At 46.5% G+C, this 144,179-nt stretch overlaps 1 protein-coding gene across 1 annotated transcript; it reads left to right on the top strand.

Annotated features, from left to right (window-relative positions):
• The first annotated feature begins 80,416 nt into the window (after positions 1–80,416).
• Positions 80,417–136,784, top strand: LMCD1 (LIM and cysteine rich domains 1). Its single transcript, XM_061128040.1, has 6 exons — positions 80,417–80,594; positions 108,601–108,689; positions 115,555–115,810; positions 120,448–120,777; positions 133,991–134,206; positions 136,123–136,784. The coding sequence occupies exons 1-6, from the start codon at positions 80,553–80,555 to the stop codon at positions 136,279–136,281; spliced, it is 1,092 nt and encodes a 363-aa protein (XP_060984023.1). The 5' UTR covers positions 80,417–80,552; the 3' UTR covers positions 136,282–136,784.
• The last annotated feature ends 7,395 nt before the right edge of the window (positions 136,785–144,179 follow it).

Below are 144,179 nucleotides of genomic sequence, written 5' to 3'. Positions count from 1 at the left end.
CTTCCCTCTTAAATGCAACCCATTTTTCTCACCTCAGGATTTCAATTTAAAAGGTACACGAAGGTGCTGTTTTGTTAAGCCAAAACAGTGAAATCAAAGTACTGTCACAGTGCCACCTGGTGGTGAATGCTGATTCTGCACATTTTTCTTCTGATGGCAGCATGGGAATAAGGAAAAGTGAATCTTGGACCTCAAGTTACAAAGTGTGTGACATTTTCGATCTTATTTGAGACACAATTGGTTCAAGGTGGGTTATACTGTCCCCATGTTATGGAGGCCGAGAGGAGGGAAGGGACAAACATTTACTGATACCTAATACAGGCTGTATTAGGCAAGGCCTTTCTCTGGTTTAATACCTGAAGTAATCTCAGGATATTGATGTCGCCCTCATTTGTGTAAAGAAACAGATTTGCACACGCACGTTGTGATGCTGAGCATCTCGTCAGACATCTTCTCCGTGGAGATGTGGATCCAGGAATGCTGGCCTCCAAGCCTGTTGACACTGTATTGCACAGAAGGCCTAAACATCTTCACTGAGTTTGCTGAGTCAGTAAATTTTAGAGACAAAACTTAGGTTCCAGGCTTCTGCTCCACAGTTAACTCATTCCATAAACATTTACTGAGCTCCTACTGTATGCCAGAGGTTGTACTGGCTGCTGAAGACAGCCCAGGGACCTGGATCTATCACTGGGTCCTTTCCACAGCCCCAGAAATCCAAGCTCTGCCTTTCCTTTCAAAATGTGACCAACACATCAAAATCCAGTAGGCTCCAGTCAACTCTGGATAAAACATTCATTCATTTATCCAACAAACAGTCATCAAACAGCTCCCAAAAACGTCATTGTGGGCAAAAGCAGGAGTGGTGCCTGCCATCTGAGAGCTTGTAGCCTAGCTGGGGAGACAGACAGTAATCAAATAATCATAATAAAACACGAAATACCCATCGCGGTAGAGCTGTGGATAGGAGAGATGCAGTGCAGAAGGGCATGTAACCGGGAGGGTTGACCAGTTCAGGTCGTCAGAAAGTGACAGTTGAGCCAACAGGATAAGTAGGAGTTATGGAGGCAAAGAGGAGAGGAAAGAATTCTAGGTGGAGGAACCTACATGTGCAAAGGCCCTGAGGTACTCAACTGGGACGTATCATCCTACATGCAAAACTCCTTTCCGTGGGCTTCTGCCTTACATTAGGAAACAGAAGTACATTCTCAGCACCCCAGATATACTTGGAATCTTCTAGAAACCTATGAAAATTGAAATAATCCCAAAGTGCCCATTTTGCAACTATGAACTAATTAGAAGAGTCTCAAATTTGTGTACTACTTTCAATTTTCAAAACACTTTTACACTCAGATTGCTTGTTGTTGTTCAGTTGCCCAGTCTCGTCCGACTCTTTGTGACCCCATGGACAGCAGCACGCCAGACCGCCTCTGTCCCTCACCATCTCCTGGAGTTCGCCCAAGTTCATGTCCATTGCATCAGTGATGCCATCCAGACATATCATCCTCTGACACCCTCTTCTCTTTCTGCCCTTAATTTTTCCTAGCATCAGGGACTTTTCCCCTGAATCAGCTGTTTGCATCAGGTGACCAAAATACTAGAGCTTCAGCTTCAGCATTAGTCCTTCCAATGAGTATTCAGATTATATTTACTCGTCCCCAAAAGGAAATGTATGGTAATTTTTGCATACACAAAGGAGATAGAGGCCCAGAAAGGCTGACAGAGCTGTCCACATTATCAGGGAGCCCAGAGTAAACTTCACATCCCAATCCAGTCATCTTTTCACCACACTTCCTAGTGTTAAAATACAGTGTAACTTAGCCCCTGGCCACAGTTGACTTAACCACGCTGCACTCCACAAGTAACCATTTGACAACTAAGTCAAAATTAATTCCAATTTTCACATTATTAATATTCCTAGCCTCTGGACAACAATTTTGCTGTACTAATTCATTGGTCAACAGTACTTTGGTTAATATTCTGGTCTAAAAAACAGATACCAGTCTCATGTTTTCCTGGCTACCTAATCAACACTCGACTGGGGAATTTAATCAACCAATCGATTCAAACAAGTTTAATTAATTTCTTTCCACTGAATATCTCAACTCTTTAACGTATTTTTAGCAAGTTGATCAGTTACATGAGAGTTGGGAAGACCTAACAGGATAATTCAATTAATTTTAAATTTAGTATGAGAGTAGGATGGGATGGAATAAAAGCTGTCATTTGCTATTCTGTTGGTAAAATTCAAACCTGTGGTAAACAACAGCATTTTCCAAAACAGCTACTAGAAAAAAGCAAACTCTGCTATTCATTTATTTGGGCATCTATGCATGCATGCATGCCTTCTTTCAATCATTATCAGTGATCTTATATCTACTAAGTGCCAGACCTGTGCCAAATAGAATGGTACAAAAATAATTAAGAGAAGGTTACAATACAAGAGTATGCCAACTATCAATTTATTGCCTTTCCCCTTCAAATTCATCTTTCACTGCAGGCTCTGTGCAAAACATTTCTTTTGAAGATGACGTGACACTAAATTTTGTCAGCAGAGGGCGCTGGAGAGACAATGCAAGAAGAAGGGGCTTCTCTTCCCACTTCCACACTTCTCCATTTGCTTTTTCTGGTTTCTACCAAAAGCTATTGCCAGCAGTGTTTTGGGGGTGGAGGACAGCCAGTGACACTCATTCCCATCAAGTTTCAGTGATACCCCCAGGATGGGTTTCCAGTGAGTCACAGGCACCCTGCAGTCAGCTGCCGGCCACAGTCCACCAGTATCCAGTAGATGCACCTCCCTACTCCAGCCCAGAGAACATCCCCACACAATAGGCTACGGAGGTGAAGTTCAACCCACTCTGAATCCCACTTTGGGTTCCTTCCATCATACTCTCACTCAGCCCAAAGGTATTCTTCATGGTTCTCCTTACTTCTCTCCTGATAATTTCTGATACAGATAATGATTCCTGTACCAGTGGTGACCAAGCCGGGGCCACTTTCAGACCAAGGGACACTGGAGGTTGTCTAGACGTGTTTTCAGTTTCACAACTGAGGGAGGAGGAAGGACTGTTTCTGGCAACCAGTGTGCAGAGGCCAGGGTTGCTGCTCAACACCCTCAGGGCAAGAACATTCCCCTGAATTCAGAATTATCCAGCCCCAAATGTCAGTGGCTGCTACAGCTGAGAAACCCCACACAAAGCTTTCCTTGCTTAGACAACTGTGTGGTTTCTTTCTCCTCCTTGGACCCTGACCCATGCAGGGGTTGACGGAGAAATGCAGGCAGGTAGATGAAATTAGACCCTAGGAAAGTTCATCACGAGGTTTTAGTCTTAGCAGCTCTGGCTTGTCTCAAGAACCCTCCAATGTTTACAATTATTATTTGACCTGTTTTTGCTGGTAAGAGAAAAAACACAGTGTTGGAGGATTAAAGAAATCCTGGGAATTTTTTTTTTCCTTTAGCTTGGTGCAGAATTTCCTTATTGATGAATGAGAATGAATGAATATACTCCACACACCCCAACTGCTATTCTCTGCTGAAAACAGATGGTGGGAAGGGTGAGTAAGGACAAAAGACAGCAGCTCGTGTGCTCATTAAGAAAGAGAATTTAGCGATGAAATGCAAGAATATAAAATTTAATGTAAAATCACCTCCTATTAGAAGGAGAAAGACCTTAGCAGACCACCAATCCAATGGTATCCAAATTAGGAGGAAAATCTGAATCATCTGGAGATTTTCTGAAGAATACAGCTTCTGGGGCCACAACCCATAATGATTAAGTCAGAATCTTCGAGAGGCAAGACAGTCTAACACCATTCTTCTAAACAGAGCCACTGCTGGTCTATATGGTACCTTAATGAAAAATAGAAAAGGCACCCCTCTCTGAACCAGGCTCATGACTTGGCAGGTAGAGAATCTGAGTTTTAACCCCCTCCAATTATCTCCAGCAAGTTCACTTGTGCAGTGCACAAACTTCACAACTCTACATGGACACCCTGATTTGCAAAATGAAGAAACTAAGGCCCACAGGACTCAATTTCATTTAATTTATTCCCAGGCCAATTCATTCATGCAATCACTGAGCACTTGATACAGGCCAAGCTCTATGGAAATAAGATGAATAAGACATGGTTCCCACCCTCAGGGAACAGACAGTCCATCTGGAAAATAACTTGAACAAAATGCTTCCATTTGTGTTATTGAACCTGATCATCCAACAACATGGAGAGGTAGGAAGTAGTATTACAATCTCTAGAACACAGACAGGTTGAGAAACAGAGGGTATGAGCTGTCCAAAATCACACACAACATCCAGTCCTGAGATGAAACTGGAGCCCAGACTCGTAACTCTCAGGGGAGGTCTTGTCCCTTAGTTCAGTGGCACTTGCTCCAGGAAGCCACAGTGCCCCCCAGGCCCCCGACTCATACTCAGCCTATCCCCCAAAGGCACGCTGTCAGGACTCATCTTCTTCCCCAGGCTCACATCCGCGGGTTTTCTTCCTGCTTGGGGAGGCTTGTCAGATAGGCATCAGTGAACACAGATGCCTCTCAGTTCCAGTGACTGGACCTGAGAATGAATGAGAAATTGCAGGGGGAGGTGGGACCATGGGAAGATAGTAAGTGGCTCTCCTGTGCTAGGGTTCATCTCTCCTCTAACGATTAAGTTTTTTTTTCCACAGCATTAATCGCTAGATGACACTAATGCTTAACTGTGGATTTGCTTCTACCATACAAATGTCAGTGCCTAGAGGGCTGGGATTGGCCTATCTCATTCGGTTGCTCGCCCAGGAGGACACTGTCTCACTCATATAAAACAATGGCTGAATAAGTGCATGAAGGGAGGAAGGAAAGAAGGAACACATTTTATAGCGCTCAGGAAGCCGGACCAACCAAACCTTTATCTGCTTTCAGGAGAAAAGCCAAAAGCAATGTGAGTTTGTAAATTTCAACAAGAAGCCGTAAAACCCTCTATCTTTAATAATGCAGACTCTTCTTTATCAGGAAACTTGAGCATTTCCTTCCCAAACCCGTACTTTTATAACTAAGACATTTTTTGCTTCACTGTTAGTAAAGGAATTTTCTTGAGTGGCACTAGCCAGTTTATGGTCTGTTTCTTTTTATATGGACAGTTTAAAAAAAAAAAAACCCATCTCATCATTTTGTGCCACTCCAGAGGTCCAGAATAAACAATCCAAATCAAATGCAGACAGGATAAACACCGTGCTAGTGATGCATCAGAGACATAAAGCACTGGGGTTGGGAGAAACCTTACAGTGTGTGGCCTGTCGATCTCATACTCTCAAGTATGTGAGCAACTGCAGCCCAGACAGGTTATAGGAGTCGCTGAAAACCATGTGGCAAGGTGGTGTCCGGGCTGGGACCAGATCACAGCCGTCACTGATGGTTCATTTCTTCTGTTAGGGTGGTCAGAAATAGAATCACAGCATCAAGCATCTGTGACACAAACCTGCAGAAAGACACTTTCATGGAGAAATGAGGAAGGGTGAGAAAAGGCTCTAATTCAGCGGCCCTATCTTCCACCTAATAGTCTCACCACCCAGTTCTGGGATGAATGGGTGTGACTTGAAGCTGAGTGTAACCTGTTAATTTTGTGGCCTACCAAACTGCAAACCCAAAACCCAGTGGCTTAAAATAGAGACCCTGAATACAGCACATGGCTCTATGGGTTGGCAACTTGGGAGATTCTTCTGGCTCCAGTTCACCTGTGAATCAGCTGTCAGTAGCTGAGTGTGTAGGAAGCCCCATTTCTGGGGGTGGCTGGTACATCCACTGGGCTAATCACAGATCAGGTCATGTGTCTGCCATCTCCTGGCAATCTAGCTGGGCTTGTCAGCACAGCAATGGCAGGGTTGTGAGAAAGAGAAAAAGCCTGTGGGGCCTCTGGAGTCCCAGGCTGGAGCTGGCACACTCTTCCTTCCAGTATTCTACTGGCATGTCCAACCACAGGTAGCCTACCTTCAGGAGCAGAGAAACAGACTCCACCTCTTTATGGGTGGAGCTTAAAGTCACATTGTAAAGGCATGGGAATAGGGTAGGAATGAATTGAGGACAACTTTTGCAATCTCCCACATCAATCAGCAAGGTGAACACACTTCTCCAACGCACTAGAATCTGGCACATCCTGTTTTAGAGGAATCTTCCTGCCCATCAGTGAGGACACTCATGCACATCTTTGTTGGGTATAAGCTCACATCACTCTTAAGAGATATTAAGAGGACATGATATTTGAAATGGAGAGGATCACCAACCCCTTCAGGGAAGTTGAGCCCACAGAGCCACCTTAAATTGTCACATTACACACAGGACATTTACACAGTAGTTAAGTGTGTGGGTCCTGGAGCCGCCAACTTGGCTTTGAGCTTCAGGGCCACCACTTACCAGCCGTATGACCCCATACAAACTACTGAACCTCTCCAAACATCAGTTTTCCTGGTTATAAATGGGATGACCAATATAGTACGGTTTCACAGACCTGGAACAAAGATTAGGAGGAATAATACACAGCCCTCACTCACAGGAGGGCTAGTAAACACTGGTGACTATCAGCTTTTCGATGATGATAATAAAAGAAGTAGTAAGTTTTCTCTTCCGCACCTCTGACACTTTTGACTTACAGGTCCAGGAAGAAGGTAGCAACTTAAAGCTGTGTTGTCCACAAAGGCGAGAGTGCCCAGGTGAACAGGAAAGGGCAGTGGCCTAGTCCAGGAGAGCGAGCAGATGTCCCAACATGAGAGGATGCAGGAGAAGACAGTGTCTGTCTGTCTCCAGTGCAGCATCGTTGGAGCAGGTAGGACCACCCAAGAGGTGTAACAAGCATAGACGGGGCTGCATCCCTAAGCTCTGTGGCATTCAGACCTGGAGAAAAGGTTTCAGGAAATGCCTCGGAGCCTCCCTGTGGTCCCCAGCGGGTGCCCTGGCCTGCACGTTTGTTAGCTGACTTTACTCTGTAGGCAGGTAAAATGGGACTCATCGGCCAATATCACAACAAGAAGTGGGAGCCAGAAACAATGTATATTTTCTGCAGATTGCAGAGAAAATCAGTCTGGCTTGTCCTTCTGCCACGTGTCAGCAAGAGCAAGACTTTCGGCCTGGTTTATGGTTCCAGCGGCCCCTTCCCTTCCCCAGGGTGGTGTGAGGAGCCCATGGGGTTCTCATGGTCCAGAGGACATGTGACAGCTCCATTGGTCTTGCTTCTGGTTGCTATGGTTCCCAGGGTCTCTTGGGGCTGGTTTCTCCTGGTACCTTTTCAAAGCCTTTAGAAAGCATGGCGAAGCTTTCCCTTGCTGACTGGCTCCTAAGAGGACTTTACCCAATCTTCTCAAGATCTCCAGTGCAGATTTTCCTTGACTCTGATTTTTGCTTTTCAGGCTTGGGTAGGAACTAGTGCTTCTTCCCAGGCCAACAGCCATCGGCCCCTTGAGCCCCTCCCCAAAGCAGCTGACTTTCACCCTGAAGGGCCCATCATCATAAACCCATCAAGGGCCTTCTACCAAGGGGGAGCAGCTTTTTATAAGAACAAAATTCACATACCTCATTCTCCCTCAAAATGACAAAATCCTCATTACCAAAAGCATTACCCTATGTTTTAATTTTCACTCTTATTTGTGAATTTGTTCTTGTTAATTGCTAAATCAAATGAGATGCAAAGGGTCACGGGATGTAGATCCCCCTCCTGCCCTGTTCTTTCACAGTCTTGCAGCACTTAATTATTCCATCTGATATTAAAATCACAGCCTCTGCACTCAAGGTTACAAGGCCACAAAAATCCACCAGTATAAGCTAACATGAGACAGCAACATCTCCTAGATTCAGTTCCTGGAGTTTCATGTTTATTTATGAGGGATAATTGAAATATTTTAACAAACACATCATGCATTCTATGTGCAAGGCACTGCTCGAAACACATACAAGCACTGATTTCTGTAACCCTTGTTATAACCCTATGAAGTCACTATTATTAGGATTAGTCACCTTTTGCAGATGATGAAAGCAATGTACAGAAATGTCAAGTTACTGACCCAAGGGCACACAGCTGCTCAGTAGTAGAACTGGATTTAAATGCAAGCAGGCTGGCTGGCTGCGGCATTTTTGCACATCGCCACTGTATTTTACTGCAGACAGTGTGACTAGAACTTTCCACTGTTGTTGCTGCCACTGTTTAGTCGCTAAGTCATATCCGACTCTTGTGACCCCACGGACTGTATGCAGCCCACAGGCTCCTCTGTCCATGGGATTCTCCAGGTGAGAAAACTGGAGTGGGTTGCCATTCCCTTCTCCAGGGCTTCTTCCGGACCCAAGGATCAAATTCACATCTCCTGCATTGGCAGGTGGATTACTTACCACTGAGCCACCGGGGAAGCCCAAAACTTTCCACTACACCTGGGCAAATGTGAATGGCCACTCAGCCAAATGGCTAAACCTACCATCTCAAAATATTAATTCTGAGTGACCTCTAGTGAGCACTTTGAGGTAGCAAAACCTCAAAGTTGGGCTTAACTTAGCCTTGAACAGCTAGGCTCCTGTTCTTGATCTTGGCTGAGTCACTTCACCCCTCTAACCTTTGGCTGCTGCTGCTGCTGTGAAGCTTAAAAGGGTAAAACTTGCAAAGCATTTAGAACAATGCCTGGTGCCTCTTAAAGTTCAGTAAATATCAGTCCCATTATTACTATTATCTTGCTGAGAATACCGAGAGAAACGTAAAACTCCGCCAAAGCACAGCCACACACGTGCATCAGCGGTCAAGTCAGGTCCATGTGTCCGGCAGATTCTCCCAGGGCAGCTGTGGGATCATTTTACCACATGCCCTTCCTGCCCCTCCAGCCAGGGTACTCTCTTGTTTAATGACAGGTCAGGGCTCTTCCCTGAAGTCTCCGCAAATACAACAGAGAGGAAAGGGCTTCAGAATCCCAGCCTCAGCCCACAGGCCCATCCCAGGGTAGTTCCTTATGAAAGCGGACAGATTTGCATCCCTCCCTCACCCACCAGTGTGCTGATCGGCATTGGTTTATTTCAGGGCAGAGCTGTGGCCAGTGCTGTGATGGCTGGAGAAAGCAAATGGGAGCCAACAAGGGGGATAGACGGCCACGAAGGCAAACAAACAGCCAGCGATCGATAGGATTAATCTGTCGGCAAGCCCGACACCAAACTCGAGTGGGTCGGCTGCCAGTGTGAAGCATTTATCATGAAGGCTGAGATGCAGTGGGTCTGCTGAGAGACCAGGTTTGCATTTCAAAGATGCCTTGAGGATAAGTGGTACCCGGCCTGCCAACAAGGTCTTTGAAGGTTTGTAATTCCTCAGAACCAGCAAAACAATCACTTCATAAAGGCAGCTTAGCTCTGCCAGAAGCTCAGCTGAGTGACATTGGGCATCTTCTCACGCCTCCCACCGGACACCCTGTGAGTTGCTCCACCACGTGTCTGAGGCTGGCGGACCACTCCACCAGGAAATCAGATTGTACCCAGAGGCTGATCAGTCACCCGTCCCTCTGTCGGGTACATTTCTCCAAAGCTGACTTACCCAAGAGGCACAAGAAGCAATACTTTCAGGGGACCTTGAACACGCTTTAATTTTTTTTTTTTTTAAGAAAAAAAAAATGAACATTTAGGGTGATGAAAATATTTTACTATAGGATGTTAAAGTATTTGCCTTTATATCAACATTTTTTTTCCTTAATGGAGGAACCAATGGAGGTGAAAAGGCCTGCATCCCATGACCTGGGTTTCTCCAAAGGCTAAGTAGACATAAAAAAATCATAACTTTAAAAGACAAAGCCTTCACTTTTAGATGTTAAACTGTACCAGGAGGCAGCAAGCTGATGGAGAGATGGCCCTCGGCTACTCAAGGTCAGGGGCCCTGCTCCCAATCCCCTTGTTTTCTTAAGCTTGTCAATGCCCCTCATGTGCCATCCGGCACCCGGGACTCGGCTTCCAGGCAGCGAGGCTCCAGTTTCACTGAGCATCACAGTTACCTAGAGAACTTGCTTTATGAGGCTTCCACCTCTATGATGATTCTTAGACTGAACCATGAGTTCAGTAAGTTCATAAATGGCCATTTCATAAGGTTCAATCTAATAATCTGGCAGATCTGAGGTGGAAACAGGTAAAATGTTTTTCTACCAAGTGATCCTGAAGCAGGGGATCGTAGAAGTGTTCTCTCTGGAGTTTGACACGTCGGAGTTTGGGTTCCACTGTCATCTCTTACCAGCTACATCTTGCTCGAGTTACGAGACATAGCAAAGATTTTAATGCCCAAACATCTACAAGCACCTCTACAAGGCCAGGGGCTCTTGCTACACTTTGTAAACATCTAAATTAATCATCATGATTAGGGTAGACATTCCCAAGGGAGAAGGGAGAGGTGGGCATCCTGTCTGGAGGGTAGGAAGAAGGAAGGAAGGAAAGTTCCCAGAGGTTTCCAGGGGTGACAGGACATCAGTGGGACCCCACCTGAAGGCCCAGTCACAGGTTTGACAGCAGAGTCCAAGACTCCAATGGACCAGGTAAGCAGGGACATGGGGCCGCCCTGGAGTCACCAGCGTGGATCAGTGTTTTGGAGCTGCCTAAATACACCCACCCCCCGCAGCCACCCAGGACTCCAGGAGGAGGAACCACAATAATGACGTGGAACATGCCGGCACCATGAACAGTGAAGGCTCAAGAGATCAAATTTAAGTTAATGAAAAATTTTAAGAAGCTTGATGGGGGCATGTCAAAGGGATGCAGGAGCTGAGGCTGGCAAAATAAGAGGCCCTCAGAGATGTCCACACCGTTAACACCCGGAACCTATGAATATGTTACCTTATGCAGCAAAAGGGACTTTGCAGGTGCAAGGGAGTTAAAGATCTTGAGAGGATACTCTGGACTGAAGTGGGTGCATCCCAAAAGTCACATTTTAAGGCCCAAAGAACCCTGAGGTGGTGGAGTCACTCAGTCGTGTGCAACTCTTTGCGACCCCATGGACTGTAGCCCACCAGGCTCCTCCATCCATGGGATTTTTCCAGGCAAGAGTACTGGAGTGGGCTGCCATTTCCTTTTCCACCAAAGAACCCTACAAGGAGATAATTAAGAAGGTCAGGGCGGCGGGGGGGGACCCTAACATGTTAGGATTGGCACTGATTTTGAGATGCCAGGAGAAAGCTCACATTCTCTGTCCCTGCAATACGGGGACACGCAGTGACTTGACCTGGATTTCCAGCCTCCAAAACTGTGGGAAATAAATATCTACTGCTTCAGCCTCCCAGTCCAGCACACTCTGGTATCCGAAGCTGGGGGACTATCCTGGGCTGTCCTGGTAGGTTCAGTAACCACAGAGTCCCCGTACATATGATAGGAGGCAGAAGGGTCAGAGACAGGGTGGGAGCAGAGGTCAGAGATGTGCCTGCCGGCTTTGAGGGTGGAAGGGGCCCATCCACCAAGAAGCCTTGTGAAGCACAAAAGGGAAGGCTAGGAATTCTCCCCAGAGGCTCCACAAAGCAACACAGTCCAGCCAACACCTTGATTCCAGCCCAGTGAGCCCCAGTTTGGACTTCTGACTCCAGAACTGTAAGATAATAAGCTTGGGTTGCTTTAAGCCATAAAGTTCATGGTGATTTGTTGTAACAGCCACAGGAAACTAGAGCAGGAACCAACCAGAAAGAGAGTCCAGTGGCCAAAAGTGGGACTCTGGGACCAAAAATCCATAGCATGGTATCAGATTACAACTCAAAGTGTAAGATGAGTCTCAGGGTTACAGACTGATACAAACAACTGAATAAATGAATAAATGGGAAGAAAGGATAAATCTCTATTTATGGAATAATTCCAAATAACAGATATAGGTATTTCTCCCTCCGGGTAGAGCTTAACCATCCCCCATTGTTAAGTAAATAAGCACAGAATGGGTGAGCTGCTTGTAATGCCTTGTGAAGTCTCCTGAACTCTTCTCATCCGTGTTTAATTGTTCTGATCCTTGTTGTTGGGGGTGGCACCGGTTGGAGGCGGGTGGCAGGGAGGGGTGGCTATGCAAGACACATTTCCCCAGGGGCCATCTATGCTACATCTTCAGGGAAATAGATTCTTCATATCCCAATCCACAGGGTTTGGGGAGGAGGCGACAGGCACTTCTGTCTAGACCCTCCCAGACCAACTGGTCTTCCTGTGGGATTTTTCTAGCAGAATCTAGAGACGACAAGCCTTCTGCTCTGATTAGAAAGTTCTCAGGATGACAGCGGGTCTCTGGGGGGGCTGCTATATCCCCAGCAGGCAGAGGAGCCTGCACTCAGAGAGAGAAGAGAAAGCCCTCAGGCAGAGAGAGGCTGAGAGGAGGAAGAGGACAGCCCTGCCGCCAGCCTGTGGGGACCGGGTCCCAGCTGTCACCCAAGGCAGCCCCATCCCCACCCCTACTGTAGCCTGGTTTTAAGAGCCAACAGAGGCCCCCCTCAGCTCACATAAGATGCGTTCCTGTTATTCCCAAACTAAAGAAACTCAACTAATGCAATCATCTAGCCACCATTCACTGATTTACTAGGTCCTCCAACAGGTGTTTATGACATGCTATAAACATGGAAGATGTGACCTTAGAGTGGACACTGGGCACTAGACTAGACACAGTAAAAAAAGAAAGAAAGGAAAAGACACAGGCTATGTGTCAGCTAAATACAGGAACACACATGGACACAGGCGTACGTAATGCCTCATTTAAGCCTTGTAAGAATTCTGCCAAGTAGGTATTCTTGTCCCAATTTGACGGATAATAAAACCGAAGTACAAAGAACGTATTCACTGCTGTGATGATAACAATCATTATCATTAGTCAAGTGTTTGCCATATGGCGGGTGTTGTACTAAATGCTCGTATATATTCATTTGCTGTGTTTCACTGATTTGAACGTGCCGTCATGGAAAAGACACATCATCAATTTTTTAAAAATGCTGTCAATTATAATAGCAATGGGTGGAATTGTTATGGATGGAATCACATGCTCCCAAATTTCCTATATGGAAACCCTAACCCCCAGGACTTCAGAAGGTGACCTTATTTGGAAACAGGATCACCACAGATAGAATCAGTTAACATGCAGTCATACTGAAGTCTGGTGGGCCCCGGATCCAGTATGACTGGTGTCCACAGGAAAAGAACGCGATGTGAGGAGGCAGAAACATGGGGAGAACATGATGTAAAGATAAGAGCCGTGCTGCTGCAAGCCAAGGAACTACCAGAAGCTGGGAGAACCGCCTGGAACGGAGCCTCCCCTGCAGGCTTTGGAGGGAGGACGGTCTTGCCCACACCTTGATCTGGGACTTTCAGCCTCCAGCACAGGGAGAGAACAGATTTCTGTGGCTTAAGTCACTCAATTCACTGTATTTGGTTTTGCCCGGTGACTCAGCAGTCAAGGATCCACTTGCAATGCAGGAGCCACAGGAAACACAGGTTCGATCCCTGGGTCAGGAAGATCCCCTGGAGGAGGGCAGGGCAACCCACTCCAGTATTCTTACCTGGATTGCCCCATGGACAGAGGAACCTGGTGAGCTACAGTCCATGGGGAGGCTAAGAGTCTGACAGAACTGAAGATAACACTCTTGCTTGGAAGGTGCACTCAGATTAGGAGATGCTGAAATGTCAGTCGTCCAACGGCAAAATCAGGTGGCTTGGTCTTCATAACAAACCCACAAGTTATTCCCAATTTATGGACAGAGAAATTCAGCTGCTAAGAATCTTATCCAAGACTTGTTTTGCGTTGGCAGAGCCAGGACAGAACTCAATGCTGGCTTCTTAGAGTGTCCCTGTGCCCCACAGAGGCCACATACACACACTCACACACACAGCCACACATTTCTAGATTTATACTTGGGTCCTCAAGTTTTAGATCACTTAGAGCTACTGACAAAGTGCCACCCTCAAAGGCGCTGTTCACTAACTATTCCTTTTCTAACCTCTGCAGCCAAGACCAAACTACACTTAGGGCTCAGACTAGATCTGTGCCTCCTGCTCAAGCTCCTCACTGAGTCATGAAGATCCTCCAGCGGTGCCCTGGTACACCTCTAGCCATCACAGATCAGATGGGAAGGGAGGCCTCCTCCAGGGACCGAGCAGGAGTGCTGACAGAGGCCACGGCTGGCCTCTGCACACCGAGTGGGGCGCAAAGCCCTCGGCAGGTTCCAGGAGTCTCCCAGGTGGCTTGGGGGACACCTGTGTCAGGGCCTGGCAACCTTGCTAAACTCTGGGCACGCCTTGTAGCCCCTTCATCTCATTTTCTACGTGCTTTAGTTCTGAAAAGCATCTTGAGCAAAGGACATCTGTAACACCCCTCAGAGGAAGTCCACTGCAGTAAGGGAGGAGGGAAATGTAAGGACGAATAATTCCAGGGCCTTCGTTAGGAGTTCATGATAAAGTGCCACGGCTCCACACACAAAAGGGGGTCAGAAACTGGCACTCATTCATCTGTTTACCGATAGGATGGTGAGCTGACTCACCTTGCCCGCTGCAGGATCCCTGGCACCTGGCCCAGAGCCTCGCACAACAGCAAGCACACAATAAAAACCTCAGAATTCATGAGAGGGCAAGTCTCCGTCTCAGAGGTTTTCCACAGCCCCCTTGCTGTGTCCAAAATTTTGTCATTATAAATTCATTCCTTTGGACCTAAACAAAAAGCCACCTAGTAAAATGCACAATTCTCGGGAAGAGACAAACCTTCAGCACCGCAGAGTTACCCTCTCAGCCAGGATCAAGTTGAACACCTTACAAGAAGACTGAAGGAAGGAAGAAGAATGCAGGGTGCCAGAAAAGCAGAAGTCTAAACAGAAAAGCAAAAGATGAAAAGAGCATTTATGGGGCATCTATTAGTGATAGGACCTCTCCAGGCAGCTTCTCTACACTTAAGGTGACCAACCATTCCCTAGACACATTGGGTTTCTAGGAGGCAGGACTTTCAGGGCTAAAATCAATAAAGTCCCAGGGAAACAAGGGCAAGTTCGTCATCAAACTTGATATCACCTCCTTTAACCCTCACAGTGATCCTATGAGGTAGATCCTAGATCCCAATTTACAGATGAAGAAATTGAGGTTCAGAAAGGCAAGTCTTGCCTAAAACCATATAGAAAGTTGGTCACTGGGCCCCCGATTTACAGGGGAAGAAACTGAGGCTTGGAACAGTAATTTTTGACTAAATTCATACGGAAAGTCAGTCATTGGGGCAAAATTTAAATCAAGACTCACCTGATTTCAGAAGCCAAGCTTACTCAGTTCAGACTACGCCACAAAATCCAACTGACCTCACAGTTTATTCAAGTATCTTTCTAGCCTCCAAATACGTCAAGGGCAAAGAACCCCAGCTCGCCAACCCGTGAGAACTTGCTAGAATACAATGGACCCAGGTTCCATGCCTGCCCGGTGCAGATAAGATTAGACAAATATCTGTTCAATGAATGAATGAACAATCAGATGGGAGGCCTGGGTCCACCTCCTTCCTCCCCACATTCCTGCCTGAACACCAACCTACCCTCTCGGGTCTCGGTTTCTGGGGAGTTTTCTGAAATGGAAAGATCTAGAATCAGACCTTGGAAGGTGATAGATTTTGGCAGGGGGGTGGGGGGAGGGGAAGGAGAGTTCCAAGAGGGTGGAATGGCATGACCCTGGGCAGGGAGAAGGGAGGGGAAGTGTGACTGAACCAGACTGACTCCAGAAGAGAGTTTGCATCAGGGTGTCAGAAGGCTCTGGGTGTCAGGGGGATGGAGACACAGCAAAATGGCAGGCTCCTATTTATGTTCACTTATTAGTTTTAATTTTCTCTTTTCATATGCTTTTTAATAAAAATAGCACATAATTAAAGTAGGACACACGAATTTCTAAGTACCATCCACATACTGGGGGTATTTTCAGATTATTCATAGCTGAGGCACAGTCAAAACACTAGAAATCAGTGCATTCGGCAAAGGGAAACTTATTTTTTTTAAGCAGGGAAACAAAGCAGTCAAAATCCTTACTGTAACTTCCTGTTCCCCTGGGCTTTACACTCCCTGAAAACCCACTGTACTTTCCCCCCAGCTATCTGGTTACTTTTTTTCTTATATATTTTCAGTTGAGCCATACATTTGTCTATTCTGACCATTGGTTAAATACATAGCAGTTGGGGGGTAATCTGAAGGCCAGTTCCAACTGGACGAAAATATTACCCATCTCAGGTGCCAAGGGGACTGACATTTTCTTCATTAATGATTCTTGTGTTTGATACTGAAAAAGGTGTTTAAAAAAATAAAACATTACCTAGAGCATGCTGTGTGCCCATTGTATGTTAGTACCTAGAACATAAAAGAGAAAGTGAGAGTGAGGGGAAAGAGGGGGTTGGGCAGTGGGGTCTCAATACTTAATGGCAGACATGGGTGTGTGAATATATTTCTATAATTTCATGTAACAAGGGCTTGATAAGTACTGGATTTTCATCTGTGCTGTGCTTAGTCCTCAGTCATGTCTGACTCTTTGCCACCCCAGGGACTGTAGCCCACCAGGCTCCTCTGTCCATGGGGATTCTCCAGGCAACGATACTGGAGTGGGTAGCCATGCTCTTCTCCAGGGGAATGTTTCCAATACAGGGATTGAACTCAGGTCTCCCGCACTGCGGGTGGATTCGTTACCGTCTGAGCCACCAGGGAAGCCCGGCTTCTCAGCAAATAGTTTCAAAGAAACGAGAAGACTCAAGAAAAGTTCAAATAGAGAAATGTCTAGAAACCCCAGAGGAGAAAGTGCCTGGCATGGCCGGGGCAGAGCAGGGACCATTCATGGAGTTGGTGGCTGTTCGTGCCGATGTATGAAGAATGATTCTGCCCAGCAGAGGGGATGATCACGGGGCTTCAGGCAGAGGGGAGCCCAGCATCTGAACACTAGCTCTGGTCTTCCCAGCAGTGCCCCTCTGCAGCAGAGGGGATGGAATGGGACCAGTTCCGTATGACTGCTAAGGGATTTTGCAGGATAGATGCTGCCTGACTCCAGAGGGATGGCGGAACAGAGACTGGAGTTGGCAGATGGAGGGGGAAGGGGGCAGGTTGGGGAAAGCAGAGCCGGGAGGGAAGAACTAATCTGAGGTTTTGCACTCGGCTTTGGCAACTACCTCATCCAACCACTAGGTGTCACCAAACGCAAAACCCACAAGAAACGAGGCTAAGGAAAAAGCCAGGGAATCTCAATCCTAAAAAATAGCCTGCACTCAGTCCCTGAAAAGTCTTGAAGCTAAGGAATGCTACACCTAGATCACTTGAGGTCAAGGAGGACTGATTTTCCTAATGTCTCCAAAGGTGATGCCACAAGTCTGGGGTCTGGGGTCTGCATCTCAGATTTACAGTGTCTCAGTGAAGCCTCAGAACACCCCAAGAGGCAGGACCACTGCTAGCCCATTTTACAAGTGAGAACACTGAGAGCCTCCTACTGACCCAAGTTCACAAAGCTTGGAAGTGTCTCCACTAGGACTGCCTTTGCATCTGGGCTCTTTCATCTGTACAATTACATACAACCCAGGGACATAACATGGTGTCACCTGTCCAGCGAGTCATGAGGTTTGAAGTGCAGACTCGAGCAGTTCTTTCATTCAATAACTCCACTTTCCTAATACAACATCTCTGCTTGATTCTACAACTGCTGATTGGTACCACTCCGTCTGGGAACGGTAGCCTGGATGTTCCCAACCAGCAGAACTTCTTTTTCTTTTTCTTTTTTTTTAAGATTTGACATATTTGTAGATATTTCACACATTTGCATTTTATTTGGAAAAATGAGGGAGGTCTTGCTTGTTGTTGTTGGTTTTTTTTTAATCAACCTATTTATCTTCCCCAAACTGTTTAGCATGGGATAATATCATCTGAGAGGATATGTTGTCTGATATAGGAAGTGGATGAGGAAGCAGACAGAAAGAGAGAAACGTCATGGAAGACACCTGGAAAGCTCAGCGAGGTTCACACTTTGCCACTCACACACTGAGCTTCCCCAGGTCGAGGGTAAACAAGAGGGGGAATGGAGCGGGATCCTGAGTGTAGAAGAGGAGCTGGAAAATCCCAAGGACACACTCGTTCCCTGTCTTGAACATTTCCTGGGAGCCACAGAAGCAGCCAAGGCACACCCTTGTCCCTTTAGGATCAGTCCCCACCATAAAGACCTCTGAGAAATCACAGTCAACACACCCAGTGCTGCGTTGGAGACTCAGACAATTGGAGGGAACAAAGAGGGCAGGGACAAGAGAAGAGGCTTGAGGGAAACGACGCCAGACACTGTGGGATCTCCAAGTTGAGGAGCTCAGGTACAGAACGAGACGCTGACCAACAGGAGGGCAGACACAAAGGCACAGGGGGTCAAGGGGATGAAAAGCTCACAGGATGGCAACCGTTCACAGTCTGGGAGGGCCTGGGGGCCTGGGAGATGTGAGGGAATCAGGGAGGTGGGCCAGGAGGAGACTGGAGGGGGCGTCAGGGGCTAGATGTGGTGCCACGAGCCACCAAGGACCTGAGGTGCGGCTGGCCTGAAGGGAGATGTGCTGCATATGTGAAATCCAGGGCAGACTGTGAAGACTCGGGAGACAAAGAAAGCAGAACAGCTCATTAATAGTTTTTTATTGTTTCCCGGTTGAAATGATACTATTTGGGATGCACTGAGTTAAATAAATAAAATATTTATTACTGAAATGAATTTTGCCTGCTTGTTTTTGCTATTTTTAATGTAGAAAATTCCAGATGGCAAATGCAGCGTGGACAGTGCTGGGCTCTCTCATGAGGGCATGTAATGCCATCCCGAGGGCTCTTCTGGCAGCAAGAGGGGGTCACCAGAGGTTTGCAGCAGAGGATCAATGCAATACACTGAGGGTTCAGAAACACCTCGGGCGGGTGTAGATGGGAGGGATGAAGCTGTGGTTTGGGAGGGCTCTCTGGGGGCCATTACAATTTCCTAAATCAGACATGTTTAGGTCTGAACAAAGCAGAGGCAGGGGGAACTTGGGAGAGCTATTTAGGAGAAGAGAAAATCCCTGGCAGGTGAAATTCAGACATTGCACTAGGAAAAGACACAGGATCCAATTACAGTCCTCCGGAGGGAAATCCCTGCTCACTACCCAATCACATCATCTAACCTCCCTGGCTGATGCAGAACACAAAGCTGAGAAGACAGTTTTCGGGGCACAGGAAAATGCAGTGGGAATGCTTAAGAGCAAGACTTAATCCACTTTCCTTGTTAAGGATCCAAGAGAAAAATCCGACCCCATTAGGCCCCAGACAACAACGCCTAACAGTGTGCTCTTTGATACCTCTCCTCAAGGCTGCTGACAGGAAAGGCCGTTACCATGGACACGGGCCCAGCCAGGAAGCCGAGTGGGGCAAACACAGACAGTCTCACGGCCCGCTGTGTCCACAGAGCCGACTAGTTGGTAAATATCACACCAGGCACATACCAGAGACACAAGACAAATAGTAAGTCATCCCGATGCCATGCTGAAAGAGTTCCAGGCAGCAACGCTGAACTTGGAAACTGTATGGCTTGGTTCCCAAGGCTACAAAGGACCATCTCCCAATTCAACGGGGCTGGAGATAGGGCATCTCTACAATGTGCTATAGTTATAGTATCTTGTAGCATGGAGTCTTTCCAGACTAGAGGTATGACTGGCTAAAGAGGTGTCAAGTTATTCTGGAAAGAAGTAGGAAATCAGTGGGCAAGCTCCTTCCCCTTTCTGGCGGCCTCAATTATGCTTACCTTTAAAATTGGTACAATCTACACATGACAAGGTCACTGGGAGCATTCACTGAGATAAAATAGGTTAACGAACGAGGAAAATGTACATTTGGCATATAGGACATGCTTAATAAACAGTGCCTTTACTTTCCACTGCAGGTTATCCATATAATGTGTGACACCTAGAACTAGAGACTGTCTCAGGATGGTCAGCACACTACATTATTATGTATAAGATAATCACCTCCCTCATTTCTTGTAAGGAAGCCTCAATCTGCCTTAGGATCTACCACTGAATAAAAGCACGAAGTGATTTTTTTCTTTTTTTTTTTTTTACATCAACTACAGCTCAGCTATATATCCTACATTTTTTACTGATATAATTGATGATCCAGATTCAAGTCCTGGATTTGTCAACCATCCCAGTTAATCCTCTTTTACTAGACCGACGTCAAAGCTCTAGTCCAGAAAGATGATTTAAAAGCTGTCATCTGTCCTCAAAGAGCTGTCTGGAGCAGTGTTTTTCAAATTGTGGTCTTCTTAAGCACCTGAAGCAGAATTAACTGAGGTGATTATTTAAAATGCAGGTTCCTGGGGGCCCCCACCCTAGACTTTTAAAACCAGACTGCCTGGAAGCAGGGCCCAGCAGTCAGCATTCTCAGCAAACTCCCCAGGGGATACTCATGCCCAATAAAGCCTGCAAATCAATTCTCCCACCATTATTTTGACCATGGGTTCTTGGACCACCTGCATTAGAATCTCCTGGATGCCTGTTAGAAACAGGGTTTCTGAGCACCACCCACATCTAAGGAATCTTAATCTGCAGACTCAGGAGAGCGCATGTGTAGCAGGATCTCCAGACGACTCTGACCCACGATGAAAACTGATCCCCATGGGCCTGATGAACTTAAAGCCGTGCTCTTTGAGTGTGCCTTCAGAAGAGCTGCCTGGAGAAATCAGAGCAGCCGTTCCTGAGCGCACAAGAATCGGATGCAACCGGTCTGGGAGGCAGCTGGCAATTTCTGTTTCTAACAAGCTCCTAGACGGTGGAGACATCATCCATCTGCAGAACCACTTTGAGTAACACTGGTGTAAAACTGGTATTATTCTATATTATTTAATGTACCTCCATGTAAAGAATCCATACAAATCCTACTAAAACAAAAATGGCCATGCCTTTTTTTGGTTGTTATGTCTTTTAAATCTCCTTTAATCCAGAAAAGTTTTGCATGTTTTGGATGTTTTGCAGTTGTGTGTTGAATACACAGTACAAAACATTTTACCATTTTAATCTCTTTTTTTTCATTTTAATCACTTTAAAGTGTAAAATTCCGTGAGTATTTCATACATTCACAATGTAGTGGACCCATCACCATTATTTAGTTCCAGAACTTCATCACCAAAAAAGGAAACTTAACACCCTTGGGGCAATTACTTCCCACTTCTGGCTTCTCTGAATCCCTGGCAACCACTAATCTCCTTTCTCTCTCTATAGATTTACATATTCTGGATATTTCATAGAAATGGAATCATATAGGGAACTTCCCTGATGGTTCAGTTGGTAAAACTCCATGCTCCCAACACAAGAGGCTGGGGTTTGATCCCTGGGATCAGGGAACTAGAACCCACATGCCACAACTAAAAAAATCCTACATGCTACAACTAAGACCCAGTACAGCCAAATAAATAAATAAATATTTTTAAATACATAAATAAATGGAATCACATACTATGTGGCCTTTTGAGTCTGGGTTCTTTCATTGAGCAACATGTTTTTAAGGTCCATCCATGTTGCAACATCATCAGTCTCTCATTCATTTTTATGGCTGAATAATATTCCACTGTGTGGCTAGACTACATTTTGTTGAACAAATTCATCAGCTGGTAGATATTTAGGTTGCTTCTACCTTTTAACTACTGCGACTAGTGCTTTGATAAACACACACATACAGGCTTTTGTTTACACATCTGTAATCAATTCTTTGGGATATATATGTAGGAGAGAAACAGCTGGCTCATATGATAATTCTGTTTAACTTACTGAGGAACTGCCTTATTGTTTTCCATAGGATATGCCATTTTCCATTCCAATCAGCATTGTGGAAGAGTTGCAATTTCTCTACTGCTCACCAGCTCTTGTTTTGGGTTTTTTTCTTGTTGTTGTGGCCAACCTAGTGGGTATGAGGTGTATGTCCTTCTGGGTTTGATTTGGTGTTTCCCTAATGGCTAATGACATGAGTATCATTCGTGCTCATGTACCTGCTGACCATTTATATATCTTCTCTGGAGAAATATTCAAGTCCTTTACCCATGCTTTAACTGACTTGTCTTTTTGTTGAGCCCTGGTGGTTCAGAGGGTAAAGAATCTGCCTGCAATGCAGGAGACCAGGGTTTGATCCCTGGATGCGGAAATAGAAACCCACTCCAGTATTCTTGCCTGGAGAATTCCATGGACAGAGGAGCCTGGCAGGCTACAGTCCATGGGGTTACAAAGAGTCGGACATGACTGAGCAACTTTCACTTCACTTCAAGAGATATTAATGTATTCTTGATAGAAGATCAGTACCAAATACAAGATGAAACATTTTGCCCTACTTTGCGGGTTTTCTCTTTACTCTCTCCATAGGCCACACCACTTTGAAGCTTCATTCAATTCCAAGGCAATGACAGGACTACACAAGCTGATAACAGTCATGGGCTATGAATGCAGCCAGTCAAAAGTTCTCAGAGAAACTGAGGCCCAGAGGGTTACAACAGCTGTTCCCAGGTCATGTGTGAACTCACCAGTATTGGAAGGGACTGAGGGAATATTGAGTTTACCCCCCCAAACCCAACATGCATGTGCAAATATCCACAAAGAGATGATGTCATTTCATATCTGGAATATTAAGGACACTGAAATACACCCATACAAAGCTAACTCTTTTCAAAGATAAAACACATCTACAGAATTTAATGCATTCAAAGTTAGATTTTCAGCACTGGACAAATTTTTCCATTAAAATTCCAGTGTCAGAGCTTGCAAAAAGAACACAAAATAGGCATTCATTCAACAGGAATCTGGATGACTTCAATATTGTGCATTTCTTATAATTAAGGACCTAATTCTGTTTTTACACATTTGTTAACAACTGATAAAATGGGTTCATAATCACAGAGCAGGCATCTCAAATGTAAGTGACCATGAGAACCAAACAGGTAACATCAAATGCTGGACCCAAATGAAGGCAAGGTGACAGAGCTGAGCTGCTTATTGTTCAACCAAATGAAACTCCTGCCCTATTATATTGGCTCTTAAAACATTAAGCAGACCAAACAAAATGTCTCTTCCTACGTCCTTCCCCTCACTTTGAAATAAACTAAGCATCCTGGTACACGATCCTTTCCAATCCAAAGAGCCCAAAATGAACAAAACAATGAAAAATTAAACCAACCAAGTACTGAATGTGTCTGGGGCTGCTCCATTCACTAAAGTCAAAGATGGAGAAGTAGCAAACGGGCAACATCAGAGTATACAACACTGAGATACTCAGCACAGTCTCACCGGGGCAACGTTTGGCTTTAAACTGCTTTTTATTCATATCCTACTTCTTAAAAGTTTTAGGGAAGCCTACAGCAAAGAGTATAACAAGTTTAGCAAAATAAATACAGACGAAGGAAAAGGGGAGAAATGAAATGAAACCTGGTGGCATAGATAACATAGAATCTATGAGCAGCATCAAGTTTCACTGTGAGCTTTCTGACAGGCAGAAGAAAAAGGGAAACACTACATTAATTCCTAGGATCAGGCCAAGTGATTCTTAACAAAAACATAAAGAAAATGTTTTTCACTAGTGGCAAATTCCCAAAAAACATTTCCAAATGATCCAAATCTTTCAATGATTTAAACACAAGAATTTGATAAGTTCTTCTAAAAATTGCCAGTCTATCATTAATGCTATTCCCTAATATTTTACAGTAGTCCAGCCTCACGCAAAGACAGAAAGATACATGCCAGCATTAAGAGAAGATGGCAAGCTGGGAGGGAGCCTTCAGTCACACACCCAATCCCCAGAGAGCTACACTCAAACATCAAGAACAATCTATACTATACATCTCTGTGAGTGGAAATATTCCAGCGCCTTAGGTAACTTTCCAGTAATACAGAAAGAATAGTCTCCAAATCAAAAACAGAAAGCAAGGAACACCTCCTTTTTTTGCAGGGAAAGAACTATATGTGAGATGTGGAAAAGATAAATCCTGGAAGAAAATCCAGATCTATGTCTCCTAGGAAGATGATGTCTCCTGAAGCAACAGATTGTTCTGTAGCCAACGAATGGTGAAGTAACCAAGAAAGAGGCTTTCTTCAAGGGGATTGTTGGCTCTTTTATTTAACAAATCTGGAACGACAGGAAAATTGTCAACAGTGTATGTGAAGGTAGGAAAGAGGGAGAAAATGGAGATTTAGAAAAAAGGAGATGTGAACTCGGTCTAGCTGAGTTTTCCACTCCATTCTGGGTCTTCAGATACTTTCAAGTTCTTGGTTTAAGTTACCAAGCCATAAAATTTAATAGATTAATCCTTCAGAGTCTTTCATCAGAAGCTGATTCAGGTTAACTTAAGCAGAGAAGAAATATATTGAAGCATGTAGGATGACTCACAGAATAGGAGAAAAACTGGGAGGAAAGAAAAAGTCCTCAAAAAGCCAGAAGTCAGGGCATCTTGAACATCTAGGGAGCAAGAAAGAGGCCCAAAACAGTCTCTTCATGACACTGCATTCTTGATTAATCATTGCCAAACATGTATGCTTTGCTTCACTCAGCAAGAGTGAAACTCCAGAGAGGGAGGGTCTGGATCCAATGTCCATTCCTCAAGCCAGGGGAAGCAAGTCATCTTGACCAACGGTTCTCAACATGGGGCAATTTTCTCCCCTTCCTCCCAGAGACATCTGGCACTATCTGAACACATCCCAGGGCATCTAAGGGTAGTCACAATGAGAGAACTGATGAATATCCTATAAGGAGGACAGCCCCTACAGCAAAGACCCTTCTTGCCCAAATATCGGTAGTGCCAAGCTGAGACACCACTACTCCAATTTTGATTCATTGGTCCAACAGGAATGCAAAAAGAACCTTTCCTTAATGGAGAGTTGAGGGTGTAGAGGACGTGTCCACCATCTGCTCTGCCGAGATTTCTTGAGTCCCTTCGGCCATTTCTCTTTTCCCCTCGCCCAGGTCGCTGTTTCCACCTCCCACTTCCCTCAAAGGATGGTCCTCAAGCTGTGGGAGCCACTTAGAGGCTCAGAGAGCTGACAGGGCCTGAGAATGTCCATCCCCCACGGACAGCCCTGAGCTGGGGTGGGAAATCCAGCTCTCTTGCCTCACGTTAGAAAGAGACTTGAAATTCACAGTTCAGAGCACCCACAGGATCTGGCTGAGGATGGGACCTAGCTTCCTCGGCACTTTCTACTTCCCCACGTTCTCTCAGGGTCTCCTGGGAACAGTTTCTTAACAACTCATGTGTGCGTCCTCAGTCACTTCAGTCATGTCTGACTCTCTGCAACCCTATGGACTATATAGCCTCCAGGCTCCTCTCTTCATGGGGATTCTCCAGGCAAGAATACTGGAGTGGGTTGCCATGCCCTCCTCTAGGGGGATCTTCCCAATCCAGGGATCGAACCCGTGTCTCCTGCATTGAGGGCAGATTCTTTACTGCTGAACCACCAAGGGAACCCTCTCAATTTGTACCCAAATCCCCTCTCAGGGTTTGCTTTCAGAAAACTTGGCCTAAAGACAAGATGTGTTACCAAAAGAGAGGCTGGGAAAGACTGCTGGACAGTCAAAAACACCACCAATCCACCAAACACACCTCCTCCACCACGGAAGCCCTCCTGCCCAGGTTTCCGCCTCTCCCTTCACTACAGGACAGGTAACTGGGTGGCCGGGGGTCAAGTGCGTGAGCTCAGCAGTCAAACCTGGGTTCAAACTCTGATTCTCCCACTGTGTCTTGAGAAAAGTCATTTCCTCAGCCTCTCCCTTTTCGTCTGTAAAATGGGCACAATGTTAGTACCTATTCACAGGGTGGTCTTGAGGATTAAAAGGAAAAAATAAGAAGTGTTCATTCTGGTGTGGAATCCTTTATGAGTACTCACTAAAGGCAGCAGCTATGGTAACGAATAATCAAGGCCAGAATCTTGAATTCACAAAGCAATGAAAGCTATTCCTTTAAATTAATTACAACTAAAGAGCTTCACCTTTCAGTGGGAATCTAGAAAGTCGAGATTTGTAGGAAGGTAAGCGAGACCCTCACAACTGATGAAGTAATGAGGGCCTTCATGTTACTGGTCTTTATTTATAAGGTACATGCTAGACTTTCCACAGTCGATAATAGTTTAAAGAAAGGAGGGGGCAGTGGGAAGGAGGGTGGAAAGAAGAAAGGGAAAGAGGGAAGAGGGAAAGAGAAAATTTAAAAAGGAGGGAGGAAGGAAGGCAAGAAGAAAAGTTCTCAGAATCTAATTAGCTAAGAAGCAGTGCCCAGAAACCGACCCAGCCTCAATGGGATTCTGATGGGTGGGTTGCAGGCCATCTGTTACCTAGAAACACATCCTCATCTTAACAAGCAGAACCAGAGACTTAAGGCTCCAAGACACTTTCGAATAACGAACAGCAGGTCATTGCCGCTTTCTGATCATTACTGGTACACACAGCAAGATCATTGCAGCCACGAGGCACCACACAGCATCCCTGCGGACACTGGGAGAGGCAGCTGGCACATCCAGGCCTGAGGAGAAGGCCACACAGAGGGAGAATGACGATGCTTAGTCACAGAAGTGAGATGGAGGGAGGCACGGGAGGAACCCAAGTGTGGACCCCTGGGGAGCTGAATTTAGAGTTCCTGGTGTAAATTAGGGCACCTGAGGGGCAAGGTGATGCCTTATAAATGGAATGTAAGAGATTACCAGTCTGCAGGTAAGCAAGTTACATATTTGTAAACAGCAGAGATGAGGGAAGGAGAGTAAGCAATCTTCACAATCTTTGCAAACAAAGTCCTTTGAATAGACTGAAAGCAAAGGATATTAAGACTGAGAAGAGGGGCAGAACACTGGTCTTGGTGCGGGAGCAGAAGAGAGGTCACAGAACGTTCCTGACTCTACCTTCTCTGCAGCCTGTCCAGCGATGACATGAGGGCTCTCAGGGACATTAACAGGATGTTTTCTGCTAAGGCTACCACACTGTCTAAATTCAGCAGCCACTTGCCACATCAAGATATTAAATATGTATTATTTGAAATTAAAATTTAAAATGCAGGTCTTCGGTTCCACTGGCTTCTAATCCCAGCTCAGGGGTTTGGTTTAGGCAAGTCCCATCCCCTCTCCTCACCTGAGAGTCCTCATCAGAAAATAAAGGCGGGGACGGCCTGACCAGAAGGCTGCAGGGCCTATTCCAGCTGCAGCATTCTCCACTATGCAGTCTTTCTTGGAGGAACTCAAGAGAAGCCCTGTATGGAGTGATCAATAAACCACAGGAACCTGTAAATCCAGCCGGCACATGGCCCCACAGACCCAGAGCTGTGCTTCCCAGATCCACCTCCAGAGAACGGTGCTGTCTCTGGCTCCTGGCTCGCCGGGAGTGGTCTGCCTCAGCCGCAGAGGACTGCTCCCAGGAGCTCCGGCCTCCAGGAGCAGCCCACGACCGAGTTAGGAAGCATGTAAAGGCCTGGCGCTTTCTGCATCACAGGGAACACCTCCTGAACCCCTGTGGGGTTGAGAGGCTGAGGGGCCTGGAGAGCCATTCAGCTTTCCCTCTGCTTCCTGCGGAGCCTCTCACTGGTGCTGGCCCCAAAGGAAGGTCACACACACCTGTAAACACCGCCACATCTGCTGCCTGTGTCTGATGGAATAGCAGGGCTGGCGAGGCAAAGTCAGACCAGCAGAATGAACACATTCTGTGAGATCCGGTGAGATGAGGATACCAATAAATAACAACTGTAGGAGCTGGCAGTTACAGACACTAACCAGGCGCCAGGCACCGTTCCATGTGCCTCACACATGTTCAACATCTAATGCTCATCATGATCCAGTGAATTAGGGGCCATGGTCACAGATCAGGAAACAGAGGTGTGGAGAAAGGCCATGGCCATGAAGCAAGCCCAGGCAGGCTGACTCCAGAGTTAGTGCTCTCATTACTCGTCTTAAGTCATTCACCTCCCTGGGTTTCAGTTTCTTCTTTTGCGACCTGAGGCCTGGCAACAACGACCACCATGTGCTATTTCTCCTCCTCACTGTGTCCCCTGTCACCCAGGGCCACGCTCGGAGTCAGGTCCAGCACCCAAATGTCACTGTTTCCCCCACACCCTGACACTCTTGGCACCTCTCTGGTCTGGCTCCAGAGAAAGGCAGGTGGCAGAGGAACAAGAAAGGGCTCTGACACTGCTCCACTCCCAACATCTCTCATTAGGTATCTACCTATCCTTATGCCCATTTTACAGATGGGAAAACTGAGACTTGCAGATGTCAGCCTGTGCAAGGAGGTGGCAGAGTTTGGACCATGCAGTCTATGTATCTCTCACCACTGGAGCACCCCTGCCAGGCCAGGCTGCCCCCACACGGTGCTCCAGAGGGAGTGGTTAGGTCCTTTTGGCTGTTACGGAGGCTCATTTAAGAAGTCTCACCTCTTCTCATGATCTGACCCCTTGTCCTCTGACTTAGAACTAACTTCCCTCGGAGAAGGCCCTCTAGAACTATTTTCCATGGAATGCACTCTTCGAGTTGTTGGAAGGATCTGCATGAGACTGGTTGTCACCCAACACTTTGCTGACATTTCCTTTTTAAAGAACATAACATACATTCTTGGGCTGAACTCAAACATTCTTACACTGTGTTTTGGTGTTGCTTTTTTTTTTTTTTAACATTTATGGACAAATGCAATCATTGGAAATGCTAGGTGGAAGTCCTTAGTTCTGTCTTCCTCTGTTATGAAGGGCAGAGAATGACAGTGGTCAATAACCCTAGGAGAAACACTCCCTTTCCAGCCCAAGTTCAAAGCAGGACTACCAAGCTTCATAATAATGACTGAGAATGTAAATTGAGCATCTGGTGTATTTTAGATGCTGTGGAAAGCATTTCATAGGAATTTTTCCATGTAATTCTCACCATAACTTATAAGACAGAGTATTGCCATCAGCCCCATTTTACAGATGTGAAACTATAGTTCTTGAGCATTAAGAACATCTCCCAAGATCACAAGTAAATGACAGAGGAGAGCTCTTAAAACACAGGTTTGAATCCAAAGCAGGACTCCCAGACTGCCTGGGAGTAGCTGAAATTAACCAGCTAAGGGAATCTAAGTAACTACAGAAGGACTAGCCCATCAAAAAACAGTCATGAGAGGCCACTGCCATACCCACCAAGTAAGACTGGGGATACGACTCTGGGGATATGACTCTGGAAATATCCTCACAATTATTCACTCATTCATTGTTTATTCAACAAACACATCCTGATCACCTGGAGTGCCGAGCAAAGCCAAAGGAAATGGGGATACAACGGGAACCAAGACTAACATGGTCCTTGTCTTCTCAGGAGCTCACACCTGAGCAGTAGACAGCAAATCAATAGACGATTACAATTCAACAGGAGAAATGAAACATTTAGGTTAACAGAAAGGAACTAGAGCAATCTGGGAGGAGACTGATGCGGACTAGGAGGGAGAATATAGTCAAGGAAGGCTTCCTGGAGGAGGTGACACCAAGCTGCTATCTGAAGGACAAACAGAAGTCTGCCAGGTAAGTGAAGCTGGCTATGGAAACTGTCCTATACAGAAACAGTGGCATGTCTGGAGGCAACAGAGGGGGAGGCAAGAATGGGGAACTGCAAGACCAGGCTGGACAGACAGTGGCAACAGAGGACTCAGTCTTGGCGGCTGGGTGACAAGAGTCATTATAGTCATGCAATGGAGAACCAAGCCTCCTGGTTGTGGCTCCACCTCCAAGCTCAGTCAGCTACTCTCCAGTTATCACTGGCTTCTAATGAAGAGTTGTCTATAGGGAGAGAATGTTCAGACAGGAGTTAAGTTTCAAATGTACATTAAAAAACTTATTCTCCAATTCTTTTTAATACCTAACAGATCTTAAGTGAATCTGGTCATCACCAGGAAGTCAGTCCCCTGGGCCCAGTCTCCCCGGTGTCCAAGCTCACATAACAAAAAACCAGACACACAACATGGTGCCCTCCAGAAGCTTTAAACAGACATTTCTCCAAAGACACAGATGGCCAAGAGGCACAGAAAAAGATGGTCAACACCACTGATTACTAGAGAACTGGAAGTCAAAACTACAATGAGGTATCACCACACAGCAGTCAGAATGTGCTCAGTCAGTCATGGCCGACTCTTCAAAACTCCATGGACTGTAGCCCACCAGGCTCCTCTGTCCATGGAATTCCAGGCAAGAATACTGGAGTGGGCTGCCATTTCCTTCTCCATCACCACACAGCAGTCAGAATAGCCATCATCAAAAAGTCTACAAATAATAAATCCTGGAGACACCTAAACAGTTGGTGGGAATGTAAATTGGTACAGCCACTATGGAGAACAGTATGGAAGCTTCTTAAAAAACTAAAAATAGAGTTACCATATGATCTAGCAATCCTACTCCAGATCAAGTATCTGGAGAAAACTATAAATCAAAAAGATAGATGCACCTCTATGTTCATAGCAGTACTATATGCAACAGCCAAGACTTGGAAGCAACCTAAGTGTCTGTTGACAAATGAACAAATAAAGAAGATGTGGGGTGTCTGCATGTACACACACACACACACACGTATACAATAAAATATTTATTACCCAGCCATTAAAAAGAATGAAATAATGCCATCTGCAGCAACATGGACTGACCTAGAGATTACCATTCTATGTGAAGTAAGCTAGATAAAGACAAATATCATGATATTGCTTATATGTGGAATCAACAAAAAGAATGATACAAGTGAAATTATTTACAAAACAGGAACAGACTCACAGACAGAGAGAACAAACTTATGGTTACCACAGGAGAAAGGGGGGCAGGGATAACTTGGGAGTTTGGGATTAAAATATACACACAACTATGTATCTAGAATAGATAACCAATAAGGACCTAACGGATAAAACTGGGAACTATACTCAATGTCTTGCAATAACCTGTAGTATACATAAAACTGAGTCAGTTTGTTGTGCACCTGAAACTAACACAACATTGTAAATCAGTTATATTTCAACAAAGAAAAATTTTAAAAAGAAAGAACACGGTGCCCTTATTCTCCACGGGACCACCTGCTTGGATCAGATAACCTCCCTAGGAGGCACACTGCTGTCAATTCACGCGTCACTGTTTATGCGCATCTGTACTCATTAGAATCCTTTTGACTGTGAGCAACACAAGACACAATCCAAAATCTTCAACAATAAAGCCACTTATTATTCCCCCCATTAGGAAGCGCAGAGGACCCAGAGTCAATTCAGTAGCTCAGTGATGGCATCCTGGGCCACATTTTTGCTCCCAACTTTTTCTCTGCCACGGTCTCACTATACCTCTCACTGTCTCACATAGAAATACGATTCATCACGAGAAAAGAGACTTTTCCTGCCGTACTGTTACTGTTCGAAGCGCCCCCTCTCCATGATGATTTCCCTTCATATTTCATTGGCCAGAAATTGGTCAAAAGACCCTTACAATTGGGGGGGGGGGCGGGAATTTTTTTTTTTTTTTTTAAAGAAAATTGCCTGGACTAGATCCATTACAGGAAATGAAGAAAGTATCACCATGCCTGGAGCACAGCTCTATGGAAAAGGGCAGGAGTGAATTATTAGGGACTCTGCCAGCCAGGAAAGGTGGGAGCAGGTGAGGAACAGATATGGGTCATGGCCTGCTGCAGTGGTCATGCCCCTGGCATACGCCAAGAGCTCCATAAATGTTTCCTGAGTGAGGAAAAGGAACAAGCAAATCGAGACAGTTACCAAAGGTGAAGCAGCAGAGCCGCTGTGGCCACGTCTTCAACACAACCCTTTGAGTCTGAAGCAATAGGTAACCATTTAAAATAGTCTCGGAGAGGAGGAAGTACATTTACTGGTTCCCATTATCGGGAAGTCTGACATTGTACTGGCTTTGAGACATGGCTGGATCCAGGTATTCAAATAATATTTTCAGGAATCTGTCTCAGTTCATCTCTAGACTCTGCTTGTCACAGGATGGTCAAAGCCCAAGTGCTCCCAGTTGAACAACCCCAGGAGAAAGGACATCGTCTACCCCTATCTTCCAACCCAAGTCCCTGATCTGATGCTCAATGGCCTGCCTCAGACCAGGTACCACCCCGATTCAACTTCTCTGTCCAGAGGGAGGCTGACTGGTCAGTTCCAGTCACATATCCACCAGGTTGGGGTCATGTTACTGTCTCCCTTTGGCATTTTCCAACAGTCCTCACAGCTTCCGCCTAATTTTTTCCCTGGCAGGTAGGAACAAAGTGACCAGTCTGTGCATTTCAATAGTTGTCTCCTCTCTGGGCTGAACAACAAAAATGACTTTCAAGAATCATTCCAAACCAAGAGCAGGGTAGGTGGTTGGGAAAAGAAGTTCACATTTAATTAATGGAAACTGGCAGTCTTCAAATGATCTCAGTGGTAGAAACCTCATTTAGCCTAGGTTTAGAACGGGAACACTCGGGAGATTATGAATGAAGTTTGCTTTTCATGGCCACAGTGAAAACAGAGGGAGGAGAGTAATTGATGCCATTTGGTTAAAATGTGGCAATTTAATCACCGGAAGATTTGTTCGGAGGGGAGAGATTGGGGACAGGGCCAGGGCAGAACCAACCTAGCAGGCACGATTAAACAGCACACAGCCTAAGCAATCATCTGAGCTGGCTGTCTGCTTGAAGATGGAGTTGGATGAAACACATGACTGAACACATAACACACGTGAGTAGGTTTTATGCAACTCAGAACCCACAATCAATGCACTAATTTCAGAAAAATTTCCGAATTGGAGCCATCCTGGATGAGCCTCTCAGTTCAGTTCAGTCGCTCAGTCATGTCCGACTCTTTGCGACCCCATGAATCACAGCACTCCAGGCCTCCCTGTCTATCACCAACTCCCAGAGTTTACCCAAACTCATGTCCATCGAGTCGCTGATGCCATCCAACCATCTCATCCTCTGTCGTCCCCTTCTCCTCCTGCCCCCAGTCCCTCCCAGCATCAGAGTCTTTTCCAATGAGTCAACTCTTCACATGAGGTGGCCAAAGTATTGGAGTTTCAGCTTCAGCATCAGTCCTTCCAGTGAACACCAAGGACTGATCTCCTTTAGGATGGACTGGTTGGATCTCCTTGCAGTCCAAGGGACTCTAAGGCATCAAACATCATCATGTGATCACATGACAAAAATAAGCACACATTGCAATGTAGCTTTGGTGGGGATGGATTCTTTGACCCAATTTTCCCACTAAGGGACCTTTGCCCTTACTGACTGCTCCCCCCACCCAGTTACCCCTCCCCATGATCTCTGTGCAACTGGCTCGTACTTGGTCTTCCATTGTTGTTTATTCACTAAGTCGTGTCCAGTTCTTTGTGACCCTATGGACTGTAGCCAGCCAGGCTCTTCTGTCCATGGGATTTCCCAGACAAGAATACTGGAGTGGGTTGTCGTTTCCTCCTCCAGGTGATCTCCTGACCCAGAGATCGAACCCACATCTCCTGCATTGGCAGGAAGGTTCTCTACCACTAAGCCACCAGGGAAGCCCCTGGTCTTCAGACCTCAACCTAAATGTTACTTCATCACAGAGGCCTGACCACAGTACCAATTTCCCGATGTGATATAAATTCTCAGCATCTGGGTAGCTGATGTGTCTGTGGTCTACTGGTACATTCACAGACTTGTTTATGTCCTGGCTTAAGGATGCCCCACACGACAGAGTACTGTCCAGTTCTGGTCGTCATTATGTGGCCAGTGCCTCCACCAGCGACTGGCACTGGTGAAAGATGAATTGATTATCACTGGCATCCCTTAGATATTTTGCCCAGACAGGGGCCATGGCTGATTCCTTGCTCTTCTGCCTCCACGTCCTCACCAAGGCTGTTCCCCGCTGAGCACATAGGTCCTGCACTCACATGCTTGGACAATCTCATGAGTCCTGGCTCCCCACTTTACAGCTCTGGGTGCTCAGGAAAGCAGTTCATTTCTCTGGGCCTCAGTTTCGTCATCTGAACAGCAATGGTCAGAACAGCATCAACTAACAGAATTCCTGGGAGGGTTACATGGGGTCAAGCACACAGAAGATGAAAGGTCAGCCCCAGCATCTCACTCCACTGTTTTGGGATTCCAGCATTAATCACATAGATCTGTGGGTGTGTGTGTGTCGATAGGTTGTGAATTCTTCAAGGGGAGAAAGACACGCAGTTTCTCTTTGTATTCTCAAGTTTTGTACTTCACCTCAAACACCCTAGGTGTTCAGTAAATGTTCTGCCTTCTGCAAATTAAACTGGTTGCCATTCCAACCTGACCCGGGCATTCGAGGGGCTTCTGTACTCCTTGATCGTCAGCTCTCCAGAGAAGGCAAACCCATATGACTCATGCCTTGAGCAAAACATTAAGAAGAAAGGCTGCCAGCCATAAGAAAGTAATCATGCCCCGCATTCTCACACCAGACAGAATTGTTTTCAGTCAAAAGTCTACTGTGCGCACTCTGCCCTCCTAACCCCTGTTTATCAGGGTGATCGCACAGGAGCAGGAAATGACATTGGGTTGGTTGTTATCTGGGCCTCATCTCTCTCTGAAATGGATGCATCTTCACACCCACTTCTCAAGCAGAGGTCTATTACCCCTCCCCCCTGCCAAAATTGTCCAGAAAACACAAGACCTAATGTCCTAGCCTTTTGTGGCCTCAAATTGCAAACCCTTCCCTTCTCTAGCCTCAAGGGCTCTGTCAACTTTAAGATCCTGACCACAGGGTCACAGAGGAGCCAGACGTGCTAACAAAATATGATTTGCCTCACTGGTTTCTGGTGTGTTTGACAAGAGCCTTCAATTCCCAGAGTCCCCCAGACTCTGAAAATTCCTGTCCTGGTCCCTAACTTCACCACTCAATGGGGCACCGATCATTTTTTCAGACCCCTAAGGTGGCTCCAGAATCTCATTCCAAGTTCTGACTCCGCTTTCCTTTCATCCAACATTATGAATATGCTTCTTTTTTAAAACATATTTTTCTTGGAAAGATCTGTATGTCCTCACTATGGCCTTCCAGATTTCACTGGAGCATAATACGCCCCTTAAAAAGTCAACCACCACTGCCTGGACGGCTTCGATACAGACGTTTAACAGGGAAGCAACAAGATCCGCTACATTGTTCCAAGATGGTACTGGTGTTGGGAGGGGGAGGTGATGATGGACATGTGATCCCAGACGTGCCATCTGGAAACCATTCTTCATTCAGCAAGTCGTCATTTATTTGGAATATCTGTTCCATGAATTTTAGGCATGTTTTCTCATTCAGTGGGAAAATGGAAGGAATAGGTCATTGAGACCTTTCATTTTTCTCATTCCTGTCATATAAACATGAAGAAACTGCCCTCTCTAAAAATGCTACTAAGTTAGGGCAGCCCAGGGATATTTCAAGCCTGCATTCTAGCCATTTCTCTATGTTTTATGTGGCTTCCTGCTCTCACATTCGATGAAAATAGCTCTTTCCATGGCAACAGTACATAGAGATATGGTAGGTTTGACTTTTAAAAAAAATACTGTTTATCTTGAAACTGAACTGAATTCTCCCCTTTTTCCTCTCACTCCACAATCACACCAGTCTTGGCAGGCTCTCTTGAGGGCACATGAGGACGTATCTTTACCAAGCGATCGTAGTCTTTCTCTAGTCCCCCATACAACATCAATCCTGTGTACTGTAACTAGGTTTCACTTCTGAGTGCTAGAGTCCAAGATATTAGCTTGATACTCAACACCATTTACAACTGACCCTGCCTGCTTCTACATTTTCATACCCTACCAGTGCCTCTATTTTACTTTATACACTAACAATACCAAGCTGTTTATATGGGACCCAAATGTACCTGGACTTTCACAGCCAGCTCATGATGGCAATACAGTCAAGGTCAACATATCACCTTCTCTCAAACACACATATGCTTATGCACACATATGCACAAATACACAGACACACAAATCCATGACCTGTACCAGTCAGACCATAAAGCAGAATTTTACTGAAGGTCTGTGGAAAGAAGGACAAAAAGGGGGATTAGACTGTGCATCATTTCACCAAATGTCCCTTAAAAAATATTTTCTCAAAATTCCTTTCCCTATGACAACTGTCAACCATCTCTTTCCCCTCTTGATGTCAAAACTACTCTCCAAGGACTCTCCTGGTGGTCCAGTGCCTAAGATTCCACGTTCCCAATGCAGCGGGCCTGGGTTCAATCCCCAATCAGGGAGCTAGATCTCACATGCCACAGCTAAGACCTGGTGCAGCCAAATAAATAAGTATTAAAAAAAAAAAAACTGTTCTCCAACTGAAGTTAACTCTCTCTCCTCACCCCACCCTCAGCTCAAATATTCACTGAACAAATTAAGAGCCAGGCGGCTAGCTGAAAGGTTGGAGTCGGATCATCAAACACACCCTGCCACCCGGGCACTCGTGGGGAAGCCAGGCCAGGGAGTGGCAGGTGTGGACGCTCCTCACTCACCGTGTGGAGTCTACAAACACACGAGGCAGCTCCGGCTCCGTGAGTGCATGCATGTTCCGTTCCCTCTTTCTGCCACGCCCTTTCCACATTTCCCATCTGACCAACCATTCAAGGTGTCAAAACCTAGGTCAAGAACCACCATCTCTGAGACACCCTGGGAATTTCAGACGTGTTTCCTCAACCAAAGAAGAAATGGAAGTCCCGGAGCTGACCACTGTGACTTAGCACTGCTGCACGATCCCTGGGTTTTACACTTGTTGGCACACGCTTTTGCCTATTATCCCACAAATTCCTTCCAGAAGTGTTCCTATCCGAATCTCAGCTCAGCACATAGCATATGCTCAGTATGTGTTAGCTTCCCAGGTGGAAGTTAACTTTTACCACATAGCTGGGAGATAGGTGGAGTGGGCCTACATAAAAACAGGACTTCTAGGCAGATTCTTTCTCCTGTCTGAGACATGGGGTATGCTGTGTGCATTCCCTAAGCACTCTCCCTGCGTTAATTGATTCAATCATCACAAGAATCCTATGAAGTAAATACCATCATCATCCAGGTTTTACAGATGATGAAGTTGAAATATAAATTTTCCTTCTGAAGATTTTTATACTGTTCAAACATGCGTTGTCTACCCCTGCCTGTAAGAGGATTATATGCGCAAGCATGGCCATGTGACCTGCTTTGTCCTCTGAAAACTAAGACATGGGGTGTGTCATCTCTAAAGCTTTAAGAACACTGGTTTTGCCTTCTTTTCCCTCGGTCCTGTGAACAGCCTCTTCCTACCACCCTGGGTCCCAAACAGGACATGCAACAGAAATGCAGCTGACCGCTGTGGCCAAAGAGCGCAAGCAAGAAATACACCTCCGTTTTTGCAAGTCACTGAGATTTTGGGGTCATTTGTTACCTTCACACACCTCAGCCTAAACTGACTAATGAACTCCACACACCTGGAAAAAAGTTTACACGTTCCCACGTTGGTAAAGGAGAGTAACATCCACCTAGCTGCATAAACTGTAAATCTGGAATTTATCTCTGGTACCTCTTCCCCTTCCCCTCCTTCCTAAAAAACATTTCAAGTTCTGTCAACCTGCTCCCTGAATTTCCTGGGAATGGAATGTCTTCATTTCTCCCTTCATCTGTAATACCGCCATCTCAGGTCAGGCCACCATCATTCTCTCCCCATGTTCTCTCTCTCATCCGCTGAAAAGATGTATCTGAACTCTCCATCCCCACACTGCACCCACCTATTCCTCCCTCCACACTACTGTCCACAGGTGCTCCGCTGAAAGGACAGTATCGATCACAACACCATGGGGCTTGGAAACCTCCAGTGCCTCCCCTGGTTCTCGGGAGATGAGCAATATCCTTAACCTAGAGTCAAGTCCCTCCCCACCTGGCTCCCCAGTCTCAGCTTACCCCTCCTTCCCACTTAATGTCAATGGTCCAGCCACTCCGCCCTTCTTTCTACTCTTGGACAAGCATGCTGTCTTCAACCTTCAGGCCTTGTATGTGCTATTTCCTTACCTGGAGTTTTCCCTCCATTTCAGCCATCATTTTCCATCTTCCATGTTCAAATATCACTTCCTTGGGGAAGGCGCCCAGGGCCCCCATAGTTTGAGTCAAGACCCTTTATTAAGTGCTTTCACTGGACCTTGTACTTACCTTTCATACAATTTTTTTCACAGTGGCAATTTTAGATGTATTTGTAGGACTGTTTTCTGAAGCTTCCTCCCCACCTAGACCAGAAGCTTCATATTAATGAGAATCATGCCACATTCACCTTTTAATCTGGACACCCAACAGTTTCTGAAACACAGAAGATGCTCAAATAACATCTGATGAGCAATGGAATGATTGAATATGGGAAATGGAGACTGTTTCCATTTGGACATTCTAGGGTTCCCTGTCATGCTTGAAAAATACATGGGCTTGCCACCCCTCTTAAGCAGGAAAAAGATAACCCTTCCCATCCAATTTGTTGGGTCAGAAAATCCCAGATACTACAGCAGTAATATTTTTGTCTATGTTTCCAATGGTACTTCTTATGTAATCTCATTTACTCAACCCTCTGGCCATGAAGATAAGAACTTAAATTCAGGACTGCTCTGGACACTGGCTCTGGACCTAAAGCAAATAGATGACTGTGGGTCATGACAAGTAGGGTTGTGTGTCTGCAGTCTTGAAGCTGACTTAGTCATGAGCTAAAATGGAGCGCTCGTTTTTGGAATGGGTACAGATGGTAACCAGAAATGGAGCACTAGCTGATATTTTCCTTCAACAAGCGGCCAGAGCTCGGGGCATGGATGGAGCGGTTTCATGTAAACACTATCAGAGGCCCACAGCAGGGCCCCTGTGTTTTTCTAGCCACCGGCGGTGACTTTAGCTGAGCCACTGCTCTTACTAACGGTGGTCAGAGGGAGAACGGCTGAGCCAGCTGCCAAAAGATGCTCTGTAACTGGCAAGGCTCTATTTATGTCACAGAGTCCCAACTTGAGTTCTATTAAACAGTCTCGTTGAAGTTCACACAACAGGGGAGCCCAAGCATGAGCAGCATGGTACAGCAAAGAGAACCAAGTTTTGCTAATGTTCTTGAGTTCAAATCCCAGGACAGCCACTTATCACGATGTAAAACTGGGCAGGTCACTGCATTTCTCTGAGCCTTAGTATCTTCATCTGTTGGATGGGAAGCAGGACAAGGACAATTCTTTCTACCTCTAGGACAATTTAATGCATGTGAAGCACCAAGCACTTAGTAGGTGCTCAATAAACATCCACATCGCCTCTCCATCCCTAATCCTTCTACCAAGTACATAGCAAAGTCAAATCTTCAGCTTTTGTCTATTAATAAATAATTAAGAGAGTAGTTCTTTGTACCTCATACTCTCATTGTCAATGGAAAGAATGAACTTATAGTTCCTTTTAGAAGTATGACAATCGGGGGTGACTTTATGAAAACCAATGGAACATTATAGAAATGACTGACTATTAAGTATTTCTCCCTCAGTCACAGAAGCAATAATATCAATGTCTATATCTTCTTGAGTGTTTCCCAGGGGCCAGGCATTAAACTGAGCAACGTGCATCCTTACCAGGGGCATAACCTTGAGCAAGTTACCCATCTATGCCTTGATGGAATCTATTGTAGAACAAAGATCATAGTGATGCCTTCATCATAAAGCTGCTTTGAAGATTAAGTGAAGTATTCTCTTTCACTTAATATCAGCTTTGATCTGCATGCATGTTAGTGTTAGTCACTCGGGCGTGTCCAACTGTTTGCAACTCCATGGACTGCAGCCTGCCAGGCTCCTTTGTCCACACAGATTCTCTATGCGAGAATACTGGGGTGGATTGCCATTTCCTTCTCCAGGGGTTCTTCCCGACCCAAGGATCAAACCCAGTTCTCCTGCATGACAGGCAGATTCTTTACCGTCTGAGCCACCAGGGAAGCCCATGCATGTTAAGCGATCAGTAAACGGCAGGCAGTGCTTTCACCCAGAAGCAGGAGCAGACATGATGGTCCAAGAGCAGACTGTGTACATTTCCTGCCACCTCTGCTCCCCTGCCATCACACAGACAGCTTCAAGTCCACCACATGGGACGTGTTTACTCCAAAGTAATCAGCCAACTACAAATAGAAGCTCTTTATTAGCCAAGAGCTTGTCATCAGCCATTTATCGGAACACCTCTCTAATTATCCTTTCTCTTTTTCCCATGAAGGAAACAATGCTCTGAAGAAGTGGAGTTACTTACCCGAGGTCACATAGTCTGTAAATGGCAGGGTTGGGGATTCAATCAATTTCCATTTGACACCAAATCTCACATTTTTTTCCATAATAAATATGGTGACATTTACATTAAAGGAAGAAAAATCGCCTTGCATTTTTAATAGGCTCCTTCTATATCCTGAGGGTCTTAAAGACAACGGCAATATCTGACTTGTTTTTATTTAGCTAACACCTTTATTGCATTTCCTTTTACTCTGAAATGGTGCTTCACAAGTGTGAATGTGTTAAATCCAATGAAGTTGGTTTTATTATACTCCCACTTTACCGATGAGATAACCAAGGCAGAGGGAAGCTAAGCAAGTAGTTCAGAGTGATGCAGCAGAACAGGGACTTTACCCAGACATTCTCACTCTAGACTCTGAGTCCTTGGTCATGAATGGACATTGTGTTTCTGCATTAACAGGAAGCACTGGCTTCAAGCTGCAGCACACAATCTGCTTCCCTCCTTTGCCCTGGGAACTTCGTGGCCCTTTCTCTTCTCTTCCTTGAAGCAGAGGGGAAATATTTATGGATGCACCACAGCCACACCACAGGGGCAGAAGTCAGTTTGCACAAGGGCCTAGCATGTGGAATTCTTCAGTCAGTGAAGTTCTAATTACTTTGTGAGTCTTCATGTTGGAGCAAGCCCTCCTGTGGCTGAAAATGGATGCTGGAGCCTTTGACGGGGCAGCTAGAGTGGGGCATGGGAAAGACCCCCATCACCTCCTCAGCTCATCAGAGAAATGTGCAAACATTCACGAAACTGAAGAAATTGATCATCTTCAATTTGAGGACTGATGTCTTTACCAACTAAATGACCAGAGTCTGTTCAACTCACACGTTTCAGAGGTAAATGAAGCAAGTTCAAAGACATTCCAACTCCCATCACTTCTCCCAAGTCCACTGCTGCGACCTCAGCCCAACCTAATGGTCTCACTGCCTGGAAAACTGCAGTAGATTCAAGATGGGCTGGTCCCACAGTCTCCCATGTCTGCTGCCCTAAACTCTATTCCCTTTGAAGCAACCACACTGAACATCATCAAGTATAAATTACAGTACATGACATCCCTAGTGAAGCCCTCCAGTGGCTGCCCATCACACAAGAATCAAATCCAAACTTTTCTCATGCCCCTGTAGACCCCACAAGATCAGCCCACAGCCAATATCCTCAGCTTCATGTCCCTCCAGCTGCAGCCAATGGGCTCTCCCTGTCAGCTCCTCAAACAGGTCAACGTCCTCTGAACCACAGGGCCTTTGTACTTGCTCTTCCCCTACCTTAATTTTTTTTTCTCCAAATGATAATATGGGTCATGTCATCATTCAAGGCTTAACTCAAACACCACTTGTTGGATAACACCTTGCCTCTATTTAAAGTATTCCTCCGGCATGTTCCAGCCACATTTTATTTCCTTCACAGCACTTGTCACTTACTTATACATTTTTGTTTATTGTTTCTCTCCACTACTGAAATGAAAACTGCATGAGAACAGAGACCCTGTCAACTTCATAACTGTTTCCCCAGTGCCTGAAACAGTGCCCAGGATCTGATAGGTGTTCCATCAGTATTTGTTGAGTGGGGGTGGACGGGATGCATGGGGAGATTGAGGTTGACATGCACACATTATTGATACTATGTATAAAACAGATAACTAATGAGAACCTGCAACACAGGGAACTCAGTGCTCTGTGGTGACCTAAATGGACAGGAAGTCCAAACAAGGGGGGATATACGGATACACATAACTGATTCACTTCGCTGTCCAGCAGAAACATAACATTGTAAAGCAAGTATACTCCAATAAAAATTAATTTTGAAAAAACAGAAAAAGTGATATTAGTTCATTTGTTGAATGAACTAAAAATACACGATGAAAACAAAACCTGCAGGGATGATGGGCTGTGACTCCTACACAGCATCATGTGAGACTCTACCCTGGCCGACCAGAAGGAAAGAAGTCTTCTCTCTGCTGCTGGCCGTCATGCTGTGAGACAGATGATGGTCAGGGCCATGTGGCAAAGGGTTCTGAGAGTGGTCAGGAGCTGAGAGTGGTCCTCCAAGGACAGCCAGGGGGAAAACGGGGATCTCAGTACTACAAGTGCAGCAGATGGGCTCTGCCAACTACCCAGGGGAGCTCAGAGGTGATTCTTCCCACAGTTGAACTGGTGAGCCCACCGCCCTGGTTGACTCCTGGACGGCTGGCAGGTAAGACTGAGTGGGGGACCTGCTAAGCGGTGCCGGGACATCAAACCCACAGTAACTTTGAGGTAGTGAACAACTGCGGTCCTAAATAACTGAATTTGTGGTAAATGGTTTCACAGCAGCAGAAAACTAATACTGAGAAGATTCAAGTCATTCAGTCATTGACAGAAACAACGCCACCTCCACTGAAGGTGCCTTCCGCACTCAAGCCGAACTGAAAGCAATCAGAATTTACAGGGCCTGCAACCAAGAAAATAAAGAACATGATGCTTTCATTTACTATTTCAGAGACAAAAACTGTAAACCAATGGTCCACGTGACTGTGATGTCCTCTGGTAGTCAGCATTAAACTGACTTTAATGGCCCTTTGGGAATGTGTTCTGGACCAACAGGAGAAAGAAAGAGGATTGCTCCACCCCCATCCAGGCCTGGGAGCCAGAAAGTCCCAAAGGATGATGCGTGTTATGGCCAAGGACATAGCAGACTGAGACCCTGAGGTCTACAGGAAAAAGAAGAAAGAGGATTTTTTGTGCATGACCCAGGCCCCAGTTACAAAAGAGTGCGAAGCCATTAAGGAGCCAGGGTGGGCTCCTGGGCAGTAGCTGCCTCCTCGTCTATCTTTCTGTTTCTCTGAGAACCGGCTATAGACATCTCTAGATCACTGACTTGCTCAGACAGGAGCTGAAGGACATGCTGGAGCAACCAGCATCTTGGCCACTATGCACTTCAAGCCCAGGAGGTTGAGCTGGGCTCGCTGGGAGTGAATGATGGCGCCGGCGAGTTGGGTTGTGCACGTGAATTGAGTTGAGGTCCAACCACTTCCCAAAATCCCGGGTAAGTTTCATGACACATTTGTTATGGTCCCACGGGGACCATCTTCAGCCCTCAGAAGTCATTATAGTCAGTGCCTTGTGATGGCTGACACCAGGCACCAAACACATTTTTGAAGAGAAAGTACAAATACATGATGTAGCACACATGCAAAAAAATTTAAAAAAACTGTCATAACTAGAACCAACGGACATACATACTCCTTGGGATATTTATTATCTCTGTATTGACTGGTGCTAGTGCTGCTAAGTCGCTTCGTTCGTGTCCGACTCTGTGCGACCCCATAGACGGTGATCTTCATCCAAAATGTGGAGCGTCTTCCTCCAGAAGGTTGTGACCAGCTGCTAAGCTGTATCTGATGTGTGTGGCGGCCACACTCGAGCCACACACATTCTGGGTTCTGACGTCTTCCAGGGGAAATGAAAAGGGGAATGTATGTCAAGGAGTTAGGGAGAAGGAGAAGGATTGACCAGCACTCTGGAAAGAAAAGGGGGCACAGAATCAAGACGGAGGTGAATGGGAATGAAGGAAACAGAACTGGCATGGAATCCAAGGGGAGAGGGAAGACCATCAGTAACGAACAACACTTGTCTTCAGTCATAACCGGGTCCCTTGGGAAGTGGTTCTTGCAATGTAGTTCCTGAATGAACAGCATGAGCATTACCTAGAAATTTGTTGGAAGTTCAAATTCTCTACTCCCAGAAATTCTGGAAGGACAGTGTAGTGGTCTATGTGAACAAGCTCTCCAGGTTAACTCTGATACATGCTGAAGTTTGAGAACCACTGCTCCTAGTTATCCAATGGCCTCACATTGTCTTCAGGCCCCAAATCTCTGCCACATCTAGAGGACAGACAGGCTTTATTTATGTTTTTCTCACCTCCCCTCATGGAACTGTGTGAGACCTACCTGCCATGTTCTCCCATTGCTGCTCTTCTTGGCCTAAGCTACCTAATCCATACTCAGGTGTTACTGGCGGTCACAGACTGAATAATCAGCCCCAGTTCTTCACTCCTTCCTGCATTTTGTGCCCCTTGCTGGGCAGCAATGAAGGTCCTCCACAATTAGGCAAATGGTATGACCCTTCCCCTTCTCTTTGGGTTTGGACATGTGACTTGATTGGGCCAACAGGATGTCAGCAAATGCAACACAAGTAGCAGCTTGAAGTGTGCTTGTGCAGTTGTGCTTATCCTCTGACATTTGCCATCCCCATGAAATGGGTTCCCCCAGGGACACACAGACCCCTCCACTTAGCCCCAAAATGAAGCCCTGTGGAACAAAGCGAGCCCAGCACAACCTAAGTCAATGCGCAGAGCTATGAGCAAAACACTCCTTGTTCTAAGATTCTGCGATTATTTGTTATCCAGCAATAGCTGAACAGCACATCGGGCATCAGTGGATTTTGGTGCTCATCTCCTGGGTAATCGATTTTTCCTACAACACGGACCTTCTAAAATTCCAGTGTCACATGGCCGAGTAAGACTTTCAGTCCCTTGCAAGAAGACACTGGGTAATGCATTTTAAGGGGATCAGTTGGGCAGATGGAGAGCTCTCCACTTCTCTCAAGCTGACCGCGAGCAGGGCTGCCCTGCAAGACACTTTTGGGTCAGACGATGAGAAAGACACGGAAGGCAGAGTTGGAAACAAGACTGAAAGGGAAGACAGGAATGCGTTTAAACAGAAAAGAGACAGCAGGTTAGGGAGAGAAGAAAGTTACCAGCAACAAGCATCAGTGTATATCCTCACCATGTCCCACCGCCGAGGGCCCCCAAAGGGAATCTGTTAAGTCTCCCAGCTCCAGGCAAATCCATCCTTGTGTATTCCCCCTTCTGACCGGACCTGCCTGTCATCCGGCTCCTGCTCGGCGAGCCCGGCCACAGCAGTGCCAGGACGAGAAACAGCGTTCTCTTGGCAGGAGGCAGCCTGGGACGGTTTGTCTTCAGAGAATTATTCACTCTGGAAGCCAAGCACTCCCACCCAGATTCTTACACCACAATTAATTGTTCCCAAAGCATTCTCCAGTTGGGGTCATGGCAGTAAAAATGTCACACAGTTCTCTGCACTCAGGTCACATGTGTAACAGGCTAGCTACCAGGGGGCAACCCTGCCCACACACAAACAGCTGAGGTTCCCCCTGGTCATCGGACCATGCTTCCCCACTTCTCAAATGATGTTTGCCATGCACACAGCAACGGCAGTTGTTCTATAAGTCAAACCCTGTAAAAGAGGAAGTAACATAATGAGAACTCCCTGGGTACCCAGAGGCGGGGATTTGGCAGTTCTCCACACTGGACTGCCAGTGTCTGAGACAGGCTGTGAACACTCTCTCTTCTCAACCCCGCTGAATTCAACTGGCTAACAACATTAGCCACCCCACTCTCACTGCAGGGACAAGGGCTGACTCCAGGTTCTCAGAAAGAAAAGGGGAAGGGTAACCCTGCCGGCTGGGCATTTGCTTTCTGCCAGGGATCACGTCAAGTGGTTTACTGAAACTGCTTTAACTCACATCTTTATCCCGTGAGGTGGTATCCTCACCCTCATTTTACAAATAAGAATAGTAAATAAAACTCAAGGAGGTAAGGTCGCATAGCTGTTAAGTGGATACCCAGGGCTGGAATCCAGACTGAGCTAGAAGCCAGCATAGGCATTCCTGCTATAACACACTATAGGGACTTGTCTACTGTATTAATAATCATTTTACTATTAACTTCTTAAGGACAAAGACTGGGTCTGTTCTCTCCCTGACCTAAGTTTTACATCCACTGTCTCATCTAGTCTTCTCAACACCATTGTTATCCTCATTTGACAGATATAAAGGTAAAGCTCAGGAAGGTTAAGCAACTTGTCTAAGATCACACAGCTAAAAGGGGGTAGAGTCAGGATTTGGACACAAGTCTGACTGCAAGTCTGAATCCCTAATCAGGTGCCTGTTCCTTGGGTTGTGGGTGTCTGTCTGTTATGGTCCAACCCTGCCCATTGAGAAATGGTTTCAGTCGGGAAAAGAATTCTCTAAAGAATGTAGATTTCTCAAAGCCACAAGAGACATCCCAGACCTCTTAGAGACATGTAACCTTGCTAACATCTGCAACTATGGCAACCCTGAAGCTTCAAAAATATTTTGGGGATGAACTTTACCCTCTCACACAAATGTCCTGACCCAGTCTTTGGAACTCACCTTTGGCAACTGTAAGAATGAAAACAATGAGCGGTAGGTTTGTGGGAGCAGCTATAAAAGCAAGGGCCTTCTTGGATGAGAAACGATATTAAAAATGAATCCCAAAGGGTCACATTTCCCCAGCCTGAAAATATCCAAAAATGGAGATAAGAGAGATAAACTGGAAGAAACACAAAGAGCCAGGTTCTAGGACTGTTTTCCCCGCGTTAATCCCAGGTCTTTGTGAGCTCAGAGAGACATACAGGAGGTTTCCACATAGACATCTCAGGGGCTCCTTGCCTGAGCTCTTATGATAATAAATGGAGCCATTTTTATTTCTAAAGACTTACCTTTTAGGTTTGGTTTGGTTTTGCCTGCCTAGCATCGCTCCTCTCTTCTGGGAGCAACACTCTCATTTTCTTGGAGGGGAATGACCATCTCCCACATGGGTTCCCGGAGTCTGGGAGCGGAGAAGTCCGCTCTCAGTCCCAAGGGCACCTGATGGAGCCAGGTCTCATCTACTGGCATATTCCGTGGCACCGACTACAAGAACTGGATCAGGACTTGAAGCTCAGTCTGGCCACTCAGCGGGAGTCCCTGAGGCTTATAGAGAAGCTGCCAGAAGAGGAGCGTCCTCCTTGCGGCCTGTGCAGATGCGGCAGGGGGTGAAGGGGGCAGATGGTGCAAGGAAAGACTGAGTCCTGACTCTGTGAGCCCCTTCTGCCAAATGAGAGGTGACCTCAAGTTCTCCTTGTGGAAACAGAAACAGAGACACAGATGAAGAGAACAGAGGTGTGCATACTGAAGGGGGAGGGGGGCGGTGGGATGAACTCAGAGACCGGGGACCCACACACATACATATGCTACTGATACTACACAGAGCCCCCTGTGGAGCTCAGGGAACTCTGCTCGGTGCTCTGTCACGACCTAGATCAGAAGGAACTCCAAACAAGACGGAACATGTGCACACGTGTAGCTGCTTCACTTTGCTGCAGAGCAGAAACTAACACAACACTCGAAAGCGACTATGTTGTTGCTCAGTTGTGTCCGACTCTGCAACCCCATGGACTGTAGCTGCCAGGTCTCCTTGTCTCTCATGAACTCCCGGAGTTTGCCTAAGTTCGTGTAAAGTAACTACACTCCAATAAAAGAAAAAAAAAATGTTTAAATAGTTCTCACAGCACGGCCAGTTTTGTATGTGAAACACACACAGCTTGGTCTCTTGTCAGTAGCTACCAGAAACCCCAGCCCACAGAATAATGATGAGATGCTCCTACGTTGCTGATAAGTGTGTAAATGGACAAAACCACTTTGGAAAAAAACCGAGACACGGCAGAACGTTCAAAGGCCACACTGTTAACAAGGACAAAAGTCTGGTGATCACCCAAAATCTAGGAGCATATGAGTGAAAGAATCAGCCGTGGATATTCCCCCAATGGGATCTGCTATGGCCATCACTCTGGATACACCAGGAGAAGGGCACAATACAGATGACCTCAGCCAGGTATCACGTGGATACACCAAGCGCCTCCGGTATACAGTGTGTGAGAGCCTGTGATACAAAGGAAAAGAAATGAAAATGAAATACCCACGTATGTATATATGAATGTACATACAGGCCACACAATTGTATAAACAGACAAAGCTCAGGGTGGTGGGAATGGGGTTCAAAACAATGGCTGTCTCCAAGGGGCGGCACAGGTGACAGGAGGAGCGACCCCTATGCTGAGGTGCGAATTAGTGTCTGCACTTCTTTAAGTTCAGGCCATGACGGGTCCCTGCACTGTTAAAATATGTAAGCTTTCGCATGTTTCGTGAACTCAGAGTCGCTGTTAGTCCAATCCTGAGATGCTGAGGACCAATGGCAAGGGTGCCAATGGTTCCTTCTCTCAGGCACACGGTGAGGACCCAGCACACAGGCACCCTCTGTGGGGTGGTGGTTGGCGCATGCTCATGGTGTGCATGTGGCTGGAAAACAGCTTCAAGTGAGCTAAAGAAAATAAAATTCCTTCCACGCCGACTCCCTCTGCCTCACGGCTTCACCAACTCTGTGAATCAATGCAACCTTTCCACTCCACTGGGCCTGGTGCTTTTAAACATCACCCAGCTCTTGTCCAGTAGATGACGAGACCCAGTTATTTCCAAAATCTTTCGCTGACATTTTTTTGGGTAAAAACACTTTGAAAGGGCTGTGACCTGCCTGCACTACTTTCCCTTCTGAAAGAACTCTCCTAGTTGAGTCTCTGGCTTTCTCCTTTTGAAGGATTTTACCCAGCCTGGACATTGGGTTAAAAAGAAAACCAGCTTTCAGCAGGAAAGGGGTGGAGGGGGGGGCTGGGGGAGCTTGTTGACACTGCTCTCCCAGCCCGCTGTAGGTAAGAGTTTTTCCTCCCACACAACACAAGGAACAGAGAAGTCATTTAAGCTTTTATAAATACCGGCAGGCTTAAAAAGCAAGTCGCCAGCCTTAAAAACATGTCTCTGTTTCCTTTGGCTAATCTGCAAATCCAGTCATATTTTCAGATAAGAAGGTAAACAGAGGGTGGAGGAGATTAAGGAGGCCTATCCCAGGCCAGTATCTTTATGGAAAGACTAGTAGAAGAAATGTTACTGGAGTCTTTCCCTTTCAGGGAAAATGATGGTAGTCAAGCCCATAAAAGCCCCCAAACCCAGAAGGGTTAGTAGAAGTAATCAGGACACTGGTGAATAAGGTGGCAGATTTCAGTCTCGAGGCTTGGAGGCAGAGAACATGGTGAAACAAGAAACTGGTTTGTAGTCAACACAGTTCTAAAATGAAGTGAGCTGCCTGGAAAGGCAGCAAGTTCCCATCTCTCAAAAAAAAAAATATACATACACACACACACACACACACACACACACACTTTGTGGTAAGCCCCTCTTAGCACGATGCTGAGGAATGTTCTGCTAGAACCAGATCAGAAGCTGGAAGTTGGGGAGGAAGAGAGGATGAAATAAAAACTTTCTGAAACTGAAGACAGAAGTTTTCAGGACTGGAATGCAGGCTCACAGCTTCTTAATATTCTCATAGAAGTATGCAACTCAAAATGGCCATTCTCTTGCTCTCTGAACATCGCCTGCTGGACCAGTGCCTGCCTCACTTATGCCCGACTCACCTGACTGACATTCTTACATACTTGCCCTAGGCTAGTGACTGGTCTAAGGTTAGCCACCGTGATGGCTTAACAAAGGGATGCTGAGGGGTATGCGCCTCTGCTCATTTCCGTGGTAACCTATGAGCCAACCTGACATCAATTCCCCTTATAACTGGTAACTTTCCCCTCCCTGACACCAGAGCAAAGACTGGCACCACATCCTGCCTGCTCTCCACCGCATAGTAGTGTCGCTACAAGACCTTGCTTCAGACATGTAAGATCCCCCATCCATTAAACCGTGGCTGCCTCTGTTGCTGACTCTGGGCTCTTTCTTTGCTCCTGAAGTTGGTCAAGTACAGGGTTTGTAGGCCTGTGGGGTGCAGCTCAAGAGACCCTGAGAAAGATAAGGCACCAATAGGCAAGATAATCTTTGCTCTCCCAACCAAACCCAGGTCCTGGAATCCTTGATGTCTCTAAATTCAGGCTGAAGCAAACAGATATTTTCTAAGACCTAAACATGCACCGTAACTACAACAGAAGACAGGCTCCGTGAAGCCAAGGGTTCCTGCGTTTCCTTCACAGCTGTACCGCCACATGTCCGCCAGCGACTGACGTGTACCAGGTACTTGAGGAACATCTGGTGACGCATGTAGGTGAATGAACCCCAGCCAAAGCCTCTACTTCTTCTCCATAGGTGGCCCATGGACAACAACGTCTACCCTGGCTGGCTGTGGAGGAGGCAGGGCCCCAGCCAACGCTCATCTTGGGGCCTCAACTGCACTGATTCAAAGAGTCTCCTCCAAACGTCTAGGGAGGACCATACATCAAACCTAATGCCAACTCATTATTTAATACGATGGGACAACCCTGAAATGTCTCCGCCTCCCCATCTAGGAAGGAAGGCATTAACTCTGGTCCCAGACACTAGATTTTTAAAAGGCTTCCACTGCCCTTGACCTCAAACTTTTCCATGTTGCTGATATTGAAACCTAATTGTGTTGCTGTTGGTCTCCAAGGTAAACAAAGCTTTACAGGGGAAATGTTTGGACCTAGAGATTCCTGTTTGTTTCAAGTCTGGACTAATGGCCGGAATCGTCAGCACTTCCCTTCATTTCCTTTTAAAGGGCTGTGGCCAGCCCAGCAGAGTGGGTAGCCCCAAACCATGCCCAGGGGGCAGTTAAAAAAAAAATAATGGTCTCTGGAATACAATCAATTCTTCCTACCTCTGGAATTTCACCTGGAGGACATGCTGAGGACTGTACCTCAACTAAAGGCTCAAGATCCTAAGAGCAGGGAGAGGAGGGATGATGATGGCCAGGTTAGGAGAGAAGAGGGAAGGACAGACAGCAGTGGCTAATCTGAACTGCCCTTATAATGTGCCCCTTGAAAAATAAAGCCTTTTGATTTTAAAAGTGCATCGGCTCATTGACCCTTTAAAACAACAACCCTGAGAATCAAGTTTTATTTCCCCCATTTTATTGATTGGAAAACTGAGGCCCCAACAATGTCCAAAGTCACCCAGATGAGGTACAACCAAGCTGGGATTTATACTGAGATAAATCTACCCTCTTAACCACCAGTTTGCACTGTCTCTCTTCAGGCCCAGAGCCTGCTCCTCTCTCTCATCACCACAGATATCCTCCCCCATCGTATAAGGATGGCTTCTGAGTTAAACTGTGACTCCTCAGGCCTAGAGAGAAGACGAAGGGAACATAGGAAGCGAGGGATTAATATCTGGCGGGGTTGTAGAGGCTGGAGGTAGGAGTGGAACTTGACGGGGAAACCAGTGAGCAGGGCCGGGTCTGAAGTAAGGAAGAAGCTTGGCCAGGACTGTGTGTGACAAACAGTAAGCTGAGGACCGCAAGCCAGCCCTCACGAGGCCCCGAGCAAGACGGACACCCCCGGGCTGAGGCAGGTGTCTGGCCCTGGCTCTTCTGGAAGGGGTGAGGCTGGCAGACCTCAGTCTCACAATCCAGTCTAGGAAGCTGATCCCTGTTGGGCTTGGCAGGGAGGCTCTGCGAGCTCAGCAGGAGAGAACATCGCGTGCCCAGCAGAAGAGAACATCGCGTGCCCCTGCTTTACAGAAGGGAAGGGTCTGTGGCGCCCCCATCACAGCTGGGCCCTTGTACAGGAGGGCTCATCACATGTCCAGCTGCCTTTGTTTCTGGTACATGTAGCTTCACATCCAAACTGGAGTCAAGCTCATCCTTAACATGTGGGGCTTACAGATCTGAGAGTGACTCCTACATCATGCTATTTCAAGTGCGGTCCAGAGGCCAGCAGCATCAGCATCACCTGGGAACTCTGAGATGCAGAATCTCGGGCTGCCCCCAGACTGGCTGAATCAGAACCTTTGAAGTCTGAGAAGCATTGCCCTACATGGTATGCCAGCCTAAGGTCAGAATCTCTCCAGCCTCACCTCTCCAATCTGTTTCATGGAGAAACTTCCCAGGTGAATCAGACACATGCCAAAATGTGAACCAGGATGGGGGCGGGGGGGGGGGGGGCGCTATGAAATGTCATAAGGACATCATCATTGTGGCATTCAGACCAGATCTTCCAGATGCCTCCCCTACCCAGAAGCATCACAAACATGTCCTTTGAGATGACAAGGAAGGTGTCATTGGTTGACGTGCAGCCCATCTATTTCTGGAAAAGGACTGGTGACAGCTTATGAACGGAGCTGGTCAGCTAGACCAAGCGACACAATGGACTGCAGGGCGAGTTCCCAAGCCCACAACCCACTACGCACTTTCTCCACATCTGTACTGTTACACAGGGCTTAAAATCCCACCACTGGGTTATCCTCCTGCTTCTTTTTAAAATCAGAAGCTTTTCTCAGAAGAAAGAACACATCGACGTTCAGATTCAGCTGCTGATGAGCCTGTTCACAGCCTGCTTCTCCCCACGGCCATCTGTCAGCAAGTCTCATCACTCAACCTCCAGAGCATAAAATCTTGAAAGTTCCACCTCTCTCCACCTCCACTGCTGCATCACAGCTCTGCCAACAGCTTCTCAGCTGGTCTCTCAGCTTCCACCTCTGCCTGCCTCTGCTCTCTGCTCCGCAAAGCCCTCAAAGTGGTCACCGAAAGATGCAAAACCCATCAAATCACACTCCAGCCTAAAGTTAAGCAGTGCCTGTATCCGCTTCCTTTGGCTGTTGTAACAAATCACCATAAACATGGTGGTTTATAGAAAAACTTTCCTGCCCCACAGTTCTGAAGGCCGGAAGTCCAAAGCAGTGTCCTTGGGCCACAGTCACTGTGGCTCCCTCTGGACGCTCCAGAGGAGAATCTGCTCATTGCTTCTTGCAGCCTCAGAAGGCTGTTGGCACTCCCTGGTTTGGGACTCCATCACTCCACCCACTCCCTGATCCACCACACTGCTTCTCTTTCCTGTGACAACACTCCCTCTGCCTTCACCTTCTCAGGGAGACATGTAGTGGCAATCAGGGCCCACCCAGACAAACCAGGGTCACCTTCCCACCTGAAGATCCTTAACTTCGCCACATCTGCAAAGTCCGTTTCTGTCTGTGACAGATTCCAGGGCCAGGGTGTGGATCTCTTTGGGGGACTCACAATTCAACCTACCACGCTGTGCTTCCATCACGCTTGTCAAAATCCGAAACATCTACTGTGGCTCTTAGCTCTTAGGTGACCTGGCCCCTCCCCACCCCTAAGATCCCATCTTGCCCCGTATTTCCCTTCTGCCAGCCCACCCTGCTCGTCTGCTTTTAGGTTTTCAAGTAAGTATGTTCCTGCTGCAGAGCCTTGGCTCTTGCAGTTCCTTTTGCTTGGAAAGCTACCCCTGTTGGCCTCATTCAATAAATGAAAGGATGTCTTCTTCCCAGGAACTCAGGAAAAGTAGAAGCAGCAATTTCAGTAGAGACGAGATTTGTCTACCTCTCAATACTGCCTAGAGAGTTGTCTGGTTAAAGATGCTCCCATCTAGTCTTCTTTCAGGTGTCAAATACCCCCAAAATGTCCACAGTCCTTGGTTACCTGTAGGCTCTCTCTGGCATGGAGTCATTTTAGACAACACAGTCAGAAATGGGATAGGAATAATGCTGGTGGAACCAGTCCAGTCTCCTTGTTCGTGGAGAAAATAAGACCATCCCAGACATAAAAAAACCTATTTTGATTTCCTTCTTATGACGTTTCTTCTTTTAGCGGGCACTCAACACTTGCTGTTGATTTGGGTGGCACTTTTACAAAGGCCACGGCTAATGGCAGCATCCTGCCTGGAGACAGGAGGCCTGCCTGTGGTTAAATGACCTTTAATTTTCTCCTGACTCTGTGAACAGGTCTATCATTAAATAGAATTTCTAGTGTGCTATTATGATGAAAACATAAATAGAAGCTCTTTCTTGCCCCAAAAAGAAGGAGTCTTGAGTTTTGTTTAGTTAAACAAACCAAGAACAGTCAGTATATTACAGATAGTGAGTTTCTCAAGAGATCAGCTCACTTATTGCCTAGGTCTTTCTCCATTAGCAGCTTCAATCTGGCATTCTGCTGCTGCTGCTAAGTCGCTTCAGATGTGTCCAACTCTGTGCGACCCCATAGACAGCAGCCCACCAGGCTCCTCCATCCCTGGGATTTTCCAGGCAAGAACACTGGAGTGGGTTGCCATTTCCGTCTCCAATGCATGAAAATGAAAAGTAAAGGGAAGTCGCTCAGTCATGTCCAACTCTTAGTGACCCATGGACTGCGGCCCACCAGGCTCCTCCGTCCATGGGATTTTCCAGGCAAGAGTACTGAAGTGGGGTGCCACTGCCTTCTCCCCAGCATTCTGGGAAACCCCTTTATCCCACATAAAATAGGACAAATGGTCACCCTGCTGCTGCTGCTAAGTCGCTTCAGTTGTGTCCGACTCTGTGTGACCCCATAGACGGCAGGCCACCAGACTCCCCCGTCCCTGGGATTCTCCAGGCAAGAACACTGGAGTGGGTTGCCATTTCCTTCTCCAATGCATGAAAGTGAAAAGTGAAAGTGAAGTCACTCAGTCAAGTCCGACTCTTAGCGACCCCCTGGACTGCAGCCCACCAGGCTCCTCTGTCCAAGGGATTTTCCATGCAAGAGTACTGGAGTGGAGTGCCATTGTCTTCTCCGAATGATCACCCTAGTGGTAGCTAAAGGCCTATTCCTAATATTTGAGGAACCCAGGGGAAAGGGCACCAGCAGAGGCTTACATATTATATATCTGAATATACAGAAGCTATTAACCCAGATAACACACTGCTCAATAAAAATATGGTTTATCTTCCTATGATGATAAATGTCTTTAAACTACCTGGAAGGCTAGGTTTGAATTCCAAACTCTTAGATTCCCCTCTGGCTTCTAGTATGTTTCCATCTTCCTTTTCCACCCCACACTCTAAGCTGTCTTTACTCACACATATGCAGATTCTCAAACTCAATCCACACCCCATAAACAGCCACCTCCTGGTTCCCTCCACCATTCTCCGTGGAAGAGAATGGCCCCAGAGAAGAGACCTGCGCTGCTCTGAAAATGGGATTAGGCTCCTTTGAGCAGGGAATTCTGGGGCCCAAGGAATCTAAACCTGGCCTGGAAGGACTGGGTGACCAGGAAGCCAGGGTGGAGTCCCCAGGACAGGAGCTACTCTTGCCTGTGGGAGTAACCCCTCTACCTTGAAATTAGAAACCATGGACTGCTTTCCAATGTCCAAACACTCCATCAGGTCCTCCTGAGTAGAGATCAGAGTTAACCAACCTAGGGAAACACAGTTTGCACAAAACCTTTTAGTTGCCCTCAGACTATTCCTACAAAGAACAAGTTAAAATCCTCAGGAGAGGAAACAAAATTGTAATAATAGTGTGATAAGGGGGAAAAAGTCTATGAGGCAAAAAGAAAGGACTTTGAGAATGGCTCTCTTGCCTGGATATTGATAAGAAAAGTATCACAGAGAGGCTCAACAAGCTCTTCCTGAAGAATCCGTTTCTAATCCAGGTTTCTGCTTTCCTCCCGGGGATTTTCTTTGATGGATGAGGCAGACTGTAGTTGGAGTATCAGTAGGTTAAAAGTTGTGACCTCTGGAAATGACTCTGCTGCTCTTGCCGCCTTGTTCCTCTGAGTATGGCGAGTGCCAAGCCACCAGTATCACATAAACAACAGCACAGAGGTGACTGGATATGAGGTGGTGAAAAAGATCAAGAAGGTAGAAGGCACTGATGAGGTGGTTACTGTACAGTGTCGAGTAAATCGGGTTTACAAAATACCTCTGCCATTTACCCGTGGCTAACACTCAGCTGGTAGCTCAGATGGTAAAGCGTCTGCCTACAATGCGGGAGACCTGGGTTCGATCCCTGGGTGGGGAAGTTCCCCTGGAGAAGGAAATGGCAACCCACTCCAACACTCTTGCCTGGAAAATCCCATGAACTGAGGATCCTGGTAGGCTACACAGTCCATGGGGTCGCAAAGAGTCGGACACGACTGAGCGACTTCACTTCACTTCAAACACTCAGGTGAATCCCTTTGTTTATCTGACCCTTCGTTTTGCTTCTTCAGCAAAAGAGGGATCCAGATAGCACCCACCGAATGCAAATGGTACAAGGATGAATAGAGACAACAGCATATAAAGAATTCAACCAGTGGCTGTAACACAGTAAGTGTTACACAGTATCACCTGCTGGTACTAACAGGAGTGCAGATGGTGGTGACAGTCATAACACTGCACTAGCAGAGACAGTACCATTGTAGTTATATGGAGTTTAGGCAGACTTCTTGGATTCTGATGCTCACTGTTTGTGACTCTGGAAAGGAAGGAATTATCTTTTTTTTTTTTTTTATTAAAGTTTAGCTGATTTATAATGTGTTAGTTTCAGTGGCATAGCAAAGTGATTCAGTTATATATGTGTGTGTATATACATATAAATGTGTGTGTGTGTATATATGTGTGTGTGTGTGTGTGTGTATTTGTTGTTTAGTTTCCACATTGTGTCTGACTCTGGTGACCCCATGGACTATAGGCTCCTCTGTCCATGGGATTTCCCAGGCAAGAATACTGGAGTGGGTAGCCATTTACATATATATATTCTTTTTCAGATTCTTCTCCATTATAGGCTATTACAAGATATTACTTATAGTTCACTGTGCTATACCAAAGGTCTTTATCTCTTTTATATATAATAGTGTGTATCTGTTAATCCCCAACTCCTAATTTATTCCTCCTTAATGATGGAGCAGTCTTTAATGATGTGGCTTCCCTGGTAGCTCAGTGGTAAAGAATCTGTCTGCCAATGCAGGAGACACAGGTTTGACCTCTGGGCCGGGAAGATCCCCTGTAGAAGGATATGACAATCCACTCCAGTATTCTTGCCTGGAAAATCCCACAGACAAAGAAGCCTGGCAGGCTACAGTCCATTGGGTCTCAAAGAGTTGGACATGACTGAGTACACACAGTCTTTAAGGATAGTAAGACAGCAGGTAAAAGAATCCCTTTGGGGAAGGGATGATGGATGAACTAAGCCTGTGGTAATGGCAGATACCAAAGCAAATGGACAAAGAGATATAAGGAAACATGACCCATTCACATCTCCATTGAGAAGATGTGCCCATTAGCAGAGAATCAACTCAAACCACGTGGCAGACACTAAAAGAAGCTGCTGAGCCTGCTCACCATATGTCCACAGTCGTAGAGACTCAAGCTGAGTCACCATAGTGATTCAGTCACATCTCAAGTGATAGAACGCTGACCTCTCACTGGCAAGCCTGAATCACATCCTACAACTATCTCTATCTCTGGCCAAACTTGGATACTACTCAATGTGTATGTGAATCACTTCTAAATTAAGCACGAAGACTTCCAAATTAGTTCAAAGTCATCTAACATCTGGACAGGAGATACATATTACTGAATGGGAGAAGGGGACATAGGAGTGGGGAAAAAATAGAAAGAAGGCTGTGTTCTCTAAGAAAACTATTTTCTTTTGAAACACAGGACTTATTTTTGCAGAAATGACTGACTCACTTTCTTTTTCTGATCATCGAAAAAGCAAGCGAGTGTGTGTAATAGAGTGTTTTACAACCAAATAAAGATGTCATGTGGGCAGTAGGTTCTTAATTCAGTTTGTATTACTCTAGCTACATTTAAAATGCATGCATGAGCATAAGATTGATTTATTTCTGGGCTGGATTGCCTAAGGTCTTTCTGCTGTTACAAACAGCTTCCCGTAGACTTCTCAGGCTTTCTTGGATGCAGGAACACAGCTCACCCCAAGATGTTCTCTGACTTGGTCACCCCAAGTCCTTACTCTTATTCCCATCGGCTGCCAGCCTCACTGCAGAGCACTTGGCTCTTTGGGAGTAAGCTAGGAAGGGTCCTCTTTGCCTTGGGTTCTCTCCTTTTGTTACAGGATTCCCAGTTACCAGGCATGAGTAAGAAAAAAGCATCTGTGGATAGCACCACATGCTCTGCAGCCAGAGAGAACAGGGTTCAGTCCTGGCTCTGCCACTTCATTCTGTGCAACTACAGACAAGTTGCTAATGCTCTTTGAGTCTCAGCTTCTTCATCTGTGAAATGGGGATACTTAAGAGTCCCTCAGTTCAGTTCAGCTCAGTCACTCAGTCATGTCCGACTCTTTGCGACCCCATGAATCGCAGCATGCCAGGCCTCCCTGTCCATCACCAACTCCCGGAGTTTATTCAAACTCATGTCCATAGAGTCAGTGATGCCATCCAGCCATCTCATCCTCTGTCGTCCCCTTCTCCTCCTGCCCCTAGTCCCTCCCAGCATCAGGGTCTTTTCCAATGAGTCAACTCTTCGCATGAGGTGGCCAAAGTATTGGAGTTTCAGCTTCAGCATCAGTCCTTCCAATGAACACCTAGGACTGAGCTCCTTTAGGATGGACTGGTTGGATCTCCTTGCAGTCCAAGGGACTCTCAAGAGTCTTCACCAACACCACAGCTCAAAAGCATCAATTCTTCAGCACTCAGCTTTCTTCACAGTCCAACTCTCACATCCATACATGACCACTAGAAAAACCACAGCCTTGATAGATAGACCTTTGTTGGCAAAGTTATGTCTCTGCTATTTAATATGCTCCCTAGGTGGGTCATAACTTTCCTTCCCAGGAATAAGCGTCTTTTAATTTCATGGCTGCAATCATCATCTGCAGTGATTTTGGAGCCCAGAAAAATAAAAGTCTGACACTGTTTCCATTGTTTCCCCATCTATTTCCCATGAAGTGATGGGACCAGATGCCATGATCTTAGTTTTCTGAATGTTGAGCTTTAAACCAACTTTTTCACTCTCCTCTTTCACTTTCATCAAGACTCTTTAGTTCCTCTTCACTTTCTGCCATAAGGGTGGTGTCATCTGCATATCTGAGGTTATTGATATTTCTCCCTGCAATCTTGATTCCAGCTTTTGCTTCTTCCAGCCCAGCATTTCTCATGATGTACTCTGCATATAAGTTAAATAAGCAGGGTGATAATATACATCCTTGATGTACTCCTTTTCCTATTTGGAACCAGTCTGTTGTTCCATGTCCAGTTCTAACTGTTGCTTCTTGACCTGCATACAGGTTTCTCAAGAGGCAGATCAGGTGGTATTCCCATCTCTTGAAGAATTTTCCACAGTTTATTGTGATCCACACAGTCAAAGGCTTTGGCATAGTCAATAAAGCAGAAATAGATGTTTTTCTGGAACTCTCTTGCTTTTTCGATGATCCAGCAGATGTTGGCAATTTGATCTCTGGTTCCTCTGCCTTTTCTAAAACCAGCTTAAACATCTGGCAGTTCTCGGTTCACGTATTGCTGAAGCCTGGCTTGGACAATTTTGAGCATTACTTTACTAGCATGTAAGCCCTAACTATTAGTTATTGCAAGGATTAACTATGACCATCTTTGTAAAAGACTTAGTTCAGGGCCTGACCACATATCAAAAGCTTCACAAATATGATCTCTAATTCTTTCTAATGGAGGGCTGTCTGGAGTTATTTATTTAGATACCCTGAAAGTTAAGTCACGGGAATCTGATGTTATAGGTGACAGAGAACTGTAATATCCAGCCAAACTGATCCTCCTTTCCCTCAGGGCCCTTGCTTTTCCTATCACAATGCTCCTCATTCATCACCTTTGGCTGTAATTTTTTGTTTAACATCTGCCTTTCCCAGCAGAAGATCCTGTGAATTTTTTTTTAACCACTGTGGGATGCCCCACACCCACAGAGCTCTTGATACAGAGTTATGCAATGGCTGTTTGTTGAATGACTGAAAGACTGAAAAATCAATGGACCAATGGAATGAGACCAAATGACCAACTGAACCATAGACCAAATGACTGAATGATCCATTGATTGCATGAATTAATAGACAAATGACTGAAATTCATCATCTGCATTCAACTGGATGATCTGAAAATACTTCCCAGCATGACAAAAAACAAGACTGCTAAATACAGGATTTTAACTTGGAAAATCAGGGTCTTTGGGGGTGATACAGAAAAGCTGGTTTTGAGTATTTTAAGAAGTTCAATTCTCTCCCCTCCATCAGTGACGAGATGGGTGATAATACCCTACTGGAAAACATTACTCAAACTGCATATCCCTCCCGCCCTCCATCATAACCCAAGACCTGCTTGACAGCTTCTGGCTGTGGCATGTCTATCCGTGTCAGATGACATCATGGCCAAACTATGTGTCTTGGGCTGTGAGAACAACTGGGAAAATCAACAGAAAACCCCAGATCTTTCACTGTCTAATTTCTGACAAGGAAGACTCTTCCTTGAAACCACCCCCATCCCTTTTTTCTGGGTGAACTCATCCCATCTTTCCAGAAAGGCCTGTCAGGGGCAAGGCCTTGCTAGACTCCCTCAGAGGGATTTAGTGTCTTCATACCTTGTTCATCAGCCACAGGACAGGCTCATCTTTCAGAAGCTCTGGAGTTCTGCCCACGGACGTCTGGACATCGTGTTGCATTCTCAGGGAGCCTCTTAGGACATACTCAGTCAAAGAGGATGCAAACTGTTCTTAAATGATAACCTGCCTAAAACTAAGGTACTTAACATGACCATCAGATGGTATTTTGACAATCCTATCCTCCTAAGAATCTGTGAGTATAAACAAAATAACAGAAACACTTACTTAAGGTCACTTTCCTGTTGTAAGGGAGGAAAGGACACCCACATCCAGACTGGGCAAAATCTTAAGGGTCCCTGAGAAGACTTTCTAAGAGAACCAAACATGATGACTACCTACCTGAAACTGAACACACAATAACTGCCTAATAATCAAATAATAATTACACAGCCACCTGGGATCAAACACCTTCTCATTCCATGCACTAGACTGCACACTTTCTAGACAGCATACTTTCTAGATAGCAGAGCATTTAACCTGCATGGTAGTACTATGACATTGGTATTACTGTTTCCACTTTACAGACAGGTAAACTGAGGCTTCCAGTAGGTGTCAAGCATGTATTTGAACCAGATCTAATTTCAAAGCTGGTGCTCCTGCCCCTGCAGAGGCTGAACCACAGGCCACTGAGATAGGAGGGAAAGGTGACTGCTGACAAAGTGTAACACAAGAATACAGTGTAACTTAAGAAGGATAAAGTGGTGCCTAAAATCTAGAGGGGAGAAGGGGGAGAAGACCTCGTGAACACGTGACCACAGTTTGCTAGCTGATCTATTGCCATCACGTGAGAAAAGAGCCCTCCAAAGAGATTGCAAAGGCTGGAAAGAATAGATGACAGCCCAGAAGGCAGATGTCAGCCCAAGGTGGCAAAACACCTGGTAACAATGAGTGCTGTCCAAAACTGCTGGCTCCGGCCAGAGAATGGGCTCTCAGACACAGAAAGAGTCCTCGCAGATGGCAGCAAACATCCTCTTGGGTGCCAAAGAGGAGGGGATGGAAGATAGCTCAGAGGTCCTGCCCAGCTCCCTCTGTTAGCTTCGGGGAGATGCTTAGTAACCATCTGACAAAGTTACCCTTGCAGTCATCTGCCACAGGCATGCAAGTAAAACAACCTATGCAGAACTGGTCCATTGTGACACTTTCATCTTCCTCAGGATAGAGGAAGCAATGATGGGAAACTGTTATTCTGAATCTATTTGTGATAAACAAAGAAGAACAGGGTGGACATTAAGAGGGACAAAATTCTTGGGAGAGGAAGGAAACTATGGGTATTAATGTATTACTTGCAATGGATTAGCTACATTCCTTTATTAAAGGCAGGTACCACCCTCTCAAAGTAGGGTCATCATGATTATCTCACAGCTAGACCAATCTAAGAGTTAATTTGCCTGTGGTTGCACAGCTCATAATTATTCAAACTCAGATATGCCTTATTTCAAAACCATCTCTCTTTTCTCCAAAGTTTTTTTTTTTTCATACTGTGCATGAGAATAATTAAAACCTTTATTAATATGGTTTCCAATAACAATGTGAAAATTGGAATTATCAATTCAGTATGTACTCAAAGTACCTACTGAACTCAGGGAAGGGGAGATTGGGCAGAGCTCTGAAAGCATAGTACTCAGGACAGGTAGGTTGTGACGGACAGAAAAGGATAGATAAGGCTGCTGTGTAGAATAAGACATGGGGAGTAGAATAGAATGGGCTGCTCAGACAGGTCAATTTAATCACTGAGGAAAGACAAGAAACAGGAAATGGATCAAACCAGACATCACCTCCTTCACAATTCAGTCTCATTTCGGCCTTGAGACCAAGCTATACAACTGGTTCCAAACTGCCCATAACACAGGTTCACAGACGGGACCTCAGACATTTCAATCTGAATGAAGCCTGCATATGTCAACTTTGCCCCAAAGGTAACATATAAAAGCACCATTACCTATTTTTTTTTCCAGAGTACAGAATGATTTCAACATGCCATGAGAAGATGTTAACAGGAAATAGGTTCACAAGGCTTTGGAAAATTAAAATGCCAATATGGCAAACTGAATGGAAAACATAATGATGAGAAAAGATGGTAATGACAGCTTTAACTATGCTGATTTTTATCTCCTCTCTGCTCCTTAAGTTCTCCTGGAAAAATTGGGTGCTACAAGGTACCCACCCAACCTCTTGTTCATTAGAGACTTCCTGATGGGCTGAAAACGGCTGAATATTCCCATTATCCCTAGTGTGTAAAAGTTATCCAAAAATAGATTTTAGGGACTTCCCTGGTGGTCCAGTGGCTAAAACTCTGCACTCCCAATGCAGGGGGCCCAGGTTCGATCCCTGGAAACTAGATGCTGCATGGCACAACAAGGAGCAAAGATTCTATGTGGAATCACAACTAGGATGCAACGCAGTCAAATAAATATTTTTTAAAATGGCTGAGTTGGAGGAGCCAAGATGGCGGAGGAAAAGGACGGGGAGACCACTTTCTCCCCTACAAATTCATCGAAAGAACAGAAGGCTGAGGAAACTTCACAAAACAACTTCTAACCACTAGCAGAAGACATCAGGTGCCCAGAAAAGCAGCCCATTGTCTTTGAAAGGAGGTAGGACAAAATATAAAAGATAAAAAGAGAGACAAAAGAGCTAGGGATGGAGACCTGTCCCGGGAAGGGAGTCGTAAAAGAGAAAGTTTCCAAGCAACAGGAAACCCCCTCACGGGTGGATCTGGGGGAAGCTTTCGAATCTCGGAGGGCAACCTAACTGGGAGGAAAAATAAAAAACTCACAGATTACATGCCTAAAAGCAACTCCCAGCAGAAAAGTACCGCAGACGCCCGCATCCACCACCAGCAAGTGGAGGCGGAACGGAGAGGAGCAGGCGGCATTGCTTAGGGTAAGAACCGGGCCTGAATGCCCTGAGGGCAATCGGAGGGAGCTAACATGAGATAGCAACTTAAACTGTGGGATAGCAAGAGAGAGGGAGAAAATTAACCGGCCGGAACACACTGCCAGCCGTTCGCAGAACAAAGGGACTGAGCAATTCCAGAGGAGCTAGCCGGCTGCGGACCGGCCCAGCCCCGCGGGAGGCAGGAGGCACGGGGGAGGGGAAGGGGCAAACTCGGCCCCAGAGATGGCGTGCCCTACCACACTGCAAACAGGCCTCCAGCTTCTAACCAAAGACTTCCTGAGATTCTGGATGGTCGACATCCGCCGGGAGGGTCGCAGCTAGAGGCCAGCTCCCAAGAATAGACACAAGGCGCACCCTGACCAGCGTGCGCGCAAACTGAGGCTGGGACCGTGGAGGGGAGAAGGCGCACCGCACCCGGGGAGAGTGCGCCCGTCAAGCTCCTGGCTGCCTGAGCTGCTCGGGTGGGGAAGGCACAAAACGCAGGCCCAACCGAGTCCGTGCTTTTGTGGAGTACCCAAAAACTGGAACCGCACGCAATGCAGGGCCCGCTCCATATAGAGCAGCCGGGAGCCTGAGCAGCGTAGATGGGGAGAGCACACCCCCGTGACTGGGGCAAACCCAGTGTGGCTGGAACACTGTGAGTGCTACCCACACACAGTGATATCTGTCTGCAGCGCCCCTCCCTCCCCACAGCACGACTGAACAAGCAAACCTAAACAAGAGACCACCTCCGCCCACCTGTGTGAGGGCGGAAATTAGACACTGAAGAGACCTGCAAACAGAAGCCAAATAAACAAAGGGAACCGCTTCAGAAGGGACCGGTGCAACAGATTAAAATCCCTGTAGGTAACACCGACTACACCGGCAGGGCCTATAGATACCGAGAAGTGTAAGCTGGAATGAGGAGCTATCTGAAACTGAACCGAACCCACACTGACCACAACAGCTCTAGAGAAATTCCTAGATATATTTTTACTTTCTTTTTTTTAATTAAAAAAAATTTTTTTTCCTTTTCTTTTCTTATTTTTTCTCTTTTATTTTCTTTTAAAATTCCCTATTACCCCCCCATTACTCCTTAACTTTCATTTTCACTTTCATGTATTTTCACTATTTTTTTTAATTAGGAAAAAAAATTTTTTTCCTGTTTTATTTTTTTCTCTTATTTTCTTTTAAAGTCCTCTATTACTCCTTAATTTTCATTTTCATTTCACTATAACCTTGCAAAAAAAAAAAAAAAAAGGAGAAGCCATATTTTTAAACCGAACTTCATATATATTTCTAAAATTTTGTGTGTTTTTGTTTTTAATATTGTATTTTTAATAGTCTAACCTCTACTCTAGATTTTTAATCTTTGTTTTTCAGTATTTGATATCAATTTTGGACATTTAAGAATCCAATATTCAGTTCCCATTTCTATTGAGCAGTGTGTTGATTACTCTCTCCCAATCTTGACTCTCCGTTTTCTACCTCAGAACACCTCTATTTCCTCCTTTCCCCTTCTCCTCCCAATCCAATTCTGTGAATCTCTGTGGGTATCTGGGCTATGGAGAACACTTTGGGAACAGAGAACTGCATAGATCTGTCTCTCTCCTCTTGAGTCCCCCTTTTTCTCCTCCTGCTCATCTCTATCTCCCTCCTCCCTCTCCTCTTCATGTAACTCTGTGAACCTCTCTGGGTGTCCCTAACAGGGGAGAATCTTTTCACCATTAACCTAGAAGTTTTATTATCAGTGCTGTATAGTTGGAGAAGCCTTGAGACTACTGGAAGAATAAAACTGAAATCCAGAGGCAGGAGACTTAAGCCCAAAACCTGAGAACACCAGAAAACTCCTGACTACATGGAACATTAAGTAATAAGAGACCATCCAAAAGCCTCCATACCTACACTGAAACCAACCACCACCCAAGAGCCAATAAGTTCCAGAGCAAGACATACCATGCAAATTCTCCAGCAACGCAGGAACATAGCCCTGAGCATCAACATACAGGCTGCCCAAAGTCACACCTAACACACAGACCCATCTCAAAACTCATTACTGGACACTCCATTGAACTCCAGAGAGAAGAAATCCAGTTCCACATGCCAGAACACCAATGCAAGCTTCCCTAACCAGGAAACCTTGACAAGCCAATCATCCAACCCCACCCACTGGATGAAACCTCCACATTAAAAAGGAACCACAGACCACCAGAATACAGAAAGCCCACTCCAGACACAGCAATCTAAACAAGATGAAAAGGCAGAGAAATACCCAACAGGTAAAGGAACATGAAAAATGCCCACCAAGTCAAACAAAAGAGGAGGAGATAGGCAATCTACCTGAAAAAGAATTTAGAATAATGATAATAAAAATGATCCAAAATCTTGAAAACAAAATGGAGTTACAGATAAACAGCCTGGAGACAAAGATTGAGAAGATGCAAGAAATGTTTAATAAGGACCTAGAAGAAATAAAAGAGTCAATTAAAAATGAATAATGCAATAAATGAGATCAAAAACACTCTGGAGGGAACCAAGAGTAGAATAACGGAGACAGAAGATAGAATAAGTGAGGTAGAAGATAAAATGGTGGAAATAAATGAAGCAGAGAGGAAAAAAGAATCAAAGAAATGAGGACAACCTCAGGGAACTCTGGGACACTGTGAAATGCCCCAACATTCGAATCATAGGAGTCCCAGAAGAAGAAGACAAAAAGAAAGGCCATGAGAAAATACTCGAGGAGATAATAGCTGAAAACTTCCCTAAAATGGGGAAGGAAATAGCCACCCAAGTCCAAGAAACCTAGAGAGTCCCAAACAGGATAAACCCAAGGCGAAACACCCCAAGACACATATTAATCAAATTAACAAAGATCAAACACAAAGAACAAATATTAAAAGCAGCAAGGGAGAAACAACAAATAACATACAAAGGGATTCCCATAAGGATAACAGCTGACCTATCAATAGAAACCCTCCAGGCCAGAAGGGAATGGCAGGACATACTGAAAGTAATGAAAGAGAATAACCTACAACCTAGATTACTGTATCCAGCAAGGATCTCATTCAGATATGAAGGAGAATTCAAAAGCTTTACAGATAAGGAAAAGCTGAGAGAATTCAGCACCACCAAACCAGCTCTTCAACAAATGCTAAAGGATCTTCTCTAGACAGGAAATGCAGAAAGGTTGTATAAACGTGAACCCAAAACAACAAAGTAAATGGCAACGGGACCACACCTATCAATAATTACCCTAAATGTAAATGGGTTGAATGCCCCAACCAAAAGACAAAGACTGGCTGAATGGATACAAAAACAAGACCCCTATATATGCTGTCTACAAGAGACCCACCTCAAAACAAGGGACACATAGACTAAAAGTGAAGGGCTGGAAGAAAATATTTCACGCAAACGGAGACCAAAAGAAAGCAGGAGTCGCAATACTCATATCAAATAGACTTTCAAACAAAGGCTGTGAAAAGAGACAAAGAAGGACACTACATAATGATCAAAGGATCAATCCAAGAAGACGATATAACAATTATAAACATATATGCACCCAACATAGGAGCACCACAATATGTAAGGCAAATGCTAACGAGTATGAAAGAGGAAATTAATAGTAACACAATAATAGTGGGAGACTTTAATACCCCACTCACAACTATGGATAGATCAACTAAACAGAAAATTAACAAGGAAACACAAACTTTTAAATGACACAACGGATCAGCTAGACCTAATTGATATCTATAGGACATTTCACCCCAAAACAACCAACTTCACCTTTTTCTCAAGTGCACACGGAACCTTCTCCAGAATAGATCACATCCTGGGCCATAAATCTAGCCTTGGTAAATTCAAAAAAATTGAAATCATTCCAGTCATCTTTTCTGACCACAGTGCAGTAAGATTAGATCTCAATTACAGAAAAAAATTATTAAAAATTCAAACATATGGAGGCTAAATAACACACTTCTGAATAACCAACAAATCATAGAAGAAATCAAAAAAGAAATCAAAATATGCATATAAATGAATGAAAATGAAAACACAACAACCCAAAACCTATGGGACACTGTAAAAGCAGTGCTAAGGAGAAGGTTCATAGCAATACAGGCTTACCTCAAGAAACAAGAAAAAATTCAAATAAATAACCTAACTCTACAGCTAAAGCAACTAGAGAAGGAAGAAATGAAGAACCCCAGGGTTAGTAGAAGGAAAGAAATCTTAAAAATTATGGCAGAAATAAATGCAAAAGAAACCATAGCAAAAATCAACAAAGCTAAAAGCTGGTTTTTTGAAAAAAATAAACAAAACTGACAAACCATTAGCAAGACTCATTAAGAAACAAAGGGAGAAGAACCAAATTAACAAAATTAGAAATGAATATGGAGAGATCATGACAGACAACACTGAAATACAAAGGATCATAAGAGACTACTACCAGCAGCTCTATGCCAATAAAATGGACAACTTGGATGAAATGGACAAATTCTTAGGAAAGTATAACTTTCCAAAACTGAACCAGAAAGAAATAGATCTTAACAGACCTATCACAAGCAAGGAAATCGAAACTGTAATCAGAAATCTTCCAGCAAACAAAAGCCCAGGACCAGATGGCTTCACAGCTGAATTCTACCAAAAATTTAGAGAAGGGCTAACACCTATCTTACTCAAACTCTTCCAGAAAATTGCAGAAGAAGGTAAACTTCCAAACTCATTCTATGAGGCCACCATCACCCTAATTCCAAAACCAGACAAAGATGTCACAAAAAAAGAAAACTACAGGCCAATATCACTGATGAACATAGATGCAAAAATCCTTAAAATTCTAGCAAACAGAATCCAACAACATATTTAAAAAAATGATACATCATGACCAAGTGGGCTTTATCCCAGGAATGCAAGGATTCTTTAATATCTGCAAATCAATCAATGTAATACACCACATTAACAAATTGAAAGATAAAAACCATATGATTATCTCAATAGATGCAGAGAAAGCCTTTGACAAAATTCAACATCCATTTATGATTAAAACTCTCCAAAAAGCAGGAATAGAAGGAACATACCTCAACATAATAAAAGCTATATATGACAAACCCAAAGCAAGCATTACCCTCAATGGTGAAAAATTGAAAGCACTTCCCCTCAAATCAGGAACAAGACAAGGGTTCCCACTCTCACCACTACTATTCAACATAGTTTTGGCCACAGCAATCAGAGCAGAAAAAGAAGTCAAAGGAATCCAGATAGGAAAAGAAGAAGTGAAACTCTCGCTGTTTGCAGATGACATGATCCTCTACATAGAAAACCCTAAAGACTCTACCAGAAAATTACTAGAGCTAATCAATGAATATAGTAAAGTTGCAGGATATAAAATTAACACACAGAAATCCCTTGCATTCCTATACACTAACAATGAGAAAACAGAAAGAGAAATTAAGGAAACAATACCATTCACCATTGCAACAAAAAGAATAAAATACTTAGGAGTATATCTACCTAAAGAAACAAAAGACCTATACATAGAAAACTATAAAACACTGATGAAAGAAATCAGAGAGGACACAAACAGATGGAGAAACATACCGTGTTCATGGATTGGAAGAATCAATATTGTCAAAATGGCTATACTACCCAAAGCAATCTATAGATTCAATGCAATCCCTATCAAGCTACCAACGGTATTTTTCACAGAACTAGAACAAATAATTTCACAATTTGTATGGAAATACAAAAAACCTCAAATAGCCAAAGTAATCTTGAGAAAGAAGAATGGAACTGGAGGAATCAACCTGCCTGACTTCAGACTCTACTACAAAGCCACAGTCATCAAGACAGTATGGTACTGGCACAAAGACAGAAATATAGATCAATGGAACAGAATAGAAAGCCCAGAGATAAATCCACGAACCTATGGACACCTTATCTTTGACAAAGGAGGCAAGGATATACAATGGAAAAAAGACAACCTCTTTAACAAGTGGTGCTGGGAAAACTGGTCAACCACTTGTAAAAGAATGAAACTAGAACACTTTCTAACACCATACACAAAAATAAACTCAAAATGGATTAAAGATCTAAATGTAAGACCAGAGACTGTAAAACTCCTAGAGGAGAACATAGGCAAAACCCTCTCCGACATAAATCACAGCAGGATCCTCTATGACCCACCTCCCAGAGTATTGGAAATAAAAGCAAAAATAAACAAATGGGACCTAATGAAACTTAAAAGCTTTTGCACTACAAAGGAAACTATAAGTAAGGTGAAAAGACAGCCCTCAGATTGGGAGAAAATAATAGCAAATGAAGAAACAGACAAAGGATTAATCTCAAAAATGTACAAGCAACTCCTGCAGCTCAATTCCAGAAAAATAAATGACCCAATCAAAAAATGGGCCAAAGAACTAAACAGACATTTCTCCAAAGAAGACATACAGATGGCTAACAAACACATGAAAAGATGCTCAACATCACTCATTATTAGAGAAATGCAAATCAAAACCACAATGAGGTACCATTACACGCCAGTCAGGATGGCTGCTAGCCAAAAGTCTACAAGCAATAAATGCTGGAGAGGGTGTGGAGAAAAGGGAACCCTCTTACACTGTTGGTGGGAATGCAAACTAGTATAGCCGCTATGGAGAACAGTGTGGAGATTTCTTAAAAAACTGGAAATAGAACTGCCATATGACCCAGCAATCCCACTTCTGGGCATACACACTGAGGAAACCAGATCTGAAAGAGACACGTGCACCCCAATGTTCATCGCAGCACTGTTTATAATAGCCAGGACATGGAAGTAACCCAGATGCCCATCAGCAGATGAATGGATAAGGAAGCTGTGGTACATATACACCATGGAATATTACTCAGCCATTAAAAAGAATTCATTTGAATCAGTTCTAATGAGATGGATGAAACTGGAGCCCATTATACAGAGTGAAGTAAGCCAGAAAGATAAAGACCAATACAGTATACTAACGCATATATATGGAATTTAGAAGGATGGTAACGATAACCCTATATGCAAAACAGAAAAAGAGACACAGATGTACAGAACAGAATTTTGGACTCTGTGGGAGAAGGCGAGGGTGGGATGTTTAGAGAGAACAGTATCGAAACATGTATATTATCTAGGGTGAAACAGATCACCAACCCAGGCTGGATGCATGAGACAGGTGCTCGGGCCTGGTGCACTGGGAAGACTCACAGGAATCGGGTGGAGAAGGAGGTGGGAGGGGGGATGTAATCCCCCATGTAAATCCATGGCTGATTCATGTCAATGTATGACAAAAACCACTACAATACTGTAAAGTAATTAGCCTCCAACTAAAAAAATAAATGAAAAAAAAAAAAATGGCTGAGTCACTCTGCTATACACCTGAAACGATCACAACATTGTTAATCAGCTGTCAGTTCAGTTCAGTCACTCAGTTGTGTGTGACTCTTTGTGACCCCATGAACCGCAGCACACCAGGCCTCCCTATCCATCACCAACTACCAGAGTCTACCCAAACCCATGTCCATTGAGTCGGTGATGCTATCCAACCATCTCATCCTCTTTTGTCCCCTTCTCCTGCTGCCCCCAATTCCTCCCAGCATCAGGGTCTTCTCAAACGAGTCAGCTCTTTGCATCAGGTGGCCAAAGTGTTGGAGTTGCAGCTTCAACATCAGTCCTTCCAATGAACACCTAGGACTGATCTCCTTTAGGATGGACTGGTTGGATCTCCTTGCAGTCCAAGGGACTCTCAAGAGTCTTCGCCAACACCACAGCTCAAAAGCATCAATTCTTCAGCACTCAGCTTTCTTCACAGTCCAACTCTCACATCCATACATGACCACTGGAAAACCATAGCCTTGACTAGACTGACCTTTATTGACAAAGTAATGTTTCTGCTATTTAATATGCTATCTAGGTGGGTCATAACTTTCCTTCCAAGGAGTAAGTGTCTTTTAATTTCATGGCTGCAATCATCATCTGCAGTGATTTTGGAGCCCAGAAAAATAAAGTCTGACACTGTTTCCCCATCTATTTGCCATGAGGTGATGGGACCAGATGCCATGATCTTAGTTTTCTGAATGTTGAGCTTTAAGCCAACTTTTTCACTCTCCTCTTTCACTTTCATCAAGAGGCTCTTTAGTTCTTCTTCATTTTCTGCCATGAGGGTGGTGTCATCTGCATATCTGAGGTTATTGATATTTCTCCCTGAAATCTTTATTCCAGCTTGTGCTTCCTCCAGCCCAGCATTTCTCATGATGTACTCTGCATATAAGTTAAATAAGCAGGGTGATAATATACAGCCTTGATGTACTCCTTTTCCTATTTGGAACCAGTTTGTGGTTCCATGTCCAGTTCTAACTGTTGCTTCCTGACCTGCATACAGGTTTCTCAAGAGGCAGGTCAGGTGATCCGGTATTCCCACTTCCTTCAGAATTTTCCACAGTTTATTATGATCCACACAGTCAGCTGTACTCCAATATAAAATAAAAAGTTTTCAAAAAATTTTAAAATATTTTATTCTAGATAGTTGTTATAATTATATCATGAAGGTTACTTACAATTAGACAACCACCAATGTTAAGAGTGCGTTGGGGGTCAGGGGGCTGAAATGTTTTCTACGCCTATGCTAGGGATCGAGACGCTACACTGTAGAGTAATTAAACGTGATGAAATTTTGCTTGCCATATGGAGAACAGTCCAAGAAATGGTTGCTGGTGCTTTAGTTGTTGTTTTGCAGTTTTTATTTCTACCATCTTTGGAGTTTGACATACGTGGGTTCAATTTAAGACTCTGCAACCAGCTACATGGCCTTGGGAAAATTATGTAACATCCCTGGGACTCAGTTTGCTCTTCGGTCAAAGAGGGAAAAAACCACCACCTCAGGAAGGTGTTGTGAGGATGCTGTGGAATGACTCAGGGACAGAGTCTTGCAGAGTCTTGTTGATGGGAGCTCAAAAACGGCACTTGGGTTCCATTATCCTGAGCACCTCCCTTGAAGCTGAGCAACTCCTCCTTGGGTAGGCCACGGTAAACCCTCCACTGCGTCCCCTCCAGGTCCATCCCTCAACCAAAGATCAAAATCATTCTCAGCCTAGGAACTCGGAACTGCAGGTCTGCCTCTTCATCGCATTCAACAGCCTTTCTCCGGAGTGAGTCATAGCAACACCTCCCTCCCAGCGGGCCAGGCGGAATACAAGTATTTTGCTACCACGTGGTTGCAAACTCCATCCAGGTCAGCGAATTACAGGGATTTCATTTTAGGAAGAGGGCCCAGCTCCGCAAACTGCTCCGGGTTCCCCAGCGTCTCCCGAAAAGAACCTCATCTCCAAAAACTCAAGGCTAGAGTCAGGTGAGCGGGGAGGGCATGGGAACGCGGCCCCTTTGGAAAGGCGGTGCAGGCCGCAGCCCCGCAGCCACGCCTCGCGGCCGCCGTCTCCACACACCAGGTACCGGAGCACGGGGGAGCGAGGGACGGCGTGAGTCACTGTCACCGGCCAAAGGAGCCCAGCACGCTCAGTCTTCTCCAGACTCCAAAGCAGCCGGCAGGCGTTCCCAGTAGAGGGTCGTCAGCTTCCTGTCCTGCCTTCCCAGTTCTTCTCTCTGGTTTTTCCCATCCTAATGAACTGCCAAGCCTCGGCGCCTTTTCACCCACTCACACGCCAAGAGCCAAAAACCCCACGTGAGAAACCGCAGGGCGACGCGCATCTCCACAACCAGGGGAGGAGTCCTCGCTAAAGCCCCCTTTTGCTCCCGGACGCGTCAGGGTCCTGACTGGAAACACTCGAAAGAGTAACTGAAGAGTTTAACGAAAGCGCAACCAACGAATGAGGAAACAGCAGCGGCCCTGAACCCACTCGGGAGGGGAGGAGGAATCACCCCCGGGCTAGCGACCGCGGGATTCCGGGACCCCGCCCGGCCTGAAGGGGCCGCAGGAGACAGCGGCCCCCAGGCTGACAGGAGCTATGGCGACAGGTGGAGGAAAACGACCATCCAACACCCAGGCCAACAGGGAGGAAGCGGGGAGATTAAAGACACCCACCTCAGGTCTCAGTCACTGCCTCCCAGGCCCAGAGCTGGAGGGCGGTCACCGGGAACATCCAGAACCATCTCTGACAGCCGGGAGTCCTGTCCCTCCGCCGTCGTCGGGGCTGAGCCCTCTCTCCAAAGCCAGGCATCTCCTGAGGGACCCCACTCGAGTGTGGATCCCAACTAGCTCTGAAGCTTGAGCAGCTCACGTTACACCGCAGAGCTTCACTGTCTCATCTGCAGATAGGATTAACAACACCTGCCACCTGGGGGTGGTCTTAAGGCTTAGCCACGTGAAATGCAGACGGCACAGAGCAAATCCCGCGCACCTGTTCTCATCTTTCCCCCGCTCTTCAGACATGCGCGCGCATGCACGTAGGTGCGCACGTGCAGAGAAAGGCACGTGTGCTCAGAGGACGCCACGTGCGCACCTGGAAACGCACGTGCGCATCCAGAAGCGCATGTGGGCGCGAACACACACACACACACACACACCCCCGAGGATAGCAGTACATAGTACACCTACAGAAATTAAATGTGGATGTGGTTCAGTCCTCCAGGGCTCTAACTAGACATTTGTCCATGGTAAAGGCTGCTTCCCAAAGGACTCACACAACTCCTGTTACTTAATGCTCCAAGAAGCGCTAAGAACTGAGGGGAGCAGAAGTATTTCTTTTTAAAAAGGGATACCAAACATCTTCACCCCAAGCAATGACAGAGAAGTAAATCTTTTTTAAACAGATCCAAGAATGAGGATGACAGAATGTAGCTTGTCAATACACTGCATGATAAATTACCACAAGCTTAGCAACTTAGAACAATACTCATTTATCATCCTGCCACGTGGTTGTTGGCAGAATTCACTTCCTTACAGATATGGAACGTGGCAGCTCACTTCTTGAAGGCTAGTGGGTCAGAGGTAGAGATTCTCTGACTGCTCGCTCTGCCTGTGAAAGGCTCACCTGATTAGGTCAGGCCCACCCAGGAGACTCTCCCTATTAGAGACCTTAATTACATCTGTAAAATCGCTTCACTTTGGCCGCAAGACTCAGCAGAATCACAGGAGCAGAATCCCGCAATCTTTGCCACATTCTGTTGGTTAGAAGGAAGTTACAAGTACCACCCACATTCTTAGGGAGGGGACTATACAAGGGCCTGGGTAACCTGGACATAACTTAGAATTCTGCCCATTACAGACAGTTATAGATGAATGTATGGATATGCTTTGTAAGGTACGAGGAATAAAGATGGTTAACCTCATTTTTTCAGGGACTCAGAGACTCTTAAATATATTACCCAAATCATAAGCTCGCCTCTGTGACAAAGCTGAAACACACAGGGAGATTTTCTGCATCTAAAATCATGTTCTCTCTCCTCCACTTTTCAAACTGGCAAATAAGGGAAGTCTCTGTCGCACCATCAGGTGGGACACGTAGCTGATGTTCAGAGCATATTGATCACTTGATCCCAGTAAATGATAAATGAGTTGCAAATGGCCTTGTGTACAATAGCAGCCACATGGCTTTTAGCAGAGCTAGAATCAAATGCAGGGCTCTGGACTCCTGATTCAGTGTTCCTTCACAATGGACAGATCTCATTGTCTCTTTCACTGTCTCTGTCAAAGACAGGCTCCAAGGCAAGAGAATAGCTGGGTCTAGGAATCACGTTTTGTTCTCATCCAGATGATTTGGCCTCACAGGCAAAGCCTTTCTTGATCTAGGAGTCCATCCAAAAATCTGGAGAAAATTAGATAGTTATTCTAAAATTAAAGTTACTGTAAGAATGGCAGGAAAGAAATAAAAAAGTTCAAGTTGTGAACAATTCATGTATATATGGTACAGATGATGGGCCAAGCTGATATAAATAAAAGGTATTATGCGGTTCATGGTATGTTTATATCAATTAATACATATTAAAATATACTATGTGGTTCAGGGATTATTGATATCTACCTACTCTTAAGTGTTGGTTCTTTTTAATGAAAACAGCATGCTGAGAACAATCACAACCAAATAGAAGCCATCACTCATGTTTGTGTATTAAAACAACTAAGCCACGCTTGCAACACAATAAAAACATCATCTTCCTGAGCCATGATGATTGTGGATTTTCTAAACTGGCATGAAGCTAAGAGATCTGGGTTCAGGGTTTTGCTTGGCCTCACTTCTAGCTCTGTGACTTTGAGGAAAGCACTTTCCCCTCCCAGCTCACAGCTTGAAACACACATAGGACACCAGACTCTCAGTTGTGGGCCCCCCGCCCCTAGGCCTTACTCTCTCATAAGGAGAGGCCGCTAGTGGCCAACTGGGTTTCTCTTAGAACCTCCTGGGTGTCCTTCTGGTGAGTTAACTAGTAAATCAGGTACTCGCACTCCCCTGCTTAAAGCTCCGTGTAACACCCTGTCACATATGGTAGCCACAGTCTACACAGAGCTATTTTTTTTTCTTTTTAACAGTTACTTTTATTTTTTTAACTTATTTATTTTAATTGGAGGCTAATTACAATATTGTAGTGGTTTTTGCCATACAGTGACATGAATCAGCCATGGGTGTACATGTGTTCCCCATCTTGAACCCCCCTCCCCACACAGAGCTATTAAGCATCTGCAATGTGACTGACCTCAGCTGAGATGTCCTGTAAGTATAAAACACACACCAGGTTTCAAAGATGTAGCATGAAAAAAAGAATGGAAAACATCTCAATAATATTTTGTAGGGGCTTCCCTGATAGCTCAGTTGGTAAAGAATCCGCCTGCAATGCAGCAGATTTGATTCCTGGGTCAGGAAGATTCTCTGGAGAAGGGATAGGCTACCCACTCCTGTATTCTTGGGCTTCCCTTGTAGCTCAGCTGGTAAAGAATCTGTCTGCAATGTGGGTAGACCTGGGTTTGATCCCTGGGTTGGGAAGATTCCCCTGGAGAAGGGAATGTTTTATAGCATGCACAGATTAATATGATACCAATTCAGATATACTGGGTTAAATAAAATATAAACAGATTACCTTTCTGTAAATGTTTTTAATGTGACTATTAGAAAGTTTTAAATAGCATATGTGGCCCACATTATATCTCAGAGGGAAAGCACTGATCTATAGTTTCTCACTGTCCTCAGAAAAGAATTTAAACTCCTTAGCAGTATCCAAAGTGATTTGGTCCCCCCAGGTTTCCTCAAAAATTCTCCTTATCCCTCATTATTCTCCAACCACAGTCGCCCTATGATCCCTCAGACACATCAAGCCCATGCCCACCTTAGGGTCTTTTCATGCATGACATCATCCTTCTGGAATGCTCTTTCCATGGTGCTCTACTCATTGCCATGCTGACTCAAACTCCCTCTTCAGATTTCATCTCACACATCACCTCAGCCAGGCCTTTCTGGACCACCTGATCTCAAGGGATCACACATCCAGTGACTCACCCCTCATTTCCTCTGAGGCCCTCACTGCCGTTCTTAGCTACCTCATCTGATGATCTGTTCACCTGTTCCATGTCAGTCTCCCCGCAAAGGAACAGAAGCTGTGTGAGGGCAGGAAACTTCCTGGTCTTACTCAGTCAATGTCGTATCTTCAGCTCAGGGTTCCACCACTTATAGTTCTCAGCTCAGTGTTTGCTGAATGCATGAATGAACAGGGAAAAGAGCATGAAACTCAGAGTCAAAAATTCCACTTAGGTCAAACCCAATGACGTGGAGGATGACACCACCATCTTGCTCCAACTGCTGACTCTTACCCTGCAATCAATCCTCTACAGTCACTATAGGAGGCAGTGTAATAAGTAAAAGGACACCGTCTGGAGCTAAAATCCCTGAGTTTGAATTTCAACTCTGCCATTTGCTGGAGTGTGACCCTGCATGGAGCCCTTGACTGTCCCAAATCTCCATTTTCTCCCAGAGGTATAATTAGATTAGGAAATAATTAGAATTATATCATGGTTATCTTGAAGATCAAGTAAGATAACAGCTTTGTCAGTCAAAGTGTCCCAGTGACATTTATCAGACTGAGACATTCTTGAAGGGGAAGGATTCTTTTATTTATGTGGGTGTCCTCAGCACCTAGAACAAGGATTGGCTTAAGGCAGATGCCCCAAAACTACTTGATGGATGAATAAAGTTTCTAAAAAAAAACCCAGCACTGCAAAGCAATGAACCTTGGGGAAGTCAGATCTCTCCACTGTTCCAACCTGGAAAAGATACCCTATTTTCAGATACCCCATTTTCCTCCAAACAGAAGCAAAAGGATCCTAGACATGGAGTGAGGCTTAAGATGTAATGGGTCTTATTTCCTCCATCTTCCAGAAGAATCCCAATTATAAGAGTCTCTCCAGGTGTCCAGACAAAACTGACTATAGATCCCCTGAAACCTTTAGCTTGAGAGTAGGATTTAAAAAGTCAGAGTCAGCATCTTCAGCTGGGGACAGAACAAACTCCAGAGGAGTAGGGAGCAGCTTTCTGCCCATGACAGTTTCTTTACTAGGAAAAAGAAAAAAAGACAAGGCCCGGGGCTTCACAGGTTAAGAATTCACCTGTCAGTGCAGGAGACATAAGAGATACGAGTTTGATTCCTGAGTTGGGAAGATCCCCTGGTGGAAGGCATGGCAACCCACTCCAGTATTCTTGCCTGGAGAATCCCAAGGACAAAGGAACCTGGCTTTGGTCTATAGGGTTGCAAAGAATCAGACACGACTGAAGCAACTTAGCAGGAAAAAAGACAAGGCCATCTAAGCGGTAGCTTTTGATTCTTACATTCTCAGAAAGAGCCACAGTATCTGCCTCCTTGATTGAAACTGGGGCCAAGGATAAAAATTAAGGAGAGGGGAAGAGGGTCTTATTTGGAGCTAATTGTTGTTAAAGCTCATAAAAGTCAAACTATTCCATGAAATGATAATTTTTCAAGATGGGGCAAGGAGTGTGGCTGGGAAGAGAGTGGGAAATGACTTCACTGGGCAGGCTTCTGCCTATTTTGCAAAGGATAAAGCTTGCCTTTGTTGTTCTTCTGGCTTCTGTTCCAGTAGCTCTGAAGTATAAAGGCTTCTGGCAGAACATCCCAGTTTCAACACCATTGTTCCTAGGCTTTGCTACTGAAAGGGCTATTCACATGGAAACCTCTCCCAGGCCAGACTTCCTTTGGCTACCATTTACTTACACCCTGGCTTAATCATGCAGCCCACCTAGGAAGTTTGGACAAACCAGACCAGGGATGGCACTTGGCCGTCTCTCCTAGTCCCACCTTGCCAACTCACTGCTGATTAAAAGCCAGAGCCAACCTCCATTCATTCCACCGACATGTTCTGAGCATTGCTTGCGTACTAAGTGTTGGAGCTACTGGTAGGGGCAAGGGAGACAAACATTAATGATAGCAGAAACCCATGAAAGAAGAAAAAGATCATTCTTCATGTTGGAAAAGAGGAGTCATAAATAGAAAGCCCTTTCCAGATTGTGATAAGTGAGCCACAATTAGGGATTATGGGATCCCAAAATCAGATTTGGGATCACTGAAGATGATGATGTGTTAAGGTCCAATCAGCAGGCTTCCCTACTGGCTCAGTGGTAAAGAATTTGCCTGCCAATGCAGAAGATACAGGTTCCATCCCTGATTTGGGAAGATCCCACATGCCAATGAGCAACTAAGCCCATAAGCCACAACTATTGATAGAGCCTGTGCTCTGGAGTCTGGGAGCTGCAACTACAGAACTCCAAGTACCCTAGAGTCCATGCTCCCCAACAAGAGAAGCCACCACAGAGAGCAGCCCCTGCTCACCACAACTAGAGAAAACCCCACATGGCAATGAAGACCCAGCACAGCCAAAAGAAAAAAAAAAAAGAAAAAGAAAAAGAAAAGAACCAATGGAAGGTGTCTTTAAGGAAAGCACCTCCAGTAAGAGAAAAACTCCTCCATAGTGACCTGCAGCTCCCCATTCCCTTCACATCAGGCCACACCATGTATCTGAAGCCACTCTGCATTCTCCTTACAACCCAGGTTTTAGTCCGCTTGAGCCCTGGTTTCCAGCAGAGGGTGACAGGAAGTCACCTCATGACAGAGTATTCTGTCTGTGAAAAAAGGTGAATAAGGGACTGTGTTTAATCCTCTGTCTAGGCTAGGATAATGCCTTTAGGAACCCCGGTCTGTGGAACTGGCTTAATAGATGTGGGTTTATAGGCAGACAGTGTGGCAGTAAGTCCTAGTAGATTTTGACTTATCGGACTTGTGAGATGTTGCAAGAGACTTCATCCCAAGGATATGAGAAATCTTGCTTGTCCAGACCTGCATGATCCAATTAATCTGAAAAAAAAAATTAATTTCTTAGTTTATGGCTTGTTATCCTGAGCACCCAGGTGAAATCTCACCCTCCCTCTCCCTGGTTAAAGCCTCACTGAAAAGTCCAGCTTTGAACCACTGACCCTCTCTGATCCCATTCCCTCATCTCTTAAATGGGAGTGATCATCATCAGCATCATCATGTTGTAACAACACTTGTGATGATTATGAGATTGTAATGGGAAAATAGGACTCCAGGAGTGAAGATGTACATGTTGGCATTTATAAAATCAGGACAGTGTTCTCTCCCTCCCTGAATCGGGACGATTTACGCGAAAGCAAGTTATAAAAGGCAGACGAATACTTTACAAACATTAATTTTAAAGAAATCACCACTCACTGGAATCTCACCTCCTCTCCGGTGATTGGAAAACTTGCCCAGGTTTGGGAAAAGCTAACCAGCTGAGTTAAGCTGCCGCCTACACCACCTGCCCGCCCCCGCTGCCCTCGCACCCCCCAGACGACAAGGCAGAACGGGTGGGCAGGGGAACACGGCTCAGCATTTATTTTTGGACCCACCTCACTAAAAATACTCCAAGCCTCCCTGTTTGATCACTCTCCCTTTTGACCTGAATGGATCGCGGGGCCCCGGCGGCCCGCCCCACCCTCGATCCGTTGTCCTTTAAAGGAGAAGGGCGTGGGGACGGATTCCTGCCTCTCAGAGACAGATGTGCGCCACCCGGACAGGCAGGGGCCGCGGCCCCACTGACGTCAGGGAGGCGCTCACTCGGCCGCAGCCTCCCGGCCGGGCCGAACACCCAAAGGGTGGGGGGGACCCGCGCGCTGGGATTGGCTGGCCAAGTGCGGGGGCCCGCGCCGATTGGCTGGCGAGGTTTTAGAGGGAGTCCCGCTCTCCAATTAAAGGGCCCCGCCGCACCCGGCTGCGCACAGAGCTCCCCCTGGGCCCGCGATCTTAGCCATTCAAGCGCAGCTGTCCCCGCTGCACGCCCTCGCGCCTAAGCCTGAGCAGCCAGGCGCTGTCTGTCCACCCCAGAAGAGGATGGCAAAGGTGGCCAAGGACCTCAACCCGAGAGTTCAGAAGGTGAGCTGAGATCTGTCTGTACTTAGGCAGACTCCTTCTTTTCCCATTTCCCTCTCCTGTTTGAAGAGGCTTTCCTAGATGTATGGAGAAGAAAATTCACTAAATTCCAAGACTTTATAGAAAATAGAATCGTTGGGAATACAGGTTTGAGTTAACAGGCACATACCCCAAATGCTACTCTTAAAAGCTTTTGTGTAAAGTATTTTTGCAAAGGATCTTAGTTCTTTGATGATGCCAATTAAAATTTAAATAAGGTAAAACTTTTTTCTTAAATGTTAACCCTGTGCTTTTGGAGGAGTGGGGAAGGAACTCTACCCTCCTCCTCCACTGGTTGAGGTAAAGGTGGGAAGGGGTAATATTTACTCACAAGGAATCTACCCCTTTGCTCTCATCCCAACATTTTCTGTTTTTCACACATACATACAAAGAAACCAGTTTCTTTAGTTGATGGTGTTGGCAGTGGCGACAGTTCCAGCACACGGGAACTAATTTCTGTCTCCAGGGTCTTCACTTTTCCCTTTCAAGAAGGGCTGGCTGGGAGCCCAGAAGGTCACGGGTGAGTGACGGCCCGAGGAGCCTGCAGCTGTGCCCTTAGCTCCAATCCCCGATGGTTACTTACCTGCACACAGTGGGGGTGGGGGGGGGGGGCGGGTAAACACAGGCTAGGGGCTAAGAGGACCTGTGAACTGGAAGGAAGCCCAGAGACAGCCTAGACCAGTGATGAAACTGAGTCTCAGGGTCACAGAGAGTTGGTCCTGGGAGGCAGTGGAGCCTATGGAAAAGCCTTAGGCATGGAGACCCCAGCTGTGCCACTTTCTAGCTGCACCACAACGACCAACCACGACCATCACCTTTCTGAGCCTCAGTTTCCTTGTCTCCCATAGAGGGATGTTAGGCCCTGCCTCCCTCACAGCAGCAATAATAGCTATGGTACCCCATAGTACTATCTCCCAAAGTAGTTATTTTTAAACTTAAACTCTGATTTCAGGGAAAATCAGAGTTTTGGTCTTTCAAGGCAAAGTCCCCTGTAAACATATGTTATTACCTGGGCAAGGCAGGATAGAATGAGAGGGAGAAGGAAAATGAAAAACTATGTCAGAATCAAAATGCAAGTCAGCCCCTTAGAGGTGCAGGATTTACGCATCTGATTTACGACTGTACCACTGCAAGGCTGACCTGCCCCAGACTCCCACACAGAGTCCATCGGACCTTCTGAATGTGTACACCAGGGCAGACTTCATCCAGAGAGCATCTCTCTGGAATGTTCCTGCCCCCCCACCCCCACCCCTGCTTCGCAGTTGCCAGACTGTTCACAGAATTCAGTCATCTCTCCTCTTGAATTCTCACAACATGTTAGACCTTGATAAACTACTTGTCCTGTTAATTTCTACCTACTAGTGAGTCAGGCACGCACTGCTATTACTTTTCTACCCATCTTTCTAAATTCCTTGAGGAACAAACCTTTCTTACTCATCTCTGTTCCGATGCAGCCTGCCACGCACAGCATGACTCAATAAACTGAGTGAACCAGCTAAGACCATAGTGTTCACGGACAGTACAGTTTGTGTGTTACTGTTTTCTAACTTGTGGCAGCTCCAACATATTTGTGTGTCTGAACTGCCTCCCCAGATTCAGCCAAAGTAAGAGTTAAGAGCAAAATGGGCAGTGTCTCACCAGCGGCACATCAGATGATTCAGGGTGGTTTTATTACAAGCTGATGGACACTTAATGTGTGAAGGGAGACAGGAGACATGGAACCTCTCTCCTCAGCACAGCCCAGGTCGCCACTCAGAGGAAGCCTTGTTTGTATTTTCCTTTGCATGGGAGAGTGTGATTATCCGGATTAGAGGTGGAACACAGTCTCCTACTTGTCACCCGCTAGTGCCAACTTCCTTGCCCTGCAAAGGGTTTATTTTCCATTTAGATCCAATTACAGGCTTAGTGAAAGAATGTGGTGGGTATAGATGAAAGGGCGGATATTTTTTTACCCCTTGGGACTGTGACAGTCAGGAGGAGGATCACCATATGGGTGATGAACCCAGGTCCTCCACTCAGAAAGCCGAAGGAAGGGAAGGGAATGGGGGAGAAATCTCTCCTTGCTGAGATGTATATCAGCGGTTAAATGTTGGGTTGTATCAACAGCGTGCTGCAGAGCTTTTATGGCATATTTACTTTTTAAATCTGCAACAGTGGTGGGTTTGCTAACATTTGGCTTCAGGAGGCATAATCACACTTAGACATTTTGAAGCAATTTCATAGACTCTTAGAGCTACAAGGGACCAATTTACAAAATGAGAAATGGTTTCAAATGGCCTCCATGAGGACTCCGCTGCCCAGCACCCAAAGGGAGGGGGACCACAGGGAATCCCTAGAACTGGAAAGTCAGAAAACAGTCTTTGAGAGAGAGAACATTAAAATCCCCAAATTGGGGCAGCCTTTGAGATCATCTCCCCAATTCCAGGCAGACAGAGAGACTGGCCGTGGGTCCCATCCTTAGTTCATGTCAGGGTATAGAAACAGTTCCTTCCCTCCTCCCATCTGCGCTGAGCCAAATGCTCCCATTGGCTACTCTTGAGCCCTGGTTTGTTTTTCGACTGGGAAAAAGGTTTCCTAGCATGGAGATCTTGTTCCCTGAGAATCAGGAACTAGCCAACATTCCCTGGTAACAAAAAGCCTGGAAGATCAAATGCCATTTCTCTTGGTGGAATCAACCACCACTGTGGGTGTGTTCTTCTCTGGTTTATTAAGTCATCAGTATTCTTGTAACCAGATTGGGGTTCAAATCCCAGCTCCACCACTTACTAGCTATGTGCTCCTGTGCAAGCTGATTAACTTCTGAGTCTGTGCCCTCATCTGAAAACTGAGGAGACACTGAAAGCATCTCCCTCCATAAATGAGCTGATGTTTACAAAGGGCTCAGCAAGGTAGGTGCAAGTGGACTTGGCCATTGTTATTGTCAGTGGTGGTGGTTGTATTTCAGTGAGCGTGTGATTGCTGAAAGGAGTCTTTTGGTGAATAAAGGACACACTTTTCTTCTTCAGATGACTGGCCCATCTGAAGAGCAACTAATTTTCATTCAGCTGAACGAAAGCCAGCGGCCTTGATAACCTAGAACAATGACCGATGACCTTGTTTTCATTCTAGCCCAACACATACAAAATCTGCTTACACAACAGAGATCACTGGTCAGTGAGCATTTCACTCTGGAGTCCTGGAATAGTTAGGCCTGGAAGGAGACATGGAGCTCTTCTCACTTTATAGATACAGAAACTGAGACCCAGAGCAGCCAGCTCCCTTCTCTGAGACTGCTAAGAAGGTGGGCTGGGGCCCAGTAGGCTTTGCAAGAATACAGGCTCTTGGCTGCCAAAGAACCATTTGCAGGAATTTAGAAAGGACTAGAACAAAGAGATCTGAGAGCATGTTCACTGCTGCCTGTGTGCCTGCCAGTGGACCGGCTCCAGAGGGTTCTATTTCTCACCCCTCAGCACAATGTCCGAGGAGCATGAAAGGATGGTTCGTCCAAGTGCATTGCCAGGATCAGCTGGGCGTCTCCCTCCACCCTTCTCCACATCACGTCCCTCTTGGCTTTCCTGTCCTCCAGCTTCGCCCTCCCCCCTGTACTCAGCCCTTCCTGCTTTCACCTCCAGTTCCTGCCGTGTGCAAAACTGCTGGCACGCCGCCTGGGTGAGCCGATCCAATGTCAACACGGCTCCTCGAGAATTGTCCTTGGCTCCCTCCATCTTAGAAATATATTAAGCTGTCATTTAAAGACTTTAATAGCCTAATCATTGGAGACATGCCCATAGGTGTATAAGCAACTTGGCCCAAAGAGAGCCATATTAAAAAAGAAAAAAAGAAAGAAATTATCCAAGTCCTTAAAGTTCTCCCCAGACAGATGGCTGAAGCCATTACTTGTACACTGAAGATGCTTGTCATGTCGCACAGACGTATTCAAATATGTGGGGTTAGGGTTGACAATTGACTTGCACCAATACATCTGCCCCCTGAGGTGGTGAGGGGCAGGGAAAGGTATCTCACAGATCAGCTCTAGGCTTTATTCTAGCCGTCTCAGCTCCAAGACCTTCTCAGGGCCCAGGGCTGACTAACAGTTCTATAAGCAGGACATGGAGTGACTTTGGCATTCCCCTCTGAAGATCCCACACTTTGATCTCCTCTCCATGTTAGCTGGCCAGAGGTGATGAGGGAGAAAAAGAATGAGCTGGATTCAGCAAAGGATGGGGACCAGGAGAAGGGGCAGATGTGCAGACTCACATGGGCATCTTTCTTTCCCTCCCCTGCCCTGGCCACTTCTGGGGAGGGTTGGATCAGGAGCAGAGAAGTCAGGGAATAGTTCCTCTTGTAACCCACCCTCTAGGTGGGCTCCAACAGAGAGTTGCCATTTGACTTTTCAAGGGAGAATCTTTCAACTTGCACATTCAAAATAGTGTATTTATAATAAAGTGGAAATTGGTCCTGAAAACATAGACCTTAGTAGTTCTTATCTCCCCCATGTTCATCCAACACCACTGAAGTATGTATGATAAGCAGAATTTTCTGGCAGGGGGCCAAGCTGTCACAGTAACTGCAAGCATTTACTGGTGGCTTTGGACAGGTCGCTTTTCCTCAGAAGGGGCCGACTTTGAATGACGGCTGGAAACTTCATTCCTCCTGCCATCCACTGACCTTTTCTGGACCCCAGACTGTCTCCTAAATAACAAATGATTATGGGAAAACAGGACACAAACGCCATTCCATTGAGAGAACTGGGGAAGAGCTTTTTGAGACCTCCATGAGGAAGAGACAGCTGCTGCTCTCTAAGTGCCTTCATTTGGAAATAGCCCCCTCCTCCCTTTCATTTGCTGGTTAGGAAGAAGATTAGGCTGGCAGCTGCTGCTATGATCTCACCAGGTGCAGGGCCACCAACCACCTCTATAGGAGACCCTCGAGGTGGTATCATTTCCTTCACTTCCCGTGCAACTTGCAGTCCTGAACCCATTCCTGGAGCTCTGCTGTTCAGCCTCTAAGTCATGTTTGATTCCTTGTGACCCCATGAACTGCAGCATGCCAGGCTTCCCTGTCCTTCACTATCTCCCTGAGTTTGCTCAGACTCATGCCATTGAGTCAGTGATGCCACCCAACCATCTCATCCTCTGTTGCCCCCTTCTCCTCTTGCCCTAAGTTTTTCCCAGCATTAGTGTCTTTTCCAGTGAGTCAACTCTTTGCATCAGGTGGCCAAAGCATTGGAGCTTCAGGATCAGTCCTTCCAATGAATATTCAGGGTTGATTTCTTTTAGAATTGACTAGTTTGACCTCGTTGTTGTCCAAGGAACTCTCAAGCATCTTTTTCCAGCACCACACTTCGAAAGTGTCAGTTCTTTGGTGCTCAGCCTTTTTTATAATCCAACTCTCACATCCATACATGACTACTGAAAAAAATGATAGCTTTGACTGTACGGACCTCTGTCGGCAAAGTGATGTCTCTTGCTTTTTAATACACTGTCTAGGTTTGTCATAGCTATTCTTCCAAGAAGCAAGCATCTTTAAATCTCAGAGCTTAGAGTGTATCAATGGCCCAGATCTACAGAAGCTCCAGAAATGCCTTCTATAATGCTTTTCAAGAAACAGTGAAATAAGAAGTCTGGTCTCCTATGTGGACCTAGGCTATTTTAGTGGCCTAAACTTGTATTTGGTATCTAGGCCTAAATATTTGATGTGGAAATTCAATTGGACTTTTACAAAAACAGAAATAATAGTACAATCACAGAGCTTTGTAAAACCCCTGAATCAACCGTTTGTTCACCATCTGCTCTTCTATATGAGAAGTGTTCACATGTTTTCTCAGGTTGTGCTGGTCTTACTTTCATCATCCATTTGGACTGTTGTCCCCCAAGGATCTGCACGAAGATTCACCTGTTCTCTGTTAGAATGGACAAGTTTGGGGAAAGGCAAGGGAAAGGAAAAAAGAGAGACCTCTTTTGAGGACACTCAGGATGGCTGATGTTTTCTCTCACTGTTTCATTTAGTCTTTAGGACTACATTGCAAACATAATGACATCCTTTTTACACTAATGAGTCAGTGAAGACTGAGGGTTTCAATGACTCGCCTAAGATCATATAATGACAGATTAAGAACTCACACCCATTCCTCTCTGACTCTAAAACTGAAGCTCTTTCCACTGCGGGAAGATACCAGAAGGCTTTTGTCAGAGCAGAAGTCTGGTGGGGAAGGACTAGGATTACTACTACAGGCTTCACACACAGATGAAGGTCAGCCCACTGTTGATGGTGATTCAGGGACAGCCCAGCATTTGCTAAGGGTTACCAGGCATCTGTACCTCTCTGATATTTCTTGGCCACAACCAGGTGTATGCTGTCATCCCCACCAAGTCAAAGCGATTTCCCAGGTAGAAAAGAAAGACTTCCTAGATCTGTCCCTTCCTGGTTTTCTCGAAGTCTGCTAGAACTGTTTAGAGAGGAGGCTGGTAGAGAGACAATCTAAGGGATCATATAATAGTATCCAGAAATGACTGAAGAAGCAAGGACACTTGACCAAAAAAAAAAAAAAAAATCCTAGAGATCCAAGCTCCAGAGCTTCCAGGAAATTCTATCCTGGGGATAAGCTTGGCCTCTGGAATGTGTATTCTCTCCATGCCTGGTCAGCCTGACTCACGGTCTACCCAATAACACAGGAATCAGGACCAAGCAAAACACAGCCCGAGCCCCCACCAGGACATGCTTTAAAAGGAAATAAGATTGCTGAGGGAGAAGAAACCAAAGGCTCTATTTGGCAAGTCACTCTTTTTGTAGGACAAAGTTGGCGCCAGGGTCCAGCCCATGGCAGTTGTTTCAAATCCATATGCTATGTGTATGTATTGATTTTTTTCCCCTCCTCCTATTTTAAAATATGGGTTCCTTTGTAAAATAAATCTTTGGAGAAAATGTGAAGGAATCATTAGATAAAAGAGCTGAGAAGAATCTACTGATGTGCTTGGTCAGTCCCTTCAGGTGGCAGAGGAGACATGGGGCAAAATGTTATATCCAAAATGTACGTGTGACATAGCAGAGAGGCACTGACTCACAGCATCTTTAAAGAATGAAGAAAAGGGTATCTTCTCCGTTTCATCACTTCCATGCCCAGGGTCCCCTGACTTCATGTCACCCTCATACCCTCAAAGCTCAGAAGGTCAGGTGAACATTCTGGCTGTGTGTGTAGCTTTGGCCACACGGTTTAAAGGCCATTTTGAGAAGTGGTTAAACATGCAACCTTTGCAAGCATGGAGATCTAGATGTGACATGTAGTTCTGCCTTTTCATAGGTCTGCAACCAAGTTGCCTACTCCTCTCTGGACCTCTAGTTCCTCATCTGAGAAAGAGAGTTAATAACAGTTCTATATTTAAGCAATAGTCTAATGAGAAAGCATGTAAAGCGCCTGGATGCATAGTATGTTCTCAAAATAACAGTTCCTCCTGCTGCTATGGGTATCCTCATCGGCCCCAGCACAGAAATCCTATAGGAAGTTAAGTGCTAGAACGTGGAAGACCAAGTTCATCTTACTGACGTCACAGGTGGCTTCTAAGATATCAGATTGCAGGACCTTCTCTTTGTAGCTAAACTTAGACCTGGCCATAAATAGACCCGGGTCACAGCATCTGCAAAAATCAGGACAATGGCAACAATGTGCCCTGGGTGTCCAGTTGCTACACTTCTAAAAAGTAGTCCTCCTCTTCGGAGACCATTCATTGGTCCCAGCTAGGTGATTTTACCCAGGCACTTAGCCATGCCAAGCCTCGGATGTCTTGCTTTTTAAAACAGCATAATAGTCACCATTTCTTGATTTAGCAGATATTTATTTAATACCTGTTACATGCCAGGCAGTCTGCTGAGCGCTCAATACAAGACAATGAATAAGAAAGTTCTGGTCCCTGCCTTGCAGACTGGAGTCCAGTGGAATGTGCTTCACATGAAAGTAAGAGAAGAGGGAAAATCCTCTGGAAAAGGGCATGGTAATCCACTCCAGTATTCTTGCCTGGAGAATCCCCATGGACAGAGGAGCCTGGTGGGCTGCAGTCCACGGGCTCACAAAGAATCAGACACGACTGAAGCAGCTTAGCACACATGAGAGAGAAGAGCCAAATAATGTCAATGCTCTATTCCTCTGTTTTCCTTGACCTCCTCCATCCCACAGACACACAGAGACACACAGACACACCACTCTTTTTCTCCTCTGTTACTGTCTGCCCTCAGATTTGAGCATTGCACACATCTGAGCCACTCCCAACCCCAGTCATCTCTACAGTATCACAGTGATGTAAGTAGGACAGTTCTGCTCCCAGTTGTTGCATTTTAACAGGGCATTGAGTGAAGAGAAGTCTGGGAAAGGCAATGACAAGTAAACAGTGGCCCCTTCAGCCCTGTTGCACACCCATGGTGGTAGACCAGTTGTCTGTGCTCAGCCCATGTCCTCAGAGGCAGCTCAGCACCCCGTGATGTCCTTCATGATGCTGGTGTCAGGGGCACCAAAGGGCAGGAACGCAGGGTGAGAGCTCTTGGCTGACTGATGCCCCATAAGAAACCTGCCTTAGGAAGGTAGCGGCTATTTGGGCTGTGTGACTAAGGCATTTCCACGTACTGATTCACGGCTGACCACCAAGGTGACTGACCCAGCTAGTCCTCTGGCTAGAAGAGTTGGAGGAAAAGTGGAGCCCAGCCCTGCCCTCGTCCTGGAGGAGAGCCACCCACCTGCCGAGGGACCCCCCACTTTGTGCTCCCCGCCCCCACTTGGCCCTGTGGCCACCAGTGTCCTTGTTAAGGGGTCTGGCTCTGATGGAGGGAGGGGTCAGCATTTGCGGCTTATTTTAGAGAAAGTGTGGGAGGGAGATTTTGTTTTTACTCATTAGTATCAACAGACAGAGGAGAGATTTTTTTTTAAACAGCGATCTGTGGATAGAATTGAGGGTATCAAGGAACAGAAATGAAGGGAAATAGTGCATCCTTATATACCTAACCTCTAACTGAAATGAAACATTTCTTTTCATTATAAATGAAAACAAAAGCCCTGGCAGTTTAGCACCCCCTGTGCCTTTTTTTTTAAAAGCAAATAAAGCTATTGAATGTGACATTTAAGTTAGAAAAAGATAACTGGCCATAGGCCCTGTGTCCTTCAAACCGATGGAAATCTGATATTTTCATATCCTATTACAGCCAAGAGAGATGCCAGGCATACCGCTCATACTCATCCTTGTTCTGAAATAACAGTAATTAAATCCATGACTGGCCTTGTTAATTAATTTAACAAAGGCATGTATGTTACTAAATTACAGATTAATTTTTACATATTGATATTATTTCAGTAGTATTCATTTTCTTTGTAATCATACATATTTTCATTTGTGCTTTTAGAACATGGTTCTGAGAAGGGACACTTTCATGTCAGACAAAAGGACACAAACAGATTAAGACTTCTGTCCAAAAAAAGCTGTAACAATATTCTACATACACACACACAAATATTCACATACATGCATATGTATACACACATGCACATGTACAACCATAGTGGATTGAGTTCTGAGGCTCTTGGATAGAGTAGACAAACTGAGTTCAAATCCCAGCTCTGTCACCTGCTTCCTATTTGGGGTAAATCCCATTACCTCTGAGCCTCAGTTTTTTCATCTATAAAATGGGCCTAAAAGTTGTCCTCATGACAGTAACCTATTAAGTTCTTAACACAGCATTTGACAGCTCATGAATGTGTGTTACACATGAGTTATCATCACTATTGAAAGACCCAGTGAAAGTGAAATGTGCAAACATTATTCTGGTGAAACTCATCACCTCCCTCTGATTTGGCCAACTTTAAGAATTCATTCTGTGCAAACACATATTCCATATAATTATTATAAGTCAGGGGCTGAGCTGGGAAGCAGAGAAGTAAAAAGGAAAGAAATCCCTGAAGCTGATAGTTTGAGAGATGGAACAGCCAGCCTGGCTACCAGAGAATCAAAGCCTTGATCAGAGGTTCAAATGAGAGAGTGAGGGAGATCAGAGAGGAAGTACTTAACCCGACCTGCGGAGGTCAGGGAACGCTCATCAAGAAGGCGACATCTGAGCTGAATGTTGAAAGACAAGGATGAATGAATATTATGCTTGGGTCACAGGCCAGTGTTATGAGTTCCAAGTCTTGACATGCATATTCTCCATTTTACTTGACTTCTAAGTTGGGAAATATCATCCATCTTCAACTACAGAGAGACATACTCCTACATATCCATCCATCCATCAGGCACGTCTTATAACTTTCTCATCCGAGAACTTGTCCCTCTCACCTGTCAACCAACACCCTTGGGATGATAGGATAGCACAGCCTGCCAAGCTGGCATGCTTGAGACTCCCAAGCTCAGCAGAGGGGTTACAGCAAGCTCACCCCGATTCAGTTTGAATTTTTACAGGAAGATGTAGATTTGTGTTGTGATCAAAGGGAAAAAAAATTAACTGAGGATATGCAACATATATGGAAAGAAAGGAACACACAGACACACACACACACACCCTTTGTGAAATCAAGCATGCTCTGCCTGTGAGCAGAATGTGAAAACACAATTGTGAGGACCACAGGATGGTGTGTGCACCCCAAGTTTTATCCACCTTCCAATTCTGAAGTCATTCAGTTAGTAATTAGAGGAAAAGAAATTCCACAGAGAATTCCTTGATAAACTGTGAGAAGGAAAGTCAGGAAACTTGAGTAAGAATGATCCCTTGCATCAGAACAATTCCTTCAGGTTTCTGACTTGGTCTGAGACTGTGGGAACCGTTCCTGCCATGATTCTGAGCAGGTAACTCAGCACAATGAAAACCACATGGTTTGTATATCGAAATGCCACTGGAATAATTGTCAGTTGATTTGTGTCAGTTGCAGATGGTATGTTAAACAGGGTGGGGGTGGGGATGACAGATGATTCCCTGCCAATTATCTGGAAAATGAAATTATGGGGACCATCCCTGGGTTTGCAAGGATCTGACAACGAGGTGAAGTTTGATGGAAAAGCTGTGTTTCCTCAAGTGTGTCCTCTTTCACAGCCTACAGGCGCACACAGCCCATTGGGAGAACACACTCTGTAGCAAGATCCACACTAATTAGAAGGGCTGTTGCCACCCGCCCTGTGCCTTCCCTTGAACCCTACTAGGTCTCGCAGCAGGTAGGAAGTCACCCGAGAAACTGATTCTCTGACCTCAATCTTGACCAATATGTAGGACTTGGACGGTGAACCAGACATTAGAAAAAAGTGGCCATTGCATCCCTGAACTAAGGAACTAAGGAAACAGAACCAGTGGGTGAGAGGGAGGTTAGGTTCAGAGAGAGATTTTTTAGCTCACAATAAGAAAGAGCTGTCTAATAATTAAAGGAATTCAAAAGGCTTGATCTTTTGACAAGGTCTCAGTGCATACAAGTGGTTCTCACAGCATCTGGCCACCTGGTCCATCTCCCATGTAAGGTTGTGGATGGGGTACTTGGATAAAATCGTTTTTAAGTCTTTCTGAATCTGAAATGCTAAGACACCCTGAGTTCTAATCCTAGCTCTTCTACTAACGAGCGCTTTCCTGGTCATTTAACTCCTATCCCATGACACCTTTCTTGTGTCTACATCCTCCATTCGTGAGCTCCTTGAGAGCAGGGACCAGGCCTTATTTCTCTTTTGTGTCACCCCGGAAAGCCAGGCATACAGGAAGGACTCAAAAATTTTAATGGACTGAGAAGGAAATGAGATGGAATCAGAATACAGGAGAGAGAAGGAGAGGCATCAAAAGAAGTAAGAGCAAGTGGGTTTTCCTTCCTGGCAGAGACAAGGAATCCTGAGGGGTAGAAAGGGAGATGGAGAGGAGCAGGGCAGAGGACACGGAGAGAGATGGAATAGAGTAGGTTAGACCATGACCTCTTCCAGAGCCCTACACACGCTGCTTAATCTACAACCTTCTGATTCATGGACCACGGTCAGAACTGGCAAGATGGGAATAGGGCCAGAAGAGTGGGAGGAAGACTCCTAGAGAGTATTTAGGAAGGATCCTAAGATGAAAAGGAGCTGAAAGTGAGGAGGGGTCAGAAAGGCACCCTTCCAGAGCAGCCTGAATTTTCCATGTCTGGTGCCGAATTGTATCATCCTCCTTCAAACTCATCTACACAAGGGTGGACCCCAGGGTGGCGGATGAGCCAAGCCTTGATTTGCTTCCTCCCTTCAAACAACTAGCACAGACCTCCATCTGAACCTGAAGCAGGCCCCCCGTTTCTGGCGGGAAGCCTCTTGAGAACAAACTCCCATGATTTCCCTGGTCCGGGGAGACAGGTTGGCTGGGATCTCTAAACAACAGCAGCCACATCTCAGAAGGGTTGGCCCTCCTGAGAGATAAGATGCAGCAGGACGACTGAAAACTGGCTGAAATTTAATCCAAACCACTCATAGCTCACACCGATATCTACTTAAAGTTTCTAGTCCTTGATGAATATTTATACCAAAATAGGGCCAGTGGAAAAGTTCCATCTGTGTGGATTTTTAAGAGTTTTGCCTTCCCTCAGCCACGTTGACCAAACTCAGGAAAGTGGTGGAATCAATGCCAAGTACATGCTCTTTGAAGTGCAAGAATAATTCTCAAAAGGCCCTGGACCCATCATATTTCTTCTTATCCTGCAGACTCAGAGTTGGCACTCCCTTCTTTAAAAATGCATAATATCAACACCTCTCAGTGCTCTATAACTTTAGCCAGTCTTTGACACCCTGCTGACCATGACTGCTTTTTTGAAAGAGCGGATAAGCCTATTCAATGTTCTGCTGGGTAAGATTGTTTTGTTGGTTGACATTTTGCCCATCTTTTGAAAATCTGAATGGCCCAGTTCATCACTTTAATTCTCCTTTTTACTTTGCTAGTAGAGAAATGGCCCCAGATTCTTCTTCTCAGTTTTTAGTCATTCCATGCCCCTCAGAACCAAAACACCAGAAACTTGAACCAGTTATGCTCTTGGTATGAGGAGCAAAAATAGAAGCCTTGCTGTTATACTTGGCATGTGACCTGCACTTAAACCACACGTGGGCTATGTGTCAGGCATTGGGCTACATGGGTTTTTTCCCTCGTCTTTGCATAAATCCCATTTTACAGATGAGTAAACTAAGGTTCAGAGGGATGAAGTAAATTGCCACTGTGACAAAGCTAATGTGATGAATGGGAATTAAATGTGGACAGTTCAGTCCTCAGCAACCGCCTTCCCTCTAAACCATTTCTCATCTATACCAAGCATGTTTATAGGGTTCCACAATGATGGGCCGTGAACTTGTTGGTCACAAGATGAATGAAGTAGGTACCCAGACATGCATTAACAGTGTCGAACCACATTAGTCAGAATTTGTCTTCGTTTTCACCTTTTGTCTCCGTTGTTTCACCTTTTGGATTGGAGAAAGTCTCCACCTGGTGCTAACAGGGCTTTAGTACCTGCATCACTTGCCCAGTGTCGCTTTGAATGGATGGAAAGCAGTCCTCAGGTTCAAAGCTTTAAAACAAGAGTATTAGCTAGAATTTAATGGTATTGTTTCATATTTATTGTATTTTTATCATTACCTCTTATTTTTTCAAAACAAGCACCTTTTCAATGAAATATAGTTGATTTATAATGTATTAGTTTTGGGTGTACAGTAGTTCAGTTATATGCACATACACATACGTGTGTGTGTATATGTGTGTGTGTGTGTGTGTGTGTGTGTGTATATACACATATATATACTTTTTAGATTCTTTTCCATTATACGGTATTACCAGATATTTAATTTAGTTCCTTGTGCTATCAGTCGGTACTTGTTGTTTATCTCTTTTATATACAATAGTGTACATGTGTTATTTCCAAACTCCTAATTTATCCCGCCCTGCCTTTGTTAACCAGAAGTTTGTTTTCTATGTCTGTGGCTCTACAGTTTTTCTAAATTGTAAGGAAAAGGGGTTTTTCAAGAAATATGTTTTTAAAAAGTGATTTGTTTAAAGAAAAATTAAAAGTAAATAACCACAGAGATGGTATACTGAGGATAGGATTCAGGAAAGAGGAACGTAGGGCTTCATAAACATCTAATACTTGATAATCCCTGGTCTCTACAGGACTTTACAATTTTCAACATCTGTTATATAAATGACCCCCACTGGATTCTTACCACAACCCCATGAAGCTGGTAGGGATTATGATCCATTTCAAAGATGAGCCATGTAAAATATCAAGGTTCAGAGAGCAGAAACTGCTCACCGTGGTCACACAGACACTGAAAAGGCACCCAGGGCTCAGGTTCAAGTCCAAGGTCCATGGTGCCTCCCCCAGTGTTCCGCCAGCACATCATGTCAGGGCAGGAGGGAAGAAAGCGATACTCCAAGGCAAGTAATCAAGGCCGAAAATGCCAGAGAACATCTGTGGAACTTGATGAGTCCCTTGACTGGCCTGAGTTTTGTAAGTTCCCAGGGATGGTATACATTCTGTTTCATGGACAAGCCTACAGTTGCTCCATTCTAGTTTTGTTAGGGAAGCCTGACTTTCTCTTGCTAGTGACTCACTTTTTAGATGGTTCGCAAACTGGTTCTCCTGTGTCAGGAGACCATGTCCAACTTTCTGGGGTACACTAAGGAAGGGATGACACAAACTATAAAGGAGGAAAAGCCAGCTTCTGCCCAGGAAGAAGAACATTTCTTCCAGCAGTTGACCAGGGTTCAGACTGCAGGGCCAGGTGACTGGATGGGCAGGGAGTCCATAAGTGTGGGACAACCGGTGGGGTTGGATGACCAAGGGGGTGAGTTGGCATTTCCATCAGTCCATCCAGGAAGAGCTTGCAGGAGCTGAACACACTCCTGAGGATGATGCTGTGAGCCAGAGGGAAGGGTTTGAGCTAATTGATGCATAAGACAGAAGCATCCTGAGACCCAAAGGGAGACCAGAGCCCAGCACTAGAACCTAGGAAAGGGGAGGGCAGCGAGTGAGGGACACGCACAAGGGCTGGCCAGACAGGTGGGGTGATCAGGGGAGGCTAGAATTCTGGGGACAACAGGAAACCAAGGTCAATCTTTCTTCTTCCAACTCAAACTACAGAGATCAGCTTCAGGTGGAAGATCACTATTATGTGTTCGCTTTTAATGCGCCAAAAAGCACTATGCTGTGCTTAGTCACTCAGTCATGTCCAGCTCTTTATGACCCCACGGACTGTAGCCCGCCAGGCTCCTCAGTCCATGGGGATTCTCCAGGCAAGTATACTGGAATGGGTTGTCATGCCCTCCTCCAGGGGATCTTCCCAACCCAGGGATGGGACTCAGGTCTCCCACATTGCAGGCAGAGTCTTTACCATCTGAACCACCAGGGAAGCCCAAGAATACTGGAGTGGGGAGCCTATCCCTTCTCCAGGGAATCTTCCTGACCTAGGAATTGAACCAGGGTCTCCTGCATTGCCGGCAGGTTCTTTACCAGCTGAGCCACCTGGAAAGCACCAAAAAGCAGTGCTCAAAGGCAAAAGTGAAATTGTTGTAGAGGAAGCTATTGATCCCCATGTTTACAGAGGCAGTACTAGGCGCAAGGCCCCACCTTAGGCGCTGGTGATGGAGCAAAGAACCAGACACCCAGGGACCTTGCCCCCAGACAACTGACAACCCAGCAGGAAAAAAATGACATCAGAGTGTATATAATCATGGTATACCATCATTAAATAACTATAAGCACAATGGATACAGCAAAGAAGTGCAAGATGCAGGCTTTTCTAAGACCCTAAATACCTACAGGACGAGTAGAAGTTTGTTAGGTGGAGGGAGGAGAGAAGGAAGATGGTCCAAGCAGAGGGAAGTGCCTATGGGCTGGCTTAGAGGTATAGGGGAATTTGGCATCTTTTCTAGGGCATACAGTTAAATGAGTAATTCTAAATTTACTCCAGAGATAATTTGCTGGCAGGACACTTGGCTTCTGTATCTCTAATTCTACATTTTCATTCTGTTCCTTGGGCTCCAAAGGTGAGACCTGGAAAGTGAATGACATCTGCTAGTTTCTGTTTCATAAACATGAAAAACTTGGCCTACCTCCTCTTTAAGGTGTTTTTCCTTTCTCAGAATCTGTGATTTTCTTGTGTCAGGTTTTCTTAAATGCTGCATTCAACTCTACAGAGTATGGACAACTAGTGCATTATGCAGGGTTGGAAAATCAAGGAAAGGATGAAATATTTGAAAGTGTATTGAGGGTTAGTTTTAGAAACATATGATAGCAATAAAGAGAGAAGAGGGAAGTCGTTTATAAGAAGGATCTTGTTTTAAACCAAGAAAATGTCCTGTGAAAGACACCACCCTAACACACAAGTGTTTTGTTTTCCATCAAGGCCCCGGTGTTGGCTGAAGGAAACATTTGTGTCTCAATGGTTCCCTTGTCCTATACATTAACCATGAGATTCCCAGCAGGTATCACTTATATAAGTAAAGACTTCAGACTTTTAATAACAGGGCTATACCTTTACACCACACATTTCCTTTCAAGATATTAAGATTCAGATAGGCAAGATAAAAAAATTCTTCAATTTGAGTTGCTAGGTGCCCCCCCACCACACTCACACATTTCCAAAATGAACTCCAATAAAAGTGTATTATCCTTGAAAAACTCAGTGATGCTGACATTTCAGGATTCAGATGCATACAATCACACACCCCAGACTACATCCTTATAGAAGGCTGTTCTTATTTATTTATTTTTGGCTGCCCAAGCAGCATGAGCGAAGTTAGTTCCCCCACCAGAGATCGAACCCATGCCCCCTGCACTGGAAGCATGGAGGCTTAACCACTGGACTGCCAGGGAAGTCCCAGGAGCTGTTCTTAAGATACCAGGCCTCTAAAATGAGAAGCATTTTAGCAAAACTGAGGAGCGATAATAAGTAAACATTGCCAGCCTCAAGCTTACAGTTTTATACTTGAGACAGAGTCTTTTAAGGGTCCAAACCTAAGAACCATGTAGCCAATGAGATCTTCACTTCCAAGTGTAACCTCAGGACATCAGGCTTGTTCTCATTTAGAAGAGGGGAGATGATGGGTGGTAAATACTCCATGCAGGGACTTCATTTTCTTTGACTCCCTGAGCTACTTGGTAAACCTCTAGATAAGATTCCCAGGAGGACTGGATAACTCCTGGCTCTGAGCAAGACTGGTGGCTTTACTGCCATCTCCCCCAAAGCAGGCAGGGCCTTTCCAAGAAGGAAAAAAGACAACTGCAAAGGGGAAAAAAAAAAAAAAAACCAACACTTGTTGGAGCTTCTGGAAACACTTATTTGGAAAAGAAATGCCAGGTCAGCTCCTGCCCTGTGGAAACCCCTTTCACAGTGGATGAATCGGTGCCCATGTTCTGGGAACCTGAGTGTCTCAGAAGATCCATAAAAGTCTGGGGGTGGCAGAGCAGGAAGGCAGGAGGAACCCCTCCCCCCCATACTGACTGATTAAGCAGGCGAGCGAGCCGCTCAGATGATGGGCAGGCTTTTCTAAAAATGGGCAATCCTCAAAAACAGGAGAGAAGGGCTGTACCCCGAGGGCTGGCTTGACCTCTGTGTCTTGCGGTGCGCTCTTCACGGTCTCCCGGGCAGGGTCTGCGGCTGGTGCAAAGCAAGCCAGTGTCAAAGGGAAATAAGAATTCAGTCCAAAACAAACACCTCTCACTTGAGTCCAGCCGGGTGCCTCATACTGGGTTGGCCAAAAAGTTTGTTCAGCTTTTTCCACAAGATGCTACAGATGGAAAAACCCAAACGAACCTGTTGGCCGACCTAATACAGAGATTTGTGGACCTGCTTTGGATACCACATCAGCTATCAACAAGAAGTTGGCCACCCAAGAGGCTGGTTTGCTTTCCTCCTGGGTCGTCGTCATTGTCTCTCTGCCAACGGAATGTTAAACAAGGGAGTCAGAATCCTGGGTGGGGGCTGACAATGCCCTAGGTTTTCCGTAACCATCAAGTAGATCCAGCTACCCAGCCATCAGTGGTTCAATTTAGGAGATGGGACTTTTTGCCCCAGTCAGTACTCTTCTTTCTCAAAATGACCCCCAGCCCCAGCTCCTTTGAAAGGTAAAAGATACTCTGCAAGTATTTCGAGGCTGTCCCCTTACCAGGGCTCTGGCAGTGACAGCTGGGAGAGGAGCCCGGCCACGCCAGTTGCTTCATAGCATTGCTGCAGCCATTCTGTCCAAACGGCCCTCCTGTCAGGCCCTTCCATGAGCAGGCAACCCTTGGGGGGAAAAGTCCTGATTTCAGTCTCATGGCCTCTCAGCTTCTTTTTTGATGAAAGTGCTAAAAAATACAAAAGAGTCAATGTAGGGAAAAGGCAGACAGAAAGAAGGAAAAGAAAACCGGGGTAGATGATCGGCCATCGTGGCTGCCCCAGCACTCGATGCCCACCCAGCGCTGCCAAGTGATGATGTGGGGCAGGCAGACACTACACACAGACTCGGCCGAGCAGGCAGATACCAGGCACCCACGATGGCGATGTGTGTGTGTGCGTGCTCAGTCGCTCAGCTGTGTCCGACTCTGTGACCCCATGGATTGTAGCCTGCCAGACTCCTCTGTCGGAATTTTCCAGGCAAGGATACTGGAGTGGGTTGCCATTTCCTTCTCTACCATGATGGCAATAAGACATTTTTAATCAGGGGAAAGCTCCAGGATGCAGCCAGTTGAGCATGGGGTCAGCTGGGGTGCAGGGGCGGTGGGGCAGCTGCCGTATCACCAATAGAACCAGCCGCCCCAGAGGCAGGCGGTCTGGGCATTTCTGCTTTTCTGGAACCAACCTCAAATCAATGAGGCTTGTCCGGCAAGGGTGGGGGCAGGGGAGGCAAAGGCCAGGTCTTAAACAGAGAAGGTTTTCATTTTATATTTCCCTGGCCACATATGGATTTGCTTTCCGACCTGGTTTTCCTAGCCAGATTAACCCTTGTTCACACATGATGTGAACCTTGGGAATCTCGAAATCATGTCTTCCCCTGGAGAACCATATAAGTTATTACAACTATTAAAAATGCGCCATAAAGGGTTATGTATGGTGGTTAGGAACTTAAGGGGGGGCAGGAGGGAGGACCCAGTCTAGGAAAATCAAGAACCTCCCTGAGGAAGCAATAGAGGAAATGGACGGTGGTTTCTAGAACTTTCCTGGCACATGCTCGTCGAGGAGCCTGAACAGATGACTGGGATGCACTTCAGGAACAGCTGGTGTGGGAGATGCAGAAGCAATAGGCCCCTTCACCCCACAGAGGGTCTGGACCCGCCATGCTTTTTGCCTACCTTTCACGTACTTTAGAACAGGAGTCCCCAACCTCCAGGCCTCAGACCGGTACCTCCTGTCAGATCAGCAGCAGCATTAGATTAGAAACCAAGTGCACAATAAATGCAATGTGCTTAAATCATCCCCAAACCATGCCCCGCCATGCCCCTGGTCTATGGAAAAACTGTCTTCCACAAAATTGGTCACAGGTGCCAGGAAGGTTGGGGACTACAGCTCTGGAGCATCTGTGAATTCAATTCTCATTCCTGGCCACCCTGAGTTAAACTTAATTTTACCTGTTAAACATGATGTATTAAGAGAGAAAGAATAGTTCCTGAGCATATATCCAGAGAAAACTCTAATGCAAAAAGATACATGGACCCCAATGTTTAGAGAAGCACTGTTTACAACAGCCAGGACATGGAAGCAGCCTAAGTGTCCACTGACAGATGAACGGATAAAGAAGATGTGGCACATATATGTGATGGAATATTACTCAGCCGTAAAAAAGAAGGAAATAATGCCATTTGCAGCAACGTGAATGGACCTAGAGATGATCATACTAAGTGAAGCAAATCAGAAAGACATGATATCACTTATATAGGGGATCTAAAAAATGGTGCAAATGAACTTATTTACAAAACAGAAACAGACTCACACATACAGAAAACAAACTGACAGTTACCAAACAGGAAAGGGGAGGGGGATAAATTAGGAGTGTTCTGCTAGCAAATAAAAACCACTGTTTATAAAACAGATAACAACAAGGTACTCCTATATAGCACAGGGAACTATAATCAGCTTTTTTAAAAAGAGGACAATAAAGGACAACATGGTATATTTTGCCCCAAACCCAAATTCTCCTAGAGCTGAACCCATACAAACTATCTTAATGGACGAAACCCAAATGAAACACCATTTCTCATAGGGAGTGAAAAGTACTCTTTGGGGGCATCTGTAAAACCATCTTTGGGATGCCAGACACTCCTAACACCCTAAACTAAAGCCGTCAGACTAACTCTTCCCAACCACAGCCAGTCCAGGGAATCAATTTCAACACACATATGTAATAGGAAAAATAATTGAGTCTTACCCTAGAATGCAAACTACTCAGCCACTTCTACAATCAGCTTGTCACCCACCCAATGTTTTCCTTTACTGTCACTTTAAATAGGATTGCTCTTTATAATCAGAAAGAAGAAAAAAGTTTTCCATGCACAGAATTCTAAGCACTAGATTAGTAGGGCTCATCTCAGTTTGTTTAGTCTGTACATTTTTAGTCTCATTACACAATTTAGGGAAAGAGGGTCTAAACTCAAGAGATTTCTTCACATTCGTGTTTGTCCAGACAGAGGAAGAGAAATTCGCAAGGAGCAAATGTGGGGGAGAAACAGTAGATTTCGACACACACAGCCCCCTGGAGAGCATCTCTGCCCCCAGATATGACCTCTAACGTAGACAAGGTTGTTACTTTAGGCTGGGGGAACTCTGTGGTTCTAGAAGGCACTTTATCCAAAGTTGTCTCCATGGTTGATACACACGTCATCCGGGAGAGCATGGGTGGGACGGCACAGGATGGAAATTTGGAAAAGGGAGAGGCCGCCAGCATTTGGTTCTGCACACTCTCTGCTACCACGTCTGAGCCAGTCCTCCTGAGGCGGAGGAGGGGATAAAAGACCCTGCCAGGGCCTGGGCTCCACATGCCCCGCCTTTCCTCTCCTATTTGGGGAAACAGGGTTCTCATGGCCAAGATCTGAAGCCACAGCCAGGCTGGGCTCCTCCGCCTGGCACCATCACCCGCTCCCCGCTTTGGCCCCAGGGTGGGGTAAGGGGAGGACCACCTGTGACCTCAGGCCTGGCAGAGGGTCTCAGGATCCCTGAGAGCCCCTGAGGGGCGTTGAGCCGCTAGTGAAATTTAAAGGAAGAGGAAGGGTGTGGTTTTCCTTCCCTCTGGCTGTTAAGAATGTTACCACTTTTGGCACAGAAGTCTGCGAGGCAGGCCTGTGCTGGGGCAGATGAGACCAAAAGGAAGGGACAACAAAAGCCAGGCAGCCCGTAAAACCTCACCCTGGAGGAGTGGTGGCCTGCGAGAGGCGTACAGGGTGAGAAGACATTAAGCCAAGGAGCTGAGAGCCTTCAAGTCCAAGTTGGAATCGCCAAGGGCCCAGTACTGAGGCTCAGTTGTTCCCAAACTTGTCTTCATGTTAAAATCCCCTGGGGAACCTTCCGAAATGTCTACAGCCTATGGTCCATCCCCCAAGATTGGAGCTAAGTTACTGCGGGATTCAGCCTAGGCTTCGGAAGTTTGCAAAGATCTCTAGGTGATTCTAGGGGCTTCCCTGGTGGCTCAGATGGAAAGAATCCACGATGCAGGAGACACAGGTTTGATCGCTGGGCCAGGAAGATCCCCTGGAAAAGGAAATGGCAACCCACTCCAATATTCTTGCCTGGAAAATCCCATGGACAGAGGAGTCTGGTGGGCTACAGTCCAAGGGGTCGCAAAGAATCAGACACAACTGAGCAACTAACACTTTCATTTCATTACTAGGTGATTGTAATATGCACTCAGGTTTGGGAACCACTGATGTGGCCCCTGGCTACGCAGAGTGTGGCCCCCACACCAGCAGCACTGGCCTCCGCTGGGAGGTTGGGAATGGAATATCAGGCTCATTCCAGATCTGCTGGACAAGAATCTGCACACTGGCCAGATCTCAGGGGATCTTTCTGCTAATCAGAGAGTCGGGTAACTTGAGAAGCGCTGGTCCACACACACACAGACGCAAAGCCAAATCATCTTACCCGAGTACAGTTTTGTGGCACATGCCTTTCCTCCTTCCTGGCATTGACTGCACTTGTAATTGTATCAGTATATTCAGGTGAGTTACTACAGAAGTCACTATTGTCATTCTATCACTAAGCCGTGTCCAACTTTTTGGGACCCCCATGGGCTGCAGCACACCAGGCTTCCCTGGCCTTCACTATCACCCAGAGTTTGCTCAAACTCATGTCCATTGAGTCAGTGATGCATCCAGCCATCTCACCCTCTTTTGTCCCCTTGTCCTCCTGCCCTCAGTCTCTCCCAGCATCAGGGTCTTTTCCAATGAGTAGCCAAAGTATTGGAGCTTCAGCTCATGTATGTGAGTTATTACGGAAGTCAGTGTAGGGGCCCCAGAAAACCTAGAGACAGTTTCTTGCCTGTACTGTATGGGTTAAGTTGAAATGTGAACTTGGGTCACAGCATAAGCACCAGCTCCCTGGCCTGGTCCTATCCATTTGTCCTGTAGTCATTTCAGGCTTCCAGGACAAGGCAGATAAACTGGGGGAACCAGCGCCCAGTGCTTCACTCACACAGTCACTGCCCATGGTTCTGATCCGCTTTCTCCTCTGGCCACCACCTCTCCCACTGAAACCTGTCTGATGTCCTGAGCATGTACATTTTATTTTGCAGAACAAGGTTGGCTGGTAGAAATCCTGGGACCAGGGCGATCATGACCTTTTCCTACTGCCCCCCGCCCCTACCCCTTCCAGGACATCCCACCCCTACAGAAATGCTGTCCACCTCTTTGGACCCAAGTAGTCCGAGGCCCTGAGTCAAAGCTAGACTCGTGGGAGGTTGTCTGGGGTCTGGAGACACCTGGTGTTGTTGGAAGCCACAGGATCTGAATCCAAAGACATGAGTGTGAATCATGTTCTGAGTGGTGTATCCTATCAGTTCTGGGAGTTTGTTTTGCTCATGAGCCAAATGCTAAATCTTGAGATCTTAGGCTGGTTGTGAAAACCAAGTGAGAGAAGGGGTGTGAATACACTTTGTAACCTGTAAAGTGCTGTATCTGTGGTGGAAAGTGCCACAGAACTTGAGAGCATAGCCAAGAAGTAAGACCTGGCTGGTTTCGTGTCCAAGCTCCGCCACTTACTGACTGTTGGATTTTGAAGGGGAGGTGAAACCTCTCTTAGCCTGTTTCCTCACCTGAAAACAAGGTTACTAAAAGTGCCTCCTCTGGGTTCATCACCTCCTCTCCTGGGACCCCGGGGGAAAGGGATGTTTTTAAGTAACAAGGCACGTTGACCAGTAATGTTTTCTAACAACACAGGTATGCTTATAGAGCTTACCGTAAAAGACAAGTCAGAGGAGTTGCTTTGGAATAGAATTTAGTATCAGTTCAGAACATCCCAGCTCAAAGAGCAAACCCACAGATAGTCAGGAGGGCATGTGATGGTGTTAAGACATAGTTTTCAAAAAGGTAAGGTCAGCATTCTTGTGCGACTATATAACAAAACGTAGCAAAGATTATATTCAACTCATGATATAATGAAGGGACCAGTAAGATATTCAGAGCAGTCCAAAAAGCATTTGAGGAGCTAGGGGTTCATAAGCAATTTACTGTTAGGACAAGATTGAATAGATAGAGAACTAGTTGATATCCTACATGACAATGAACCATAACCTTTGGGGCTGTCTTTTTCAAAATGACAAAAACTATCTGCATGGGTGTCCCTACTGGACAAAAATCTACAAGTTAACATGGAACTTCACCAAGTGTAAGAGGAGAACAGAGGAAATTTCCCTAGATCCTCACAGGGATGGGATGGAGTGGCGAACAGTGTCATGATGCCACCATGCGACCTTGAAGGGTGTGCCACCCCCCTTTCTGCCTTACATCCAAGTTTTGGATATTTTTTTCCAACAATTTTGGTAAATACTTATTTTACTTCACTTACATGATGCTTATAATAGCCCTGTTGGGGCAAAAGGGTCAGGGAAAACCCGTGTCCAGAGGAGAAAACTGAGTTAGTTCCACAAGAAGAGAGAGAAGCTGGGCTAGCAGGAGAATCCTGCTTCCTGATTCTGAGTCTGGCGCTCGCCCCTAAACTCCATCTCACACTTGGCCTTCTCAGTTCCCCCTCCTCAGCCCCTCATCACCCTCAGTGGCATTTGTCTCTTTTCAGACTTCCCTTGGGCTTCACTGAAGGTAAACGAGGGAGGGAGGGAGGCACCTGCTGACTCCCACCCTTTACATCCCAGCGGGTTCCTGGTCTCATCCCAGTCCTTTTAAGTCCCCAACACAATTTAGAGGCACAGCATCAGGTGAACCACATCCTGCTATCCTGAGCCAAAGAAAATTGTCCAGACACTTTATCCTCCCCTCAGGAAAAAGGACAGAAAGGAGGCCGCATTCCAGGAACCCATTTTTTTAAGTGGTGGCTCCTTTCAAGTTCTTCTCTTCTCAGCTGAGTCACTTTGCCATCTTTCATCTGCAACTGCCTCCACATCAGAGAAACCTACTGTTTACAAACCAGAATGTCTCATTTGAAACACTTGTTCTGGTTGATGTTTTTCCCCCACATCAACAAACAGGAGAGTGTTGGGGGAGAGCTGGATCTGTCTGGCTCCTGGCTGGATGGCATGCCTGCCCTGGACAAATGACTGCTGCTTGTATTAAACAGGCAGTCAGGAAACTGGCAGTGAGTGTGGTCCAATGGCCCAAATCGGTTTCTTCCTTGCAAGACCATTTATTTTTCTCACCCACGGACTTCTGTTGCCATGGAAACCATTTCACTAGCAGGATGGAGATGCAGGCCAACCCTGCTTCCTGCACTGTCAGAGAGGCAACATTTATAATCATGAAACAAAGGACGGAGTAAGAAAGCGTATGAGGTGGGGGCTTCCCTGGCGGTCCAGTGGTTAAGACTCCACACTTCCAGTACCAGGGGTTAAGACTCCACACTTCTGATACCAGGGGTGTGGGTTCGATTCCTGGTTGGGGAACTGAGATGCCACAAGCTACACAGCGAGGCCAAAAAAAAAATAAAAGGCAACTATACTCCAATAAAAATTAATTTTAGAAAAAGAAACTATATGAAGTGTGCAGTTAAAAAAGTAGTTCCTCTGATGTTTCCAAGAACATCAGAAGCTGGGTAAAAAAATTTTTGAGAATGTCTGATTCAGAGTACATTTATACGAGGTGTACTGCCAACAGCAAACATTCAGAGTATAATAAGTGCATGCCAAGCCCTAGCAGTGCGCAGCCCATTTAACCCTCTCAGTGACTCCACGCACCTGGGTGGTTCTTGTCCCCACGACACAAAGAAACAGACACCGCACTGCAGTCACTGGCCCAAGTCCAGCAGAAGAAAGGGACAGAACTGGGATCAAAACCCAGCCCTCTGACCCCAAAGCCTGGACCTCCTGACTTGAAACAGCTGCCTTCTCTCCAACTCTCTTCATGTCTCTGTCGTAGCCTCGCTCTTCAAAGGCGCTGGACATCACTGTCCATCCAGCGTTTGCCATTTTTGTTTGATCATGTCACCCTTTCAGCCTCCAGCCATAAGCCCCTCTGTAACATCCCACACAGTGAGGGTTCCACAGAACAGGATACGGGCCACTCCGATCCAGGCCAGTTTTCTCATCTCACGGAGGACTAACGTGGGCTGGGCAGGGAATAAGTTGCCTCTAGCTGCACAGCTAATAAATGTCAGAGTTGGCACCGGAGGGCCAGCCCCTCGCCCTGCCGGCCAGAACCCGGCTGCACTGAGCTGCCTTAAACCACTGTTTCTAAACCAGACCCTGAGTCGGCAGTTAGCTCTCCTGGCCAAGCATTAGGACTAACCCCCTTGTAGGATGGCTGTGAAATCAGCCAGAATAACAACAGTGCTCAAGCGCGCAGGGTAATTCACCAGAGAGGAAACGCTCCCACAGAGCTCTCCTGTTTCAGGCTCTGTTGCCTCGGGGGTCAATCTGAAACCGTCTAACGAGGAAGCCTGATTCATAAAATGTTCACCTCCGCCCAAAACTTTGAATTACTTAAATATTAAGTGTAAGGGGACCATTGTATTTCAACTAGTAGAATCCAACGGGTCAGAAATGAGAGGCAAGGTTTTCTATGCCAACAGCTTTAGGGAGCAAAGTTCCACCCATGAATCAAAGTTCCCTGGCTCGGATAATGAGATGGCAGTGAGCATCGTCTTGGTTTTCCATTTTAACATGAATATAACACCAAATAGGCACAGACATGAGCATGCAACCCTCCAAATACATGCCACATGACTCTTATTCCCCAAGTTGTGAAGGTGTTAGAGAGAACAGCATAGTGTGTGAAGACAGGGTGTGTTCAAGTCACCAAGCAGGTGGCATGGAGCTGGGTATTATGAAAAGAACTGGTGGGGGAGGCGAGAAATAATGTGAAGAGTAACTGTTTCTTTCCATGTTCATCTTTGAATTCTGACTCTAGCAATGATGGTAGCCTCACAACTTGTCTTTTTCCCACTTACAAGCAGAGAGGGTAGAGGCATCATGCCCTACAGAGCATGCTCAGACTGTGACACCCTACCATCCAGCCTTTTTGTACCTTTCTGCCCTTTCACAGCTCCTCCTTCTGCTAGGAATTCTCTTCGCCTTTCTCCTGCCTGCATACATTGCACAACCCCAATTCTGAGCCACCTCCTCCAAGAAGCCTCCCTGGATTTCCCACTCAGGTTACCCTTCCTCTGTGCTCCTAAAGTCTACGTGCAAAATAATAGCAGCTACCATCTGTAGTGCCTAAGGTGTCTGGGCACATCACATGCATTATCTCTGTTCCCATTTGACAGGTAAGGAAACTGAGGCTTAGTTTGCCCAAGGTCACGCAGCTGCTAAATCATGAAGCTGAGTTTGAAATCCAGGTCTCTCGGGCTCCAAAGTCCTTGTGTTTCTACCACACAATAGACAGCTGCCCTTGCCTCAAACTTACCCCTTCCAGGAAGTGTGTGTTTCTTCACCTCCCACTAGACTGTGTGTTCCTCCAGGGCACCCCAAGTCTCACAGAGTATCCCTGTGCCTGGCACATAGCAGATGCTAAATAAATGCTTAAATGAATCAACAGTTTGTGGAGTGAGAAGCTTATCCCTTTATCTTACTGGTTGATGGAGCAATGCTTCTATAAAATCCTAGTACACGTGGTACCCACCCCCAAGTCAGCCCCCATCCCCAGCAGAGAATCAAGTCAGTTTCTCAGCTGGCAGATCCATTTGCTAACCCACTGCTTCTCCAAGTTTCATGTCCTATGAACCTCCTGGAAATTTCCTTCAAATACAGATTCTGATTCAAAAGGACTGAGACCCTCAGAGGTGGGGCATTTCCTGCAAGCTTCTGGTGATGCAGCTGGTTTGAAGATCCCATTTTGGAGTCTAAATGCATCAGCCAACAGCAGTCAATGCACTTTGGTTACCTTTGGCTGATGATGAACAATAAAACCTGTCTCCCGCTTTGTTCTCTTCCCAAAGGATGACCAGATTTCAAATGCTTCTGACTGTCCATGATTAAGCAAAATATTTAAGTTATGCTTTGAGCTATAAACATTTGGCAGCTTGAACATTTGTTTGTGCCTGTAGCTTTGGTTTAATCACACCCTATCAATAAATCACAAATAAATGAGAGAGAAGAAACACTCGCTGGAAGATTCCATTCCAGTGACAAGTGGATCATGGGAGTGGGTGAGGGTGGGAGAAAGAAGCCGATGAACCCCCAGTTCATTTTTATGGGAAAGGCTCCACCCTTCCACACCTGCCTACCCTGTGGCCACTTTCCCGGCTGGTCTCCTCTGTTCCTGGTAAACAGTAAAGCCATGGCTTATTCATCTGGAGCCCTTTGAACCCCACACAATCGCTTTACCAGCATGCCAAGTCTTTAGAGGTCAAGCATCTCCGGTCCAAGACGTTTGGAAGGAAAACACCCTCTTTTCTGTCTCCTTTTCCAGATGTCGCTGGGCCAGCAGCAGTCAGCAAGAGGTGTGCCTTGTCTGAGATGCAAGGGGACGTGTTCGGGCTTCGAGCCACATTCATGGAGGTAACGGAGTTTGTCAGGAGACGCTCTGCCTGCCTTCATTTCTTGGCTGTCCTTTCTGGGAACCCTGGGACTGCTTAGGGTGCATGGGTTGTTGGCTGACTGGCTTGGGAGTGAACGCATTCTTGCTTGGCTTAATTCAGAAATGACAGAAAAGCCCTTGAGGAGCCAAGATGAAGAAGGAGTTCAGGCTTTGTAAACCATTTCCAGGTGGAGGCAAGGATGCTTGGGGAAGTGGTGGGCAGTTGTTAGCTGCTGCCTGGTTCACGCTGGGTAGACCCATCTGTCCTCGGGTTTGGTGCATGGGCTTCATCCTCCCCTCCTGCACCATCAGCCCCCCAGGATTCTGATCTCAAAGTGCCCCGAGGACCTAAACAAAAGTCCCCGTGTTTGCAGCACTTGAAAACCAGGACCTGGTATTCACATCCATGCGGGAGGGTGGTGAGATCTAGCTTGGATTTGGATTCACAGCATTGTTCTTCTTTTGGGTGTTTTTTTCCACTGAGGACTCAAAACAGGAGGTATTGCTGCCATTCTGCACAAGCCTCAGGCACTGTTCACATCAGCCTCTGTGTAGCCGGCACCCCCTGGAGGTGTGCAGGGCACAGCCCGAGGGGGCCGTCCCCCCAGCCCTGGGAGAGAGAGGCTAAACCCTGTAGGGCATGACAGCTCAAAAGGAGCTTTTGTCTCCACTGCCAGAGGGTGGCCTTAGGCACTCAGAGAGGGAACCCATCTCAGGAGGTGTTTGTCTCAGAGAAGTTGATTTCCACTGTGAGATGGCAGTAACAAAAATATACACTGAGCTGAGCTAAATCTCTTCTACTTGAATGTTGAGATAACCCTGAGTAGGAGGTGTTAGTATGTCCATTTTACAGATCAGGAAACTGAGGGTGGGTAATAAGGGCCTGGCGACTATAGAGCAGACTTCAAACTCAGGTCTGTGAGGAAAGCCCCATGCCATGCTGCCAGCCATTCTGCACAGGGTCCTGACATCCAAGATTGTTCCCTGACTCTACTCCCAGACACTCCCCACTTCAGAGGAGCTCATATGGGCTTTCAGTTGCCAGGGACCGTCAAGGTCATCCAATCCTGACTCCCATCCCCTGCACCAATTCCCCCCACAGCTAGGATGTCCTCTCCCCACACATCTGTTTTGGCCATGTGAGCTCTTTCTGGCCTTGAAGAGGGTCTGCCTGCCCATTGTCTTGCCCCACCGGTCCTGAGGCTGTCATCAGGGTGTCAGAGGACGAGGTTGGCTCCTCACCAGTTCTTCCTGAAGACAAGAGATGGGGCCTCCCTTTCAGAGTTCTTGGGCCCAGGGGATAGTGTTCCCTAAATGCACATGGAGTCAGTGCTGCAGTGTATCCCTTCTCTCAAGGTGCACAGGCCCACGCTGCCTGTTGTCGGGCATCTGAGAATGGGTGTTTGGTATATTCTCTCTGGTTCCCTAGTTGTTTATAGCAGGAGGGCAGTTCTGGACACTGTTCTGCTTGGCTAGGAGCAGAAGCCTCTCAGCATCATTTCCATCCTGACATTTTCTCATCATCCTACCAGTTCCCAGAACATCCAGTGAATTTTAACTGAGAAATACAGACTTCAGCCTGTAGGTCCTGCCTATCCAGGACACAAGCCACATGGCCTCCCATCACAGCTATTTGACTTGGCCCTGGAGACAATCTGTCATGAATGAATGTCACTGTGTTCCAGTAAATCTTTATTGAGGGCCACTGAAATTCAACTTTCTCACCATGTTCCTGTGTCCCCAGATAATCACCTTCTTCCAAATCTTTTTCAACCATATAAAAACTGTTCATAGGCCATATGAAAGGAGGTGATGGACTGGATTTGGCCAGTGGGCTATACTTTGCCAACCCCTGATGTAGAAAAAGCCTGATTTTACAGGTAAGAAACTTGACAGGAGCCTGTGGTAGGCTAGTGTTCAGGCTGAGATTATATCCCGGTGTCATGCCTCTTCCACAATTCCAAGTTGCCTGTGACAGACTGAAGAAATGCCCACTGTGACACTGCTGAGGATCTCTCTAGTTGCGTGTATGTCCTCTGCAGTCTGGGTGCCTGGAAAGAGCAGGAATGGGACCAAGGTGGTGTCTTCCTCATCTATAAAGTACCAGAAACGAGTCTGGCAACAAAAACAGCACAAATAAAGGAGAAATAATGTTGAAAGTGAAAGAGGAGAATGAAAAAGTTGGCTTAAAGCTCAACATTCAGAAAACTAAGATCATGGCATCTGGTCCTATCACTTCATGGCAAACAGATGGGGAAACAGTGGAAACAGTGTCAGACTTTATTCTCTTGGGCTCCAAAATCACTGCAGATGGTGATTGCAGCCATGAAATTAAAAGACACTTACTCCTTGGAAGGAAAGTTATGACCAACCTAGGGAGCATATTAAAAAGCAGAGACATTACTTTGCCAACAAAGGTCCATCTAGTCAAGGCTATGGTTTTTCCAGTAGTCATGTATGGATGTGAGAGTTGGGCTGTGAAGAAAGCTGAGCGCTGAAGAATTGATGCTTTGAACCGTGGTATTGGAGAAGACTCTTGAGAGTCCCTTGGACTGCAAGGAGATCCAACCAGTCCATCCTAAAGGAGATCAGTCCTGGGTATTCATTCAAAGGACTGATGCTGAAGCTGAAACTCCAATACTTTGGCCACCTCATGAGAAGAGTTGACTCATTGGAAAAGACCCTGATGCTGGGAGGGACTGGAGGCAGGAGGAGAAGGGGATGACAGAGGATGAGATGGTTGGATGGCATCACCAACTCAATGGACATGAATTTGGGTAAACTCCAGGAGTTGGTGATGGACAGGGAGGCCTGGCATGCTGCGGTTCATGGGGTTGCAGAGTCGGACATGACTGAGCGACTGAACTGAACTGAACTGAATGTTGACACAATCAAAGGACATCTCATATTTCTCAGCATTTTCTGTTTCAAAGTGCTCTCCATCCCAACACCTCTCATAGCATCCTGAGCATCTACGTGAACCAAAACTGCCAAAGGGCAGCTTCTTCCCCCAGATCCGAGTACAGAAGGTTTGTGGATGTCAGTGGACCCCATGGGACTCTGGGCTTCCCTTCCCTCCCCTTCCTCCTCTCTCCACTTCTGGCTCTGCTGCTGCCTCAGCCCCATAAACCAAAAGTGCCCTCACCAGTCTCCTTAAAGAAGTAGTCTCCTCCACTCCTGGTCATAGAGAACATTATTGGTCATGAATGTGCATGTGTGCTCAGTCGCTCGTCATGTTCGAGTCTTTATGACCCTGTGGACTGCAGCCCACCAGGCTCCTCTGCTCATGGGATTTCCCAGGCAGGAATACTGGAGTGCGTTGCCATTTCCTTCTCCAGGGGATTTTCCAGACTCAGGTATCAAACCCACGTCTCCTGCATCACTTGCATTGGCAGGTGGATTCTTTACCACTGAGCCACCTGAGAAGCCCATTGGTCATGAATAAAATGCCCCAGTTGCATAAAACAAGCAACCCCTTCTCATGAGAAGGAAAAGACAAGCCTTCTTGCATTTGCTGCCTACCATCTTTAGGGTGCTAATTCATCTTTAGAGATAATTTCCCTGAAGTTATCTTTGAGCGTGTTGATTTTAAGATGTCCCAAATGACATGCAAAATGCCAGGCTGAATGAAGCACAAGCTGGAATCAAGATTTCCAGGAGAAATATCAATAACCTCAGATATGCAAATGGCACCACTCTTATGGTAGAAAGTGAAGAGGAACTAAAGAACCTCTTGATAAAAGTGAAAAAGGACAGTGAAAAAGCTGGCTTAAAACTCAACATTCAAAAAACTAGATCATGGCATCCGGTCCCATCACTTCATGGCAAATAGATGAGCAAACAATGGAAACAGTGACAGACTTTATTTTCATGGGCTCCAAAATCACTGCAGATGGTGACTGCAGTCATGAAATTAAAAGACACTGGCTCCTTGGAAGAAAAGCTATGGCAAACCTAGACAGCATATTAAAAAGCAGAGACATTACTTTGCTAACAAAGAGCCGTATAGTCAAAGCTATGGATTTTTTCAGTATGGATGTGAGAGTTGGACCTTAAAGAAAGCTAAGCGTCAAAGATTTGTTGCTTTTGAACTGTGGTGTTGGAGAAGACCCTTGAGAGTCCATTGGACTGCAAGGAGATCAAACCAGTCCATCCTAAAGGAAATCAGTCCTGAATATTCATTGGAAGGACTGATGCTGAAGGCAAAACTCCAGTACTTTGGCCACCTGATGCGAAGAGCCAACTCACTGGAAAAGACACTGATGCTGGGAAAGACTGAAGGCAGGAGGAGAAGAGGATGACAGAGGATGAGATGGTTGGATGGCATCACTGACTCAATGGACACAAGTTTGAGCAAGCTCCAGGAGTTGGTGATGGACAGGGAGGCCTGGCTTGCCGCAGTCCATGGGGTCACAAAGAGTTGGACACGACTGAGTGACTGAACTGAACTGACTGAAATGGCAGCCCGCTGAATGCAAGCTGGAAGCTTCTCCTCAAACAATGCTTAAAAGGCTGTCTTCTCCTGAACACCACAGTGCACACCATGTGTTAAAAACAAGAAGCAAGCCTTACACTGAAGAAATGTGTTTAACCTTCTATAGCCCATTGTCCTCCAAACTTATCACCAATGAGCACTTTTCCACGTGCGACATCCTGACTTCCCGGGGGAACTGGTCCAGGCAGCAGAACCACCCCAAAGTATATGCAACTCTCATGGCCCAACCTGATTCTACCTTACGTTACAGTTTCCACCCGATCTGCTCTCTCTTTCCCATCCCCACTGCAGTCTCCCTGAAGGCTGCAGCAGGGCCTCCTTCTCTTCATATCAGGCTAGGATTTCTCCACCTCAGCACTGCCAACAATAGGGGCTGGATGGTTGTCTGCTGTGGAGGGGGCTGTCCTGTGTAAGATGTTTAGCAGTAACCCTGGCCTCTACCCAGACACCAGAGCACCCCATTGGGATGATCAAAAATGTCTCCATGGTTTAATCGCTGAGGCATGTCCGACTCTTCCCACCCCATGGACTGTGGCCTGCCAGGCTCCTCTGTCCACGGGATTCTCCAGGGCAAGAATACTGGAATAGGTTGCCATTTCCTTCTCCAGAATGTCTCCATGCTCAGCCATAAAAAAGAACAAAATAATGCCATCTGCAGTAACACGGATGCACCTAGAGAGCGTCGTACTGAATGAAGGAAACCAGACAAAGACAAATATCATATGATGTTGCTTATATGCGGAACCTAAAGAAGAAGGTACAAATGAACTTGTTTACAAAACAGAAATAGAGTCACAAATGTAGAAGACAAACTATGGTTCCCTGGGGATAAGGTTGGGGGAGGGACAAATTGGAATACTAGGACTGAGATATACACATTATGATATATAAAATAGACAGCTAATAAGAACCTGCTGTATAGCATAGGGAACTCTACTCAATACTCTGTAATGGCCTGTATGGGAAAAGAATCTAAAAGGATCTTTAGAAAAAAAAAGAGTGGATATATGCCCATCCATATGTATAACTGATTCACTTTGCAGTACAGCAGAAACACAACAGTGTAAATTAACTATACCAGTAATTAAAAAAAAAAAAAAAAAAAACAAGTGTCTCCAGATATTTTCAAACGCCCCCTGGGGACGATTCTGACCCTGGTTGTGAACCACTGATGTAGAGCATCAAGGTAAGCCTCCCATAGCCCCACAATCGAAATTTGTGCTAAACGATTAAATGCATCAATCTCCTGAGTTTCGAAGAGAAAAGGAGGCTTCCTCCGAGCAGGCCTGGCTGTGAAGCGCTCAGGCAACTGCCCTGACATCTCCCCACTGAGGCCTGCCCCGTCCCACTGTAGGTCGTGAGGCAGCTCACTTGACCTTACAAACTCTACATTGCGTGTGTTCCAGCATCTGAGATGCAGCCTGCCTACGGAGACCCAGCCAGGAAGGGAGGGGAGCACTCTTCCTCTCACTCTGGGAACTCTGGATAGCTAAACCTTAACAGCATGACACAAAGCCGCCAACTGCTTTTGTTTTTAACTGTCAGAGGGAAGCATCGGGCTTTCAAGTCAGCCTATGAAGCCTCCCCAGGACGCTTTTCCTTCTTCCAGCCCCAAGACAAAGCCTTGCCAATGGATGTCAAACTCTCCAGCCTGAGGGGTTTAAGCTCATCCTCTTTCCGCCCCCAGTCCTGTCCACCAGTTTCTTGAAGAAAATTTCCAGCTGTATTTTAACTTCAGGATGAGTGCTAAAGTGTTTACAAATTGCTGAAGCTCTGAGACTCATGAATCTTGGGAGACAATTTCAATAATTCTTTACAGCAAGAATCAGCAGACTTTTTAAAATAAAGGGCCAGATAACAGATATTTTAGGCTCTGCAGGCCTCGTGATCTCTTTTGTAATTACTCACTTGCTGTTGCCACCCAAATGCAGCCACAGACCACAGTAAATGAATGGGCATGGCTGTGTTCCAATAAAACTTTATTTACAGAAGCAAGTTGTGGGCCAGGTTCAGCCCACAGGCTGTGAAGATCCCTGACCTAGAACGTCTCCAAGATGAACCAGGCTTTGCCACCCCAATGCGGTGGAAAATTTTCTCAAGAGAAAAATTGTGCTGTTCTTTTTACCAACAAAAGTCATACCAAATTCCCCAGAGACAGATTGATAGGAAGACACTGAGGTTCTGATTCCAAAGGCCTTTTGGTCTCCGGTTACCATTTGTCTGCTGCTAACCTTTTCAAGTTACTAAAGTTAAACTTTGAGCTTGCTTTCCAAAGCGTAGATGCTGCCAGCGGGAGACTCTGCCTCTCTTTTCTGGAGGTTGATCTCACTTGTCCCCATCCCACCCCTCAGGAAAATATGCAGGTCATGCAAATGCAGCCAAGAGGACCACTGCTTGAGCTCTGACCTGGAAGATGATCGGAAAATTGGCCGCTTGCTGATGGACTCCAAGTATTCCACGCTCACAGCCCGGGTGAAAGGTGGGGACGGCATCCGGATTTACAAGAGGAACCGGATGATCATGACCAACCCCATTGCCACAGGGAAAGATCCCACCTTTGACACCATCACCTACGAGTGGGCTCCCCCTGGAGTCACCCAGAAACTGGTAAGACAGCTTCCTGCAACCACGTGGTTATTTCCCTTCTTTTGTAAATAGGAGTCATGCCATGGGTTCCTGAATGTCAAAGACAAGGGAACATAGGTGCAAGGTTATAAGAATGGTGTGAATAGCTATGGTTTCATAGCTGCTCCTACCTCCGGGATCTTGAAGTGAAAACTATCTGGGCCTCATTTTTCCTCATCCATGAAATGGGTAGAGGTGTTCATGTGAATTCCAGCTGCAGTACACAGTTGCTTATGGTTCCCTTTGGGCTCTCTGCTTCTGAATAGAGGATGCTTTATCCTTCAGAATTCTCAGAGTGCTTTTCTTCATCCACAAGTTGTTCATTTTCCCTCAAAGTGGCCTGGGATGTGCCTTTTGCAAGCCTGGGGGAGAACACAGGAACACTCCTCTCTTCTCCCTAACTCTTGGGCTTAGAAGGGAGTTATGCCAGTTTACTTTACATAACTCTGGGGAAACGGCACCCAGAGAAGGACAAGGCCTAAAGAGAGCAGGTGACTTGCACAAGTCACCCCCCTTCAGCTTCCAACTAAAAGGACCCAAGGAAAGTCCCCATGAACAGGCCTCACCCCAGACAATTAAGTTGGGAAGCTCCAGACAGCAGGGTCAGAATCATCAGACATGAGAATTTAAATGAAGCCCCAGGTAATATCCCATGCAGGTCCCCTCAAGACCCAGAGCAGTGGACTAGTGCCCCTCAAATTTTCACAAGTGTAGAAACCATCTGGAGAGCTCGCAGAAACACATCCAGCAGGCTCAGGGCTGGCGTGCCAAGCTCCCAGGTCATGCTGAGGCTGCCAGCTCCTAGACCGCACCTGAAGTAGCAAGGACCTGGGTGATTCCTACAGGTTAATGAGATTTTAAAAAGCCCTGCAATGTTAGCAATGCGGACCTGCCATTGAATCCCATCCCTCGTGGGAGAAGAGAAGTGCCTTTCCAGTCCTGTGTGGCCCTGACCCTGCAGCCTCCTCCCGCAGCTCCTGCCATTCCCCCTCACTCAGTACCGGGCAATACGCTGACCTTCTGCCTTCCTGCCCTGGACCACTCTAGGCTCTTGCCCTCCTCAGGGTTTGCACATGCTCTTTCCTCTACTTGAAACATCCTCCCCTGGCTCTCTGTATAGCTGGGTCCTTCTGACAATCAAGTCTCAGACAGGCCCCACCACACTACCCCATCTGCAGTTGATGTCACTCATCCCACTATATATTTTTCTCTCTCTCTCTCCATTCTCCATGGTCTCCTTAGAAGCTCTTTTTTTTAATTTATTTTTTATTGAAGGATAATTGCTTTACAGAATTTTGCTGTTTTCTGTCAAACCTCAACATGAATCAGCCATAGGTATGTCCTTAGAAGCTCTTATTTCAAGCTGCCCTTGTCTCATGCAAGCCTATGCTTCATTATCACCCAGAGCATGCATGCACACGTCCTGTGCATCCTTCGCCTCACACCATGCAGAGCGTGCAGCAGGCTTGATGAGTATTTGTGCCCACGTGACCTCCCAGCCAATGATACACCATGTGTGGTCAGTGAGGGGGCTGGACCTGCTCCGTAAAAATCCTTGGACTGGCCCACAAACAGAAGCGCAGGAATTGAGAATACGTATCGGGAAGCCTCTGTGGCAACTGACATCCAAGTGCGTGATGGCCAAAGTTCTCATGTGCACAGCCTCCTGTGGCCCGAGAACTGTCTCATCAGGCACAGTGAGCCCACAGATCATCCTGCAATCCAAACCACCCAACAGAACCCCCAAACAAACCTTGATTCTTTACCATAGAAGGTTCAAGCCTGGAGTTTGTGGGGGCTGGGGGAGGGCAGAAATGTAGATAAAGCAAAGCTTTGTCTATAAAGCAAAGCTTCTAGATAAAGCAAAGAGAGACAAAGTTTTTTGTTTTGTTTGTTTTTTAAGCTTTGCTTTTTGAGAAGCATACTTTCAAAGAACACTTCAGCATGCATGAGGTGCCTGAGCTTAGCCACCCGGTGAGGTAGGGGGTAGTTGACATGTGAGGGGACACAGAATGGTTAACCGCCCTTTGCCAGCATGAGGGGATAGGTGGGGGCAGGTCAGGGGCCACGGAGGGAGGCCTTGAACAGCAGCAGTGCTGGGTTCTGGTGGTTCCGAACACAGGTCTGCCTCCAGCACCTGGGCCCGGGTGAGCCATCACTGGGTCTCCAAGATGTTAGTGGAAACTAAAGCAAGCTCATAAAAGAGCCGGCTGTGGGCGACAGGAACTGGCTGGTGAAAACCTCAAACGGCTCGGCCCCAGCCTAATCAGAGGAAGGCATCGCCGGGCCGTGATTAATGGCGGCTCATAAAACCGCACGGGATAAAGGCCCTTCTGTCTGCCCTGCGTCTGGCCCGCCTGAGCAAGTCGCATTTCTGAGATTGGATGACTCTCCTCCCACTCACCCTTCCGACTTTTCCTTAAGTTACCAAGTGATCGGGACTGACTGCATTTTGGAAATGGACTGAATCTTGCTCTTTATCACCCTTCCCAACCAGAATAAAAACCAGAGAAATGCTTGAGCTTTTAAAGACTAAAGTCATGATAAACCTCATTGCTGGTATTTATTGAGTACATATGCTAAGAGATAGACATGCGCAGGAAGTGCTAGCTGCTCAGTTGTGTCTGACTCTTTGCAACCCCACGGACTGCGGCCTGCCAGGCTCCTCTGTCCACGATATTTCCCAGGCAAGAATGCTGAAGTGGGTTGCCATTTCCTACTCCAGGGGATCTTCCCAACCCAGGGATAGAAGAACCCAGGTCTCCAGCATTGGCAGGTGGATTCTTTGCCATCTGAGCCATGGTGGGGTGGGGGTACTGCTCCCATTTTACGGAGGAGCCAACAGAGGCCGGGGAGGAGTCCATGCAGGACCGGCACTCTCACGTGCCACTGTCTACCCCCGGCCCGTGGCAGACACTACTGATCAGTCTCCCACTGATCAGTCTCCCACTGAGCCCTATTGGACCTCAGAATCCTTCTCAACACAGCACTCTAGGCTGCCAGGACTGACCAGGACTCATATGAAATGTGAAGCCCATTTACTGTCCTTGTCTGACAGCTGGAGAAGATCAGGAAAAGCAAAATTGGGACTGGGTCTTCTGACTGCAGAGTCCGTGTGTGTCCTACTGCCCAGCCCTAGGAAAGAGCACCTTTCTCCTCCACTTTTCTCTCTGCTCTTTTGATTTCTCTCCTGGAAAAGCCTGATTCTGGGAACATCTTCCCCATGAATTCTCCACTAGACAGCAAAGCACCAAATGATTCAGAAAGGTCGTCCAGTCTTAAACCAGAGATTGGTTTAGGACCTAAAGCAGTCTTCCCAACTGATCTGAGAAAAGGCCTCTCGCTAAAGGTTTTGGGAACGTGACCTTGATTGGCTTCCTAAAGAGATCGCTGATTCTGACCCAATCTCTCTTTCCATCGCCCCCTTCCCAAGTCCGTGCCAATTGATAGCAGCTGTCTGAGAGCTATGCTGAGGTGGGTTCTGAGACCCTCATTGGGGTTGATTATTAATGTCTGCCATGTATGAGTGAGTAGGGAGTGGTAGCATGGGTCTCAAGCCAGCCAGGATCATGAAACACACACCAGCAGCAACCAGATGCTGGGGCCTTGTCAGTGCAAAGGCAGAGAGCTGGTACCCAGCTGGGGCTTTAAGCTGCAACAGGAAAAGTAGGTCTCTGTCTCCAGGACACCAGCCAGGCACCCCCTAGCTCTGCAGGTCACACAAATGGTCTCGAACACAGGGTTGACTTATAAAGTCAAACAGGGAGGGGTGCAGGCCCTAGAAGGTGGGAGCCGCACACAGATCCAGGGCCTGGGCGTCCTGGCACCCAGGCAGTGCTTCCACAGAAGGCAGCAGCCACGGGGCATGGGCATCATCAGGTTATCCGGTGGGAGGGTTAGGGTCAGGGTTGGGCACAGAGGTGGAGACCGGTAGTAGGGGATAAACAATTTGCGTTTCACACTTTCTCATGCTGTGTGGCCTTGACCTTTATCTCCCCATACCTGGGACCCACCCAAGTGTAAGATTTCTACTCATTTTAAAGAAAAGCAAGCCAGCAAACTAATGAAAGGCCAATCGGACAGTTATCCATGGCCATATTTATATTCAGATGGTCTACCATCTATCCCAGCCCTATCAGTGTGGAAATGGTATTGACCTGAGACCTTGTCGATTCTACTAGTAGAAGGGGCCTTTGCATATTTTAAAATTAATAAACCATGAAATGCCTTCTGCCTACAAGGATTTAATTATACTTTGCTAAGAAAAGCGATTTTAAATGAGATTTTTTTTTTTAATGAGAAGCATTGCCATGAGGTAAATGAGGTAAAAATCTTCAGTTTGTAAGGAAACAAAATCCATGTTGCAGAGCCAGCAGATCTAAAATGAAAGTCTACTGAAATTATCCCATTCTCATCAAGCATGTGAAGCTGTGGTTACGACGGGGGAGAGTGCAAGCTTGTTCAGGCCTCTCTTGGGTGTTCCCCAAAGAGTTACCCCTTTTCTTCCTTGAGACTAATCCTTGGGTTCTCCAGAAACCTGGAGGAGCCCAGGTCTTGCCAGGGCTCGGATCTCTGCGCAGGTGCATGGGAATCACGGTGCTGGGTCTTCCCCTCCCCAGGGCCTGCAGTACATGGAGCTCATCCCCAAGGAGAAGCAGCCGGTGACGGGCACCGAGGGCGCCCTCTACCGCCGGCGCCAGCTCATGCACCAGCTCCCCATCTACGACCAGGACCCCTCTCGCTGCCGCGGACTTTTGGAGAACGAGCTGAAAGTGATGGAAGAGTTTGTGAAGCAGTATAAGAGCGAGGCCCTGGGTGTGGGCGAGGTGGCCCTCCCCGGGCAGGGCGGCTTGCCCAAGGAGGAGGGGAAGCAGCAGGAGAAGCCTGAGGGAGCCGAGACCGCCGCCCCGACCGCCAACGGCAGCATCGGTGACCCGTCCAAGGAATATGTAAGTCTCTCCCACCCCTCCGTCCGTCCGTCCATTCATGCCTCGGGTCTGGATGACAATGCCCAGGTCAGGGCTTCAGGGTCAGGGTCAGCTCCAGGCCCTATTCTTCATTCCTGCATTCATCTGTGGTCATGGTCCAGAGGTGGTCACAGACAAGCAGACCCTACCCGCTCAGAGAAAAGGCATCTCTCCTTGCTTGATCGGGAGGGTGGGCTTAGGGGAGGAGGTGAGGCCCACTCTGGCCTTGCAAGAGTCACTAGGAGTCCCCCGGGCCTTTGGGCTCTTCAGGGAAGGCCTGTGTTGCCTTCAAGAGGTGAGCATGCCCTAAAAGAGGTGAGGGTCTCTGCACAGCGCAGTCAAAGAATTGAATGAAGTGCCAGGTGGCTGATGGTGTGGTACTGGGGGGCTGCCAAGGTCAGCAGAGGCACATTTCCTGAAGAGTCATACACTCCATCCATCCATCACTCAAGTATCCATTAGCCTGTACTGTCTGCCGAGATCCAGGAAATTAAACAAGCAGAGGACCCTGTCCCCATACTGGGATGTCATGGACTTAGGACTTTACTCCCAGGGCCATAGGCAACAGTGGTGGGCTTGAGACTGGGGGTCACGTGGGGCTGTCTGCTAAGTTTCATGGGACCCCCCCCCCAACCCCCATTAGTCAAGAGGCCCTATGACTCTACATGACGTTTGGAAATATGAGTCCCAATCCATGAAGCAAATCACCTGCCTTGCTGGCAATAGGCAAGAGTCACCCACATGAGCCAGGTACCCCAGGGACATGCCCACCCAAATGATGCTGTCACTACATCAAGAAGGGGTCTCTCAAAAAAAAAACAGAAGGGGTCTCTCTTCTCTGTAGTAACTCACACTTGCTATTCGAAACCTGCGTCCTGCATTTCCAGCGCCCACCCCATGGGCACATTCATTTGGGATTGCCATCCGATGAACTCGAAGACAAAAGAATGAAGTTGATTTTCCCTAGCACAAATTGGTGATGGTGTTGAAAAGACCTGTTTCTCAGGAAGAATTCACACCCCAGGAACTGATTTTTAAAAGTTAGATGCAGTGACCATGTTTTCAGAAACTAGCCCCCTACCCAGCCCTGCTCTCTATCCACCCTCCATCGCCTTTTAACAAGTACTGCGGAATTCCAAATTGGAAGGCAGCTTTAAGTCTGTGACATTTCCCAGTTGCCGTTTCCAGGAGAGAAATGCTGATCTGAGAATGTATTTCATCCTGGATTCCAAGTGTTTGGACAGCATGGAAGTAGGGCAGAGGCGGTCTAAGACCCCAGGTCCTTGGCGACAGTCAGCTCTACGAAATGGCTCTGACACTTTAGAAGCATTTAAACAAGACCAAACAGTAAATAGGGAATCCACAGGAAGGTGATATTGGTGGGTTGGGCTGGTTAGGGAAGACAGACTTTCCCTTCCTTTGTAGTTGTTGTTCAGTCGCTAAGTCGTGTCCAACTCTTTGTGACCCCATGGACTGCAGCACGCCAGACTTCCCTGTCCTTCACTATCTCCCAGAGTCTTGAATTAATTCAAACCATTACCTGGTGGGTGGATTTCACAAGCCCCGTATTATAGTCGGGCCTTCCCAGGTATCGCAAGTGGTAAAGACTCTGCCTGCCAATATAGGAGATACAAGAGAGGCGAGTTCAATCTCTGGGTCAGGAAGATCCCCTGGAGGAGGGCACGGCAACCCACTCCAGTATTCTGGCTTGGAGAATCCCATGGACAGAGGAGCCTGGCGGGCTACAGTCCCTGGGGTCGCACAGAGTCGGACACGACTCTTTGCATGCATGTGTTGCAGGTGTGTGAGGAATTCAGAGAACATGGGTAGCTTGTCTGAGGCCCCATCGTTTCGCGGGGGCACAGGGGTGGGCAGACTCCGGATCTGATACTCTTTCTATTGTGTGATGCTGAATAGAAAACCCTGCCTGTTATCTGTATTTAACTCAATGTTTATCTCCTCGAAGCCAGGGAGCAAATTCTATTGAGGTAACTAATATCCTGCCAGGCTGTAGACAGTGGTCCCTGGCAGCCCCAGCCCAGGGGGCAGCATATCAAGGGGACGTGGGTGCTGGCCGACCTGTGTGCCGGGCCCCTCTTGTTCTCATAAAAGGGCAGTGGGACAGCCTCCAAAGCAAAATGTCAGGCACAGACCTGACTTTCGCTCCCCAGAGGCGGGAAGTGAACTTGGCTAGAAGCCATCGGGGCGTTCAACCTAAGAACCCGGATACAGGGAGGACACACAGAACTGACATTCCAAATCAAACAGCGACGTATGAAAGAAGAGGAGGCAGAAAGAAGGACACGTGACATGAAGCACCCTGGAGCTACAGTTGTAACACGCCACGCTCTGTCACCCTGATGGTGAGCGTCAGGACTGTTGCTGGCAGCTACCATTGTGACCTTTGATGTAGAGCTCCCAGCCACCCAGCCACAGGACGTGAGGCTGTGGGACTCAAACCAGCCTCTGTCAGCCCCCAAGCCCATCTTCCTGTTTCCCAAAGCTTATTGCCCGGAATGCTCAAGGATATGAAGCTATTAAAGGGCCATGTGGCCATGTAAAGGGGACATCAGAGTGGATAAAACGAACTGGGTTTCTTTCAGGCTGGACTTCTCAGAGCATTCAGAAGACTATGGCAATGTCTAAAAGCACCTGGCACTGGCTAAAATCCAGCGGCCTGGGTCCCACCCCAGACTAGCGGGTGTGGGTGGGGCCTGAGAGTCAGCATTTCCAACAAGTCTCCAGACTGATGCCAATGCTAGGCTGGGGGCCACCCTTTGAGTACCATTGCTATAGAGGGTTGAAAATGACCTGACATACAAACTCAGCCAAAACGATATCGCCAATCTGTTACACAGTGAGGGTCTGCGAGATGCTAACATGGGCGTGTTCTAGATGTGTGTGGCCTCCCCACGGCTTTGGGGGTCCAGCTTTGAGAACACCGTGCAGCACTCTCGAATTCTTTGAACTGTCCACGGGGAGTTCAGGGAACACTTGCAGATAACACAGCCCCCACTCTCTACCGGCCCTGATCGCCCCAGCCAGGAGCTCACTACCCTCTGCTCTCAGCAGACAGAGACCAGCAGCCCTGCCCTCTCTGAGCCCCCGGCAGCCTGCACCCCACGGCGGTCCTCCCCGGCGCTCACTCAGCTCCGTCCTGAGCCTGGGCAGCCTGTTACAGTGATGGCCTTCCTCGGAAACCTTGGGAGGAACCCGGGGCGACCCCAGGGTCGGACTGCCGAGTCCTCCCCCCACCAGACTGACCAGACCAGAGGAGCATTCCCACCAGAGCCTGTTCCGAGTCAGCCGTGTGGAATCCCCACCCATGGGCTGAGTGCTGGGTGAAGCCGGAGAGTGGCGGGATGGCGGGAGCAGCAGGTCCCTGGCAGTATCACCCTGACGCTGTGCTTAGGAGAGGTGGCAGCATGGGAAATGCCCATGAGAGTCAGCCTCTTTGTGAGGAAAAGTCACACAGAAAAATCCCAGATACCAGCTTGTCCACTGTCACTCTCAAAGCAGGCCCTTTAAACCACTGAGGCCAAGTAAAACCCCCCAATATTCGGCCTCCCTCTCTCTCCCTGATTTGCCCCACTACGTGTGCGTGGAGTGGGGAGGGGGCTGTCATTGCACAGCAGTCTCATTCATCTCTTTGAATCATCCAAACAAGCGGTGAGGGAGGGTGGGGTTGTTATACCCATTTTACAGATGTGGAGCCTGAGGCACGGAGAGGTTAGCTGGTTAGCTGGTTTGCTAGTGAGATTCCAGCCCAGGTCCTTCTGCGTCACCAGCCCTGTGGAGTCTTGGCAGGGTGGAGACAAAGCAAACGCGCGTGCATTTCTGTTTGTTGGGGTGAGTGGCAATGTGTGGAGTCACTTACAGCCCAGCCAGCAAAGAATTTGGGGGCAAGTCAGGAACAAGGGAAGCGCTTGTCCACCCCATTCCAGTGCCACCCGCCATGGGTTCTCAGGAGTCTTGGGGGCTTTGAAGCATCTTGTGATCAGGAAGCTGCCCACCCCAGCAGCCTGGACCTCCACAGTTGCACAGCAGGGCCCCGCATCCTGCTCCCGACCCCTCGAACCTGGATGGATCCCACAGACACTGGACCTTGATGTACTGGCAGTGAACGGCTCTACCAGACCATTGCCCTGCGTTTACAGAGCTTACTGGATATGTTCTCAGAAACTCAATATACAGATTTCCTGGGCATGCTCATCCTGCCCAGGAATTTCCTCCCTTCTCTACACCCCAAACTTGTAACCGAAGAAAGAAGAAAGCAAGCCAGGACATAGCATTTAATGTCATCTCCACCCTTCCGTATTTTTCATTCCTGCCAGGAGCCCCCCAGCTCCTGCTTTCGGGCCAGGCCATAGCCCCGAAGAAGATTAAAAGGAGAACAGACTGAAAGAAGCGAAGGCATTTCTGGAAGTCGTAAAGATGTGTTACTCAGGTCCCAAATGACAGTGGACCTCCCCCGGCCCCGTTTCCCCACAAGAATGCACAGAGGAGGGACCCAAGGCCTGGGTCCCCTCCCTCCTGTGAGGCCGGCCTCGCAGATGGAAACTTACAGCAGCTGGCAGCTCAGCCCAACTCCAGCCCCGACGGGGACATATTTGTGGGCAAGGGACCGCCGAAGCGTGGTCAGAGCAGATGTTTGGCTTGTGGGCTGGCAGGAGAGCCCGTCTCTCTCTGCACACTTGAAACCAGCACCCCATGCCTGAGAGCCCCATCTGAGCTGAGGACCGAGGGTCAAAGGCCCAAGAGGCAGCCTTCCCAGTCGCCATGGTTACCGGTCTCCTCCACATCCGCCTGCCTCCTCCTTTACGGCGGAGAAATTTTAATGACATTAAAGGAGATTTTTCTTTTCCACAGAAAATTCCTTTCATCCCACTTTTGATACTATAAATACTTCTCCGTGTTGCCACAGAAGGCCTCACAAGTATCTTGCCCCAACCCGCCCCCCTTGAAGTGGCTGCGTAATGCTCCATTGACTAAAACAGGACTTTTCTTTTCCTGCTGGAGGTTACTCAGTGACAGTGATGACATGGAGGGTGGTGTCGTCTGCCACTCACTGACGACCTATGTCATGCCGGGGCTTCAATTCTAAGAATTACCCAACAAGATAGACTCTCCCCCGAGCTAGTCTCTAACTGGTGAGCGCTGAAGCCAGAACTGGAATGCAGGCCAGCCTCACCCCAGACCCCGCACAGACTCCAAACAATGGAAGCTCCCCTACTTCCAGAGTTCCCAGGGGGCCTGGGCACCACGTGAGGCCGCTGCAATGGAGATGACCACATGTGAGCCTTGTCCCTACTCTCCCTCTGTAAGGACATGCTTGTCAAAGTTGGACCCGAGAACACCCCAGGCTGACAGTCTCTCTCTTCCAAGTGTAGCATGTAGGAAGGCTTTGTGGCCCCCACTTCCCCCTTCAGCAGACTACCAGTGAGGGAGACTCGGTCGCACGCCTGACATTCTACCTCGCTTGGCAGAGCTCCAGCTCCTCAAAGGATCTGGCCCAAGAAGACGTCGGAGGCAAAGCACAGGGCGGCTAAGCAGTTCCCACCATCAGGGCCCGCCTCGTGTCACAGAGGAGGACCCTGAGGCTCAGACAGGCGGCTGAGTCATCCAAGGTGCCCCCAAGATGAAGCGATGCTGGGACTTCGTACAAAAACCCGGGACGCTGACCACTGCGCCTGCACCATCCCATGCAGTTAGCACCTGAGGGAGCCCGGGAAGATGCCATTGTGGGGGCCTGGAACACAAGAGGCTGAAGACGCCCGCCACCACACTGGGCCAGAAAGGGAGCAAAGAGATGGGGCAGAGAACCAAACTACTCTGGGATACATGAGGTTGCAAAGCCAAGATGGTGAATAATCACCATAAGAGGAGATGGGGAGATGCTGTTTATGAATAAATTGTTGAGTATTTGTGTTGGAGGGAACCCAGCGCCTGGATTCAAGGCCCTTGTGTTAATATTTACTGTGTTATAATGGTGAGCTTTTCACAAGGTAATCTGAGTTTAGACTGGGGAGGCCTTTAGATAAGAGCCTTCTAGAAGAGAACAGAATGATTGGGACAGAACTGCTGGCCACCCTGACGGAGAGGCTGTGGCTGGTTGGGAAGGTTCTCTGTGTCTGCAGACTTGTCTCTGAAGGCTAGGGTGTCTCGTCCCTGGAGATAGTTCTCTGGCTGCGGGACCTGGGGCCACTGGCCTGGACCTGCTGTTTCCTGAAACGCTTTGTGTGTTGGTTACTTCCACTTCAGAAGCCTGAGTGACTCTGCGTGCCCACGTGTGCTGGTTCTGTTACCTAGGGCCATGCAGCAAACCACCCCAGGATGCAGCAGCTCAGAGCACTGACGTCTGTTTTGCTCACAAATCAGCAGTCCGGGTAGGGCTCAGCGGGCTAGCCTGTCTCTGGCCATGATGCTGGGAAGAAAGAGAAGGCTGGGGCTGGACCATAGCAGGGGCCTTGGCCTCTCCCTCTATCTTGGTGTTTTCCCTGCGTAGTTGCCCTAGAAAGGGGGCCTCAGGACTTTTTCCCAGCCCCCTGCCTCCGCCCCCACCAGAACTCACAAAAAAAAGAGAGTCGGTGAAAGCTGAGCTGCCTTTTATGATCTTCCTTGGAAATTAACAGCATCCCGTCTGTCACATTCGGTTCTACAGAAATAAGTCACTAAGGCAGGACCCCGTGTGAACAAAGGAGACAGACACCCACTGGTGGGAGGAAGGTCCACAGAGTTGCCAGCATCATTTCCACACATCACAGTGGACGGAACCCAGCCCTACAGTGTGTGAGCTTTGGAGGCAACTGAATCTAGCATGCTCCTCAGCTTTCTCAAAGCAGGTGTTTACAAAGACCCAAAGTATGGAAAAGGAGTACGTCAACGCTGTATATTGTCACCCTGCTTATTTAACTTATATGCAGAGTACATCATGAGAAATGCTGGGCTGGAGGAAGCACAAGCTGGAATCAAGATTGCCGGGAGAAATATCAATAACCTCAGATATGCAGATGACACCACCCTTATAGCAGAAAGTGAAGAAGAACTAAAGAGCCTCTTGATGAAAGTGAAAGAGAAGAGTGAAAAAGTTGACTTAAAGCTCAACATTCAAAAAACTAAGATCATGGCATCCAGTCCCATCACTTCATGGCAGATAGATGGGGAAACAGTGGAAACAGTGGCTGACTTTATTTTTCTGGGCTCCAAACTCACTGCAAATGATTATTGCAGCCATGAAATTAAAAGACCCTTACTCCTTGGAAGGCAAGTTATGACCAACCTAGACAGCATATTAAAAAGCAGAGCCATTACTTGACATTACTTTGCCAACAAAAGTCTAGTCAAGGCTATGGTTTTTCCAGTGGTCACGTATGGATGTGAGAGTTGGTCTATAAAGAAAGATGAGCGCCAAAGAATTGATGCTTTGGAACTGTGGTGTTGGAGACGACTCTTGAGAGTCCCTTGCACTGCAAGGAGATCCAACCAGTCCATCCTAAAGGAGATCAGTCCTGGGTGTTCACTGGAAGGACTGATGTTGAAGCTGAAACTCCAATACTTTGGCCACCAGATGCGAAGAGCTGACTCATTGGAAAAGACCCTGATGCTGGGAGAGATTGAGGGCAGGAGGAGAAGGGGATGACAGAGAATGAGATGGCTGGATGGCATCACCTACTCAATGGACATGGGTTTGGGTGGACTCCGGGAGTTGGTGATGGACAGGGAGGTCTGGCGTGCTGCGGTTCATGGGGTCACAAAGAGTCGGACACGGCTGAGAGACTGAACTGAACTGAACTGAAAGTACGGAATAGATAAAGTCTTTCATTTAGACCCTTGTAATTAAGACTCTTTCACCGTTTGAACAGGGACAGGGCAATACTTCAGTGTGAAGAGACATTCACGGGAGCAATGTCATGTATGTTCTACTTATGACAGGTCTGGGGACTTCCCTGGTGGTCCAGGGGCCAAGATTCCATGCTCCCACTGCAGAGGGCCCGGGTGTGATCCCTGGTCAGGGAACTAGATCCCACATCCTGCAACTAAGAATCTGCATGCTGCAACTAAAGATTTTGAGTGCTGCAACTAAGACCCGGAGTAGCCAAATAAATAAATAAATATTTTTAAAAAAAAGAAAGAAAGAAAAGAAAGGTCTGTGCTACAGCTCCTTTCCCCAGGGGACGACAGTCTGAAAACTAGGTCACATGGCGACCAGTACATGGACAGATTCCCATGAAGAAGCTCTGATTTTAGCCAATTGGGAGTCTGAATGAGAACCCACTGACATGCCAATGATCAATGTTCTTCTCTGCTCCTTTTAACCCAGTCCCAAAGGACTTCTACTGGACCACGCTGTCTCCTCCAGAGGGGACATCGCCTGGGAATGACTACATTGAGCTTTCTTCAAAACAGTCTAGAATTGAAGCATCCCAGGAATTCAAATTGGCTTTTGCTCCAACTGAACCTAACTGGTGATGTCATTTTTGCTGATTTTATATATAAGGTCATGTTCAAATGCTCTGTGACAGTGATTCGTGAACTGTGGTCCCCTGATTACACCAGCATCCCCTGGGAGTCTACAGATTCCTTCCCCGCTCCCAGATCTACTCATCAGACCCTGCAGGGTGGGGGAGGTGCCGCAGTCTGTCGGAACGGAGAGCACAGTCTTAGCGGGGATGTGATGGGAGAGGGAGACGAGCGGGCCTGCCAAGCCAGGGACTGGTTGTAGCCGAGTCTGGGGTAGTGACAGGATAGAACTCGCCTGACTTCATTCTCTGGCCTTGTACAGAGAAAGAGAACAGACATGGAAAAACACAGAGCCCCGGGTGGGAGGAATGAAGCCCTCACACTCCACATGCTCATGGTCCTACTGAAAGGAACCCAAGCCTCCAAACCAGCAGTAGATCCTGCCTGAGACATCTTTGTCATCTTAGAAAATTGATTTAGCTCTTCCAAGCCTCAACTTTTCATAAACAGGGCTGGGTAGGGATGATGGTAGATTTTAGCTAATTAGTACTGAACCCTTATAAAGTTCATTAATTCTAGGATCTCACTTAATCCATATAACAGGCCTATGATGTTCTGAGTATCATTAGTAGTATTTTCCATTTGATGGATGAAAAAACTAAGGCACAGAGAGGTTGGTTAACTTGCCCAAGGTCACACAGCTAGCCCCCGCCCCGCTCAAGCATCCACTGCAGTTTAGAAATGGTAATCCTCGGTACTGGGGATGATAGACTAAGTTTATGCAGAGGCAGACCCTGGATCATAGGACCCAGGCAGGCTGGACCATTGGACTCTCGGTTGCCAGGATGGCCCTGGTGGCTGAGGGGCTGCCAGATTGATAGAATCAAGACACTATCAGATATCTCATCCTTTGAGACCAGCTCAGAGACAAGAAGAAATTGGTTCCTGACGCATGTTGACAGGACTTACTAATCAGACATCATGTTTTCGTAAAATGGCAGTGACACTGTTTGCTTTAAAAAGGATCAGCTTAAAAGAAAAAGGACTGGCTACTGGTAGTAATGGGGTGCAGAGCCAGGAATGCTGGGGGACAACGAGGGAAAAGACACTCCCCAGAGAGGCCCTGACAAAGCCCTTTCAGACAGTGCTCCCAGACTTCTCTCCCATGGTACAAACAAGAACTCAGCACTCTTGGCTTCCAGAACCAGCAATGGCTCCCCATTACCTCCAGAGTGAGATCCCAACTCACAGTTCAGAGTCACCCGTGATCACCCCAGACTGCCTCTCTGACTCACATCCCTCTATTTCCTTCTTGGGTCACAGGCACCCGCCGGGACCACCACTTCCCCCCAGACACACCCAGGTGCATTTATATCCCTTCCTTTCCCCACCTCTGTGTTAGAAAACAGCTGGAAATTTGAAGTTGGGAGCCCCACTGATGTTGCCTGGTGATACCTGACCAGGCATGATGGATGGACAGAAAGCCCTTCCGTGTGGGAGAAAAGGGGCTGGAAACTTCATTCTGTGAAATATGGAAAGACAGATGGATAGGAAACTCACTTGGTTCTCAACAGCCCTCACCAGACAGCTGACACTTCCCAGTTATGCTTAAGAGATGTGACAATCAGTGAATGTGGATCCATTATCTGTTTTCCCGTAAGACTTCGCAGGTGGCTCAGTGGTAAAGAATCCACCTGCCAATGCAGGAGATGCGGGTGCAGTTCCTGGGCTGTGAAGATTCCCTGGAGGAGGACATGGCAACCCACTCCAGTATGCTTGCCTGGAGAATCCCATGGACAGAGGAGCCTGGCGGGCTACCGTCTGTGGGGTCGCACAGTCGGACACGACTGAGCAGGCATGCACAGGCAGGCTCTGATGAGTTCCAGGTGAGCTGGGGCTCAGTCATGTGCAAAGTGACAGGGTTTCACTCTGGGGAGGAACTCACACACATCATTCTTGTGGGCATAAATGAAACCACAGATCCAGTATGGTCCAAGGCACGTCGTCAGGCAGCCAGGACCAACTAATCAAACACATTCCTATCTCGGCACGCACTCAACCATGGCTGTGCTTGGGGACCACTGTTAGTACCTGAACTTATTTTGTCACTTGGTTTTCCCTCCCTGATTATCACCATTTTATTTCTTCTTCATTTACAAGAATATATTAAGTATGCAATTAAAGTATATAAATAAGACAAAGTGTTTAGGCTTTCAATACATGCCTACTCATCTTTACATAGCAAAACAATAAATATCTCTATTTGGGCTGACATATAATTAGTGCTTAGTAAGACAGTATGTTCATTTCAAGCCATGGGTCAACAAGCATTTCTATAGAGGGCCAGGTAATCAATTAATCAGGTGTTATGGGCCAAGAGTTAAAATCAGTGATATCACATAAGAACTTTCTGTGGCAAGAGAGAAAATAAACGTCCACAACTTTTTGAAATTCAAAATAAAGTAGGATAATTAGGACAGGCTTTTATAATACATGTTGTTTTAGTCAAGTTGGGCTGCCATAAAGAATATCATAGACCAGGGGGCTTAAACAACAGAAATGTGTTTTTTTACAGTTCTGGAGGATAAAAGTTCAAGCTGAAGGTGCTGGCACGATTGGGTTCTGGTGAGACCCCTCTTTCTGGCTTGCAGGGACCCCCCTTCTTAGGGTGTCCTCACACGGCTTTCCCTGTGAGTACACCCAGAGAGAGACTAACAGAAAGAAAGCCACCCATCTCTGGTTTCTCTTCTTCTTCTAAGGACACAAGTCTTGTCTGATTAGAGCCCCACCCTAATGACCTCGTTTAACCTTAATTAACTCCTTAAAGGCCCTATCTCCAAATATAGTCACACTTTAGGGCTTCAACATATTAATTGGGGGAGGTGAACCATTCAGTCTGTAACACAGGTCTGCTCATGAAAAATGGAATTCTTTTGGGGCAGAAGAAAAACATGTCACTAAATTGGAGTTCAAACGTAAAATGCATTTGAAGCTGACGGTCGCTACAAGAACGGGCAGAAGCTGTGTTTGCCGTAGTTGTGCCGACACTCGTGGAAAGACCACATGATGGAGTAGGAAGAACCTCGGCTTTGGGGTCCGGCTGGGCCTGTGTTGAAACCCCAGCTTTGCCTCCCTTCCACTGTAGTGACTGGATCTCTGTGAACCTGGATTTTGCCGTGTTTGGGGGGTGGGCAGTCAGGGGAGGGAGGGAGGAGGACATACAGGTCTCCCTAAAAGGAAAATAACTCCAGAAGGGAAAGTAACTCTCTTGGGTTTCATAAGGGTATCAGTCAGGAGTGAAAGCAGCCAAGCATAACGCTGGATATGCACCTGCCCAGGGAGATGACAACCAGCATCACCCTCAGCACGGGAGTCCTGGGGAGTGGGCGAGAACTCCGAAACACTGGAAAGATTTTACAGACTGAGGATGTCGTCTGGATAGGATGTGATGAGAGCAGCCGTTTACCTCTGTGGTAAATAGCAAATATTTGACCAGAAGCCCTCCACGGTTATTAAGAACAAGGCAAGTCTGAGAAACTGTCATAGCCCAGAGGAGCCTAAGGAGACACGTCGCTATCTGTAATGCAAGATCCTGGATGGGATCCTAGAAGAGGAAAGGGACATTACGTAAAATCTAAGCACATTTGGAGAAAGTTTGGACTTTAGTTAAGAATAACATATCAGTACTGGTTAACTGACTGTGACAAGTACACCATATTCATGTAAGATGCCAAGAAAACAGGATAGTGGGTGTGGGGTCTACAAGAATTCTCTGCACTAGCTGTACGGTTTTTTCTGTAAATCAAAAACTTCTAAAATTTTAAGTTTATTAAAAGGCAACCCTGCATAGGTAAGAGATTCATTCAAAGTGCAAGGTGGACCAGTAGGTTTTATTGTGTTGAAAACAGGGATGAAAGGCTGGTTGATACGTTTCAGGCTCTGCATTAACTTGCTTTGATCCAGGGATCGAACCCGGGTCTCCCGCATTGCGGGCAGATGCTTTAACCTCTGAGCCACCAGGGAAGCCCTCTGAGAAACTACCACTTGTCAAATTTTGATTAATAGCAAACAAAAATAGTTCAGTTATCTGGAAAGGCTATTTTAAAATGCCTTCCTTCCTTTTTCAATTCCTAGTAAGTGTAAAGTCAGATTTTCTTCATGTATTTCAAAGAAAACCACATAATGCAAAAGATGAAAAGTTAAAGCAGTCACGGAATTGAGAAATTCTCTACTGAGCCAGTCATCAGAGGTCTGCAAAAATGTAAACAAGGCCACACTCTGACTCAATTTTCCTGTTTGGGAAAATACAGTTATTTCTAATTACAAATATTTATATTAACATGTTGTTGGTTTGCTATTTTTAATGAATTAATAAGTAGTTATTTAACTTTTTCCTAAGTTATAATTTCTCGTACGGTAAATACCAGGAGCTATTAACCCATATGAACAGAAACTCTTTGAGATTCTCAATAATTTTTGAAGAGTCTAAAGGCCCTGAGAACAAAATGTGTGAGAATCACTGTACTAAACAAGCACTTGAGTCCTCACAGCTACCTGCTAGGTAGGTAGTATTATTATTCCACTCTGCACATGAGAAAACTGAAGAACAGAGAGGTTCCATAACTTGCTCAAGATCACCCAGGAAGTGAGGACTGGAGTGAACCCTGGAACCTGGGTCATGATGCACTCCTGACTGCCTCGTGTCCTGGGGGTCCACCCCCACCCTTCCTTCCAGGTCTGTGAGCTCTGCAAGGGAGTGGCCCCCGCCGAGAGCCCTGTGGTCTACTCAGACAGGGCAGGCTACAGCAAGCAGTGGCATCCTGCCTGCTTCGTGTGCATCAAGTGCTCTGAGCCGCTGGTGGACCTCATTTACTTCTGGAAGGATGGGGCGCCCTGGTGTGGCCGTCACTACTGTGAGAGCCTGCGGCCCCGGTGCTCCGGCTGCGATGAGGTGAGGACCTGTGGGGGTGGACAGTGGGGTAGGCGTGCCTCTGACTGCAGGAGACGACCCCAAGGCCCAGGAGAGTGTGGTTTCACCAATGATGTGATCCACAGGTAGGAAGACTGGGGCGCAGAGCCCCTTCACACTCTCGACCTCTGTTTTCCCATCTGCAAAATGGGCAGAAATTAGTTCCTGCCCCCAGGTCTGTTGGGATGGGTGGGACACAGAGCACCTGTCAAATCTTATCCTTGGCAAGAGGCCCGGCACTTAGTAAGTGCTCAGAACATCATGGAGTGTCACCCGGAGGCAGACAGAACACGTTCACACCTGGCTCTGCATATGGGTCCCTAACTCCTGTGTCGCAGTTTTATCACCTAAAAAGTGGGAGGGTAACAGTGCCCACCCTGTGCAGTTGCTGTGAGGACAAACGAGATCATGCCTGAAAATGCTTGGCATGGGCCCAACCTAGTGACTGAAAAAATAGGAGCTGCCTTGACTCTTCAGTTCAGTTCAGTTCAGTTCAGTCGCTCAGTCGTGTCCGACTCTCTGCGACCCCATGAATCGCAGCACGCCAGGCCTCCCTGTCCATCACCAACTCCCGGAGTTTACTCAAACTCATGCCCATCGAGTCGGTGATGCCATCCAGCCATCTCATCCTCTGTCGTCCCCTTCTCCTCCTGCCTGTGACTCTTAGGATCACGTAATACACAATGAGACAACAGTTTTACCGTAACATGTAGCATCAACATAAGACAATCCAACAGAGATGCTAGGAAAGGGGTGCAGCTCTCCAATGTGGGTCTAGACCAGAGGCACTCACAGGTGTGTGAAGAGTGACAGTAATCGCTATGACAGTAACAACCACTGTCTGCATGACCTTGGTGACGGGAAACTCGCTACCTTCACCTTTGGCACACATGAGGGTTAGAAATGCCTTCTTCACTTTGAGCTAGCATCTTCCCCTCCCGCCTTCCACATGTTGGTCTCTGTGAGAAGTTAAGACCCTGTAATCCTCCTACACTGTAACTGTGTCAGCAAGAGCATTAAGAAAGGAAAAGGGCTGTGAGCAGGCCTGGCCCCCAGCTCACACTGTGAGGACCACGGTATGCTCGCGGTAACCCCTCCTCGTCCTAATGTGCTGTAGACTTTTCTGTGACGTGCCGTTTACATCTCACAACAGCCTTTTAGGGGGAGGGAATCACTATCTCCATCTGACATCTGAGGAAAATGCAGCTCAGAGGAGTCAATGCTAATCACACAGCCTTGACTTTGTCTCCGTTACATTCCGAGTACTCCATCTGCAGCAACACTTGGAGCACTCATAAAAGCCCCTGGGCTGGGTGGTATTTATATCCCCATCCTACAGATGTGGAAACTGAGGCACAAGGAGGTTGAGAAATTTGCCCCAAGTCATGCGCTGTTAAGTATTTAAATGAACATTCATACCTGGTCCCTGTTTGACCTCGAAATGAGAAGGCACATTTAACCAGTTTGCGGTTCTGCTCTCTGGTTCCTCACCAGATCGCGCAGATGTCCCAAAGTTTACTTTGCTCCAAGCCCAAGTCACGCTGGGTGTGCCTGCTCTTGCAGACTGGCCATTGGCCACTTGGCTGTAGTGAGGCGGTCTTCACCAGCTCAGAGCACGACTAGGCTTTGGATTTGACCCACAGAGCATCACAGATGCCAGATTCGTAAAACCTGCCAACAGTGGAGGGTTCTTGTGTTTTTTTCTTTCCATCCAAGATGCTAAGATGCAGCCATGATCTTGATCACATACTGTACTTACTGCCTGAGACTTATGTCTGATTTCTCCACTGAAGCATTTAAAGGACATAACAAGAATGCGGGAGGGGGGACCACCATCTCACATGCTGTCTCCTCAAGACAGAGCCTGAGTTGTCCGTGTCTTCTGCTCCCCTCCGCAGATAATCTTCTCAGAGGACTACCAGCGGGTGGAAGACCTGGCTTGGCATCGAAAGCACTTTGTCTGTGAGGGCTGCGAGCAGCAGCTGGGCGGCCGGGCGTACATCGTCACCAAGGGTCAGCTCCTGTGCCCGACATGCAGCAAGTCCAAACGCTCCTGAAGGGCTGACTGCCCGCGGCCGGGACCCACAGGATCCTGCTGCGGAGGGGAGCCCAGCACGCCAAGGCCATCCTAAGGGTCTGGCGAGACAGCCAGCAACAAAAACAGTCATCTTTTTTTCCGTGGGAATATGTATATACACATATATTCTAGGTTGGGTGGTGATGGATCCTTCAGGGTCAAGAGTTTCAAAGCCAAAGATGTTCTGAGAAGTCCTAGGATGCAGTTGTTTTGTTTTTGTTGTTGTTGTTGTTTCCCCGCTACCAACGAAAGGCATCCTGCCAGGGCTCTCTAGGAGGAGTTTCCTAGAATGCAACTCTGAGTGATCAAATCCCGTAGCTGTAGGGTGTGCGTGCTTTCTCGTGAATGCGGAGGCTCCTCCGGGAGCAGCCTGGGATCCCAACGATCTTTTGTTGCCTCCTTTTCAAATGGGATTTGAATTTTAAATAAAAAATAATGTTGGCATGATAAATACACCAATAAAAGTTTTATGAAGTTCGCATACACCTTGATCTCATTATTTATTTCCACGTGGCCACTTTTCAGGACATCTATTTTGCCCTAAGACCCTGAATGCCGGCGCTGGCAGCAGAAGGCCCCGGGAACGCTGGTGCATCTCTTCCTCAGCTGCGTCTCATCAGACTTCTTTGGGGACTGTAGGTCCTCAGGGCAGAACCCCCATAGCCCAGTTCCAGGTAGCCCCAGGACACCGATGAAAATGAGAGTGTCGTGTTTCACGGGAACCTAAAAGCAGCCTCCTAGAAACAGGAGCGGCAGTTCAGTGCTCTCAGAGCTGAGGCAGGTGATGCGTGAGCCCCTCTGGGAGTGAGACCGGGTGGAGTGTTCAGAAAGGGCCACCTCAGCTCAACCAGTGGGTGCCGCGTGGGACATGGTGACCAGTGCAGGCCGACCTGAGGAAATATGGACTTCATGAGAAATCACTCCCTTTTGTAAATGTTGCCAACTAAACAGACTAGCTCGTTGGCTAGTCTCTCTTTTATGACCTCGGTGCACTTACAGCCTCCAAATTCATTTCCTTCCCCCAGTTTCAGGAAAAAAAGACATTTTCCTTTCTACTGGGGATTTAAGTGTAAAAAGACCCGAATCTTGGTAGCTCACAGTCCAGTCAACCATGGCCTTCTTTCTTAAACTGCCCAATTTCTTTACCTTCGCCACCCAGCTCTCACTCACATCCTCTTGTCTACAACACCCCATTCACACACTTTGCAAGCCCGGTGACAGCTACGGCCACACCCTTGTCCTCTGTGGTCCTCTGTGTCCAGCTGCTCTCTCCGGCCACCCTGTTTCTCTTCCACACCCACCTTTTCAAAGAGAAGCTTCCAGATGCATTCTTCCCGGCTCCCAGTTGCCTCTCAAGAACCAAGTCCTCACCCTGACATGTAAGTCCCTCCAACACGTGGCTTAACTCTTTCTGGTCTTAAAACCTTTCTTTCTCTAGATTTCAGTTTCCTTATTTCTCTTAAACATTCAGAAACTCCTCTAGATCAAGACCTCCCCTTCTCCCCCCATCCCTTTTCTGTGCTGGTTCCTTGAAGACCAACTCCTCCCAACTGAAATTCTGTCCTAGAAGGTGCTTCTGAAACATAATCTTCTCAGCCCTTCCTGTAGCACCAATGGAATATTCACTCATACATTCCCTCATCCATTCATTCATAAATATTCACTGAGCACTATAGAGTTCCAATTCCTCTGCTGAGTACAGGTGGGGATGGTGCTCACAGAAAGAACAATGCCCCCGGACTTCACAGTCTGTGCAGGAAATGGGCCTTGGGCAAATATTCCCACAAGTAGATTTAAAATTAACTGTTACTATAGATGCTATAGCTTCCCAAGTGGCTCAGTGGTAAAGAATCTGCCTACCAATGCAGGAGTCACAGGAGGCGCAGGTTCCATCCCTCGGTCAGGAAGATTCCCTGGAAGAGCAAATGGCAACCCACTCCAGTATTCTTACCTGGAAAATTCCATGGACAGAGCAGCCTGGCAGACTACAGTTCACAAGACGACCAAAGAGTCAGACACAGCTTAGCAACTGAGCACGCATGCATGTACACATGGATACTATAAAGGTGGTGGTGGGGAAACGTGTCTCTATAAAGCAAATGAAAGAGATTGGGCCTAATCAGGGATGTCTGGAAAGGTGTTCCTGGAAAAGCGACATGTGAACTGAGATCTGAAGAGGGAAAGGAAGATGTTAAAGATGGATCCATGGATGGCATGTGCAAAGGCCCTGTGGCTGAAGAAGCGCCAGGTTATTCAACACCTATTTATTGCTGTTGGAGACACAGTGGTGACCATGGTCCATGGACGGGTGTGGCAGGTCCAAAAAGGGAACATGCTCAGGCACAAGGGGGCCATCAGCCTTGTGGGTAGCAGATAAGACCGGTCTCTGTCCTAAGAGCAACAGGTAGCCTGCATAGAGTCTTCAGCAGGGGTTGGTGATGGCTGCACAGAGAGACCATGGGGTACATGAAGCCCCAGAGTGATGCCTGACTGGGTTTGTCCTGGTGCCTCTGTCCACACTATTGTGGACAGGACTGATGTCCCCCACAGACCCTGGTGGACACCACCCAGAGCACACTGCTGCCTTCCCAGTGTCTACTAATGACACTGACCTTGCACTTGGAACACCCGAATCCCCTCTGACACCCCTTCTGATGGTCACTCAATGCAGTCCTCTCTCCCATCACCTCTTCCTTCCATCCCCAAGGCTGACCTTCACCTTGGATGTTTTCTGCCCAGATTGACAATGGTCTCCTAGTGAGTCTTCCTGCCACAAACTCACTCTGTCCACACACTGTTCAGCTAGACCTTTCAGAAACACAGCTTGCCGGGCGCTCTGCTCTACAAAACAGGGGCCCCTTGTTCACACACAGGAGAAGGTGGAAAGCTTTGTGGGCTGCCCTGGTGGCTCAGCTGGTAAAGAATCTGCCTGCGATGCAGGAGACCTGGGTTCGATCCCTGGGTTGGGAAGATCCCCTGGAGAAGGGAACAGCTACCCACTCCAGTATTCTGGCCTGGAGAATTCCATGGACTGTATAGTCCATGGGGTCACAAAGAGTCAGACACGACTGAGTGACTTTCACTCCTAGCTTTGTAGTCAAGCTTCTTAATTTTCGCGGCCCCAACCCACCTTGCTTCCCGCTCTCCTTTCAGAAGCCAAATGCACACACCCCAGCTTCCCCCATCTCTGCTGGCTGCTCCGGCTGCTCGCTTTGCCCAGAGTTCCCCCACACGGTGCCCTATTACTGCCTTGTCCATGGGGCTTCCAGAGCTGAATGGGATTCTGCATCAGAATTGGAAGGACATATGCTCTAAAGTGTTATAACTCGTGCATGGCTTATCCCCACGTCAGCAGGAAGAGCAGCTGTCACGCTCATCACTCCCCTTCCCCGGCCTCACCCTCCCTACAAGAGTGCTGTAGGTGCCCTTCCCCTTCACCTGTGTTCCCCAAATCCCCCAGGCTTACGGCGATCCCTGCACTGACTCTGTTGTGCTATAAATATTAGTTAGAGAAAGGCTCCCCCATGCGCTTCTTAGACAACACATACTCTCATCATCTTTGGTCTTCAATCCTTAGAATAATGCTTAGCAACTAAATCAAAGAACAAATTGCAGAGGGCCCTGGGATGATTCATTGTTGCTAATGGCAGTGGGTTCCAAAAGCACCTAAATCGAATATGGGAACTTCAGCCTGAGGCAGACACTGCTGGCTCCATTTCCTTCTTCTTGGTGGGGACCGCCCACTTCCCAAGACATACGCTCATTCTCCCAGCCTTTTTGGCAGCTGGAGGACAGGCACGTGACTTGCGCCAGGTCAGTGGGGCTTCGCCATAGGGAAGCTACTTAAAAATGCTTCTTTGAGGAAAAGAGATGCTCTGGAGGGAACAGTCCTACTTTCTTTTTCTTTTGATATAATTTCAAACTTCGAGTCTCAAAAAGAGAACAAAGAACCTGACTTCTTGGACTGTGTGAGAGCCTGGCTGACACAATGCCCCGCTGCTCCTGAATATTTCAGTCTGTGATTCCTACAAACACGGACGTTCTCCAACCTGAGCGTGAGATAACATCAAAAATAGGGACTAACATTCTACCTTCTCATTCTCGGATCTTGGTCACATTTCACCAGTTGTCCCAATAATGTCTTTTATAACAAAAAAAATCCAGTCCAAGATTACGTACTGCAGTTACTTAACTTGTCCCTTTTAGCTTTCTTCAGTTGGGAAGTAATCCTATTTCTTGCTGTGACAGTTACCATCTTAACATCTTAAATGATTAAAGGTCACTTAATGAGTAGAATGTCCATCAAATTGGGTTTGAGAATTGATATTCCCTTATAATTAGATGCAGGTTATGCTTTTTTGGTAGGAAGGCCACAGAAGTGATGCTGTTTTCCTTTCACTGCGTCCTATAATACAAAATTTTTCTTTGTTCTATCAGTGTTGATATTAATTTTCAACACTTGATTATACTAGATCCTTCCATTATAAAGTTACTCCTTTCCTCTGTACTTAATGACTATTTTGTGGGAAGATACTTTGAGACTATGTTAATATCCTGATTCCTCATCAAAATTCCACCCACTGCTTGTCAGTATCCATTGAGGTTTCTTGAATGATTTAATTATCACTACAACAGTTGCCAAATGCTGATTTTTTTTCTAATTCAATCATTCCTTCTGTATTTATCAGTTAGCATTCTACTATAAGGAAAATCTTTATTTTCTCCCTATTTATGTATTTATTCATTGTTCTGTCAGTTTGGAGTTACAGATGTCTATTTTATTAAATTGCTTATGATCCACTATTCTCATTATTACTTTTGATGCTCAAACTGTCCCAAATATGGCCAACAAAAACTTTTACAAGCTGGCTGTTATACTCTTTTGACAGGTCGCCGTCATGCCTTGAACATAATTTTACATTCTGGCACCACAAGGAGCTCTCAGCTCATTTTGTGTTTTCCCGCCCCAGTTTGGGATTCAGCCGTTTCTCAGGAAGTCCCGTCTTCTTAAGTTGGGTGCTGTCAGGTAGGAGTTCCTGGCACCATCTTAGAACCATGAGGAGACACGTGAACCAAGTTAATAAACTGAGGGAGATGGAGCTGAGACTTAAACAGTACCTAGATCCTTGGTTATGTCATCAAGCCAGTGAACTCACTTCTGCCTTTTCTGTCACATGAGACAATTTCCTTCTACTCTATGCTGGGCTACACATTCCTTAATTGTATGACACCTTTCCTCACCATACAGTTTCTCATTATTGAGGTCTTGTTCACTGCAGCCTGAAAAAATGTGACTAATACCCAAGATGTCTCGCGTTTTAGCTTGACTGACACAGTTCTGAAGCCATTACACCCCCTGGTTCATCTGGATGTTTAGTCAAGTCTGCCCAGGGGGACACAGGCAATAGTGACATGAGTGCTTGACTCACTAGATTATCAGCCTTTGGCTCCAAAAGTTTGGCTTCAAATCTGGGACAGTTCCATGGAAGCCGAGAGGGTGCCATGGCATGCATGCAGACCATTCACACTTCCCTGCCTTTGACCTGAGACTGGAGATGATGCTGTTGAAGGAAGAAGTGTGCTTGCTCCTTCTTCTCAAGCATGATGTGTGTTCAGTCAGATTCTACTAGTTTCAAGCAAAATGATCTCTTGGACTGATTCCCTCGGTTCTATGATAATGGAATCTGCAGGCATGAGCATAAAGAGTTCCTTTGGTCTGAGTCTGGAACAGCTTTGGTTCTTGAACAACAGGAAGGATTTGAACTTGTAGACAGAAGAAATATTATCCAGGCCTCTCTTGCAAGTGAGGGAAGTCCAATGCAAACCAGTTTAAACAACAATAACGAAACGAAAAAACTGGAGGGAATCCACACTCTAGAATCTACTTTCTAGCTGAGAATCTGCTTCCTTTTTCCATCTCTCACCACTGTTTTTCTCAGCATCGACTTCATGCTCAAGCAGGTTCACCTAGATGGTAGCAGACACAGCCCCCAGAAGCAACAAAGCTCTTATTCGTCCTTGGAGACAGTGAACCTAATGAAAGGGTTCCCCTTTCTGGGCTTTCTGGGAATGGCCCAACGTGGGTCATGTGGCCAATCCCTTGAACAATGACTATGCCCAGACAGGCAGGCTACCTTGATGAGCAGTGCCTTGATTAACCAGCCAATCCCTGAGGGGAAGAGAAGGGATCAGCCACTCCTAAATCACATAAGTCAGGCCCTTGTAGAAAAGACAGGTCCCGTTAGGACTGGAGGTGACAAAGGAAATCCTTCTGGGCAAAGAGAGGGAGGGTGGATAAAACTACAGGAGCACAGCACAGGGAAGGAGCACTTCGGGAAGTTAGAAGAGAACCAAGCTAAGGAATCTGAGGACGAGGCCATCCCGGGACTGGGGAATACAGACTCCTGGGAGCAAAACAGCAAAGAGCCATGGAGGAAGCCAAGTCACAGAGCTCATCTTGAAGCAATTATCGTGCTACTAAAACTCTCATTTGTCTTGGTATTTTTTTTAATTACTGGCAAGAAAAGACAAATGTTTTTAAAGGTCCAAATAAAATGGTATTCCCTAAAGGAAATGTCTGCAGGGTTTTATTGGGGCCTTTTTTTTTTTCTCTTTTATTCCATGAAAGATGATGGAGACTTACTAAGCTGTTTTTATGGGAAAAGTTTAATAAATGTGAAGGATGTACGTCCACGAGTTCAAATATGGAAAGTTTTAAAATAGAAGAGTGACACAGCAGCTAATGATCCCAATATGCTAGATTATGCAGACTGCTGGCACAGGTTCCGGTTTTTAATCAAATATATAAATTATGAAATATTGTTGCAAAGAACCACAAGTCTTTGCCCTACAAGGGAATAGTTTGTGCATCGTTTGACAGGAGAGCTCCGTGGAGTTCATCCTCAGCTGATAAGGGGAGAGGGAGCAGGAGGCGACGGGTGGACGGGCATCCTTGGCCAATGCAAGGGGACCATGTGTGCCAAAGCTGGACAGAGGAATATGCTCCCGCCAGAGTCCCAGGCCAAAGAAGAAGATGTTTATTCAATACAGTGCCTGTGTGGTCCCCTCTGCAGGAGAGGTGTCCGTGACATCTGGGCCAGGGCTTGCAACACGAGGCTTTCAGCACGTGTTCCCAGCCCAAATGCCACCCTTCTGCCACCTCCACTTCAAGGCTCAGTGGGAATGCTCCCTCCTCCAGGAAGCCCTTGCTGGCTCCTCCAGATGTTCAGAGTCTCAGATAACTGTGTGACTGACGTGGGCTTTGACCAGATTACACGTGTCAGACTCCACGTTTGTCTTCAGAAAAGGCAACTTACTCATTCATTAGTTCATCCTTTGATTCATTCACTTACCATGTCCACTAGGCCATGGGCACTGTGCGAGGCCTTAGAAATATGACAGTGGGCAAAAGAGGCATGGTTTCTGCACTAACAGAGTCAAAATCGATCAGAGGAGAGCCACCAATAACACCAGTATTCCCTCAGGCCTGCAGCCTAGCAGAATTCCTGCTTGAGCTCCTTGCCAAGGTCTCCCCAGCCTCCTTGAAAACAGGCCAGTAGCAGGCCTGACCCTTCTCACTCAGTCACCAAATAGATCCTTCATGTCCGGCAGCACAGCCTGGTTACTGACAGCACGGGCATGGCAGCTAGATGCCTCAATGTTAAAACCACCTCCACTGCGTTGCTTAGATAAGTCACTTCACTTTGTTCCCAAGTTTCTCCTTTATAAAATGGGGATAGTAATAGCATTTCCTTTGTAGGACTGTTCTGAAAATTAAATGGGAGTGTGCACATTAAAAGATGTAGAATGTAGAGCGTAGTGAACTATATTCAATATCCTAGGATAAACCATAATGGAATAGAATATTTTAAAACATGC

Source organism: Dama dama, chromosome 24, assembly GCF_033118175.1.
Source record: "Dama dama isolate Ldn47 chromosome 24, ASM3311817v1, whole genome shotgun sequence".
In the NCBI taxonomy this organism is placed as follows: Eukaryota; Metazoa; Chordata; class Mammalia; order Artiodactyla; family Cervidae; genus Dama; species Dama dama.
Note: the sequence above shows the minus strand (reverse complement) of the source record. Positions and strands in the feature narration are given on the sequence as shown.

Coding starts and splice junctions, on each gene's coding strand:
- LMCD1 (XM_061128040.1), top strand. CDS start 80,553: ATGGCAAAGGTGGCCAAGGACCTCAACCCGAGAGTTCAGAAG. Junction 80,595..108,600: donor TCAACCCGAGAGTTCAGAAG/GTGAGCTGAGAT, acceptor CTCCTTTTCCAG/ATGTCGCTGGGCCAGCAGCA. Junction 115,811..120,447: donor CTGGAGTCACCCAGAAACTG/GTAAGACAGCTT, acceptor TCCCCTCCCCAG/GGCCTGCAGTACATGGAGCT.